The sequence below is a fragment of the Schistocerca americana genome, chromosome 1 (assembly GCF_021461395.2).
Source record: "Schistocerca americana isolate TAMUIC-IGC-003095 chromosome 1, iqSchAmer2.1, whole genome shotgun sequence".
Taxonomy (NCBI): Eukaryota; Metazoa; Arthropoda; class Insecta; order Orthoptera; family Acrididae; genus Schistocerca; species Schistocerca americana.
In genome coordinates, this window is record NC_060119.1 from 429,656,148 (window position 1) to 429,800,326 (window position 144,179).

Genomic DNA, 144,179 nt, shown 5'->3' on the forward strand with positions numbered 1-144,179 from the left:
TCTTCACTTATCACCAGCCATTCGACATCCAGTGTTAGATAAAGCTCTACTCTAAACCTTCCATACAGACAATATTCAGCTACACATACTGAAATTCCTCTTCCATGTTTTCTTACATCGCCACACAGCTTCCATTATATTCTCGTCTTCGTCTTGTCTTACGTTTTGGACCCTAGCAAAGTACTTCGCTGGACCATGTATCATTCATTCGCAACAGGCATGAATATCCCTTAAGACACTAAACAGTATACAAAACAACACCTCTGCTGTGTAAATAACGAGGAAGCAACTAAACTGAAAAATCTTTTGAAACGAAGCAGCACACGTTTGACATAATGCGGGAATTATCACTCCGTTGACATTACAATAAAAGTCTCTCAAGAGTCAGTTAAAGGCTTACTGGTGACGTCGTCCTTCAAAATGTAATTTAAAACACACTCCTAAAACAACTGGCAGAATTTAACGTTTAACTTCACATTCTTCTCCCTATTTTGGTTTGCCAAGACAAGTCATTACGTCTCTCAAAAAATAATCCTACTCTGTGAGAACAGGTTCATGTTCGTCTCTACTACCGACGTGAAACTAACTATCATAAAGGGAAAACTGCCGGCCGAAGTGGCCGTGCGGTTAAAGGCGCTGCAGTCTGGAACCGCAAGACCGCTACGGTTGCAGGTTCGAATCCTGCCTCGGGCATGGATGTTTGTGATGTCCTTAGGTTAGTTAGATTTAACTAGTTCTAAGTTCTAGGGGACTAATGACCTCAGCAGTTGAGTCCCATAGTGCTCAGAGCCATTTGAACCATTTTTTGAAGGGAAAACTAACCGTTTAAGTGCAGTATTGTAAGAGCGACCTTAGCGTCTTCGTTAGCCGGCTGTTTTAGAAGACAAACGTCTCAGCACGTTGGACCCGGTCAGCGTGAGGGTACACAATCTGCGCCGGCGGCAGCCGAAAACCGCTTCCGGAGAAACTTGTGTTGACCCACGACGTACTCCCAGCAGTTGAGGGACCGGCGGAAGCTACAAGCTGCGAAAGCGGCGGCGGCTGTGGTCGCAGTTCAACGGCCTCCGGCAGATGTTAGAGGCGTTACGTCCCGCAAGCAAACACGCGCCAGCGACGGCGGCGGCCAACACGTGTATAACACTCTCTCTCTCTCTCTCTCTCTCTCTCTCTCTCTCTCTTCCTCCTCCCACTCTCCTCTCTCTCTATCTGGCCATCAGCAAATTTCGCGGAAGTCAAACAGAGCTGCTCGGCCGAAATTTCAACCATCCGCCACTGCCCACGTTTTAACACTTCAGAAGAACGAGGAAGCGAATAGCCCAAGTAAATAACGAGTACCATGCGTTTAGCGGGAACAGCGCTATAGGAACAAGCATTCAGTCAAGGTGAAAACTGCTCACCACCTATCTGAAAACCGATAAAACAAGAAACGCGCAATATTTCAATCACTGACATACTCAGCATTACGGTTCTGTAGTGAAGCCAGAAAATTCGTGCACTATCGGAAATGTCTCACAGAAATATCGTCCAACAGGGATTTTTATCTAGAGAAACGTTATGGAAGAGAGACAAGATCATCTACGAACAACCAAGGTGTGTAAGAAAACCTACGAAGTCACACCATCCATAACGTCTCCGAATGATAAGCAATGACAGTCGTCCCCATGTAAACATCCCCGCACGAAGTAAACATCACAGATTCGATCTGCTGCAACCAGGATGGATCCTCTCATATGGTTTTCTAGGCTTCGTGCAGGAGTTTGTAGTAAGAATACTGTGAAATGTTGTTAAATGAAAATCTTGCAAAAACTTCTTCTCACATCTTTTCATTCTTACACTTGCCTGCTAATACATACAGAGTGAACACAAAACATCGGAGCCTGTTCAGGGATATATTCCGAGTATTTTAGCATAAGGGACGCATCACCTCTGGTGCCTCGTTACTGAATAATAATGTAATGACGATTTATAGGGTCCGTTACTCAAATTATCTACGGTTATGTGACGATAGCTTCACAAAAGGTGAAATGACGTAAATATGCAACCATCAGAATGTACAAAATATAAAAAAAAAACAACAGTAATGCAACGACGGTCAGACAGATTCAAAAGCTCTGTCCTGTGGTGGGTGTGGCTGCGGAAGCTGTCATCACTAGGTCGTTGTGCCGCTCTTCCAGTGCATTCGATGAACCCACACACGATGTGGATATCGGCCGTCTCTTCGCCAGTAAATTTACCCGCACCACTGGGGAAATAAATAAGAGACAGAACCGAACAATACTGAAACCGAGTTTGAGGGCGTAGAGTAGGGCAGGCGTTACTGCTATCAATAGAAAATACTATCAGTGACTGAGACAAGTATGTCTCCAAACTGAACACAATGTACATACCGTCATCATTTCCACTAAATTACTCTGCCGCCGGACACCAAGGGTCCCTTCTACGGAAATACTTTGAAAATGACGCTGAACATCCTGGGAAATTTTGTCGTTGGAGTTCGGGACGGCCTGTGTAGAATAATGCGGAAGTAATCTCTACAGTTGTCAGTCGTAATTTGATGTTAGTATACTTTACAGATGTAGTCGGCATAAGCTGTTTCTGCAAGTTAACGTATGATTTCATTCGTTCCACATCGCTAGAGGATCTTAGTCTTGAAGCGACGTATGGGCCAAGAGGTTAATGAGTGTATACGCTCTCTTACCACGCCATCAGCGTCATTAATTGAGGCGAAGTTTTCCATGAACCGAGCGTATATTAGAAAGCTCTATCACCACAAAGAAATAACATATAAAAAATTTTATTAGATTTCTGTCATTTAATCCGTGTAAACTGCTAATGAGCTGTTCGTCTAGGTCCTGAAGATCTAAGGGATGCCATTCGGCGTCATGCGACTGTGGTATGGAGAGACGTCGTGACCACACCTTTCTCACGGGTGTTTTGCCTGCTGCCCAGACCTTGAAGCCACTACTTCGCATTCAAGTAGCTCCTCAATTGGCATCACTAAGCTGAATACATCTCGTACCAGCCTCCCACCAAGGAAAAATCCCAGCAGGACTGGGAATCGAACTTAGCGGTTTCCGGATGGGGATTCCTGACCACTCAACCACGGTGATGGACGCGAAGTGGCAGTGCGAGTATGAAATAACATTCACAGTTGCAACCGAAGTGAAGTTTTGAGTGTGTCGCTACCTATCGCTGGTACGATAAGCGGAAGTAATTTTCACGAGACAAGAGTCTTAACGTATACAGTGAGTATACCACTTAACAGCCAAAATTAAAATGGGTGGAACCATATGATCGTGGAACCAAAAACATGCTGGTAAAAATGAGTCCAAAAACGAGCTTTTTACGAGGTAACAGCGAATGTGTGGTTACGAGTCGCTGCTGACTTCACTATAAAATATTCTTCTAGGTAGTACATATATGTATCTGAAAAGTGTTTGCTTCCATTGCAGTATACTTTCACCGTGACAGTTATCACTCTTAATTACGATACATCCCGGATGTGGTATCGATAGCAACGATGCCACGGCGTATAAAAGTTCCTAGGTTGGCACTACCACGAGACACCGACGACAGCGCCCACTACCCGGCGTTGTGGAGCTCTACGAGCTCCGCTAGAGATTCTCCCGATTTGGACACTTCGCTTCAGCTTCGCCCTCAGGGCAAAGTTATGTATTACTCTTGTTGCTAAAGTAAAGGTGATTTTAATTCACACTGCATTACCGAGAGATTTTCACCTTTTCCTGCTGCTACCCACGCACCGCCTTCCACGCGGGATACAAAACCGTATATCCACTGTGAAGGAAGTGTTTCTTCCTGTGGCAGGCGATGTAAGTAGGTACTCTGCGAGGGTTGGAAAAATTGGAAATTTTGTGGTAAGTTCCTATTGGACCAAACTGCTGACGTCATCGGTCCCTAGGCTTACACTGTTTAATCTAACTTAAACTAACTTACGCTAAGGACCACACACACACACACACACACACACACACACACACACACACACACGTCCGAAGGAGGACTCGAATCTCCTTCGGGGGAAGGAGCCCGGCCCTACGCGAGTTCTCGGATAGTACGTCTCTTATACAACATACTGTAATTTGTTGCCGGCCGCGGTGATCTAGCGGTTCTAGGCGCTCAGTCCGGAACCGCGCGACTGCTACGGTCGCAGGTTCGAATCCTGCCTCGGGCATGGACGTGTGTGATGTCCTTAGGTTAGTTAGGTTTAAGTAGTTCTAAGTTCTAGGGGACTGATGACCACAGATGTGAAGTCCCATAGTGCTCAGAGCTATTTGAACCATTTTTTTGTAATTTGTTGGACACTAGTAAATAGATGAACATCGTTGCCCCGGATATGTTTAAGTTAACCATCACAGATAAGGCACAAACGAAATTTACAAGTGTTTTTAACTTGACCTTTCACATCTTACTTCACATATAGATTTCACAGAACGTCAGTACAGTACGTACGAGTAATGAACACCATGGCTCATTTGGCGCTCATCATGTTACTATTTCGATGTTCTGACGAGACATTCATCGCCTATGCACCATTACAGACCACGTTGCGGCTACTTTTTCGTCAACAGCAAACAAATGAAGTTTTAAGTAAATCGCTTTGATTAAGTTAACGATAGACTGCGTCTAATTATTTGAGCATTCTCCAGAGATCATTAGGACGACATGAGGAAAGGCAGTTACAAATTCTTCTGCCGCGCGCTGCTCCCTGGGCACATTCGGAATATGTAAGCAAGTTCTGTCTCTTAGCCAAAAGGGATGAAAACACAAGTGGTATGTTAAATGCCTTTATTTTAAATAAGCTGCTATGATTGTAAACCGGAAATTCTAATAAATTCTTTTTTATATAATACAAGATTACGGATTATTTCTACTAAAATCAGGAAGCAAACTCGAAGCAATTTTGAACAGAATCTGGTCAATACTCGCTACCTTACTGCTGACACATTTATTACAACATTCGCCAGGGTAACAACGCTTCGCTGTGCGATATATTTATGAAGTTTCATTAAACGCCCACATACCGTTTGGCAAGCCCCATAAACGGGAATACGCATGCACTGACCACAAAAGAATCTTACTTGACTACATTTTCTATGTCTATGATAGTAATGTTAAATGTGTGAATAGTTACTATGGCATAGAACTTACCGTTGGGCAGAAATGTGTTTATTATTCCACGGTTTCAGCGAAACTGACTCACCTGCAATGGAAAACAGACGTTAGTACCACATTATTTGGAGCTTAACTTCCTGCGCTACAAATAGCAATTACAAATAAGAATGAGTAAGAGTGGTACCATCCCCAAAAAAAAGCAAGTACATCAAACAGAAATGTTTGCGATGAATAACAGAAGTGACAGATCGGCTGTGGCCGCGTCCATTCGAATCTTCCGCTCTTGTCCTGGGAAATTGGGTGCTTCAAACTTTTCTTATAGATCTCAGCACACCCTGAAGATGATTTGGCTGTATGCATTCCGATCACAGTTCAGTCTCCAGCACTTTGGTTATAATAGATATGCATAGAAGACTGACTGATTTAATGTCCCCCTCGATTACCTAGATGGCACTTTTATGGAAGCTACAGCCGGCTTGCTTTGTTACTTTGGATCCGTTCAATAAGGGGCGATCAAAAAGTTTCCGTTTGTGGGCGTTGCTATAGCGTCTATACAACATAGCGCGGACTCCGAGCTGGTATGTAAGCATCGACGTGCGTGTGGTAATTGCGGAAACGTCAACAATGGCGACGTTATTATCGAGTGCGTCCAAACAGGACGAATCTGCTGTCAGTTTCTTCTTGTTTGCCGAAAGACAAACATCATTAGACATCCATCGGATATGAATGGGGCAGCATACCTATCGAAAATCACCATTGTGGAATGGTGCGCCAAGTTCCGTGCTGATCGCGATGCGACACAAGGCGCAAATGTCGTAACGCAGAATTTACGCCAACTGAAGTGCGAGACACTCGGGGATTCGCCCTATAGTCCTGATCTCTCCCTGTGCGATTATCACATTTCGGTCCTTTTAGAAAAGGCCTTGTAAGGTCGGACGAGAATGTGCAACAGGCAGTTATGGTCTTATTCACGCAGCAAGACACGGCGTTTTACCAAGCGAGTATCTTCAATATGGTGCGTCGGTGGAATGATTGTCTCAACGCTCACGGTGAATTCGCTTGACTGGCATACCCATTCTGGACTGCACGGCCTTCAAACGAAAACTTTTTGATCGACCCTGATGTCCGTAACTCTTACGGGAACTCAGTGCGGCATCAAATTTTGTTAGGTCGCGTTATCTCGTTGTCTGGTATCGGATGAGGAAAAAGCTCTCCTCCTCACTAAACATAGATTGCCGGCGATATTTTTTCAACCATCAGAATCCGAAACAGATACGTCTGGGTAGCACGCCACACAGCCGACAAAGACAGGTATTGTTCTCACCCTGTTAAAAGAATATCCTCCAATGAATTCAGAAAATGCTCGTATGTCGTTTCAGAAATAACGGTGTCCCTGTTTCGCTGGTGTGGTCGGTACGTAATTGAGACACCATAAAACGGCACCATCGTTAACAAACAATGCGTCAGCACTCAAAACGAAATAACCGTCCCGCCTGCGATGTCGCAGAAATAGGTGAAAATTATACAGTTTCAGTGCTTTTGACTGAAGCTGTAAAAGCGAACCGATGCAAAGCACGTTAGCGGAAAAAAAGTAAACAACGAGAGCGACGACAAAGACTGGAGCTCACATTCACCTCTCTAGCGGTTGTATCAGAAACGAGTTTGTAGGGGAGAGGTGTTATTTTCCCGTGGCCGCGCGTCAGCTCTTAACGTTGCAAAATCTGACAGGATGGTACGTGTACGGTTCGAATACAGCAGCGAGAGACGGGATCATTGCTGTACATGGCGCAGTGTTTGGCTGTTGCCGTGCTCAGAACAAGTGGGGCGGTTCGGACTGAATGGTTGCAGCGGTGTGTACAGGCAAAGGGCGGCGCAAAGGCAACTTTCGCTCGCGTCCTGTGACGACTGGCACCCAGGGCGGAATTGTATTTCAAGAATTATAAATTTGGAAAATATTCGGCGCACGAAATGGGAGCAAGACCTGAGGAGAATCATGTAGATAAAATATGTGACAATAGAAAATACAAGGTGGTGCAAAGAAAAGGGAACATTAGACGCTGACGTTCGCAATCCAGCAGATTTCCAGTGGGAGGTGGGGCCGGGGGGCGGAAGCCAAAATGTTGAGTAATGACGGACATCACTGTTTAGTTGCATTGGAGCGGACAAGCGGCGCGGAGCGGAGCGTGTGGTGGTCACGGAAAAAACCGACCGGTTGAAACCAGTACCGGTATTTTAGTTCTCAGTAATTGGCATTTCTCGATATTTGTTTGGTCTCTGTTGTAGCAGGTATTTTTTATTTCGGCTGATAATCTGGTATAAAACCGATGTATTAATTTGCCATCGAAGTGGTGCTTTAATTTTTGGTTTTAGATAATTAAAAAGTATTTCGTAGCGCGTTCTTTAGCTTCTGAGAAACTGATATCGCTTTTGAATGACATTGTTTCTGATTCAAGAAGTCACATTGCAGATCAACCCGTCACACAACGAGTGGACAATAAATACTCGCCGTTGGATCAATTCATTATTGAAACTTTAACTAATGCCACGCAATTGTTCCTGGTTTTCCCATCATCTAAACTGTTAATTTGAATGTTTTAAAACAAGATTTTTGCATTTGTCAGCAAACAATCGATTGTCTTAAATTCCCGTTGAAAAGTGAAAATAAATATGATGCTTTGAGACTTGATAACTTGAACAAATCTGCATTTGCAGCTCATATTGCTGAAGAAAACCATTCAGTGAGAAACATTGAGAACAACTTAAAAATTTTACATGTAGCAGAAAAAGGACCCACCATGGATATATTAGAAGAAATAGAATTATATACACACACACACACACACACACACACACACACACACACACACACACACACACACACAGCACCCCAGACTATATCCTTAACGAACAAACGGAGATAGCTAACACGCCTTTCCTGAAAAATTTCCAAAAATTATTTTCCAACCTCCAAAGCAAATAATATTAGTACGCCTATCTGCAGATCAAGTAGCGAATTTATTTATAATTAATGTTAACAGTATCAACTTAAAAAAATCAATGTCTCTGTACTAGCGTAAAATGCATTTCAGTTGTGTAAGGCCGGCTGGGGTGGCCGAGCGGTTCTAGGCGCTACAGTCTGGAACCGCGCGACCGCTACGGTCGCAGGTTCGAATCCTGCCTCAGGCATGGGTGTGTGTGATGTCCTTAGGTTAGTTAGGTTTAAGTAGTTCTAAGTTCTAGGGGACTGATGACCTCAGAAGTGAAGTCCCATAATGCTCAGAGCCATTTGAACCAAGTTGTGTAAGTGAAAATATGATCCTTTCCAAACATAGGACATCTTCAAATGTTACGATATCTCATAGCATCTTTGATACTCACATGTTTGTATGCTCTTTGTATGTATCTAAACATGTGGTGCGTGGTATAAATCTTCTCTGTGACACATCTAAAGAATTCAGGGAGAAAAATTTACGTGTGCAACAATAAGAATGCAGTGGCAATGTATTCACATCTGTTGGACGAATGTTATGAAAACAAACACTCCAAATAGACATCTCACGTAAGTCACATGCAACGAAAATCATTGACGCAACCATCTGTGTGTGGCGTGCTTATAATTATGTATTATTTATATTTTAGGACAATTAATCTGTAAAAAACACACCACATGTTATACGGAAAGCGTGTAAACCGTCTGAAGACGAATCACAACGATTCGAAACTGGTAACGGTACCCTTTGAATAAAGGAACTGAAAGTAAATTTGTGGCTCGTTGAAGTCCCAACACCATCAACATTTTTCTTTAAATTACAGCCACGGTCTCCAACCATGTCATCATATGACTAAATTGCAGATAAATATTTGACTAAAACAGGCTATTTAAAGAAAAAAAATTACAAATTTTACACAGAAGCTTATTATTTGTCTGTTATTTACATGAAATAATTAAAAAAGGAACTTATATCATGAGTAACAAATTAAAAACTTAACAGTTAATTTATAGTCTGTAATAAAAACAGACTGAAAACCTTCATTTCTCTTCGAGAAAAGAGGCGAACGATGGAGGGACTAGCTTATCTTTTATTTATCTATTTTATTCGGTATTTTAATTCTATTTATCCTAAAACGTGTAACGCAAAAGTATGAGAGAGTCGTAGACTATTTCAGTCCTCGTGCGAGTCTGCGTTTATTGTTGGAAATAATAGCAATAAAAAAACCGGAAAGTGGGTAATTTGGCCGGTTTTAACATTCACGTTAAACTGGAGGTGAAAATAACCGGAGCAGCCGAAAACCGTTTGTTTCAGTCACAACCGTCATCCATAGTGTGTAGTCGCTGACTTGGTGATAGTATCACGACGGCACAAAGAATGTTTCGGCGCTATTACGACATCCCTTCCCGTAGTGTAGCTCCTCCTTCACGCACAGTCCAAATGTGGGGTCACAAATTTGAAGAGACCGTTTCGACGTCGAAAAGAAAAGTCTAGTCTACATGCATTATCAGTACTTATTCCAGGAAACACTGGGTGCAAGCAAGAGCGATATGGAGTCGTCATCGTTCGGAGTGAAAGACTGCCTCGTCGTTAGGGTTCGGATATCGCGGCATGCTAAGAACACTTCATGGCCTGCTATTTCATCCTTAGAAGGTTCAGACTGCTCAAGAACTGAGTGTGTACAATTTTGTGAAAACCTGTTTATTAAAATCAATTAGCATGCTTCACTAGCAGATGTAGCGCATTTTAGCTCGGGTACAAGAACAAGCGGGGCAAGCGTTACTGAGCACAAATAAATCCTTCTGCGCTTCACCAACATCCGTTACACACCTACAGCGTCGTGTCGTGGAGTGTCAGACCCTTACTTCCTTGAAGATGACGTCAGTGTGACGTCTCAGCGTTATGTCATCATAATATAGACATTTTTGGCTCCAATGTTCCATCCTCTTCCACATCTCCATAGTCAGCGCAACTGGTTTCAACAGGATGGAGTAACTTCGCGCATTGACCGCCTGCCTAAGACTACAGTGAAACGTTTGTTTGAAGATCACGAAATTCTAATGAATGCTGACTTCGCTTGTCCATCCCAACCTCCAGACCTCACAATCTCTGACTGGTTTTCATGGCGACACCTAAAGAGCCTTGTGTACCATATTAGATCAACAGCCCTTGCCAAGTTAAAGATAGATTGAAGATGATGTCGCCAATACCCCGGAGAATACAACGCAGTGCAGCGCACAGTGCAAAATTCTTTGGATTGACTCACTGAACGTGTATGGCAACATGGACAACATTTACATGACGTGATGTTTAAAAAATGATACCTAACGGATTTTTCCATTTTTGTAGAACACACGTATCAGCATCTAATAAAGTTTAGTAAATTTTCTGCATTTTTTCCTAACTGTTTCAAATTTTCCCTTCCCCGCACCACCCTGTACAGTACAGAGGTGGGTCGCTCGTAAAGGAATGGTCGTTACCCTTTAGCTTCAGGTCGGTCGGTCTCGTTCTTTTTCGGCTGGTCACTTGTCCCAGTTCCACCGTTCTTCATCCAGTACCGAACTGTAGTTCCTTTCGTTCAATGCGCTAGTTCGTTCTTGTTCAATTTCAATCAGTTTTCGAAATCTCGACTTTTCGTTCTTTGAGTATGTCATCAAGCATCCAAGACCAGTAATTGATAACACTCTTACAGCTACATATAAAAATCAATAACAACTGGAATTCGTTTTTCGACATGACAGTGCGCGGTTTTGAAAACAAAGTGCCCAGAATTTCCATTTAGGTGAGTAGCTAAAAAACAGAACTAAATGAATTTGGCAGAACAGTTCCCCGTATTATTTTCACTCTTCAGCTCCAAAGGAACAGCTACTATTGCTTTGAAAAGGTTAACGTGATTATGGACTACGAAAATTTCTGATTCGACTTTTATTTGACGTATATACGATATTTAGCCAAATATTACAAATTTTAAAATGATAGCTACTTATTATCTATTTATACTTGGTTATTATTTCTTATTAGAACGGAGTACGTGTCACGATAGGAAAGATATTAAAATGCTGTCAATTTGCTCATTAAGCGGCATAATCTTACGTTAAGGGTTTATCGCAGTAAGACATGTATTAGTTATGAACTACGCATCACAGTTACGAACTATGTATATGTCCTGAGGAAGCCTAACGCGTGGCGTGCAAATTATCCAGACTGCATTCACCCAGTATTAGAGAATTAGAGCATTTAACGGCTTCCAACAAACTCTGCACAAAATTTGAAGCCGTTACGAAACTTTTTCTCTTGACTACCCCCACAAAATAAGGAAAGAAAAGAAAAGTTTATCGTTTATTACATTTTCCCTGTTCATGCAGTTAAACTTCGGCGACCGGTGTGGCGTTTGTATTTATTAGTTATTTACTATCAATTTCATTCGCAGCACAGTTTGCGGGCAGTGTCCACATATGTATACTACTGAAGGCAACAGAAAAATTATATCGCTGTACAACACAAAGTTCAAGGGATACGACGCCATAAATACTTACATGCGTGAAAAACCGAATTTTCATTAAAACTGAGTGGAAATTACCCGGACCATCCTCATTCGCAGTTTGATAATGAGACCACTTGGCAACTTCCAACAAACTTTGCACATATTTTCAAATCTTTCTCAAACTTTTTCTCACTTACATGCTTAACGTCAAAATTTTAGCACATTAGATCATTTTTAACGTAATCAGATGTTTAAAGCTGCTTTATACATAGTAGTTCGATTTTTTAAAGAATAAGGGGCTTACTGGTTAAATCGTAAGCCCGTACACATGGAGTATAGCGGAAGTGACGAGAATTTGATGGCTTAAATCTTGGCTTCGTATGTTAGTACTCTTAAGTAATCTATTTGTAAATAAAAGGCGATGTTCTGACAGTCATCATCGCCCAGCCCAAACCACTAAGGATAGAAACTTTAAACTTGGAGAGAGTGTTGATTTTATACTGTTGGCGTGATCTACGAAGGGATTTTTCAAGATTCCTTCCCTAAGAGGGTGAAATAGTGGCTGAAAGGTTTTTTGAAAATATGTCGCTATTTAGAAAATTTTGAAACTAGACTATCAAAATGTGTGTTAGGTTTCTCAGTTAGAAATAAAGAAATAGGTGATTCAGAATTTTTTAGAACTATCCCCTACGGGGGTGAAATAGTGGGTCATATTATTAAAAATAAATCAGTATTAAAGAACTACTGAAGTATTTTTGAAGATACATCAGAGAAAATTAGTAGTTGACCTCTCGGTTACAAATAAACAAGGACGTGTTTCACTATTTCTGTATACTAGACACCTAGGTGGGTGATTTCGGGATGAAAATTTTTAAGGAAATACTTCGTTATATTAAAATATTTTTAAAGCTAAGTCTAAGAATACTGGTATGTCACTTCTCTGTAAGATAATAACGAAATATGTGTTAGGGAATGAAAAATTTTTATGGAAGCATCATCACAAGAACGCAACAGGCATGATTAACAAAAGCGTAGGATTCCAACCGCCAGAATTGCTTTTTGATCTGAAGTAGATTCGGGAAAAATCACGCTTCTATGGTCCTAATAAGCCTCAAAAGCATAGAAGGTGTTGCAATTTGTGAACATAAAAATTCGATTAAACAAAAAAAAAACAAAAAAAACAAACAAAAAAAGTCCTTTTAGACCATATAGTCCACCCAAGCAAAGCAAAGGTCGCGAAGCCCTAAGTTAGTTTATGTTCAGTGAATTACTGAATTCAGCGGAGGCCTGCTTTAGAGAAAAGCATTTATCTCCGCGGCTACAAAAACGTACAGTAATATCTGTCCACTACGACCAACCGACGCACGAGGACACGACAAGGCTCAGAGCGTGACCAGCGGGCATAAAGCAAGGTGGTTCGAGGTTACCCGCCATCAGTAAATGACGGGCGACTTGCGGCTCGGTGGTTGTAATTTCGTTCATCAAATCAATTTACTTACGAGCGGCCGAGCCCGCCGACATCTTTAATTGGGCACATTACACCGGAAATTTACGGCGAGCGCCCGCGGCAAGAATCGGTCACCGTTAAGTGATTGGAGCCGTATGCACATTTCGCGGGAGTCTCATTACTAAAGCAGCGATCGGCGTCCATTATTCAGTAGTTGGCCGCCCGCAGGCCCACGCACGGGAAACAAGGCTACAAAAAAGGTGTGGCCACGGCGCGAAACCGCGCAGATAGCATTTGTCTGCGTCACGGTGCGTGCGTGCGTGCGTGTGCGTGCGTGTGGGGCGTGGCCGTGCCAGACAGGCGATTATCGCTGCACGTCGCTCACAATGAGCGCCTACTAACAACGGCTGTTTATCAGCACGGCGGCTGCGGGATTGTCGCTCTGCTCAAGTGAGGCCTAACTCTGGTACTCTCTACCGCACTGTTCTATGGCGCAACCATGACGACTATACGGTACGGAGGGTCCAGACGACATACAGAGCTTGTCCATTATACGAGTAATTATCCGGGCTGTTATGCCGTAATCGGTTGATGAATTCTGTGTAAATTCCCAACGTTTCGTCCCCGTCTGCGGAGGACATCTTCAAAAATGGTTCAAATGGCTCTGAGTACTATGGGACTTAACATCTATGGTCATCAGTCCCCTAGAACTTAGAACTACTTCAACCTAACTAACCTAAGGACATCACACAACACACAGTCATCACGAGGCAGAGAAAATCCCTGACCCCGCCGGGAATCGAACCCGGGAACCCGGGCGTGGGAAGCGAGAACGCTACCGCAGGACCACGAGCTGCGGACTACAATGAATAAAATTTAGTATATTTATTACGTTCAGTGATATGCCCTTCTAAAGAATTTTTTTCCAAAAAAAAAAAAAAGTTAACTTTGTCCTCTCCTCTCCCCTGCTGATCCACTTTTTTTTTCTATCTACAACGACCGTTTTCTTTCCCTATTTTTCATTGCTGCGGGATCTAATACAGTGGCCGCTGAGAAAGCAAGAAGTGGTCATTTCGTTCCGGCATTCGACGTCATTATAGCTTGCTCTCTGTTCGTGTAGTTCTGGTGTGCGCTTTGTGGCGCGCCTACCCACATGAAACTTTATCCTCTCCCTTTAGCGCTCGCTCTCTTGTGCGCTTAAACGAATGTGCAAATGGCCACTAAGGCATTCTCACAAGTCTATGACTTCAGATCGTCGTTCGACAACACTCTACATCTACACGGCTACAACTGTGCTCTTTAAGTCATAGTGAAGTGTACGACAAAGGGAGGTTCCCACTGTACTTTTTATTTAAGGCCTCTTCCGTTCCAATCACGTGCGGAAGCGGAAAGAATGAATGCCTGAACACCTCAGTGTGCATTGTAATATAATGTCTTCGCGTTCCCTACAGCAGCAATACATGGGCGGGGGAGCTGTAATACACTATGTCATCAAAAGTATCCGGACACCCCCAAAAACATACTTTTTCATATTAGGTGCATTGTGCTGCCACCTACTGCCAGGTACTCCATATCAGCGGCCTCAGTAGTCATTAGACATCGTGAGAGAGCAGAATGGGGCGCCCCGTGGAACTCACGGACTCCGAACGTGGTACGTCTGGACGCGAGATTTCCATGCTCCTAAACATCCTTAGGTCCACTCTTTCCAATGCGATAGTGAAGTGAAAACGTGAAGCGACACGTACAGCACAAAAGCGTTCAGGGCAGCCTCGTTTGTTGGCCGACAGAGACCGCAGACAGTTGAAAAGGATCTAATGTGTAATAGGTAGACATCTATCCAGAGTATCACACAGTACTTCCAAACTGCATGAGGATCCACTGCAAGTACTATGACAGTTAGGCGGGAGGTGAGAAAACTTGGATTTCATGGTTGAGCGGCTGCTCATAAGCCACACATCACGCCGGTAAATACCGAACGACGCCTCGCTTGGTGTGAGGAGCGTAAACATTGGACGATTGAGCAGTGGAAAAACGTTGTGTGGAGTGACGAATCAGGGTACACAATGCGGCGATCCGATGGAAGGGTGTGGGTATGGCGAATGCCCGGTGAACGTCATCCGCCAGCCTGTGTAGTGCCAACAGTAAAATTCGGAGACGGTGGTTTTATGGTGTGGTCGTGTTTTTCATGGAGGGGGCTTGCACCCCTTGTTGTTTTGCGTGGCACTATCACAGCACAGGCCTACATTGATGTTTTAAGCACCCTCTTGGTTCCCACTGTTGAAGAACAATTCGGCGATGGCGATTGCATCTTCAACAAGATAGAGCACCTGTTCATAATGCACTGCATGTGGCGGCGTTGTTACACGACAGTAATATCCCTGTAACGGACTGACCTGCACAGAGTCCTGACCTGAATCCTGTAGAACACCTTTGGGATGTTTTGGAACGCCGACTTCGTGCCGGGCCTCACCGACAGACGTCGATACCTCTCCTCAGTGCAGCAGTCCGTGAAGAATGGGTTGCCATTCGCCGAGAAACCTTCCAGCACCTGATTGAACGTATGCCTGCGAGAGTGGAAACTGTCATCAAGGCTGCGGGTGGACCAACACCGTATCGAATTCCTGCATTACGATGAAGGCCTCCACGAGCTTTTAAGTCACTTTCAGCCACGTGTCCGGATAGTTTTGATCACACAGTGTACATTTAGAGATTCCTCCCTTAAAACTGACATTCCAAACTGTGAAAGCAAGCTTTCATGGAATACTGCGCGTTCAACTTTAAGCGTCTGCAGGTTACTGTTTTCAGCACCTCTGTAAACAGTCACCATATGTGCTGCCATACCTCGTATTATTTTAATAATAATCCCCGGTATCCCATATGATTCGGGAGCTACGCAAGAGAGCAATATGGGTTGTTCGTGTATTTTGTACGCTATTTCCCTTGCAGATCGACTACATTGCCCAAGTAATCCACAAACGAACCGAAGTCTTCCACCAACTTTATCTATGACTCACCCAGTTTGATCGCTCCATTTCATATCCCTACAAACTGCAACATACAGCTACTTGTACGAGTTGACTCATTCCATTTGTGACTCATCGGTATTGTAATAGCAGGATACGACTTTGTGTTTTGTGAAGAGCAAAAATTTACACTTGTGAACATTTAAAGGAAGTTTCCTGTTTTTGCACCAGTTTCAAACCTCATCAAGATCTGACTGAATATTTGTGCAATTTTTTTTTCAGACAGTATTTCATTATAGATTACTCCATCCTCTGAAGTTATAAGTAATACTATGAGGCAGTTATTAAAATACAAAATGAACAGCAAGGATCGCAAAGTATTTCCCTGTGACGCTCTCGAAGTTCCTTCTACATCTGTCGATGGCTCTCCATCCAAGACAACATGCCTCCTCTTCGTTACCAAGAAGTCCTCAATATAGTCACAAATTTTGCTCGATACGCCACACGACGTAATTATGCTTTTGATGGTAAGTGTAGATGCGATACTGTGTCAAACAATTTTCAGAAGTCAAGACGCACTCCATGTGCCTTCATGGTTTTCACGATATCATGCAAGAAAACATTTATACATTTTGTATTCTACGTACCGTGGATAACTCATAATTCATGAACAGCTTTCGACAGGTCAGTATTGCCGTTTTACTAATGAAAGTATTGAATTCCTTAAATCCGTCTGCAACCTATATATACGTTCGTAAAGGATGCCATCGGGACAGATTTTAAGAGCTTGAGATTTTTATCAATTTAAAAAAAAAGTCCCAGAACTGTTGTTAAATGAGCAAAGCAATTTGTGAAACAAAGCGTTATTCAGGTAATTTCTGATCTATCACCTGCACTCTTTTTACCTGTCCTTATGTTTGTTAGGGGTTCCTTTTTCTACCGGCTCCTACTTTTCTAATACAAGGTTGACCTGACTGTTGTTTCATTCTGGTGTATACTTGCAGTCGCCAACAAACAGTGTGTGCCGTGTAGATGGCCAGACACACACGGCAGCACTACGGAGGCCACCGCCACCACAGAGGTGGCGCCATCTCACAAGGGGGGGGGGGGGGGGGGGCGACGCTGGGATCACAGATTTACTTCAGACTTCGCACACTTTTAGGAGTCCATTAAAACAACATTATGAGTAAGTAGTAGAGTGCACTACCCTGACAATTCTGAGAAAACCGCAAGGGAAGTTTTACGCGTCTATTACGTGGCTTATGTATCTGTGCGCAGGTATCGGGACGTTAGATTTCGTAGTGGTCGACTAACTAGCGTTCGAGCTTCGTAAGACAAACGTGTATGAGACGACGGTTCGACTCCAGCTGAAAATGTTTGATCTACCTTTTTCCATCACTGGTCAAATCATTTAAGTTATTACATTTGAGAAGTAATATAATGATAAAGACATACGTATTTGTGTTAAGTTTCAGTTTATGTTTTTTCATGTCTGTATGACAAATAACATCCTGCAACGTGTGATGTCGAGCACAGGCTAGGAGTAATTGAACATTATCCTCGTAGTCAGGCACACCGTGACTTACTATGTTACTGATTGTGAATAACGTCATTCACATCATTATTTATCGAAGTTTGACTTGGGCATTCCAAGCCTGTTCCTCGTCCTTGAAAATTTTATTACAAATAGTAAACAGTCAAATAACATATGGAATTCAATACAACTTCATGAAAATGCATGTGGGTTTTTTTCATTACATTACCTCTCAAATGTCACATGTGACCAGTGATGAAAGGAATATAGATTAAAAAACACGTTTTAGAAGGGTTCGATCCGCCGTCTCGTCCACGACCCCCTCTCAGACCTCGAACATTAACCACTTAACCCCATTTACTCCTTACTGTCGGCACCTTCACACAGATGCATCAGTTTATATAACAGGCGCGTAAAACTTCACTTGCGATTTTCTCAGAATTGCTGGAATAGTGCAAGTAGTGCACCTTACTACTTGTTCGTTATATAGTTTTAATGGCCTACTAAAAGTCTACCGAGTTTGAAGTAAATCCGTGATCCCAACGTCGTGGCCTCTACTCCTCAGTTGGAGATGGCGGTTATCGTTGAAACAACCAGTTTTCGGTTACAAGTTGAACCTGACCGTTGAAACTGCTGAAAATAACCGGTTTCCGAAATAAGCGATTTTCGGTTTTTTATTCCTATTGTTTCTTGTAATAAACGGAGAAACTGAACAAAGACTGAAGAATTATGACTCTCTCAGTTTCAAGATACACAGAAGCAAAATAATAAATTAAATATGCACATAAAAGAATACTTTGCCCTTCTATCGTATGCTGCTTTTCTCGAAACGTAATAAATGGTTGAATACTACGAAAATCACGTGTTCACCTACTGAACTAACTTTTTGAAACTCTGCTCAAAAACCTTGTTGTAATCGGGGATCACACTACTTTATTAGCATTTACGAATAGTTAATGCTAAATGGTGACAAATGAGATTGAAGAACTTAGACACAGGCAGCAGATCAACTAATCTGTGTTTTTGTTATATACTATAAATGAATTATTCTTAAATTTTTCATTTATTAGGGTTAACATAATTTCTCTCTCTTCTGTTCTTTCATAGACAACTCTTAAATTTTTAAACCAAATGAAACATTGTACTTTATCGCTATTTCTTAAAAATATTTCCAGACTAGGGTTGGTGCCATTCTGCAACACGACGGATGTCTCTGCGACAACACGCAGAATCTACCCAACGTACCAGGTGGGACCAAGTCCTGCAGACTGCACTTACATGCGTGCGTTAAACCACGACAGGTAGCAAGACGGACATCATTGTCTCAGCTATCGTTATGCCATGTGTTTGTCGGGCGTCTCTGTCGGAATTGTTATTAAAACAGCACTGATCGCTATTCCCGTTTCCTACAAAAAAAGTAATATTTCAAACCAATGCACATGTTACGATTAAAAATTACTCCATTTTCAAAAAATGGTTTACTTAGAAACGAAAAGTTTTAGCTCTACTGCTATGAGCAAAAAATATTTCGATTTTTTACTGGGTTATTAGTAAAAAACGCCTGTTATAAACGAGACAAAACAAATACCGAAAAATACCGGTTTTTCAGAACTCATACTGGTATCGGTTTTAACCGGTCGGTTTTTCCCATCCATACCTGCAGCCTCCAGACGGCGCTCGTTATTCGGGACAACACACTGCTTCCGCGTCACATCCATCAGCACGTCGTATTCGTCCACCGATAAATATGTAAGCTGCCAGAGAGAGCGCTAACAACACTGGACAATTTCGCTTCTGCCTAGTACACGGACGGATACTCTTCGCCAACTGATGACGGACACACACACACACACACACACACACACACACACACACACACACACACACACACTCTCTTCCTGCATTTGAGCCGTCCCTGCAGTGCCAGATACGCGAGTTCCGATCACAAGACAAGAGTTCCAATTTAGCACATAAATGACAGTCAGTCACGAGTGTGTACATAATCCGTTCAGTCATTGTGACAATATCATAGTATACCAAGGGATAGCAAAATAATTTATATTTCATTAGGTACAGGACAAAGTGCCCCGCATAAAACAGTCACCAAATTGAGTAAAATTTAGTATCGTAACTATTAATAAATCTTACTGGTTATTTCTTACTGTGTTACCACAATTCTGTTCTAGTAACACACTGTCAGCCAAGTGCATATTAGATATAATAGCATGCATAGTGGCAGCTTTTATAGACTCATAGTAGGAAATTACTTTACTGCTACCGTGGATGTTTGGGACTGCCATCGCGTCTGCTGTGTACGTCCAGCTTAGCTAATGTAGCACTTAGGACATTTTTCATTTTTTTCCAATTTGATATACGAGGTGCATTCAAGTTCTAAGGCCTCCGATTTTTTTTCTAATTGACTACTCACCCGAAATCGATGAAACTGGCGTTACTTCTCGACGTAATCTCCTTCCAGACGTACACATTTTTCACAACGCTGACGCCATGATTCCATGGCAGCGGCGAAGGTTTCTTTAGGAGTCTGTTTTGACCACTGGAAAATCGCTGAGGCAATAGCAGCACGGCTGGTGAATGTGCGGCCACGGAGAGTGTCTTTCATTGTTGGAAAAAGCCAAAAGTCACTAGGAGCCAGGTCAGGTGAATAGGGAGCATGAGGAATCACTTCAAAGTTGTTATCACGAAGAAACTGTTGCGTAATGTTAGCTCGATGTGCGGGTGCGTTGTCTTGGTGAAACAGCACATGCGCAGCCCTTCCCGGACGTTTTTGTTGCAGTGCAGGAAGGAATTTGTTCTTCAAAACATTTTCGTAGGATGCACCTGTTACCGTAGTGCCCTTTGGAACGCAATGGGTAAGGATTATGCCCTCGCTGTCCCAGAAAATGGACACCATTTTTTCAGCACTGGCGGTTACCCGAAATTTTTTTGGTGGTGGTGAATCTGTGTGCTTCCATTGAGCTGACTGGCGCTTTGTTTCTGGATTGAAAAATGGCATCCACGTCTCATGCATTGTCACAACCGACGAAAAGAAAGTCCCATTCATGCTGTCGTTGCACGTCAACATTGCTTCACAACATGCCACACGGGCAGCCATGTGGTCGTCCGTCAGCATTCGTGGCACCCACTTGGATGACACTTTTCGCACTTTCAGGTCGTCATGCAGGATTGTGTGCACAGAACCCACAGAAATGCCAACTCTGGAGGTGATCTGTTCAACAGTCATTCGGCGATCCCCCAAAACAATTCTCTCCACTTTCTCGATCATGTCGTCAGACCGGCTTGTGCGAGCCCGAGATTGTTTTGGTTTGTTGTCACACGATGGTCTGCCTTCATTAAGCTGTCGCACCCACGAACGCACTTTCGACACATCCATAACTCCATCACCACATGTCTCCTTCAACTAGCAATGAATTTCAATTGGTTTCACACCACGCAAATTCAGTAAACGAATGATTGCATGCTGTTCAAGTAAGGAAAACGTCGCCATTTTAAGTATTTAAAACAGTTCTCATTCTCGCCGATGGCGGTAAAATTCCATCTACCATACGGTGCTGCCATCTCTGGGACGTATTGACAATGAACGCGGCCTCATTTTAAAACAATGCGAATGTTTCTATCTCTTTCCATTCCGGAGAAAAAAAATCGGAGGCCTTAGAACTTGAATGCACCTCGTAGTAAATATTTTTCGTCTTTTATTTGCGATTTTAGTGTCAGAAATCTTATACTATTACGTGCTTAGGTGTAGCCTTCCGGCCGGCCTCGATGGTCTAGCGGTTCTAGGCGCGCAGTCCGGAACCGCGCGACTGCTACGGTCACAGGTTCGAATCCTGCCTCGGGCATGGATGTGTGTGATGTCCTTAGGTTAGTTAGGTTTAAGTAGTTCTAAGTTCTAGGGGACTTATGACCATATATGTAAAGTCCCATAGTGCTCAGAGCCATTTGAACCTCTTTTTTTTTTCCCCAAGCAGATCAACTGATGACTTCGTAAGAAGTCGAAACCAGTAACGATATCATGGTGAGTGGCCGTGGACGAAATGTATAACAAGAGAGTTTTACGAGATTCACTGTGTTTGAGCTCTTAGTTTTTCGCACGGACACCTTAGCGTCACCGCATCAAATCTGGACAAAACTTCGAGCTTTCGACGAAATCCTCCACAGTCTTCGCCAGGAACAACTGACGGTTGTGGCTGCTACTGTTATAACCATTTATAGACCACAGGTGGCTTTTGATTGGTCAGCAGTGCGTTATGCAGCCAGAGATTGTGTCGCCGTCTGGTCTGGTAGCACAATCAGTCTCGCAGGTACGTAAACAATTGGGCGCGCATTTCTCCGTGTCTTCTCAGCGTCGAGAGTTCGCTTCCAGAAACAATTAACACTATAGCTGTTCTTCCAGTTAAAGCTGTTCTCGAACATTTTAATTTCTACTTTTTTAACAGCAGCATCCCAGTATGTAAAAGCGTACTACAAGATTTTAGTTTCATCAACATTATTCTGTGTTTACTTGTGAGAATGTGCTTGGTAACTGCTGATTTCTATTTTGAAAGGGCCTTTCGTGTTCTGCACAATGGTCTCTGAGCGCCTGGAATTAATAAGATTCCTTGTGAGTGCGGAAGCACCTGTGTCGTCACTCTATCCATTCCTTTACCGACCATGTACTTGTATAATTCTTGTCATGGTTTGCAGTGAAACTTCACGCAAAAGGATGCGGGGAATGTGCTAATTGTGAACGCGAATAATTGCGGCACACCGCGGGTCTATACCTCACAAAGCAGGTGAACGTCTGCTACGCCGGCGGAATTTGCGTTCATATTTGCTACGTTCCTCGCCACGAAAATGAGAAGTTTTTTTCTCTAAACCATAAGTAGCATCAAATCATACACTCTTCTCTTTAAGAGCTGTCGGAAAGTACACAGTTCGATATAAATCCTCCTATAACGGAAGGAAAGAGGATTAGTCGACGACAAGTTCATCCACAAATTTTAACTGGAATTAAAAGCCGCCGTCTCCTCTTCAGAGTAAGCATCCCGCTATGCACCTTTAACTGTTTACTTAAGCTGCGGTAAATCTAAGTATGGATGGTCAGATACGACTTGATGCGCCTGTCTTCCGAAAGCTAGTCCAGTATCTTAACCACTGTGCCACGAAAATATAAAGGCTTCAACATCTGGCTACATAAAGACGATATCAACACTGACAGAGCTAAACAACCTTCTCGAAATACTTGTATTTATTTCAACATCTTTAACTGTTCACAAAATATCTTAGTGTAGCTGCACAGATGACTCATCTGCGTACTTCCACGTTCCGTCGTCACATCGACATGTATCGTAACGGCACAGTTACGTAGTAGAATTCGTGCGTGCTTGCGTGTGTCCTAATATGACAATGGAAATGCCTGCTAACTTAGCACACGTACACTAGATGTCAGGAAAATTATTCTGTTACAGTGTGACATTCTCTGGGCGGAGTTCCGTGAAAAGGGGAGATAGTGAAAGGGGTGTGGGCGTGGGGAGGTGAGATGTAAACATAAGCGTAAACTCTTTGACGCACGGAACAGTTTGAAAAACTTACTACCGGAAAAAACATGCGACAGGCGCGTTTAAACACCCAAAACATCCCCGAAGCTTGGGATGGGGTGACATGAAAAAATAATCCGAAAAGACCGATACTGCTGTCAAATCAACAGTTTTGAAGGCCTCTAGCCAGACTGGTGACAGTCCCGAAGATCTCTCACCCTTAAGAGACGTGGGCGGAAAGGATGACAGGTAAAAAAAAAAAAAAATATTGAAGGATGTTAGGGCCGAATCCAAAATTTTCTGATTTCCAAGGTTGACGTGAATCCAAATTTGATCGAATAAAGGGATAGTAGTCTTTGTACCTGTAAAAAACCCCATCTCCCATTCGTTCACGCGTTGAGAAACTGGGATAAGCATATAACCAGCCATTGCCAGTGAGTCAGCTATTTGAATGTAACGCCATCATTATAAAACGTGTTGTGCTGATGTAGTGGAATATTTATGGTTAACCATGAGTACCTGCGCCTTTCGGAAGACGACCGCACGAAAACTACAAAACATACAGAAAAATGACACATATCAGCGGTTAGAGCAACTCTCCCCCAAGTTTAGATTCGTAATACACGCCGCAGCATAGATCCAGTCCGCACCACTAACAGGGCAGACGTGTCAAAACACAGCGTATAATGGAGCATTGCATGCATTTAGTGTATTTGAATTCGCAGCAAAGTATGAGTCAGTTTCGACGGATCAGTAAACATTTCGTACCGAACATCAGGTAAAACCTCCAACAGACAAAACATTCCATGTGTGTAACACAATCCGTGAGAGTGGCTATTTTTGTGGTATGGAGACGAAAGGCCAGTCAGAATTATTATCAGAGAAGGCGGTGACAGAGGAATTCATCGGTGTGCGCGAGCATAGGACTGCAATACCGCTGCCAACTGCGTGCCGCACTCCACGCAAGTATCTGTGTCTTAACCATACCGGCTGTGTTGTTACATGCTCTGACTGTTCTTACTTTTGCACTGACTTATAGCTTCTACTGGAGAGTCACGGTTTTCACTGAAGTTGGTTTTCAGTGACGAAGCGGCGTTTCATGTCTGAAAAAGTGAATCGCTGTAACGTGCTTATTTGGGGCTTCAGAAGATCCACACAAGATTGTGGAACACATTCGCGATTCACCTGAAATCATTACCTTTTGTGCCAAGTCCTCTTCAGAAGATCATGGACCACTTTTCTATGCGGAGAAAACTGTTACTGGTTTCCTGTTCCCGGACATGCTGCATTAATGGCTTCCGCCACAATTACAGCACGACAATGAAGGCTTCATTTCGCAACAAGACGGTGCCCCAGTACACTTCATTTTAGGTGCCCACGACTGCCTCGAAGCTGAACTGACTCAGCGTTGGACTGGACGTGTTTTCCATCATGACTATCCTCCTCTTCAGTGGCCCCAAGGTCGCCTCATTTCTTCTACTGGGGCAATGTCAAAGATCGTGTGTTCCTCTTTCCACTGCAACTTAATTTGGAAGAGCTGCAAGGGAGGATAATTAATGCGGTCGCTGAAAACAACCATGACGTGCTGGGGCGTGTGTAGCAGGAGTGTGACTACCGTGCTGACGTTTGCCGCGTCGCTCGCGTTGTCCACGTTGAGGACCTGTAAAGCGATTTACGATCTCTGAGAAATGCTGTATTCACTGATATATGTATATTTTCTGTATGCCTTGTACTTTCTTTGCAATCGTCCTCTGACACCCAGGAGGTACTTGCAAATAACCCTGTACGTAATTAACTTCGTAAAATAACACCCTGATAAGCTCGCTATAGAGCCATGCGCATAATAGCGAAGAAGGCTATCAAGTCCAGTGAAGTCGGTCGTGAGACCATGGAAAGCAGCTTGTTTGCTCTTCCACAGTCGTTCTAACTCTGCCGTAAGTGCAACAACAAAACAGAGGGAGCGAAGTACCCAGCAAAACCGGTGCTCACGTTACTATTAAAGTTTTCACTGTTAGGAGTTCATCCTTTCTCAAACACGTACTGTCCATGCGAAAACACACAATATATAAAAATAAAAAAAACTTTCTTGGGCATTCTCACCATAATTTCGTTCTACGTACACTACACCCAATTTTCACTTTAATGCGTACCCTTAGCGTGCTATTAAGTAAGCTTATAGCCAACAAAGGCACGTCATTAATAACGCTGAGCCGTTTGTAAACAATGTCTCTTATCTCCTGGTTTGTGAAGCGGTTCCGGCCTTCGACCGTTGAATGCAGCGCTAATTAGTAATGGCACACAAATCACATCGCCTCACAGCGTCCATTACTTGTATAACTAGGTTCATCAAATTCTGGGCATTAACACAAAGTGGTATGTTCCTCGAACAGTCGCTATATTTAAAGAAACAGAAGTAAATATAATGTATGTAAGCCAGTGGCCATCTTCACATTACTCGGAAATGTCCCATCTGTCAAACGCTAAGTACCTGTAACGGGGAGCAATCAACTAATCCTCCAAATAGAAGACACACTAACTATCCAGAAACTGGAACAGAAGAGGAACGAAGACACGCTTGTACTCGCTATTGTCGAGGCCCATACCCGTTACATGATGGTCGCAACTCGTTCATTCAGAGTTACTGGTTGCTATCAATATATCTGTAATTTTTTTGTGGACCATCTCTGACAGAAATCACACTTTCCTTTATATCCTGGCTCTTCTCAGAAAGAACTCATATCGTTTGCATCTTTTCTGCTACATCGTTATTTCACGACATGATGATTGCACTACACAATGAGAAAATGTGCTGAATCATCGTTAATGTGAGCTCATATGATTACTTGTTATGAAATAAAATTAATTTTTCCATTCAAATCTCAACACAATTTAATGCCGCAATCGTACTGAATGCTTTTTAAGAGAAATAGGTAGGCCGAATTCACTGATGTCGGGAACATACAGTCCCGCAAAAGTCGACTGCGTACGGAATAAGGGATTGCAGGCTTATGAATACTGAAAACTAGACCCGAGCTAGCCCCAACTACGTCCGAGAAAGAATAAAATTGCAAGTGACCAAACTTTTCTGGCAGTATTTCTAGTCTTCGTTAGTCAGTGACGAATACACACGGTGTCAGGCAGATCTGCTAGAGACAGAGAACAAGGTCGGATTGGATAGGAAATCGGCCGAGTCTTTTACAAACGATTCAAGGCGGCATTTGCCTGGATTGATTTACAGAAACTACGTAAAACCTAAATCTGGACTGCCGGCGGAGATTTGAACCGTAGACCTCCCAAAGGCGACTCCTACGTCCTTGGATTGCGCCATCCCACACGATGAAGATGACACTCCGCCTAAGAAGACGAGACAGTTTAAGGTGACGTCGAAATCTACGGAGGGAGGGAGAAAGGGAAAGAAGAAAGATTAGAGTTTTTCATCCCCTCGACATCAACGTCATTAGGGACAGAGCACATTCTCGGAGCCGTGGTCCTCCAGAACGCGAGTGCAGTGTGATAACCACTGCGTCACCTCGCTCGGTATCAAAGTCAACATTATGACATAAGAATAACTACTACGTTTGAGACGAATGGTCGCAGAGAATGATCATGACCTGTATGAATAAAGTGTTTCCCAGCGTAAGCCCCTAGCAATTTATTAGAGAATAGAATCAAGGCATTTGAGATGTGCTACTATGGAAGGATGTTAAAAATTAGGTGGACTGATAAGAAAAGAAATGAGTTGATTCTCCGCAGAATCGGGCAGGAAATGAACATACGAAGAACCCTGACAAGAAGGAGTGTTATCATGACAGACATGTGTTAAGATATCGGGGAATAACTTCCAGCCGGCCGATATGGCCCAGCGGTTCTGAGCGCTACAGTCTGGAACCGCGCGACCGCTACGGTCGCAGGTTCGAATCTTGCCTCGGGCATGGATGTTTGTGATGTCCTTAGGTTAGTTAGGTTTAAGTAGTTTTAAGTTCTAGTCGACTGATGACCTCCGAAGTTAAGTCGCATAGAGCTCAGAGCCATTGGAACCATTTTTGAATAACTTCCACGATAAAAAGAATAAGCTCTAGTGGGTAGAAACTGTTAAGAGAAGACAGAGTCTGGAATAAATCCAACAAATGTGCAAGTGCTACTCTGAGATGAAGAGGTAGGCACAATCGTGGCGTCACGTCACGACACCTCACCTTACCTCGACCATGAAGTATCAGGAGCGCGGGGGTTAGAATGAAGAGCGCAGCCCTCCCCACTACAGGTCTAGTGTCTCAACCGTTGCGCCTCTTGAACGGTAGTCTTACTAAGAAATTGTAACATTATTCCTTTTCCGAAAGTTTCTTCCGAGGAATTGGAAAATTTTAGGGTTTTTGTGTCAGTACTTGAAGTCTCATGAGCGCGTATAGGAAGTCTGTCATGCAGCACGGTTAAGATCGTAAACAGTATGGTAGCTCGTAACGGCTATGAAAGTGGGTTAATGACATGGAAGGTAATTGCAAACCCGCTCTTTATGGCCTTTCATCGCGCACCGTATTTAGCGCAGTGCTCATCGCAAAACTGACACGCTAGTTGACTAGATAGACGACTGAATTTTAATCAGGCTTTCCGTTTACTCTTCTGTAGGAAGCCGTATGTGTTTGTGTGTCGTTGGGGGCAAAACAGCACGCAGTTCAGTTCGCTAATTATTGTTTAGTGACGAATGGCATTGGATTCTTATTTCAGAAACCGTTAAGTTCACATCCTAATCGGGCCACATCCAATTATTTGTACACTCCACGTTTATCTATACGTGTTTGTCCGGCGTTTTTTGCTCGTTTTTAAAATCTGTGTTCCTATTCTGGCTGCGATTCCCTCACAATCTGACACTGTTCCCTTAAAGGGTTAAACCGAATGAATCTTCCTGGGAGATTAAAACTGTATGCTGGACCGAGACTCGAAATCGGGATCTTTATCTTTCGCGGCAACTGCTCTACCATCTGAGCTGCTCAAGATCGATTCACGACCCGTCCTCACAGCAGTACCTCGCCTGCTACCTTCTGAACTTCGTAGAAGGTATCCTACAGACCTTGTAGAACTAGCACTCCTGGAAGAAAGGATACTGCGGAGACATAGCTTAGCCACAGCCTGGGGGATGTTTCTAGAATGAAAGTTTCACTCTGCAGAAGAGTGTGAGCTGACATGAAACTTAAACCGAATGTTTATTATTTCGTCACTTGTCTCGCGCGCTATTTAAGAGACTCGTCCCTTCTTGTAATTCGAGCTTCCCCCAGTCTTTTGGAAACACAATTAGAATAGACAAAACCGGTCGTAGAGTTACCTCCTAAGAAGCTAAATGCTTAAGAGCTTGCACTAACTGGAGATAAGAGTTGGTAGGAGGCTGAGTCAAATGAAAGTATAATTTTTTTTAGAAATATCATTTATTGACCACATGCGATCCAAAGCTATATCACATTTTAACATCACGTCTCTTTATTCAACATGGTGATTATGTTGATATGTTTTGGGATCTTGAGCCATACTAAAATACTATGAGGGTAATAGGGATAAAAGTCGCTAAACGATGAAATTGCCATTATAGTTAATAAATATAACAGCGCCCTGGAAAACACACACACACACACACACACACACACACACACACACACACACACACACACACACACAGAAACACGACGCTCATGTATTTTGTCAGATATACAACTCGAAATAACAATGGGAAACACAGTGGAAAGAAAATAGTAGACCAGATAGCCGTGGCTGGTTGATCGCTGGCATAAAAAGTTTCAGCCAGCCACTCTGCAACACTGAAATTCCAAGCCAGCAAGCGTAAAAGCCTAGGCTGCAATCCAGACGCTACACAAAATTTTAAAATCTTTACCACTCTCGTTTCGTCATTAGCCAAAATAGTGGACAGATCCTCATTTAAATGTGCTTTGCCCTCACATTGCAGCAGAAAGTGCACAAGCTTCGGATGTGGCTTACAGCGATTTGTACGTCGCAGAAATCACAGATCTTGCTGGAGTACGAAGCCATGCGTTGAGGGACAGGACCCAGTTCGGCGGTGCGTCAAGGCCACTTCTTCCTGCTGGAGTGATTGGTAAGAAGTATGCCACGGCGGGATATCTGGCTTCACAAACCTCAGCTTATTGTCGCTTACTACCAGCCACTCTTCCTCTAGCAGTTTCATGTAGCAGCTCTCCGACTCAAGAGCGAAATGACAGCCTGCAGGGTAACGTCAAATTGAGACATTTTGTGCTTCCATCAGCCTCTTTCGGTGCTTGGTCTGCTTGCTCGTTTCCCCAAATTCTCACCGTGCCCTGGTACCCAGCACAATGATATATGCTGAATAGTTTGTATCATTCCCTCTGTTTCTTCTATTTGTTATAATGCTTGCATGATACTAAGAGAATCTGAGCAAATGAGAAACTTTTTGCTACCAAGGTGCCTCATCTGCTCCACAACGTTCAACGTAAGTTACAGCAAAAAAAAAAAAAAAAAAAAAAAAAAAATCGGCTTTGTCAGGCTGAGGAACCATTTGGCGTTCTCCTTGCCGCCTGTTGATCCACACATGAAGAAATGACTCGGGGGTGGAAACGATGGAGTATGGCAATGGCGGAAAGACAAACTTCAGGTCTGCAATGGTCACTATTGTTGTACTTGCCATAAGGAGCCGTGCACTGCCATGTTGGAAAAGAACATCTGGAAACAGCAGTCTGTGTCGTTTCAGTTGGTTTGCAGATCGAAGAAGATAGTAGGCCTCGCGACTGCTAGTGCTAAACCTGACTTATGTTTCGGATGGCTGTGTATGGAACTTCCTTTGTCATTAGGAATGGCGCCTTCTTCGTATGCCATTGCTTGTAATGGACACAGTTTTCGTCCCAAGAGAACGAGCCATCACTTCTTTGCTCAACAGAAGATGTTCGCACGTAGTTGTTTCAATTTAGAGTCAGCTTCCGGGGCAGCCATCCTACAGGCACTTCGTTATCTTTGAATACTCGAGTTACAAATGGCTCTGAGCACTATGGGATTTAACTTCTGAGGTCATCAGTCCCCTAGAACTTAGAACTAATTAAACCTATGTAACCTAAGGACATCACACACATCCATGCCCGAGGCAGGATTCGAACCTGCGACCGTAGCGGTCACGCGCTTCCAGACTGTAGCGCCTATAACCGCACGGCCACTCCGGCCGGCTTTCGAATTACAACTTGTTATGCAGAGCCATGAGTAATGATAAACTTATCCATTGCGGATATTGTAGAACAGAGCGGTTGTATACTAACTAAAAATAAATACAGGTAACTGCCAACAGTCGCTTATGAAATAAGTTATTTATTTCCACAAACTTGCTTGCGAGCATTTTGATGCTCATATTCAGCTAGGACATGCAGAAGCGTGATGCTGCGTATTGCCAAAAAATAAATATGTATCTTTTGCGTGGCCTATGTGAAGATGAGAGTCAAAAGGCTCGAAAACTAGTCTATGGAAATAAATTAATTATTTCCAAAGTGACTGTCAGCAGTTATTTGTATATTATTCTACATGACTAACATTTACTGTTCCTGTGATTTTGTCCACGATTACGATGTGTGGCTGACGCGGACGAAGGGTCTGTGATTAACATGCACCACCAGACTGGAACTTGATTGTGCCACGAATTTAAATAGGTTTCACACCTCCACTTCGCAAAAGCCGAGTAACACAACGCTGTTCGCCTTTTGTGCAAGCCACTAATTGGATTTCCAGCATTACAATGTTTCCACGACTTCGTTTGTGCACTTGCACGATGCTGCCATTTAGTGAACACCAGGCACACTGTTGGGAACACGTTTACCAACGTACTTGCGAGTGGTTCCATTTTTCGTTATTTTATTACACACCATCTGTGCCCACCATATTTTAAAATGCCTCTTTTTACTTCTAAGCAGGGACGCACACAAAAAGCCGACATTTACATGTACCAAATAACTGAAAGACAATGATGTTTTGCCACGCGGGGTAGTGGCGCGGTCTGTGTGTGTGTGTGTGTGTGTGTGTGTGTGTGTGTGTGGTCATTAGCGTAAGTTAGTGAAGTTAGTTTAATTAGTGTGTAAGCCTAGGGACCGATGACCTTAGCAGTTTGGTCCCATAGAACGTTACTACAAATTTAAAAAAAAAAGTTTTCTGCATTACATTAAATTTGAAAAACTGTGGATATGCAATATTTTTAGTAACATGAGTTCCCTCCGTCAAACGTACTAACGTGGCTTGAAGAGTACAGATGTACACGTAAGATATTCAGTTGCTGCATACATCGTTCGCAGTCAATGATTTTTCCAACGGTTTGGCAGCGTTCTGTTTACAGCAGCGGTTCCCAATGTGTGCGTAATTATGACTTCAAGTGTAAAATGTAATTACGTGAGGAGTAAAAACAAAAGGATTCGATTTTGTTTTGGTCACGAAACTAAATTATTTTTATAATTTCATTATCATGACTATTTCATAAGGTTGCAATACTGATGACATAAATTACCAATAATTTTTTTTTTTTTCAAATACTGGCACTAATGCGTGACAGAACTTAGTGGTGGACACATTTTATAAAACGGATGTATGGACATTATCATCTTCACACAGTCCACCCACTAAACACGTACTTTGTACTTTATATCAGGAACTATGAGAGTAAAATATTTATACATGACATACGCTTAAATATCTCGTGAAAACGCCTTTTGTGACTTGGGTAGGTAGTTCCCACAACAGAGCAGAAAGCGCTTCATTATTCACTTCGCAGCAGTACACGAACGAATAGGCAGAACAACACAGCAGTAAGTACACTATGTGATCAAAAGTATCCGGACACACCCACAAACATACACTTTTCATATTAGGTGCATTGTGCTGCCACCTACTGCCAGGAACTCCATATCAGCGACCTCAGTAGTCATTAGACATCGTGAGAGAGCAGAATGGGGCGCCCCGCGGAACTCACGGACTCCGAACGTGGTCAGGTGACTGGGTGTCACTTGTCTCATACGTCTGTGCGCGAGATTTCCACACTCCTAAGTATCCCTAGGTCCACTGTTTCCGATGTGATAGTGAAGTGGAAACGTGAAGGGACACGTGCAGCACAAAAGCGTACAGGCCGATCTAGTCTGTTGACTGACAGAGACCGCCGACAGTTGAAGAAGGTCGTAGTGTGTAATAGGCAGACATCTATCCACACCACCACACAGGAATTACAAACTGCATCTGGATCCACTGCAAGTACAATGACAGTTAGTCGGGAGCTGAGAAAAGTTTCATTTCACGGTCGAGCGGCTGCTCAAAAGCCACACATCACGCCGGCAAATGCCAAACGATGCCTCGCTTGGTGTAAGGAGCGTAAACAGTGGACGACAGAACAGTGTAAATACGTTGTGTGGAGTGATGAATCACGGTAAACGATTTGACGATCCGATTGCAGGGTGTGGGTATGGCGAATGCCCAGTGAACGTCGTCTGCCAGCGTGTGTAGTGCCTACAGCAAAATTCAGAGGCGGTGGTTTTATCGTGTGGTCGTGTATTTCATGGAGGGACTTGCACCCCTTGTTATTTTGCGTGGAACTATCACAGCTCAAGCCTACCCTTGATGTTTTAAGCACCTTCTTGCTTCCCACTGTTGAAGAGCAATTCGGAGATGGCCATTGCATCTTTCAACATTAGGGAGCACCTGTTCATAATGCACGGCCTGTGGTGGAGTGTTTACACGACAGTGACATCAAATGGTTCAAATGGCTCTGAGCACTATGGGACTCAACTGCTGAGGTCATTAGTCCCCTAAAACATAGAACTAGTTAAACCTAACCAACCTAAGGACATCACACACATCCATGCCCGAGGCAGGATTCGAACCTGCGACCGTAGCGGTCTCGCGGTTCCAGACTGCAGCGCCAGAACCGCGCGGCCACTTCGGCCGGCACAGTGACATCCCTATAATGGACTGGCCTGCACAGAGTCCTGAGATGAATCCTATAGAACACCTTTGGGATGTTTTGGATCGCCGACGTCGTGCCAGGGCTCACCGACCGACATCGATACCTCTCCTCAGTGTAGCACTCCGTGGAGAATGGGCTGCCATCACCCAAGAAATCTTCCAGCACCTGGCTGAAAGTATGGCTGCGAAAGTGGAAGCTGTCATCAAGGCTAAGTGTGGGCCAACACCATATTGGATTCCAGCACTATCGATGGAGGGCGCCACCAACTTGTAAGTCATTTTCAGCCAGGTGTCCGGATACGTTTGATGACACAGTGTATTTAACGGTTACTATTTATACTATTATTATTATTATTATTATTATTATCATCAGCAAATTTTTCCATTAATTAAGTAACTAGAATCACCTTTTCTTTAGGTTCTTCTTCTTGTTTAATAGCGTTTCATTCTTTCCGAGAAGGCTTACTTACGTTCTTTCGATCAATTTGGTCTGTATACATTTTTTTTTTTGGTTGCTTTGATGCTATTTCCCATTTGTCTACTTTTTGTGTGAAGGTGTCTTTGTCTGAAATATCGGTTGGTATTATGTTTACGTTTCTGATGTCTTTTCGAATTTCTTTCAGCTAAGGTGTTGAGTTCTGAAGTGATGTTACAAACTCCGTTAACCTTCTCGTCAATTGTTTTTCTGGTAGGCTGTTGCGATGGCGAAAGAATTTAATTCCCCTTTTTAAATGTCAATTTCAATGTCTGAATACTCTGTTGTTTTGATTGACTGTAGCCTGTAACCGCCTTGGGTCTGTCTTACTCCAAAAATTTTCCAATGATCTTTCTCTCTTCTATTCTGATTTTTTCAAGTTCGTGTTTTCTGTTGAGTCAAGAGCTTCGCTTGCGTAGACGGCTGTTGGTTTCATGACACTCTTGTAGTGCCGAATTTTTGTCTGCCTTGACAGGGATTTTTTGTTATTATGGGTGGTGGTCAGGCACACACCACTGGCAGCCTGAAGTTTTCCAATTTCTGCCACTTCAGAACTATGGATTCCAGCAATACGGTGACGTTGGGCAAGTACAGTGCAGATATTTTATGTTGGTTGATTTGAAATGGGGGTGCAGGTTGTGGGTGAAGCAAGTATCGCGAAGGAGAGGAGTGGTGCACAGGCATGTTTAGTAACATTTCATAAAGCGACTACAAAACTAAATATCACCTATCTTTGGTCTTTTTAAAAATTCTTCATTGTAAAATTTAGTTACACGATAATGTTGTTGTTGTTGTTGTTGTTGAAGGGGAGAGGTGCTAGTTAGTGTCTGATTGCACTCAGGGGTAAGGTCTCAGAGAGATTGGGAACTGCTTCTTAAGAGCTAATACCGTAGAACGCTATTTATAGCTTACCAAATTTGGCGATGTCTTATCTCTGAACAGGATATGATGCTCAGTTCTATTGGAAAGACAGTTCGCTTCAGTGAACTGACGCTAGCTGGAGGCCGCAGGATGTTGGCTTTGTTTCCCAGCTATCTGTACTGGCAGGAAGTGTCTGAATCACTGCAACACTCTCCTCTCAGATCCCACGTCAGAATTGACGTCACGTCGCTGTGGACAGAGCTCAAGGTCCGTAACCTGTGCTCCTTCCTCCTTGTCTGTGTCCTGTAGTAAGAAGGCCGGTTGTACCGTCCACAGGTCGTTTGCCGCCCAGTCTGGAGTCACATTTGTGCCGCACGGAACTTCGTACTGTGCTCCGGCGTCATAATGTTGCGTTCTTGATAACACGCAAATGCCATCTGTGCCAAACCCTCTGCATGTGTAGCGAACTATAAAGACAGGTGACTATAAGCGCTAATGGAGAAGTATTATAGCGATGACAAGCCCATCGGAAAGTAGCAGTGATTAACGCTAGACCTATCTCTGGGATAATAATAATAATAATAATAATAATACATTGCGAACTAAAGTGGAATGACAGTAGGAAAGGCAGGTACCAGACACAGATTCATAACATCTTAAGGAAAAGTAATCATCCATAAAAAAAGGCTTAAAACATATGATCGACCGATTTTTTAGTATTGTTCATCTGCCTGGGACCCCTACCAGATTACACTAACAGTGTAGAGAGACAAGCTCCAACGAAGGGCAACGCGCTTCGTCACGGGGGTCTTCTGGTCGGTGCGAAAGCGGTACAAAGGAACTCAACGAATTTCAGTGGCAGACGCTACAAGAGAGGCGAAGGACATCACGGAGAGGCTTCTTTGTTGAAACTTCGAGAGTATACGTTGTGAGAAGGGTCGGGAATATTTTACTTCCTCTACATACGTATCGTGCAAAGATCACAACGAGAACATTTGAGTAATTAGATTTCATACGGGGTCATTCTTCTGGAGCTTCACTGGAAATCATTCTTCCCAGGCGCCATTCGTGAAAGGAACAGAGGAAGGGCCAATACAATGATACCTACAGTTAGGCGGCTTGCAGAATACAGATGTAGATGCTTATGTTATAACCATGTAAATGGGGACAAAAATAAACGGGAAACATTTTCTGTAGCCGAAGAGGATGGGTTTCGTGGACATTACCGGTTTGCTATAATTAAACTTTGCCTACTTGAGCCACTGTAGGCAGAAAACTACCGTGTGGGTACCGACAGTTATAGGAATGATGTCCAGGCTGTGCGCTGCAGAATTGCCGTTGTTGGCACTGTTAGTGTCATGACTTGTCTTAGGCGCCGGTATTGGTACGGCAGCGTAGGGCTGGAACACAAGCATCCGTATGCATTACAGTTGCAGACATTCAATATGGGTGCGGACAAGGTGAGCACGGCTTTGCTCATGAAGCTGTTTAATCAAAACAAAAGCTATAGTGCTGCTGCTCTTCGCAAGTGTCAACCCATTAAAAAGAATAAGAAGAGATCCTTTTCCCGCACCGGAGTTGAAGAATATGATTCTGAAGTTGGAATGAACTGGCGATTCGGGAACTGCTCCTGGGAGAGGCCGACGGACAATTGCGCCACGAACTGTTGAAGCCGCTGTTGCCATGGCTGACACTGTGCCATCTTCAAGCAGTGCACGAGCCGTGTCACGACAGTTGGACACCCTGTGGTCCACCGTTTGCAAAGTGCTGCGAATAGTAATAGTTAAATGGTATCTCTAGTGCAGTTCCAGGTTGTCGAAGGTGCAAGCGGCCGTGATATTGAGCAACTTTGTAACGTAAAACGGAAATAATTAACGACTGTTACCCTCTCATGTGGAAAATTAAAATTTTTCTTTCAATGGTTTGTTATTTCTCTTCGGCATATCCTTACAAATGTTTCCACGCAGTTTCACTGCCCTACGGTCACTCGTTTTTCATGGGCCCCCTCTCAAGTAGCGAAAGTTTAATTATTTATGTATTTCTGTATTTCTTATGCATTTATTCTGTCATGTAGCCAAACTACATTACGCAATCCGCATGTTTTTTCCTCAATTTTCAATACCTTTCCACCCGCTGTTAACGTAGTAAGGCTGACTGCCGCACAGCTCTCCTCACTTTTTAACTTTCTTTTATAAATTAATAATTTTAAATAGTACTAGTTTTACTTGTTCTATTTGTTCTACGGCCACTTTCGAAACTAGCGCAGGGGGTTGGCCGTGCTACTCAACACTACTGCGCTCTATACATGGTGATAAACGGCTTACCCGGGGAATGGTTACCTACTACCAGCTGCAGATCCCCATCTCATGCCTTCCCGGGGCAAAAAACTTATATTCAGTATTTCATAAAACTACTGACCAGATTTAAAATGCTCTCGTAACCTTGTTATTGAAAAGCATGATCTTATATCAAACGTGTAACACAGTAAGACAGCTATTAGAGTTAGAAGCTATTCATGTATTATGGGGCAGCGCAATGGATGGCACGCAAATTATCCAGACTACATTCATCGAGTGTTTGTAAAAGAGTACTTAGTGGATTCCAAGAAACTTTACACATAATTTCAAGGCTTTGCGAAACTTTTTCTCGCTGCATCCCTCTCAAAATCACGTAGGTGTAGAAATTATGAAAGGAAATAAGTTTATCGCTTACTACATATATGCTGTTCATGTAGTGAAACTTACCAACAGGCACGACGTTCCAATTTATAACTACTTTACTACTGCCTCTATTCACAATATAGTTTGCAGACTTATACCACTTAATGCACCTGCAAAATTGTGTCTCCGTACGACACATATTTCAGGGGATATGACGTCGGAAACAAAGTGATGATGCATGAAAAACTACGTTTTGCTTAAAACGGAGGTAAAATTACCCAGACTGTATTCAATTGTTCCTAAACATCGTACCTGACTCGCTGGCAGGATAAGAAGAAGATTATATACTCGAGCAGTATTTGAGAATTGTATCACTTGGCAACTTTACAACAACCTTTAAACAAAATTTCAAACTTCCTCTAAGCTTTTCCAGGTTTACTTGCTTAACATCAGATATTTAAACCATTAACTAATCTGTAAGGTAATCAGAATTTGAACCTGCTTTAGACATGCGAGTTTGACGCTCTAAAGAACAGTGAGACTTACTGGTTTCTCACTAAACGAAAGCAGCCATCTTAATTAACAACAGTATAAAATGACACCCATCTAACTAGCGCAACTCAACAATTAATATCATAACATTACAATTCATCTCGAGCGCATAAATACACTGAATAGCCAAACAAACTGATACATCTGCCTAATATCGTTCAGGGCCAGCGGGAGCACGCAGAATGCCGCAACACGACGTGGCTCGGGGGAACTGACACCATGAATCTTGCAGGGCTGTCCATAAATCCGTAAGAGTACGAGGGGGCGGAAACCTCTTCTGAACAGCACGTTGCAAGGTATCCCAGGTATGCTCAGTCTGGGGAGTTTTATGGCCAGCGGAAGTGTATAAACTCAGAAGAGTGTTCCTGGAGCCACTCTGTAGCAATTCTGGACATGTGGGGTGTCGCCCTGTCCTGCTGGAATTTTCCAAGTCCGTCGGAATGTACAATGGACAAGAATCGACGGAGGCGATCAGACAGGATGCTTACGTACATGTCACCCTTCAGAGTTGTATCTAGACGTATCAGAGGTCCCATATCACTTCAGCTGCACACGTCCCACTTCGTTACAGAGCCTCATCCAGCTTTAACAGTCCCCTGCTGACATGCAGGGCCCATGGATTCATGAGGTTGTCTCCATTCCCGTACACATCCATCCGCTCGATACAATTTGAAACGCGACTCGTCCGACCAGGCAACATGTTTCCAGACATCAACAGTCCAGTGTCGGCATTGACGGGCCTACGCGAGGCGTTAAGCTTTGTGTCATGCAGTCATCAAGGGTACACAAGTCGGCCTTCGACTCCAAAAGCCCATATCGATGATGTTTCGTTGAATAGTTTGCACGCTGGCACTTGTTGATGGCCGAACACTGAAATCTGCAGCAATTTGATGAAAGGTTGCACTTCTGTCACGTTGAACGATTCTCTTCAATCGTCGTTGGTCCCGTTCTTGCAAGATTTTTTCCGGCCTCAGCGATGTCGAAGATTGATGTTTTACCGGATTCTGATATTCACGGTACACCCGTGAAATGGTCGTACGGGAAAATCCCCACTTCATCGCTTTCTCGGAGATGCTGTGTCCTTTCGCTCGTGCGCCGACTATAACACCACATTCATACTCTAATCTTGATAACCTGCCATTGCAGCAGCAATTATGGATCCAACAACTGCGCCAGACGCTTGTCGTCTTCTATAGTTGTTACCGACCGCAGCGCCGTATTCTGCCTGTTTACATATCTTTGTATTTGAATACGCATGCTTGTACCAGTTTCTCTGGCGCTTCGGTGTATTTAAAAGTGAGAACGCACGATTCCAAGAGCTTCTACAGGATCTGAACTAGGAGAGGAGGGAGATCAGTTGCACGATGAATGGCGAAATAGTTCTGAGATTTCACAATAATGTTCCTCGGTGCACTTGCTAATCAATATACATTTTTTTCCGCCGGCCGCTGTAGTTGAGCGGTTCTAGGGGCTTCAGTCCGGAACCACGCGGCTGCTACGGTCGCAGGTTCGAATCCTGCCTCGGGCATGGATGTGTGTGATGTCCTTACGTTAGTTAGGTTTAAGTAGTTCTAAGTCTAGGGGACTGATAACCTCAGATGTTAAGTCCCATAGTGCTTAGAGCCATTTGAACATTTTTTATACATTTTTTCCAGCTTTGTTCAAACTGATACTGAACTGATATCGAGCAGGACCGAATTTGTCAAGATCATTATCGTTTCCACGTGTGTGTGTGTGTGTGTGTGTGTGTGTGTGTGTGTGTGTGTGTAGAGGGAGGGGCAGGCAGGCGCGACTGCCCCCGCCGGGTAGGCTCGTGCCATTTTATCCACAGTATGGTAGCTGAGCTTAGGTAAAGAGATTCAGGAGTCGGACACATTTTCACATTTCAATTTGCTAACATGCGTTAATCCCTCTCGGCAGCCTAGCCCAATACAGTAACATATTTATTATGTCCTCAGAATGTGAATGCTGCAGCTATCCTGTGCTAGATAATTCTTCGCCAGAATCATCTCCAAAATTGAAAATACCGTCGAAAACAGAACGAAAAATACACTACTGGCCATTAAAATTGCTACACCAAGAAGAAATGCAGATGATAAATGGGTATTCATTGGACAAACATATTATACCAGAACTGACATGTGATTACGTTTTCACGCAATTTGGGTGCATAGATCCTGAGAAATCAGTACCCAGAACAACCTGCTCTGGCCGTAATAACGGCCTTGATACGCCTGGGCATTGAGTCAAACAGAGCTTGGATGGTGTGTACAGGTACAGCTGCCCATGCAGCTTCCACACGGTACCACAGTTCATCAAGGGTAGTGACTGGCGTATTGTGACGAGGCAGTTGCTCGGCCACCATTCACCAGACTTTTCAATTGGTGAGAGATCTGGAGAATGTGCTGGCCAGGGAAGCAGTCAAGCATTTTCTGTATCCAGAAAGGTCAGTACAGGGCCTGCAACATGCGGTCGTGCATTATCCTGCTGAAATGTAGGGTTTCGCAAGGATCGAATGAAAGGTAGAGCCACGGGTCTTAACACATCTGAAATGTATCGTCCACTGTTCAAAGTGCCGTAATGCACAAAAGGTGACCGATACCTGTAACCAATGGCACCCCATACTATCACGCCGGGTGATACGCCAGTATGGCGATGACGAGTACACGCTTCCAATGTGGGTTCACCGCGGTGTCGCCAAACACGAATGCGATCATCATGAACCTGTAAACAGAACCTGGATACATCCGAAAAAATGGTGTTGTGCCATTCGTGCACCAAGGTTCGTCGTTCAGTATACCATCGGAGGCGCTCCTGTCTATGATGCAGCGTCAAGGGTAACCGCAGCCATGGTCTCCGAACTCATAGTCCATGCTGCTGCAAGCGTCGTCCAACTGTTCGTGCAGATGGTTGTTGCCTTGCAAACGTCTCCATCTGTTGACTCAGGGATCGAGACGTGGCTGCACGATCCATTACAGACATGCGGATAAGATGCCTGTCATCTCGACTGCTAGTGATACGAGGCTGTTGGGACCCAGCACGGCGTTCCTTACTACCCTCCCGAACCCACCGATTCCATATTCTGCTAACAGTCATTAGATCTCGACCAACGCGAGCAGCAATGTCGCAATACGATAAACCGCAATCGCGGTAGGCTACAGTCCGACCTGTATCAAAGTCAGAAACGTGATGGTACGCATTTCTCCTCCTTACACGAGGCATCACAACAACGTTTCACCCGGCAACGCCGGTCAACTGCTGTTTGTGTATGAGAAATCGTTTGGAATCTTTCCTCGTGTTGGCACGTTTAAGGTGTCGCTACCGGCGCCAACCTTGTGTGAATGCTTTGAGAAGCTTATCATTTGCATATCATAGCATCTTCTTCATGTCTGTTAAATTTCGCGTCTGTAGCACGTCATCTTCGTTGTGTAGCAATTTTAATGGCCAGTAGTGTATGTAAGACGGCCGAAGACTATCGAAACGAAGCGTGTAATTATGACTGGTGGCGGTGATTCTTTAATTGCTTATGCCGGACGTGTACTGCTAGTTGTTTGCTGAAAGCGTTTAAAACGAGGAGTAAACGCATGTTCTGTTTATTGTTTCTACTTCGTAGGTGACCCATCTTCTTCGTGAGTGACTAGTCTGTTACTTTGGTCTGGCCGCATCAGACAGCTCTTCTCCAGAATGAATTATTTCCAGGATGGTGGAAGAGAGTTGCTGGCGGAAGTAAAGCTGCGTGGTGGGGGGTGTCGTGTGTCATGTCTGGATAGCTCTGCGGGTAAAAGCACTACCACCGAAAGACACAGTCGCTGGGTCGAGCCTCGAGCCGGCGTACAGTTCAATCTGCTGGGAAGGTCCAGTTTTGCTTCAGCTTATCGTTTTCCAGTCGACGTGGAGCTTCTCCACTTTTCTCGTATGCGTGCATGTTATGCACTGCGACGGTTGAATATTTTCAAACATCACATCTATTTACTAGTTTTTGGAATTTTTCTTATGCTTTAAGCTTTTTTCTCGCATATTGGGTGGCCATGTATGGATAGTTGTGCAACTACAGCTTGTTAAGCTGATAAACTGTACGCGGCGCCAACAGCTATCTTTGCCTGCTGGCACTGTTTCGTAACAAGTCGCTCGCGTTGTGTGCGCGCTAAGCGTGATATTTGAGCTAAATGCAGTTGGTCGGCAGCGTTCATGACGTGCAGACGCGATAATGTGTGTGCGTGTTTCGATATTACGGGCAGAAACTTTCGTCCCTAGAGATTGTGCTCAGTTCAGTCATTCACGTCATGTTTGCGGTATGCGTGAACTTTCTGTGCCGCCCGGGATGGCCGAGCGGTTCTAGCCGCTACAGTCTGGAACCGCGCGAACGCTACGGTCGCAGGTTCGAATCCTGCATCGGGTATGGATGTATGTGATGTCCTTAGGTTAGTTAGGTTTAAATAGTTCTAAGTTCTAGGGGACTGATGACCTCAGAAGTTAAGTCCCATAGTGTTCAGAACCATTTGAACTTTCTGTGTGAAGCATTCATTATGAGTTGTGCTGTATGGGACTTTCTTGAATTTAAATATAGTTTGAAAATTTTGGACAAAGAACAATTGGGTCGATAATCAATGCATTTTGTGTTCCGTAATTACTGGTCAGCTGCAGCTCTTACTATGCATATTAAAATCAGCTTCTTAAAGAACCAGTAAAATTACAGCTCTTACTGTTCGTACTTAAATCAGCTTCTTAAAGAAATAGTAAATCAGCATTGTACAAAATTAATAAATTAAACGAATGAGATAATTATGATCGACCGATCCGTCTCCAACGAATCATCGACCTAGCCGCGGTGCGAGGCTTGTATGCCTCCTTTTAACATTACGCAAAGTGGCCTTGCTACAGGGTGCATTCAAGTTCTAAGGCCTCCGATTTTTTTCCTCCGGACTGGAAAGAGATAGAAACATGCGTATTGTTTTAAAATGAGGCCGCGTTCATTGTCAATACGTCCCAGAGATGGCAGCACCGTATGGCAGATGGAATTTTACCGCCAGCGGCGAGAATTAGAACAGTTTTAAATACTTATAATGGCGACGTTTTCCTTACTTGAACAGCATGCAATCTTTCGTTTTCTGAATTTGCGTAGTGTGAAACCAATTGAAATTCATTGACAGTTGAAGGAGACACGTGGTGATGGAGTTATGGATGTGTCGAAAGTGCGTTCGTGGGTGCGACAGCTTAATGAAGGCAGAACACCGTGTGACAACAAACCAAAACAACCTTGGGCTCGCACAAGCCGGTCTGACGACATGATCGAGAAAGTGGAGAGAATTGTTTTGGGGGATCGCCGAATGACTGTTGAACAGATCACCTCCAGAGTTGGCATTTCTGTGGGTTCTGTGCACACAATCCTGCATGACGACCTGAAAATGCGAAAAGTGTCATCCAGGTGGGTGCCACAAATGCTGACGGACGACCACATGGCTGCCCGTCTGGCATGTTGCCAAGCAATGTTGACGCGCAACGACAGCACTAATGGGACTTTCTTTTCGTCGGTTTTGACATTCGATGAGACGTGGATGCCATTTTTCAATCCAGAAACAAAGCGCCAGTCAGCTCAATGGAAGCACACAGATTTACCACCACCAAAAAAATTTCGGGTAACTGCCAGTGCTGAAAAAATGATGGTGTCCATGTTCTGGGACAGCGAGAGCGTAATCCTTACCCATTGCGTTCCAAAGGGCACTACGGTAACAGGTGCATCCTACGAAAATGTTTTGAAGAACAAATTCCTTCCTGCACTGCAACAAAAACGTGCGGGAAGGGCTGCGCGTGTGCTGTTTCACCAAGACAACGCACCCACACATCGAGCTAACGTTACGCAACAGTTTCTTCGTGATAACAAGTGATTCCTCATGCTCCCTATTCACCTGACCTGGCTCCTAGTGACTTTTGGCTTTTTCCAACAATGAAAGACACTCTCCGTGGCCGCACATTCACCAGCCGTGCTGCTATTGCCTCAGCGATTTTCCAGTGGTCAAAACAGACTCCTAAAGAAGCCTTCGCCGCTGCCATGGAATCATGGCGTCAGCGTTGTGAAAAATGTGTACGTCTGGAAGGCGATTACGTCGAGAAGTAACGCCAGTTTCATCGATTTCGGGTGAGTAGTCAATTAGAAAAAAAAAATCGGAGGCCTTAGAACTTGAATGCACCTCGTATATTGGTACTGCGAACGACTGAAATCAAGGGGAAAGTACAGTCGTTGTATTTCCAAAGGGGTTTCAGCGCTATTGTATGACTTAACGATGGGGGCATTCTCTTGGGCAAAATATTACCCAGGTAAAATCCTCAGAAAGATATCGGGATCACGGAACTGTCGTTCTACGATCTGGATGTTACATCCCTTAATCGGATAGGTAGATTAGAGAGCTAAATACATTTCAGACAAGAAATGGATAGAAGCTTGTGAAATACGGTGTTACAGAAGAAAGTGAACAGTTGGGTGGACAGATCGAATAACTAATGAGAAGGTAATGAGAAGGATTGGGGAGAGAAGAGAGCCATGGTACAACTTCACTGAAGGAAGGGGGCAGTTCAGAGGACAGTTTCTGAGGCATCAAGGAAATTAGTTAATGGAAGTATGATAGGCGCAGGAATTGTAGAAGCAGAACAGTTCTTGACAACAGGTCCATCAGTCCAATATGTCAGACCCTTACTTAGAATATCTCTGTACCGAAATACGACTCACTGAATCTCATACACCAACATCATCATGTCTGTCAACTGGTTCGTCGCGCCAATGCAAACAAAAAGTGAATGTCAGCAGCGAAATGGCTTTATGCAGGCGACTCATGTTACTAGGGCTGTACGGATAGGTTTGAAGGAAGCGTGCTGTGGCCGGAGGGTTGCCTGCAGGGACGACAGCTTATTGTCTTTCACTTCCTGCCACTCCCAACCCTACTGACACACGACACTCCGCCTCGACAGAGCAGGGGAAGGATTGGATTAGGAGCAGCAGCGAGGGGGCGGAGAGAAGGTGCAGGGAGCACGAGAAGGAGGGACGGGAGAAGAATTAAATTTAGACCTCCCCTACAGGTCAATAGAAGCAGAGAGCCAGGCGCTGATCCAGTGGGACAGTTCATGTGGGCCACGAACCCCCCTCTAACAACAACCTTACTAAAGGCATTTATACGTCTACATAAACTAGTTTCCTAGCCTTTCAGCTACCTTCTAAAAAAATTACAGCTTCAGGTTAACACGGGATACCTTCCAGCTGCGTTCCTCAGGGTTAGCCCAAGTTGATTAGTCAGTGACATGCCAGGCTGCAGAAAGCATTCCATCCAGGAAAAAGACGACGTCCGCCCAATTAGCAATGCGCGTTAAAGCACCCGCTTACGAGATCGGAAGGCGCGCCGGCCACAGTTCGAATAAACGAAGGTGACCGGCGTGCGGTTTGTGGTTTTTTAGGTGGTTTTCCCCGTCCCACTGGGTGAAAACGTAGCTGGTATGTACGGCCTGCCTCATACACTTGCTGCACAAACATTTAGAAAACTTTCTCACACCTGAGCATAGAAATTGCTCTAGCCGCAGACAAAAGTGGTTCAAATGGCTCTGAGCACTATGGGACTTAACATCTGAGGTCATCAGTCCCCTAGACCTGAGAACTACTTAAACCTAACTTACCTAAGGACATCACACGCATCCATGCCCGAGGCAGGATTCGAACCTGCGACCGTAGCGCCTAGAACCGCTCGCCCACTCCGGCCGGCTAGCCGCAGACAGATGGGGTATATAGATTCCGTCTTAGGGGGGTGGGGGAGGGGGAGTGAATAAGGAACCAATGACCTCAGCTCTTTAGCCACCTTAAATGTATAATCAACAACAGCATAAGGCGACCATTCAGAAGCTGGCCACACGTGGTGCCAGCAACAAAATCTGACACGGTTCGTGTCGACACGTAGATCCAGAAAACCACTGAATTTGAGGGAAGCCACGACAGAAGGTTAAAGATTCTCCTCTAAGAAAAAAAAAATCCATAAAGATTGACTTTCCTGGGTGTAGGTGGAAACGACAGAAATATGAAGCATTCCCTCCACTTACAAGCTAGCATGTCTTTTCTCAGCAGACTATCATTAGCAGTTTTACAGATAAGTGAAGTACTGGTAATGGTCAGTGCAAGTTTCGATTTTATAAAGCAAAAACTGTGAATTGCTTTACGCAGGTACTTTTCCAACTTTTGGCCAAAAGCTTTTCAGGTGATGTTTTTACCTAAACTGGAATTTCTTGAAAAATTACGCGATGGACTGATGTATTGTACTACAATAATAATAATCTTTTTAAAATAGCACGAATCTCTTTCTCGTTGAAGGTGGGCTTGGCCGAAAGTTCTACGAGGGACGTTCAATAAGTAATGCAACCCATCTTTTTTTTTTTTTTTCTCGGTCAATTTCGGTTGAAACAACACAGAATTTCTTGTGGCACATCATGAAACTATAGGGACTGAGGCTGGAATATTTCACGAAGTTCCGATAGGTGGCGGTGTTGTACGTAGTCTTCAAAATGGCGTCTGTAACGGAGGTGCGTCCCAAGCAGAGAGCTGTCACTGAGTTTGTTTTGGTGGAAAACCAGAGCGTCACAGGTATCCCCAGACGCTTACAGAATGTCTACGGAGACCAGGCAGTGAACAAAAGCGGGGTGAGTCATTGGGCGAGGCATTATCATCGCAGCAAGGTCGCGCGAACCTGTCCCATCTCCCGTATGCCGGCCGGCCCCACACAGCTGTGACCTATGCCTCATTCGAGGAGATGGACCGATCACAACACCTCGCTGCTCGACTCAACGTCTTTGTTGCTAGTGCTTACACTCTCGTCCACCAGATGCGGTACTGGAAGGTGTGCCCCGCTGGGGTTCTCACGCATCCCAACTTCCATCTGCGAGATCCGGACTCGAACGTGACCCATCGCAGCCAATACGTTTTCCCTCATGAGCTATACTGATACGACTCAGTAAACAAAGCCTCTGCGCTTATTTAGCTGACGCTGGCTCGCTGTATGAGAGAGAGAGAGAGAGATAGAGAGAGAGAGAGAGAGAGTTGCTCAAGCATGACTGACTCTGTAGATTGTGGGGAGGGTGTGGTGGTGGAGCTGGAGGCAGAGGTGAAGAGGAAGTGGCTGCGGGCTTTATTTATAGGCGGGCCTGCACGCCCCACCTTCGTGCGGTTGCGGCTCCGGCTGCGCCCCACATGTCGGGGAGCCGCCACCCCCAGAGCGCAGGGGGAGGGGGGAGGGGCACAGGGTAGGCCCTGTTGCTAGAAGCACGGCCAGAGCCGAATCAGGACGCTAGAGACCCAGTTGCCTGCGGTATACGGAGTGAAGCAGAACTTCACCCCAAACTTTCAGATGTGGTAGTATGCACCAAAACGAGAAAAAAGTCTGCCAAACATGGGTTCTAAAATGCATAATTTAAGAGCTATGGCTACTTGTTCACTAGAAAAGGTGTGTCCACCGAGCGAGGAGGCGCAGTGGTTAGACAATGGACTCGCATTTGGGAGGACGACGGTTCAATCCGGCGTCCGGCCATCCTGATTTAGGTTTTCCGTGATTTGCCTAAATCGCTCCAGGCAAATGCCGGGCTGGTTCCTTTGAAAGGGCACGGCCGACTTCCTTCCCCATCCTTCCCTAATACGATGAGACCGATGACCTCGCTGTCTGGTCTCTTTCCCCAAACAACCCAACCCAAAAGGTGTCTCTCATAGTAGCTAAAAAGGACAATTGCTCACAGCTCTTAAGGTATAAATTTTACAACGCATGATTTCTGGACTTTGTTTTCCTTGTTTTGAGCCACGCTATCAATTCTGAAGGTTTGTGGGTGCAGTTCTGCTTCAGTGTGGTGCTTACAACTTGGACCTTGATTAAACTGAAACCAACCTTTCGATCAGCTGACTGGTAGCGCTATTCATTCCAGGATATTTATGTTACGCTCTTCCATTTGTTTTAATTGCAGTAGTTTCTTTATTAAAAAGGTGAAATCAAGCGCAGCGTTTGGTTGCACAAAATGATATGCGAAAGGAAGTAATATTTCGTTCTACAGGTGAAGATATTTTAGAAAAACAAAGAGAATTGCGAACAAATTTTTGCAGATTAAGTCAGTAAATTTCAGGCTGAAGCGAAGGAGAACTGTATGATAAGGGTCATTATATATCTACCGCTTACAATACGTTGGTCCTCCTCAGATGTGAATCTCTATGACCGACTAAGATTTTGAGATGACTGAATGCTAATATGTCTCACTGTACGTCTTCTCTATAATCAAAGTTTTCTATTATATTACCATTATCTTGATAATGTTTGGGCGCCGGCCGGTGTGGCCGAGCGGCTCTAGGCGCTTCAGTCTGGAACCACGCGACCGCTACGGTCGCAGGTTCGAATCTTGCCTCGGGCATGGATGTGTATCATGCTCTTAGGTTAGTTAGGTTTATGTAGTTCTACGTTCTAGGGGACTGATAACCTCAGATGTTAAGTCCCGTAGTGCTCAGAGCCATTTGAACCATTTTTGAATGTTTGGGCATTGGTACAAGTAAAAGCCTTAAAACATAATTTCTTATTTGTGTTAACAGCATTATGTGGGTAATAACGGCTGTCATTTATTATACATGCAGAATAAAACATTGCTGAGGAATCGTTAGAGAACTAAACGCTTCCTGCCAAACTGACATTTTGTCTTTCACTTGTCAGCAAGCCTTGAACTACATGATCTGCAGTAAAACAAATACATGAATTCACTGAATTACTGTAATTCTGCCACTTGTAAAAACAAAACAAAAAACTACCAATAAAATGTTTCAAACTGCTTGTTCCTTCCTGATCCAGCTGGCCAATTGCAAAAACGATAAACATCGCATTAATATGAGGTGTTTCGGAGAAATTAAGTTAACTTTACTATTATATGTGTAATAAGTCGTTCACTTGTTAAAATCAATGCTCGACTTTAGTTACAAAAGAGAAAAACTATAACTATTAGATCTCATTGCCCTCCACCATGTGACTCAGATTTTGGTTTAAAACCTTGGTACGGCACAGACACAGAGGTGCGTGGTCTGTATGATCTATAGTTTAAGATTTAGTGATCCTAAACCGGGGGGGGGGGGGGGTCGTGTTATTGAAGGGTTCGGCAGTAGTTGGCACGCCCTGACCATCAAGGCAGTAACGATTAGCCTGCTTACGACATCGGCTGTGCTGTAGCCGCCACCTCCCCGTACTCTACTGTTGGTAGTGCATATGATTACAGGGAAAGTTTTCGCCCAGCCCAAAAGCTTCCATTGGAGTGCCGCAGGGTATAGCGAGATTTTTCACTCAATTCACTCCTTTCCAGTCATCCACTTTCCTCTTTACACCACCTCAAGCGCTGTATAGCACTGACTAAAAGAAGCGTGGCTTATGAGAGCTCTTACACCAGTGGCGGATACAGAATAACCTCAACTCAAGGAGAGGGTCGCTGAAAATATCTTGAGCTACCTTTCCTTTTATCGTAATAAAAAATAATCAGTTCACATGCAAAGTTTAAGGAAGGTTTATTTAAACTGATTATGCACATATACAAGACAATGCCATCTTTTGATATAAAAAAGTTACAATTGTGGCTCGATTCAGTCGAACCTACTGTCGAAAGAAACTCCCTAATTATTTCTTCCGCTGTTTATGGTGATTTTGATACAACCTCCCCTCCACAACGCTCGACGGTCGCTATCCGTTAATACACGAGATCTGCCAGGTCTATATTACCTTGCGGTTGTTTCTTCGCGTTTCCACAGCACAGCCGCAGTACCACCGGGCGACTTGGTCAGCTTTGCTCTTGATGGATTGGTTACTACAGTGACAACCAATGACTATTCGACGTTGGAAATCACTGAGCTTTCCTGGCTGACCTGTTTTGCTGTTACGGCTTCTCTACTGACAACAGAAGACTCCCTGCCTCCTTTTATACTGGCAGATTAGCCTCTCGTGACATCTAGTGGCCAAATTGGCATTAAATAGGAGTGTCCAAACTATTTTGATCAGATAACTAATCTCCCAGAAGAGGCACCAGTGAACAGTAAACTGTAACATGCAATCTGCTTAAGCTGTATTCCATTTCCAGGTACGGTAGACCACGGGCGAAATTTGGGCCCAATTAGATGGAGACCTAATCAGGAAGTTCACGTTTCACATACATTTTTAATAAATGGGAAAATATTCCATACTGAAGTCAATGGCTGTTGGTAGCCACACATTCACAGTTATCGCCCATCCACCCTTTTTTTATTATGCTTAACATGAAGCAGAGGAGATGCCACAACTGCAATGTTCGCCCTCCAGTTCGAATCACAATAAATGCTGTGCAACATTATTTCGCAGTTTTATTGACCAGCCGATGGCAATCGTCACTAATATTGCACAATATTACCAAACTATAATACTGATCTTGTACAGGGCCCTTCAGGCTTGCGAAAGCGTGGTTGTGACGTGCAACATGAACCGTGCTGCAGACAGGGCGCGACACAAGCACGGCCAAAACGAAGAGGAGCGGTGGCGCATCGGACAAGCCCACAGGGTTCAATGCTCTGCCCGCGTAGGCGGCGTAGGCGGGCAACCGGCAGTCGGGCCGTCGGCGGCCGACCGCGCGAACGCAAACGATGACCGCAGAGGCGCGGCGCGGCGCGGCGCGGCTGCGACAACAAACACGGCGGGCTGCCTAAGCGGCGGGCGCCCACAAAGCGAGCCGATTAACGGCCAGTTAATTTGGCGCGCTTATCTGATGGCGAGCAAACAGCACTCGTCTTTGCCAGATAATGCGTTCCTCCCCTCCCCGCTGAACATTGTTACCCCTCCTCCACCACATCAACTTGATTTCGTGTCCTATCGACATGTGCCCAGCTACCGCGTCAGGCACCAATTCATTCTGCCATTAGCTGAACAGTCTTCTCTAACTACCATTCTTTCTTTCGTCATCACCTTAATCGACTGTACCGCAGACCGCAGTTTCTCTAGAGCCGTGATTGCCAACCTTTCTGAGGCCATTACCTCTGAGTGCTAAGGAACGTTAACTAGCACCCCCCCCCCCCCCACCCCGCCTCTCCCACACACCTATTTTTCTCGCCACCATCAACATCATCGCCTAGCTTCTCTTTAGAACATTTTAGTTTTTGAGTGTTTTATTACGCCACGAACTACTGAGCCAATGAGTCAATTAGTAACGCATATTTCTAAAAACGTTTCCTAAGACAGATGATGCAATTGGCAGTGCATCGCAAGTGCTACCTACATATAATTCCTTGACAGACAAGCAAGCTAACTATCCACACCGAGGACAGACACTTGCCACAAAATACGCTTCTTCTGCAGCACTCCTCTCCCTAGTGACACTTGTTACACCCACACCTTGTACCTTTAATTAAAATCAACCAAGTTAAAATGCTTGCACTATACTTATTGTTTGTGAATCACTAGACTGATTGATTTTTTTTTTTTAATTTCCGACCTAGCAGAAATTGTAAGAAACATTCATTTCACAAGCTGTAACATTTAACACATTCCGCCACAGGTTAATGCTAGATTTTTAAAAATAAATGTAATTATTCGAAACTTACATCACCAGTTTTACAATAAAACGAAACAGTGATAACAGTAAAAAATCATTTTAAAAGTAAATGTACTTTCGTGGTCTAAATAGAATCGAATCCGTTTCCTTCTGCTCCTCAGAAAATTTAATTTTACCCCTCAGAGATAATCACTGCTCTGCAGTGTTTTGGAACGGTGGGGGTTAGAATAGGGTAGGGGCAATGGCCCTTTGTATCGGGGGGCCACCATTTGGAGCGATACACACAGATGTTGTCCGACACAGGCGCGGCGGCGCTGCCCCCTTCGCTACTGAGTATGGGCGCCCTTGCCGAATGGTCAGTTCCGCGTTCGCGGGCACTTCTTCTCCGTCGAGAGTTGGTTGAATCATCGGATGTGTTGACTTGGGCGTGTTGATGTGGTGGCCTGCTGTTGCTTCAGCTTGGAACACATTAAATGAGGTAGTATCTGGTTACGCATTCGCGTGCGCCGGCACTGCAGGAAACGGAATGTTGCATTAGGTATCATTTTCGTTTTGGTTAATCAGTACTATAATTTATGCTTTAACTATTAGGACACCGTTGGTTCCAGCACTTCATGACATGCATGGACTCAAGAAGTGATCACATCACTCTTTATCCTTTTCTTTTAAAGAAAAGTATTAAGTCAAAGAAATAGTTTTAGGTAAAGTATTGATTTTATGTTATTTCTTTTCTATATCCCAATTTTCTGCTCCTGTCCAAAACAATCGTTAGTACGGTATATATGTTCACGTACTATAATGTGGTTAGTTAATACACAGATGAGTTACAACAGTTTTCAAATTATTCGTCACTGAGTGTCCATATCTCGCTTGCCTTTTCACAAATTTCAAACGTAAAATTGTTCGAACATGCATCGCAGTTCGCGTCAAAAAATGGTTCAAATGGCTCTGAGCACTATGGGACTCAACTGCTTTCGTCATCAGTCCCCTAGAACTTAGAACTACTTAAACCTAACTAACCTAAGGACATCACACACATCCATGCCCGAGGCAGGATTCGAACCTGCGACCGTAGCAGTCGCACGGTTCCGGACTGCGCGCCTAGAACCGCGAGACCACCGCGGCCGGCAGTTCGCGTCATTCGATTACTAATTTATGACCTGCTGGCACTTGGCCTACTTGCATTACGCTTCTCAAGCTTTATTTACGTAATGTCAAAAGCAAATGTTTCTTTCAGGTTATTATGTTTCAGACGTCTTTGGTTGCATTGCTTAGTAGAGATACGTTTCCATTGTTGCACAGATAAGTCATGTGGGTACGAGGTGGCGGCAGAAAGGACATCTGACCACCCCTTCAACTAACATTGCCACATCCGATTAACCATGCTGACCTTGCGTATCCGCGGGAAAAACGGCGCAAGCAAAAGAAAGAAAGAAAGAAAGAAAGTGGGAAGTAAGAAGAAGCTTAAAACATCAATGTAGGCCTGTGCTGTGATAGTGCCACGCAAAACAACAAGGGGTGCAAGCCCCCTCCATGAAAAACACGACCACACCATAAGACAACCGCCTCCGAATTCTACTGTTGGCATTACACACGCTGGCAGATGACGTTCACCGGGCATTCGCCATCGCCTCCGAATTCTACTGTTGGCACTACAAACGCTGACAGATGACGTTCACTGGGCATTCGCCATACCCACACCCTGCTATCGGATCGCCACCTTATGTACCGTGATTTGTCACTCCACACTACGTTTTTCCACTGTTCAATCGTCCAATGTTTACACTCCTTACCCCAAGCGAGGCGTCGTTAGGCATTTACCGGTGTGATGTGTAGCTTTTGAGCAGCCGCTCGACCATGTAATCCAAGTTTTCTCACCTCCTGCCTAACTGTCATAGTACTTGCAGTGGATCCTGATGCAGTTTGGAATTCCTGTGTGATGGTATGGATAGATGTCTGCCTATTACACATTACTAACCTCTTCAGCTGTCTGCGGTCTCTGTCAGTCAACAGACGAGATCATCCCGGACGCTTTTGTGCTGTACGTGCCCCTTCACGTTTGCACTTCACTATCACATCGGAAACAGTGGACCTAGGGATGTTTAGGAGTGTGGAAATCTCGTGCACAGACGTATGACACAAGTGACACACAATCACCAGACCACATTCGGAGTCCGTGAGTTCCGCGGAGTAATGACTACTGAGGTCGATGATATAGAGTGCCTAGCAGCACAATGCACCTAATATGAAAAGCGAATGTTTTTGGGGGTGTCCTGATACTTTTGATCACATAGCGTACGTGTGCTCAGCAGGTCTGCACGCGGCTGTCCCAGCCGTTTTCAGCATTCGAAACCGTCTAGCCGCTACTTCTCATTCACATAGATCCTCATCTGGCACCCCGTTCCAACCGTTACTTCAACGACATTGTAGTTAACATTACGCAGCTATTTTTCGCACCGGAAACATTTTTTTCCTGGCCGTATTTTGTGCTACTTAACGGCGCAGTTAAATAGCGAGGCGGTTTGCGGCACTTCAGCACTCATCTGCGTTAGAAAAAGTACTACGTTCAGGGAAGTTTCAAATTCTTCCGATTGTCTTCTCGTTAAGAGATCGAAGTGATGAAGAGCCAACGTAAGTTTTTAAAATAAACAGCTTTCTCCCGAAAGTATGCCAGTTTCGTAGTTACTGCAAAGACGAAAAGAAAAAAAGCCAATAACAGAGTTAGCTGTTTAAGCTGACGGGAAAGATGTGGAAAGTTGGGTCTCTACTACGGCAATTTAAAGTTAATTAATCTCGTTGAACTTTTTATTTAAAAATAAAGCTCCGCCGCTAAGTGTCCAGATTATTTCAGTTAAGAAAAGAAAGAAAAAAAAGACTTGATGGGAATATGAAGATTTTATTACTCTCTCAACTTGTTACTGAGGACGACGACGAACAGATTCACGTGAAAGTCATCAAATTATTCGTAAGTGAGCTAATTATAACTAAGACTCATCTGGTCCGTAGGGTTTTAATCGCAGCTCGTGACACAGAAGAACGAAAATAGCGATTAAATATTTGGCGTTATGGGCAACTGAGTTAATCTCACCAATCACAGCAATATTTACTAATTAGCGGATGTAAAACCGTGTACAAAAACCGCGGGAGATTTTTGCAGACACATCACAAACCAATCAGAGAATTATGTCCTGAATTTTATACAGAAATCATAGAAGACAGATGCTAATATATGGACGTTTACGTAAGCTACATGAAGCTTAAAGATAGCGCTAGAAAAAGGCATATTTTTTCATGTCCTTCAAGCGCGTACCTCATTGAACATGGCTTAGTGTGCCATGCTGTAAGATGGACACTGGCGGAAAAAAATTGCAATCAAAAATAATAATGTTGAGTATTGAAATTTCAGGAATACATTTGTCCAGGTAACATATTTAAGTCATTAACACTGCAAGAGCACAGTTTAATGTAACCACGAAATAAGCCATTGCAAAAATTAAGTGCTGGTGCAGAAATATCCGGCGTAACCGCCAGAATGTTGAATGCAAGCATGCAGACGTGCATGCACTGTGTCGTACAGCTGCCGGATGTTAGTTTGTGGGATGCAGCTCCATGCCTGTTGCACTTGCTCGGTCTGTACAGGGACAGTTAATGCTGCTTCTGGATGATGCTGGAGTTTTAGTCCGATGGTGTCCCGTATGTGCCGTATTAGAGACAGATCTGAGTATCAAGCAGACCAAGGCAAAACGTCGACAATCTTTAGATCATGTTCGGTTACAACAGCATTAGGTGGGCGAGAGTTATCGTGTTGGAAAACACCCCGGATTGCTGTTCTAGAACGGCAGCACAGCAGGTCGAATCACCAGACTGACGAACAGATTAGCTGTCAGGGCGCCCAGGACAACCACGAGAGTGTACCTGCTGACGAAATTTTACCCCAGACCATAATTCGAAGTTTAGGTGCAGTGTGTCTAGGTCCCAGACATGTTGGCTGCAGGCGCTCACCTGGCCGCCTCCTAACCAACACACGGCTATCACTGGCACTGAACAGAACCAGCTTTCACCAGAAAACACAAGAGACCTGCACACAAGCCTCCAATGAGCTCTCGCTCGACACCACTGAAGTCGCGATCGCCGGTGATTTGGGGGCAGAGGAATGCACGCTACAGTACACCTGGCTCGGAGCTGTCCTTGAACACGACACTGTGGCGGGAACTTCTGCTCAGATTACTGCTACAGACGCTGTTATCCCTCTCTTAGTGTCACGTGGTCGTCAGGAGCCTAGCCTTCTTGCGATCTTACAGTCTCGTGACCACCGCTGTCAGCCATAATGTACAGTAGCTATATTTCTGACAAGTTTTGCTGCATTACCGCAGAAGGAACATCCAACTTCTAGTAGCCCTATTATATGACCTCGTTCAAACTCAATGAGGTATTGATAATGGCGTCTTTGTCGCCTCAAAGGCGTTCTTCACTAACCAATTCACCACGCTCACCCTCGAAGGTAACAAACGCTCACGACCGTTACAGCGTGTATTTAAAGCTAACCTGATTTGTGTCCTCATAGTGACGCTACTAGCGCCACTCGTTTGCAACTGGTACGAAATTTGAATAGATTTATAAACTAGGGCTCCTGATAAATTATCGATATACCGAAATTTCTTCGAGAGGGTATCGATATGCCGGGTGATCAAAAAGTCAGTATAAATTTGAAAACTGAATAAATCACGGAATAATGTAGATAGAGAGGTACAAATTGACAGACATGCTTGGAATGACATGAGGTTTCATTAGAACCGAAAAAATACAAACGTTCAAAAAATGTAACAAAGTAAGACAAAGCAAAGATGGTGTTCTTTACAGGAAATGCTCAATATGTCCACCATCATTCCTCAACAATACCTGTAGTCGAGGAATAATGTTGTGAACAGCACTGTAAAGCATGTCCGGAGTTATGGTGAGGCATTGGCGTCGGATGTTGTCTTTCAGCATCCCTAGAGATGTCGGTCGATCACGATACACTTGCGACTTCAGGTAACCCCAAAGCCAATAATCGCACGGACTGAGGTCTGGGGACCTGGGAGGCCAAGCATGACGAAAGTGGCGGCTGAGCACACGATCATCACCAAACGACGCGCGCAAGAGATCTTTCACGCGTCTGGCAACACTGTTTTTTTTCCTAATAAAACCCCATGTCATTCCAAGCATGTGTGTCAATTTTTACCCCTCTATCTACATTATTCCGTGGTTTATTAAGTTTTCAAATTTATACTGACTTTTTGATCACCCGGTATAACGGCGTTGCCTTTTACCAATATATCGATGTAGAAATGGCAATATCGAGTGTCGATATTTTTAGTTTATATTATATTTTTTCACTATTTTTGGCTAAACATTTGAAATTGTTCGTTTGTAATTGCAGTAGTACGTAATTTTATTTTGACTGTGTGAAGGAGTCTTATTATCTTGTGAGCTTTCATCACGTGCACTCTCTCTCTCTCTCTCTCTCTCTCTCTAACTGTGTAATCAAGAATAGCTGGCACAAAGCAAGAAGTCCGATTGCACTGGGAAGTGGGAAGGGGGGAAGGGATTGTGGTGTGATGGAATAACAAGATTTTTGATGTGAAGAAATAGCACACCAGTTGTGTTAAAAGAAATTTTTTAACGCAACTAGTGTGCTTTTTCTTCACATCAGCATTCTTCAAAAACAGTTGCTGAAAATGATGAACGAAAATCTAAATTAGAAGATTGGTCTTTGCGGTGGTCAGAGACGTGTGGGGGGCAAACGCTGACGTATAAAGCGCTACCAACATATACTGCAACGTTTTAACTTCATCACGCAATTTTGATACTACAACTGCTAGTTCGTTGGCGTTTGCAGAGAGGGACGAAAAAAAAAAGAAAAAAATCGAAGTCGATATGAAATGTTACGGACAAATCCGATATGTAGGGAAACCAAACGACGGACCTACCGCGTACCTTTTACTGCCCCACTTATATGCAGTTGCCATTGTTAACAAAGTAGTTACAGCCAAGCGTGAATGTGCATCGTTTTCCTTTCAGTTATTGCTCTAAGACGGATAAGTAGGCTGGTAGCTTGCTGATAAACGGAATATCTTATAATAAATCAGTACTTCAATATTTAGCTGCAAAACCGGCAGTATGTCTACAATGTGCAGGCGGTATTTTTATAGCCACGCAGGTCGAAATTATTTACATCGATATATTTTCTCGATATATCGACGGCAATATTGACATTTCAAATATCGATGTATCGGTTTCCCGTTATTTTTAAAACTAACAACAGTCCTAGTATAAACATGTCTGCCAACTTAAGCTTATGTCAGGCTACTTATGGTTGGTGTTGCGGTATTTTACCGCCAGTGAATTTTACGACTAGGATGTCTTGAAGAAAGTGAATAAAGGAGACATTTCAGAAATTGCTCGGACAGTCGCAAAAAAGAGCACGTCGCGCCGAGTTAAAGAGCTGTCAATTTTATTTATTGCCTCTTAACAAGCCAGTTTGAATTAATTACATATTTTTCAAATCAATTCATTAACGCAGCAGTGCCAGTTTACATGAATGTCAGTTATGCGGACGAAGTAGATAGCCAAAACTTCATACACCGCAAACCGTTGTCAAGGCTTAATTCTGATTCTCTTCTGTTCTCGCTATTTTAGCTAAAAACAGCATTTGTACCCGTATTTCCAAATCCGACGGCTCAAAGTAAATGCAAATAAGTCGCCGTGTTTGTAATGAAACTATTTCTGACGCTAAGATCTCTCCGAGCACGCGTGGCTGTTTCTAGCTCGTGCGCATCGAGCCCAATCCGAGTTTGTGCATCGTCTTAGGACCACGACAGGGCGTTCCTCCCAAAAAAAAATTTATTTTCGAGTACAGCTGAAGTGGACAGGAGACTATAAGACAAACGCCCTTCCGGTTCGGCTAGACGGCGGAACGCCTTCTGCGCAACCAGCTGCGTCCTCTGACAGGAGGTAGAGGTAGAGGGAGTGGCGCTGAGCCGCGGTTCCCGATTCGTATGCAAAATAAACTAGCGCCCGCGCCCCGTCAGCGGGCCCGCCTGGCGGCTAGCGCGAGCTGTCAGCGCGAGAGGGAGATCCCCCTCCCCAGGGCAGCCAGCCATTCACACCAGCGCTGCCAACACCGCAGCCGCTTCATAAAGTCCAGCCCCTACTTGCAGCCGCCACTATGAGAAAACTTTTGCTTACACTGGGTTGCACCACAGAGAGCTGTTGATGTTTTCTACCTTTGTTCGTTTGCGAACAGCGTGTGTCCGCCGGCACGTTTCTGATACGAAATGAGCAGTGCAATGAGCTACGAAGCACGTTAGTTTACACCGGCAGGTAACAGTTCACTGAGTAAAACACGCACTAAAATGAAGTGTGTAACAGCAGCAGAGACATTATAAATCACGACAAGATGTTAAATTACTCAATGTTTGTAAATTAGTTATACGAAAGTAGCATTTAATGGTGAAAAGGGTAAGTAACTTAAAGAAATATGTGATACAACACTGAACGCAGAATATCTTCAAGTTCATTTCCTGCCTAACACTCTTAGTTTCCGATGTTCCCGCTGGGCGGCATGCACGAATACAGTTTACAGAGCAAGAAACATGTATAAGCATTACGCGAGTCACGTACATGTTCTAATACGTGACGAGGTTTCTGCTCACCACATATCCGAACATTATGCCGATTCCCTCTACCGCAGGTATGGAAGGTGTCTTCGTCACTGAAGACAATTTTATTAAGAAAATCATCTTCAGTCTGCATTTTGTTAAACATTTCTATACTAAACTCAGCTGGTTTATATTTTTCCTTTCTATTAAAACTCGGAACAATTCCACTTTAACACTAGGCATGTTCAATTCTAAGCTGGCAAGTTTCGGTGATTTACCTGGACTACGAATGTAACAACCTGTTCAGTTGTTGCGTTAAAAACTGCTGGCCGACCATGACCCGGCATCCTATGTAATACACAGCCAGTCTTGGTGAAAGGATTGAACCAATCAATAACAGTTCGTCTCCGAGATGGTGGTTTGCGATATTTAGACCTGAATTGCCTTTGAACTATAGGAGCGGATTTGGAATCATGAAGCCATAAACAACACTGTCCACGCTCTACACCGTTAGCAGACTTCGTGATGACCGTTGGAGTAACTGATTCGTGCATACCATCTAGCGACAACGTGCAGAACTAACAGTATTAAACATTTCTGTTAAGTTATAACCTTTTCAGAGTTAAAAGTTATCTTCGTATAACTCATTTACGAACACCTTGTATACAAACACGTAGGAAAAATTACGTATGAAGTTAACGAAGTAAGATAAGTTTGACAAACTGCCTATTGGCTTCTGTCTCGGGTTCTTCGGCCGACGTTCATCTAATGATTTTTCTGACGTCGGCCGAAGAACCCGAGACAGAAGCCAATAGGCAGTTTGTCAACAAGTGACCACGAAAGCCTTAACAGTTTTGTAAGACAAGTTTAATATCTTACGACTCCATGATGTGAAGTCGTATTAGGCTGACAAGAATAGCTGATGCAACATGTAAAAAAGTTAAAGTCTACCATAACACTGGAAGCGTGACCGCTACGGTCACAGGTTCGAATCCTGCCTCGGGGATGGATGTGTGCGATGTCCTAAGGTTAGCTACGTTTAAGTAGTTCTAAGTCTAGGGGACTGATGACCTCAGAAGTTAAGTCCCATAGTGCTCAGAGCCATTTGACCATTTTGAACCATAACAATTTGGGATATGTCGCCAGTACTTTGAGGAATGTCATAAACAAGGCGAAAACGATAGAATAAAATAAAGTAAACCGTTAATGAGTCATCCGTTGCCGAGAATGAGTAACGCCTGCAAATAGGTACCGCCATCAGTCATCTGATCGAGATGTTTATTTCAAGATAATGACGCCACGCGCAGTCTGTATCGTGTATGGTCGGAGCTCTTAAGACGGAAAACAAATGAGTAGTCGAAATTCAGACTGTGTTCAAGCATAGCGCATATGCGGGTGCGCAGGCTGGAATCCCGATCGGCCGCGCCGTTTCCACTCGTCACAGAGGCTCAATGCAAAAGAAACGCCACTGCAGCACATCAGAGGCGGCGTCGGCGCGACACAGAAGGGTCGGTATCTCTTAGCGTGACGTCACCGATACAGACAAGGAACTCGCACCGCGGCTGATAGCGGCTGCCGCAGCTTCCGCGACAGACTGCTTCCGGCCAGCCGCTGGAGCTGACTCAGCGTCCGCCATTACTCTCCTCCCGTCTCCTTCCCTTTCCTTTCCTTTCTCTCGACTCTTAAGGCCACCGCCCGTGGCTACCTCACCCCCAGGCGTGCTAGGTTGTGGTTATCGGGTTCGCAATTTTATTTCTCCGTTGTGGGTGGGGCTTCGATAGATAACACACGGTTCTTTGCTCTCCCTTTTCTTTCTTTAACGTATATTATTATTCTTGGTAAAACATGATCTGTTTCCACTGAAATTTTCATTCTGTTTGGGTACTGGGGACTTTATACATGTACATTTTTATCTACGATGGTCACTCCAAAAGAAATGCACACTATTCTTGTAAAAATACAGTTTTCATTCTGCATGTGTGATAGTTCTACAGTGTGTAGATACATCCTTCCCGCTTGTTTTCAAACTTAGTTCAACCCGTTCCCGTGAGTGGCGCCGTCACAGCATGTCTTCAAGATGGCTGCCACACTTGACGTTCGTCGGAAGCAAAGTGCTGTCATAGAATTCCTGTGCTGTGAAAACGAGACAGTGGAAACATCCACAAGAGGTTAAAAAATGTGTACGGAGATGCTGCTGTCGTTCGCAGTACAGTTAGTCGGTGAGCAAGCAGGTTACGTGATGAAAGCGGGCACGGCAATATTGAGGATTGTCCTCGCAGCGGCAGGCCTCATACTGCACACACTCCAGACAATGTGCAGAGAGTTAACAAATTGGTGACTGCTGACAGACGCATCACAGTGAACGATTTGTCACGCTACTCTGGGATAGGGGAAGGAAGTGTTTGCAGAATACTGAAAGTGTTGGCGCTAAAAAAGGTTTGTACCAGGTGGGTTCCCAGGATGCTGACAGTGGCTCACAAAGAAACAAGAAAAACGGTATGCAGCGAACTTTTAGAACAGTACGAGAATGGTGGGGACGAATTTCTTGGAAGAATTGTGACAGGTGATGAAACATGGCTCCATCATTTTTCACCAGAGACGAAGAGGCAATCAATGGAGTGGCATCGTGCAAATTCACCCAAGAAAAAAAAAAAAAAAAAAAAAAAAAAAATCAAAACCACACCTTCTGCTGGAAAAGTTATGGCTACGGTGTTTTTCGATTCCGAAGGACTCTTGCTTGTGGACATCATGCCAAGTGGAACCACCATAAAGCATATGTGACGACACTGAAGAAACTTCAAGTTCGACTGTGTCGTGTTCGACCACATCGGCCAAAGCATGATGTTTTGCTGTTGCACGACAATGCACGGCCACATGTCAGTCAAAAAACCATGGAAGCGATCACAAAACTCGGTTGGACAACACTGAAACATCCGCCTTACAGTCCTGACCTGGCTCCATGTGACAATCATCTCTTTGGGAAACTAAAAGACTCTCTTCGTGGAACAAGGTTTGAAAATGGTGACTCCCTTGTGCACGCTGCCAAATAGTGGCTCCAACAGGTTGGTCCGGAATTTTACCGTGCGGGTATACAGGCGCTGGTTCCAAGATGATGTAACGCCCTTAATAGGGATGGAAATTATGTGGAGAAATGAAAATATTGTTCCTAAAGGATGTATCTACACACTGTAAAACTTTCAAACATGTAGAATAAAAGTTGGTTCTTAAAAACCCTCGTACATACAGTCTCAGCTGCCACCAAACGACGTATAGCGGAGCTTACGTTGCACCATTGCTAGTCACCCATTCCTTTCCCTATTCCACTCTTAAATGGAGCCACAGAAAAACCGATGTCTACATGCTAGCTAACGTACGAGTCTCCATTTTTCTGTTCTTTGCGGTAGATACCGGTTCTCTAAATTTCAATAGCTTTCACGAGAGGGATGTCTCCTTCTCCAGAGATTCCGATTTAGGTTCATGGGGCTTTTCCATAATACTCTTGTGTTCATCGAACCTGCTAGTAATATACCTAGCAGCACATCTCTGGGTTGCTTCAGTGTCTTACTTTAATCCGACGTGAAGGGGATCCCAAACACTGGAGCACTACTGAAGAAAGGAGGGCGCAAATGTTCTGCACGCTGTCTGGTTTATAGAGGAGCTACACTTTCCTAAAAATCTCCAAATAAACCGAAGTTAACCATTCGCATTCCCTGTTACCCTCCATTACTTGCGCGCTCCGTCTCATATTGCTTTGCAGCGTTACGCCTGGATATTTAATCGACATGACTGTGTCAAGCAGCACACCACTGATACTGTATTTGAACATTACGGGTTTATTTTCCCTGCTCATCTCTATTAACTTACATTTTTCTACATTTACAGCAAGCTGCCATTCATCACAACAAATAGCAAGTCATCCTGTATCCTCCTACACACACTCAACTAAGACACTTTCCCGTATACTACAGCGTCAAAAGCGAGCAACCGCAGACCGCAGATTGCTGCACGCCTATTCGTCGCGTCGTCCATGTGCAGAGAGAATAAGAACGGTCTTGCCACACTTCCCTGAATCATGGCAATGGGACAGCCGACTCGACTTAACGACCGCCTGACCAGTCCTCTTTTTCTTTTTTTCCCTTACATGTGGGTTTTTCTGCCGAATGAAACAAACGAATAAGACTAGTCTCTGGGGGCACTCAATCATATGACTGTCTTTCAGTCACTGTTCGGGTCTGAACGGTTTCACCCGACGTGATTCACCCGGTTGACAAGTCAATGACAGTTACGTCAGCTATACGAATGTTTTCGCTGAGATTGATTTCACCCACATTCCTTTTCCGCCTTTTCGGTTATACAAGAAACATGACTAGGGTGCCAACTTTTTTAATGATAAATAACGTATATCGTTTCAAGGAGAGGCGAACGAAAATAGTATTTTTACAAACGATTTTTTTTTTCGAAAAATTATGTTTCTAGTTATTGGAACATAAGTTTTTTCGTACTTCTTGCATTAAATATAGATTTTTGATCTGTTTTAAGAGGTTCGTATCTGCCCCTACAATATAAATTTCCGCTTAAATAAATGAATAATTACTTTTTTTATTTAATTTTACTGAAGCCCTGTCTCTCTCTTCCCGCTGGTTTACGTCCATCATCACTAATTCTGTTTCGGTTAAGCCTAGGTGACGCGAATAGAAAGCATATCAAATACAATTTTTTTTATCATTTCCTGACAATCGTTGGTTTGTAAGGAAGGAAATGGTGAACATACATACATACGTGTATCAGTATAAAAACTTAAGTAAATATGTCAACAATTTTTCGGAACTTTAGGTAACAACGTTAAACGACGACTTGTCTTAATTTAGCAGCATAGAGCTGAAATAGTTCACGAATTTCTTTTGGTATAAATTCTGCCGCCAGAGTTCGCAGCCAGCTGATGGCACTGCGCGACACGGAGTACGCACCAAGCAAAGTGCGCCAGTTCCAGTCCTGCCAACCACTGGAGTTGAACCCAGGTTCTGTGCATACTTCTCACCACGTTGACGACTCAATTACAAAAAAAAATGGTTCAAATGGCTCTGAGCACTATGGGACTTAACATCTGAGGTCATCAGTCCCCTAGAACTTAGAACTACTTAAACCTAACTAACCTAAGGCCATCACACACATCCATGCCCGAGGCAGGATTCGAACCTGCGACGGTAGCGGTCGCACTCAATTACAGCGATGGGCGTATAGAGGAATCGTTCACCTCAAAGAAGGAAGAGTGATACTTGAAGCAAAGTTTTTAGAAGGACAGAATAAAAGAACTACACGCCACAGGGCTCAGAATGTTCTCGAGAAAGCTGCCAAGTTCGTACTCTGCCACGTACATCGTCCGCCTGCAGACACGAATAATCCGGCGCGCAGGATCCGGCAGTGATCGATCACTGGGGGCTATCCCATTGTGCTAACCTCCAAGATAAATGGCCGCCTGCCGAACGAGGACGCTTCGCGATGCGTGGAGCCTCCGAGGCGACCGCGGTTCTCGGCGATTAATACGTCGTCCGTAATAGCCGTGCTCACAACAATAGTGCAGGAGAAGAATTCGCGCAGGCGGTGACGCTGGAAGGCGTGCCAGTGTTCTGAACTACAGCGCTCTACCGAGCCGACGTCGCAGTTCGGATAGCCCGCGAGCAATCAATCATTTAAACGATTTTCTGGGAGCACGAAAAGAAAGTTTCAGTACAAACAGCATAAAAACGTAAAGCTCATGGCGCTGTCGACCTTCTACATCTACTCTGCAGAAAATTGAAGTTTACGGCAGAGGATAAGCCTACGTCCCCTTGTACCAGTTGTTAGGGCTTTTCCCCGCTCCATCCACGTATGGAGAACGGGATGAAAGGCTGTTTAAATACTTCTGTGCGTACTGTAATTAACGAATATTGTCGTCAGGATTCCTACGGGAGGAATAAGTAGAGGATTGTTGTCTATTCCTAGAGTCATCATATAGACCCAATTCTCGAAATGCAAGAGTAGGCTTTGTCGGTACGTCCATATTCAAGAGTCTGCCGTTCCAGTTCTTTTAATATCTCTCTGACATTCTCCAGCAGGTCAAAGAAAGCTGTGACCATTCGTACTGCTCTTCTCTGTAGATGTTCAATATACCCTGTTCTATTTGGTACAGGTCGCACACACTTGAGCAATATTTTATAATTGATCCAGCGAGTGTTGTGCACATAATCTCCTTTGTAACTGATTACGTTTACCTAGTATTCTACCAACAAACCGCAGTCTGCTACCCGACCTACATGACTGAGCTTACTTTTTTTTCCTTTTGTTAAGCACAAAATTTTAAATTAATGCACATTTAAAGCCAGCTGACAGTGTTTGCATAGCTTTGAAATCTTGTAAAGTCCTGACCGAATATTTGTGCTTCAGACTTTTCTTCAAATGACTCTAAGCACTATGGAACTTAACATCTGAGGTCATCAGTCCCCTAGACTTAGAACTACTTAAGCCTAAGGACATCACACACATCCATGCCCCAGGCAGGATTCGAACCTGCGACCGTAGCAGCAGCGCGGTTCCGGGCTGAAGCGCCTAGAACCGCTCGGCGACAGCGGCCGGCTGACTGTTCTTCATTATAGATAATGGCATCATTTGCGAGAAGTTTGAGGTTACTATTAATACTGCCCGCAAGCTCATTAGTGTACAACATCAATAGCAAGGGACCAAACATTCTTCCCTCGGACACGCGCAAAGTTACTTCTACATTCATCGATGACTCTCCACTCAGATAACTTGGCTGTGTCCTCTCTACCAAACAAATCCTCAAGCCAGTCACAAATTCCGCTTGATATCCCATACTCAGTGAGTCCAATTTTTTACTTACTCAGTCCAATTTTTTACTCAGTCCAATCCAGCCACTGCTATGAATGATGATAACGAAATGATGAGGACAACACAAACACCCAGTTCCCGGGCAGAGAAAATCCGCAACCCGGCCCGTGATCCAGAGGCAGCAACGCTAGCCACTATACCACGAGCTGCGGACGGCAAGAGACGTGGAATGTGTCCCGACAAACGAAAAGTGGATATTATGCGGCATTACAACCTCAAATTACTACAGGCCGCGGTTTATGAAGGCGCATTTGGACCGATATACGATTTCCACCGTCATTAGACTCAGCTTTAGCCACGTCTCATTCCCTCTACATCTGTATAGAATCAGCATTTACGATCGCACTTCCGATAATAAACGTAGGTGTGAGCATGGTTCCGAGTCAGAAGCTGATGTAAACCACTTCTTGTTTTGCTGTTCCAAATTTCACAATGAACGATCGAAATTTATGAGGTCTTTGGTGAGTATGGGTTACCTTCTCCCTCAGTCAGTGTCTTCTCTTTTGGTTTCTAAAAACATTCGCCCGTATAAAGTGATTGTCAGTTTTCTTAAGAGTGTAGGGAAATATCTCTAGGATTCATATTTTCATTTATCTGAGTCAGTTATTATTAAATTTACGAAGTAGTGCGAACTGATTACACAAATCAGTCTAGTTTACTTATTATTGTAATCGTTAAACATTTGTCGTGGGAAAAGTTGAAAGCTTGAGCTTTCAATTCTGTAAATATGCATTTTAGTATTTTCTTCGTATATTTGTCGGCCGTTGTGGCCGAGCGGTTCTAGGTGCTTCAGTCTGGAACTGCCCGACCGCTACGGTCGCAGGTTCGAATCCTGCCTCGGGCATGGATGTGTGTGATGTCCTTAGGTTAGTTAGGTTTAAGTAGTTCTAAGTTCTAGGGGACTGATGACCTCAGATGTTATGTTCCATAGTGTTCAGAGCCATTTGAACCATCTTTGTATAATTACGTACACTTTGCAAACACGTGTTCTCGATGGCCAAATGGATAACATACTCTGGAGGCCAAATATATATATATATATATATATATATATATATATATATATATATATATATATGTGTGTGTGTGTGTGTGTGTGTAAAAAACAGGATGTCACTCGCGTAATAGTCACTAGGTAGTAGTATTAGGGGTGTGGGCGTGCTCAGGCCTAATTATAAAGTTCTGAGAATCAGTTTCAAGCTAGTAGTGTAGGGAAATTCTATAGCCACGTATGCATCGCACCCTAGGAACAATGAAGCCAAGACAAGACAATCTTAATTAAGTTATTCTTGATGTTTAACGACTTCATCTATTATCTATCACTTTATTTAAGTCCAGACGCTGTCTGTCTATATGCCTAACACGGTTTTCACTAAGAGTGATTCACAAGGAAAGTTTGTGGGCACAGGAGACAGGCGTAAGGGCGTCCCAAAGAAGCGCCAGGCTGGCGCGGGCTACCACTACCGGGAGGCCAGCGCAAGCTGCCGTGACTTTCTGAGCGTCTACTGTGTCAGATGTACCAGACACTAAGCTGATTAGATCAGATTTTGGTACAGAGGGATTGTTTAAGGAGTGTGATTCGAGGCGAGGTGGCACAGAAAATGTAGCTAGTGCTGCAATGGCGCTCAAGTCGGTCGCAGGGGCGACGTGGTAGCTCGCAGCTCCCATGATAGCCATGAGGTGTCATTCCAAACGCCAGTTACGTATGGAAAACACAACATTCGCGCATCCTGAGAATATTCCCGGCGTGTGCTGCTTCAACAGTTATATGACAGCGATAATATTCAATAACCTAACCGTGGTATCTCTATTTCAATCGTACCTCTTCCCAGTACCCAAAAGGATTTTACTAAATAGCATTGCCGCCACGAAGCACTTCGCTATTATTAGGTAAGGCTAATTACAGCCTGCACAGAGGCATTTAGGCAGTTAGTCTCCCCGGGCTCCATGAACCAACCCATAAAATTCCGACCTCTTACTCCTCACACAGAATAACTCCTTACAATCAACACCATCCGCAAGCTCGTCTCGAGCAGTCCTATTGTGTACCCTCTCTCCTTTCCAATCCTAGCGTGCCACCGCGCCTCTACCTACACATCCCACCAACCCTCCATGTCCCATCCTAAAGAAATTTCAACGCTCTACCTCTCCCAGACCACGAATTCCGCCCCCCAAAATGTACCAAATCTATCAGCTCTGAATCAGCCCCACATTATCCAATACTCCCCCCCCCCCTCCTCATTCTCTGTCCATACCACGCTTGCTCCTCTTCCCTGTCGCCGCCCCTCTACCCAGTCCCCATCATCACCCCGTTTCCTTTCAAATTTGTAATCTCAATACCAGCTACCCCTCTCTCCTTGTCCCCCACAGGTCACGATCTCTTACCAGTTCTCAGTCCTCATCTCCTGTCTTCCTCCTTATCCACCTTCCTTTTCATCAACAGTCCACCATCCCCCGGGCACGTCCTTTTCCAGTTTTAGTGAAAGTATACAGCGCTCTGTTTTTAATGGTCAGTGTCTCTTCTGCCGTTTTTAGTGTTTTTGAAGTGTTTTGTATTCTTCAGCTATTTTTAACTGTGCTGTCTGCCCACATTTTTATCACAGCTTTTAAACAATCCACGAATACAGCATTATTTACTTCCTTTCTCCCACTAACATCACCTTTAAAAATCATTTTAAATCCATCGTAAATATGTCTCTTCGTTTTTTCTTTTAGTGTCTGACTTAGAGACTAACGTCTGTTACTCTGGATGAAGAGCGGATTGATTGTGTTGATTGTACCGATGGCGGCCCACTCCCCCCCCCCCTCCCCCCCCCCCCCCCCACATGCTGCGAGGGGGCACGAAACAATAATTTAAAAAACGGCGCTGCGAAAGAAATGGGAAGAAACCTTAATGTCAACTACAAATTGACCAGGATGCGTAACTGTGCACCTTATAATTACTACATAAGAATTTCAGAATGTGGTGCTCAGATAACAACAAAACGGTATATCAGATACAAAGCCCGCGGGAAATCTGTGGAATTACTGTGCACCCACCAGTGTTGCGCACGCGCACGCGCACAGGACACTTACCTTTCACCGTACCCCTCAGATAGACATCCTAGTACAAGAGGACAGTACACTTCTAGCTTATCGCAAAATCCACGATTAGCGGTTACGTAACTGTATACGTGTTTGGAGGGCACACACATATACGGGAAAGGAGAGGGTGAATCGTTATTGAAGATTCAGGCCTGATGATTACGTGAGGAACGGTACCCCGTGTGTGCTGAAGAGCCAGCTCTCAGCAGCGTACTTGTGAGCTAGTGGCGTGAAGTGGAGGGATCCACGCGGTTCTTACAATAGTTAAGTGGTTGTTATTGTCGCGGAGAGCACACTCCGCTGCAGGGAGAGGATCTACTTGTGACCCTGTGTGTGTGTGTGTGTGTGTGTGTGTGTGTGTGTGTATGGAGGGAGAGGAAAGAAAGAAAGAAAGAAAGACATAGGGGGGGGAGGGAGGGGGGGGGGGGGGGGAGAGAGAGAGAGAGAGAGAGAGAGAGAGAGAGAGAGAGAGAGAGAGAGAGAGAGAGATTCTAGATTCTTCGATACATGCGTATGCACGTGAGTGCAACCACGTGCACCGCAGTACGACCACAGAAACACTGCTCCAGTGCCATAATGAGCCGGAGAGTAGGGCGGGGTTACGCAAGGGCCCTACACGTACAGTGAGTGACACGAACAGTCGCACATGGCTTGGGCGACACGTCAGCAGAGCGGCCACCCCTTCGGTTAGACGTTCTAACAGGGCTGGATGGACACCAACTCAGGCAGCAGCCACAGCTAGAACGTTATAATTCCGAGGTACTCCAAATCATTGGAAGTATGAAACTATCAAGATCAGAACAGAAGGTACACGATGAGGGGACGTTTCTGGCCTACTAGGAACACCCAAATATCTGCGCTGGACGACTCACCAACTTCCATCTGTTGCTCCCGCATCCCTCGAATACTTAAAACATTTCACTGAGTTTTAAATTATTATACTGCTGTGTTTAGTACTGCCCAATTTATAGTACGACACGTGGTAATAAACAGGTTATGTGGTAGCTCGGCGACTCCATTTACCCACTTCAGCCGTTAGCGTCCGTGAGGGGGCGCAGGTCATAAACCCAAGAAGTCTATTCTCTGAGGTCTTCCGTGGTTTCCCTTCATCGTTTACGCCTGTGGTTCCTCGAACAATGCCACCAGTGTGTCCTTGTCCTGCAAGAGCTAAGCCTCGCTTCTGATGATCTCAATGTCATCTGGATAGTAAGCTTACAAATGGCTCTGAGCACTGTGGGACTCAACATCTGAGGTCATCAGTCCCCTAGAACTTAGAACTACTTAAACCTAACTAACCTAAGCACATCACACACTTCCACGTCCGAGGCAGGATTCGAACCTGCGACCGTAGCGGGCGCGCTGTTCCAGACTGAAGCGGCTAGAACCGAACGGCCACAGCGGCCAGCTGGATAGTAAGCCCTAACTTTTTTCCTTTCACGCGAATTCAGTCTACAACTCCGAGTTAAGCTTTGAAGTTTTGTTGTTCCCCTCAAGTGATCAAAAACAGTTTTAAAACTTACATTTAACAGAGAAGTACCAAACGTAGCACGGAAATTATTTAGAGCGCTGGCGAATGGTCAATAAATTTGGCAGTCTCTTCAGAAGTAAGAGAGACGAATCTACCAAATTAACCGCTGGCTTTCGTTTGTTGAAGGCAACTGATAGTTTTTTTGCTTCTAATATAGATATGGATACCATGGCTGTCTGGATTGTTTCCTGAAAATCTAGTAGTAAATTCTGTCATAAACGAGGAAAGAATTATTATTATTCAATGCCCAGTGGGCGACGAGGTGATTAGAGGCGAAAATGTATGAGGAAATTTAAATTAAGTCCATTTACTAAAAAGAGGGTGGTAGAGGGAAGTCCCATACTGTGAACAGTATTAACAATTTGCGACCTGGGGTCCAGTGCGCAATACGAGGTTCACTTTACTTTCAAGGGCAAGCGGAACTAACAAAAGTGTGCTGAGTGTGCGTTACACATCGAACTGCTTTTACTGGAAGCCATTAGTAGATTATATCTTCAGATACTGTCCACCGAATGTGTCACTTTAGTCCCCACAGCGAGAAAAGGAGCAGTGTAGCGAGTTTCTCTCTGCAAATCCAACGAAACTAATCGCTTTCAGTCGAAACTGAGCTACTACCTGGCACACAAATACTTGTTTAATTTGTACATATTGTGCACAGCCGAATTATATATTTTATTTTATCGTGTAGTTGAAGCCCTTGTTTGAGCCTCCCTACTCAAAGTCGTTTGGGCGATTGAGCGTCGAGTGAAGTAAATGTAACTGTTCCAATGTAGGTCATTGTGATAAGTACACGTGTCCTGTAGTGTTCTGTTTACATGCTGAATGACGATCATCAAAACGAAGTAGGGCAGCACGAACGGTCAGAGGTTTGACGCGTGGGAGAGCGTCACAGAGATGCCGTAAGGAATACGAAGACGACACTACACAAACTACAGCACGCACAGAGGCGTTTAAGCAATCATTCTTCCCGTGCTGCATTTGTCAATGGAACGGCAAAAAGCTCTAGTAATTGATAAAGCAGGGGGTACAAGCACTTCACAGTGGCTTGCAAGGTTCTTATGACTATGTAAAATGATGAAAGGATGCATAATTACACTATCTCATCTGAAGTACCCTGACGCCGAATTAGAAGACATTAATATAGGATATGCCAGCGCACTTTGCCTTCACGACGGCTTGGCCTCTTCTGGAGACACTTGCAGTGAGGTATCTAAATGTCTGTGAAGAAATGGCAGCCCATTCTTCCTCTACAGCCGAAACCGGACAAGGCTGTGATCATTGGAGGCTGGGGTCTGGAGCGAAGTCGACAATTTAACTCATCTCAAGGAGCTCCTCTAGGTTAAGTTTTCGACGCAGGGCCGCCCAATGCATTTCACGAATGTTACTGTCCACAAAACATTGCCTCAGAGGTGTTGCTTTATGACAGGGTGCACTGTAAAGCTGATACAGTCCCTCTACTGCGCACAGTACACAGTGCTGTAGAATTTACCCAAATTCTTCCAAATCTAGCATTTTACATTAAGCACAATAAGGAGACCACACGGTAACCACGAGAAACACGCCCACACTGTATGCAACACCGCCTCCTCAGTCCTCCACTGTTCACACCTCACATGATTACCACAGGATACTGCGTGATTCATCACTCCATATCACTGGTCTCCAGCCATCCACTGTTTAGCGACTTCGCTCTTTGCACGTCTTCCAGCGTCACTTAGCACTGACTACAGATGAGGAGATGCTCGACCCTTGTACCCCGTTCTTTTTAACTCCCTAAGCCCAGTCACTCCTCTGAAGTATCTAAATGTCTGCGATCCCTTTCGCCAATTTAACATGATTTTTTTTTTAATCACTCTCCGCAATGCTAGACAGCACGTGTCTGTCAGTACCAGAGATCTGACTGGTCGTAGTTTAGCTGCGACAGTTCTCTCACGTTCCCGCTTCACAGTTACGTCACCATCAGACTACTTGGGCAGCTTGAGAAAAGTTGAAATGTCGCTGACGGAACTATTACTCAGGTGACATCCAATGTCTAGTCCACATCACATGTATGTTAGCTGCCCTTTGCGACTTCTGTTGTTACTGCTCCTCTACTGACAAAATACGCCTCACTTTCCTTTATAGTGACGGGTCCACCTCCCTTGACATATAATGCTCAGTTAAACATTACATAGGGGTGTCTGCACACTTCTGATGAGATGGTGTATTAGTACTGGTGTTGACACTTCATGGTGTGACTCATTTTACACTGAAGTGCCACAGAAAGTGGTATAGGCACGCGTATTCAAAAAGAGAGACATGTACACAGGCAGAATACGGCGTTGCGGTCGGCCACTCCTATATAAGACAACAAATGTCTGGCGCAGTTGTTGGATCGGTTACTGCTGCTACAATGGCAGGTTATCAAGATTTAAGTGAGTTTGAATGTGGTGTTATAGTCGGCACACGAAGGTAGCGAGGTAGCGATAAGTGGCGATTTTCTCGTACAATCATTTCACGAGTGTACCGTGAATACCAGGAACTCGGTAAAACATCAAATCCCCGACATCGCTGCGGCCGGAAAAAGATCCCGCAAGAACGGCACCAAAGGCGAATGAAGAGAATCATTTAACGTGATAGAAGTGAATCCTTCCGCAAATTGCTACAGATTTCAATGCTGGGCCATCAACAACTGTCAGCGTGCGGACCATTCAACGAAACATAATTGGTGTGGCTTTAGGACCCGAAAGGCCACTAGACGGCCGGTGTGGCCGAGCGGTTCTACGCGCTACAGTCTGGAACCGCGACATCGCTACGGTTGCAGGATCGAGTCCTGCCTCGGGCATGGATGTGTGTGATGTCCTTAGGTTAGTTAAATTTAAGTAGTTGTAAGTTCTAGGGGACTGATGACGTCAGATGTTAAGTCCTATAGTGCTCAGAGTCACTTGAACCATTTGAACCGCGAGGCCACTCTTGTACCCTTGCTGACCGCACGACACAAAGATTTACGCATCGCCTGGGCCCGTCAATACCGAAGCTGGACTGCTGATTGACTGAAAATATGTTGCCTGGTCGGACGAGTCTCGTTTCAAATTGCATCGAGCAGATGGACGTGTACGGGTATGGAGACAACCTGACGAGACAACCTGACGAATCCATGGAACCTGCAGGGGACTCTGGTAACGACTCTGACAGGTGACATTTAAGTAAGCATCCTGTCTGACCACCAGCATCCATTCATATCCATTGTGCATTCAGACGGACTTGGGCAATTCCAGCAGGAAAATGTGACGCCCCCAGACGTCCAGAATTGCTACAGACGGTTCGAGGAACACTCATCTGAGTTTAAACACTTTCACTGGGCACCAAATTCCTCAGTAATGAACATTATTGAGCATATCTGGGACGCCTTGCAACGTGCTGTTCAGAAGAGATCTCCACCCCCTCGTACCCTTACGGATTTCTGGACAGCCCTACAGGATCCATGGTGTCAGTTCCCTCCAGCACTAATTCGGACATTAGTCGAGTCCATGTCACGTCGTGTTGCAGGACTTCTGCGTGCTCGCGGGGATCCTACACGATATTAGGCCAGTGTACCAGTTTCCTTGGCTCTACAGTGTAAAAGTACCCTCTGCACAGTGATCTGCAAAGTATAAATCAGCCGCAAATGCTCCCTCCAACAATGGTAAAAGAGCTAGTGAAATTCATGTATCCGCATTGATCGAGGAAGGTCGTAACTCTGTAGTTGCCAGTGTTGGTGCTCGGGGGAGACAAGATAATCTGCAGGAAAGCAGTTGTGTAGTACACTAAGCCGGAGAAAATGTTAAATAGGTAGAAAGTTCTGGAATGCCATTTCTTGTCTTTAGCACAGACGCATCAGGGCGTTATGGACTCTGACGAAATGTGTGGCGGAGCAAGGGCGAGGGGTGGGATCGCCGACGCTGACGGGCGGCGACCCTGCGGACGTGAAAGGCGCCGGCGCCGGCGCCGGCGCCGGCCGGCTGTCAGCAGTCAGCAGACGCCCGTCCCAGGCAGCCCGGCCGCCCATTGTCTCTCCGTCCGTCAGCAGCCCTCTTTTCATGCTGCGCCCCCTTTGTGCCGATTGCAGGCCGCATTTCGTGGACGCCAGGCTCCCCGGCGTCCACCACATTACTTCTTCCACCATCACGCGCCATAAGGAGCTCTCCTAATTATGCTCTCCGCTGCGTGCCGGCGAGTCAACAGCCAGTCTCTTCGTGTTGCAGTCCCAGTGCAGCCCAGAATACAAAGCCTCGTTTCTTCGCCGAGACAATACCGACCGTCGGAGTGGACATTGTTTACTCTTTGAATGAGCGGCACATCGACAGCCTGACTATGAATCTACATTCCCCGCCAGGGAAGTAGCGCGCAGTTGCAGCTACTGGACCGTGTTCGGAGGAGTTCATTCGTCTAATTGGCCCACTCAACTGAAACGCAGTTATCGGTGGAATGTAACTGGTAATGCCATTACAAATCATTTTACTGGAGCTTCTTCTGTAGTAAATGTAATTTATTGTTGTTTCGACGTGTTTTATGCCGCCCCCACCTACCCCTATCTGCTGGAATCTTTCTCCTCTGTAAATGCCTTCTAGCGCCAACATCTTTCACGATCTCTTTTTTATACAATGTAGTCCTTACCTACCTCTACTATCACCGCCCCCCTCCCTACTCCATCTACTGCCTCTTCATGGATACTTCTCCACACGGCCCACTAACCTGCGTTTTCTTCTGTTATGGGTTTCGATTACTTTCTGTTTTCTCTAGCAGTAAACGACGTCACAGTTTGGTGTTAATTCTAAACTAAACTTGCATAATTGTACTACTTCCCTATCGTTGCCATACAAATACTGGATGGGAAAGGAAAGTATGATGATGAAGATGACCATTTGTTGCTGTTGTTCACTAATAATTTTTCTTGTTTTTGGTAATATTGATGCATTTATTACAAAATAGCTGTACACCGCCACGCTTTGCTGTGCCTCAGACTGCTTAAATGGAAAAGAAAGAAAATAGAAAGCAAGCGTTTTTAAAATGTATGGGAACTGGATATACGTCCTAATCTCGTTCTCTCCCATGTGCCTGTCCACCTCCCCCTCCCCCTTTCTTAGTAAAACTCCTCCTCCTACCCCCTCTCTCTGTCCATCACCTCGCCCTATCTCTTCCGCTACATACCCCCTCTCTCTGTCCCCCTCTCTCGCTCCATCATATCTTCCCCCTTTCTCTGTCCATCTTTGCCTTACCCCCTCTGCTTGCATCTCCTCCTCTCTCTCTCTCTCTCTCTCTCTCTCTCTCTCTCTCTCTCTCTCTCTCTCTCTCTCTCTCTCCCTGTCTGTCCATTTCCTCCCACCCCTCTGCCCATCTCCTCTTCCTCCACTCTCTATGACCTTGTCTTTTTTATTGTTATTGCAAATTCAGATTCTGTAGTAGTATTTTAATCATAAACCAATAAGCCATAGATGCAACCTTTCTGTTGGCTAACAACGTTTAAACAGTATATAGTCTGTGTGCGTGTCTAAACGTTTATTACAGAAGTGTGTAAGACTTCGAATTAAATGGGAAAGGTATATTTTGAGATTTTTGGTAACAATGTCTTGCCATTAAAAACATACATATATTAAACAATTAGGGACCTAAAACGTACCTGTATTGGAAGTCAATTTTGTGTCAAAATTTCACATCAATCAGTCAAGAACTTTCAGACATAACGATTTTGAACAAACAAACATTTACATTTTTATTTGCATAGAAATTTTTTTCAATGCTGGTGCAGAATTGGAAAACTAAAATATCCAAGAAAGAACATACAAACTGTGTAACTGAGAAGCAAAAGGTCTTGGTGTTATGGTGTCCTCATATTGTTCAATGTTTAGTAACTTTATCCCAATACTGCGGATGGAAGACGACTTCTTTCACTACGCAAGATATACCTGCATATCTTGTGACTTAAGTCATGGCTCATGCACACCTCTTTAAGGAGAGCTAGACTTTTCAATTTCATTGTCACATTGTTTTTGACGGTTTCGAGTCATTAGGCAGATCTGTGAAACACTTGATCCACAAATTAACTTCTCGATTGGTTTTTCTGTACAAATGCCATTCCTACATGCCACTAATGTAACCAGTCCACTCTGAACGGTCATTATAGAATGTTGGCCAATATACACTGAAATACGCGTATTTCTTTAGTTACAACTGGAATTTAGCTTCAAGAAACCCGAAATTAAAAACGTAAAGATTAATCTCTCGATATGTGAAACATCCGCACATCGCGCGGAAAGAATAAAACGTATGAAATGATTTCTGTCAATATCTTACTACACAGGAAACTGGCTATTCGAAAGTTAGCCATTACCCTTCCCGAGGCGTCAACAATTACAGTTCGCGGTTTCTGAGCGACATAAAATCTGCTAGTTTCTTGCCTGGTCAATTCTCAGTGAGACAGTAACGTCTCGTAAGTCATATATTCTCCTTCCTTCAACAGCCACAAAATAAAAGAGAATATGCCTTACGAAACGTTGGGAACACACAACGAACTGACCGGCAAGATACAGCTCTACACTTATAATTTGTTCGGCGACGTCACAGTCGTTCACCACCACAAACGAGTAGTGCAAGAATTTTATCGATACAGGGAGAACCGTTCAATACATTTCGTCTACTCTGTTTGTGTTCTGTTCCTTATTTCTATGGAGAAATTGTTGATACCCGCACATGTTGATATAAATTTTCAGACTGTGTGTGAGCTGCATTTTTTTTTTATTTCGAGTGACAATGTAAATTTTTACAGAGCTCAAAAAACTGAACGTCGTTTTTGTCAGTCTTGACAGCACCCTCTGGAAATGTTTCTGCGTATAAACACGAATCCCACGTAGGACTTTGCTTTAGGGAAGCCGTGTGCCAGAGGAAGCTGGGGCGACGGTTGTCTTCAGGCAAATTATCTGTCCAGACAAACTGTGGGAACAAACTTCCTTTAGAAAGATAAGATACCAGGAAGAATGAAGCGCACAATGTCAATGTCGCCGGACAAGGAGAGAAAAAGCCACTCGGATGTATCGGTAACACAATAGCGGCGTGTACTATGTAGAAATGAAGTGATCGAAAAAATGAATCACGGCTCTAGGCGCTTTTCCCACATCTACTCGGTCAACACTGCCTTGTCAAATACATATGATATGAAGAAGTATTTTTTGTATTACAACACACAACAAAGGATATCACGTTTCTCCTCCATATTACGTCAGGCAATGTCTGCTTGCGAACATCCAGAGCCACAGGTAGAAGAAGACTCTGTGCCAGACTGGGATTGCTAACCATGGAAGACTCACGAACAACCTTCCTTCACAGCTGCAGTTCTGCAATACCCTTTTGGCTAAGTTTCAGAGTGAAAGATTCATTCTGCAGCGACAGGCCATCGTGGGGCACAATTAATATCTTTGAAGATTACAGCAGTAAGGTACGCTAAATGTCGCATACAGTTGAGAGCGTCACAGATAATGGATCGAAACAGGCCGAAGCAGCGCACTGCCTGGAAACTGACATTCTTAGAGACCCATGTGGATTGGGCGAATGATTGGTTCGTTTCTGGAAGGAAACTGATACGAAAGAGAAGTTCGCGTCTAATCATCCCTAAAAAGGCTGTTTTCAGAATTACGCTTTCGGTGCCGACAGATTATTCTTTTCTTATGTGAAATACTAGAAAAACAGCTAAACTCCACGATCAAACCCTGGAGACCACGCGAAGTCAGCCGGCCGCCGCGTCCTCGACTGTCGTACGTCGTCATTCGGGTGCCATATGGAGGAGCTTGAGGTCAACAAACCGCTTTGTAGGCCGTCGTCGGTTTCCAAGACCTTGGAGCCGCTACGTCTCATTGAGCATCACGAGGCTGACTGGATCCCATTATAGTCCCTCCACCAAAATAAAATCTTTGGAGTAGCGACAACTGAACTCTGGTCTTCCGCACTGACTTCTCAGCTACAGAGGCGCACTTTTCTTTTGCCAGTACGCTAAACGGGCTGATTTCTGCTCCTAATAACAACATACTGCATGAAAGAAATAAGTTTTCGTTTCGTCCGAGAAAACATGGAAATGTAATAAAACTAAGCCTAGCTCATTGCACTCTCAATCCACGTAATTGTACTTTCGTACATTTTTCTTAGACACACCACTGTTCATAGTCATTGTATTCGTTAAACCATCACCACCGTCGTCTTCATCACCGAACCGGCATTGTCGTCTTTAGCACATCATCGTGTCTTCGTAGTTATTTTACTAATAAAGGCGTCTTCGTCATAACATCATCATCCTCATAGCCATCATGAGGCCAAATCCCTTTCACGGCTTCTCGATTACTAGTTAGGACAGTCCAAAAATAAAACACTTGATTGACCCACATGGAGACCTTTGTACACGAACAATAACCACAAGGAATTGACTGACGTCATTTTCTCACATTCACTACCTAGTAAAGGAAAGGAATAAGCTGAGGTACATCGAGCGATACCTACAAACCAGGCATCGAAGTTCTACTCTTTTTTTTTTTTGTCTTATGGGACCAAACTGCTGAGGTCTAACGTCATCGGTCCCTAAGCTTACATATTATTTAATATAACTTAAACTAACTTACTCTAAGGACGACACACACACACCCATGCCCAAGGGAGGACTCGAACCTCCGACGGGAGGAGCCGCGCGAATCATGACAAGACGCACCAAAGCGCGCGGCTACCCCGAGCGGCAAGTTATACTCTGATCATTTCACTAAAAGGCCACGTCAAATTATGTAAGCAGTATAAAAAAGTGGTACTCATGAAAAAGTGTGAATTGTTAACCTTACTTAGTACAATGCAGTTAAGTTTTACTTTAAAACATTAACGTATACATTCACCGATAGATAAACACAACACGTTTATTGTACTAACCAGAATATGAAATAGTAATTATCGTACACTAAAAGTAAATGTGCTTTAGCGAAAAGCGAATCGCTACTGTGAGCACCGAAGCTAAATCTCTGAAATTGAAGGGTATCTTACGATGGGTTTAACGATCTTCTACACTTCTGAAGTAAGAGATCGCAGTTAACATACATAAACAATCTTACGGATAGGGTGAGCAGTTAATCTGTGACTTTTTGCTGATACGATGTAGTGTACGAGTAATTGTCATCGTTGAGTGACTTTAGGAAAATGTAAGAAGACAAGGGTATAATTTTTTTCAGTTTCTATTTAGCGTAATGAATGGTGACTATGATAGTAAACAAATGTAAGTAAATGCTGATGAGTAGGAGAAACTACCCTCTAATGTTCGATTACAATAGTAGTGCTATGCTGCTCGGCAGTCACGTCGATCTTATACTAGGCGTAACGTTGTAAACCGTCATTATGGAATGAGCACGTGATCGGTACTATGGAAGGCAAATGTTCGACTTCGGCTTGTTACGAGAATTCTGGGAGTCCGTGTACGGACCACTAGAGCGACCCATTCCTGAGTACTGCTCCAGTGTTTGGGATCTCCAACAGGTAGGATGAAAGGAAGACATCAAAGCAATTCAGAGGCGTACTGCTACATTTGTTATCGTTAAGTTCGGAGTAAGATACAGAAGATTAGGGTTTAACATCGGCATCGATGTCATTAGAGACAGAGCACAAGCTCGGAATGTTGTAGGGATGGGGAAGGAAATCAGCAGTGTCCTTTCGAAGGAACCATCCCGGCACTTGCCTGGATTTAGGGGAGTCATAGAAAACCTAAATCTGGATAGTCGGATGCGGATTTGAACAGTCGTCCCCCCGGAGCGAGACCACTGTGCTAATCATTGCGCCATCTCACTTGGTCCGGCAGGTTCGATAAACAAGCGAATATTGTGGGGATGTACGTGAACTCAAATGGGAGTGAAGGTGACAATGTTTTTGTGAACACTATTGAGAAAATCTAGAAAACAGGCTTTTGAGACAGACGGCAGCACGATTCCACTACCGCCAACGTACATTTCGCTTGAGGACAGCGAAGGCAAGACAAGAGAAATTACGGCTCGTACAGAGGCATATAGGCAGTTGTTTTTCCCTCGTTCCATTTGCGACTGGAACAGGAAAGGTAATGGCAAGTAGTGTAACAAGATATGCTCCGCTATGCACCGGAAGTTGGCTTGCGGAGTCTATATGTGCATGGAGAAGGCACTCTAAAGGCTGCAGTTTGGAATGGAGAACACAGCAAAGATTATATGAAACGGGAATGTTCTGTATATGACCCGGAAGTGTGTGGACTGATTGATTGTCTGGGCACGGGGCCAAATACAACTTGTCGCTGCTCTGGACGAGGGCCGAAGTTTTAACATTGCTCTGTATTCAGCTCGAGTGGGAAATCGCGAGACGTGAAAAATTCACTGTTCTCATCTCCGTCTGAGCGCAAAGAGGTGTGCAGTGCGGCCGCGGCTTGCAAAATGCAGGCAGCAGCACTCTGGGCCCGTGCCAGTGATCTGCATGACTGTGTGCCCTCCGAAAGGGCGAAGGGCGCGGAGGTCGTGCCACGCTGACTTCCCTGTACTCGGGGCACGGCGCCCCAGATACCGGTAACAAACTGTGCGGCAGCTGACTCTTCCATCAGGTGCTGTTTCGCCAGAAGATGAGAGTCGCACACTTTTGGTCGAGATGGAAGAAGCTGAACATAAACGCTCGTCCGCCCTCCACAAAGCAGCTATAGCGAGGTTGATTATCGCGGTGAACAGCACACAATTCGCACAGATATTTCCCCCCCCCCCCCCCCCCAATTATATATTATTCGTGTTCATTCACACGCTATCAATTTCCTAGATACTGAAGTGCAACTTGGTAGGACGTATGAATCAATCGAGACGCGCAAAACCGAGCTATGCGCTCCCGATATGTATGAGACAGAGCAGTTTTGCTTATCTTGGCTCATTTGTGTGCCCTATCTAGGAGCACGGAGAAGATGAAGATTGTCTTCAAAATCGATAGCACGTGAAACAAACTTAAATATAGAGGAAGAGATGGACGAAAATTATCTTTCTCCTGTGTTTGAAACCTGACGTCCCTGATAGGGAAAAAACGAAAAACAAAGGTTCGATACCAAAAGAAACCTTCTTATCGGACGAATTGATACGAATAAATTGTAGGACGGGTAATAACGATCATCATCGTTGTAAGAACATATCCGTTCCCAGTCCCTCAAAGGTAAACTGAGATTGTATGACCTTATACAAACGCCTTTATGCCTGTTTGACACGAATTGCTCTCTGCGGCTCGCACAAATCCCAGCAAATTCACCATGACTTCAACATCCGCTGCAGAGGATGCGGTATTCTTTCTTGTAGTACCTGTAAGTACCTATTAACAAAAATCATTGCATACGTGTTTCAATACATACAGAAATATCGGTTGTATGGCCTACTTATCTTTCCAGATTTCAGGCTGTACCGTGGAGAATGACAAAATAAATAAAATTAAACACCTTACGTTCTGCCACTGAAAACGGGCAAGAAAGATAATCACATTCCGGCGTCAAAAAAATAAAAATAAAAATGATTGTATGACTGTTAGTCAAATTCGGCTGAAAAGAAATGTTTTTGTCATGTCGAATTTTCTGAACTATATATTGCATCTCTCAATACTTAGACACAAGGTACGAAAGGGTCTACATAGAAAACTTTGAGGGCTGAATAATCACAGGGAAAATGACGATCCCTATTAGGGAAGGAGAGAACTATGTAACTAGCCGCGGAGCCCCTCGGGAAAATTGAGGACTTGGCAGCCGAAAATAAGAAACGCAAGAAGCACGGAAAAATTAAAATGGAAAGAACAAATAGTATAATTAGTAAAATCTGTTAGTGAAATGAACTATCTCTTTGCGTTAAAATGATCTAAATTTCTTTTGGAAATCCTTCAGAGGCACAGAAAAGTTATTTACTTTCTTCACGCAGGTCAAATACTAGTACATCAGTTAGTTACATATATAAGAGGAAAGGGACTGGGTGAAAGCAAATATTGTGACCAAGGCTACGACAGAATTGAAGACTTGGAACATGTATTTGTGAAATTCAGATTGGAAGGATTTACACAACACATCTACCGTGAATGAAAAATATATTTATGAACATAGACATAGGCTACCTAATGCGACAACGCTTGTTCTAAAAAATTAACGTGCGTAAATAGATTAAATTCTCCTAAATCCTAGGCTATAAACAGAATCAGAAAATAACCAGAATGATCATCTAGGGACTTTGGTAACTACAGGGTTAAATCAGGTTACAAACTGAATAGTAAAATTACAAGCAAAATCATCACAGAATCCTAATGAAGGTATTTTTCCGTCGACGAATAGCTGATTAGATTGGGAAGAATAGTGAAGGAAATCGGCTGAGGCCTTTCAAAGGAGCCATTCCATCGTTCGCCTTAAGCACTTGAAATGAATCCGCAAGATACCTAAATCTAGGTAGTCAGATGGGAATCTGAATCGCCGTTCTCTCAAATACGAGTACAGAAAAAATAAATTATTTCAGCAATATAAAAATTACTTTAAACGCAGTAGAAAGGAGGAAGAAAAGAGGAATCAGTAGTAGAGAAATTTTTACGAATAATTGATGCGGTACCGCCATTGTGATCAGGGCTCGTCATTCACGAAACAGTCATTGTATTTAAGACTGACTGAATTGTAAACCTTTGTATCTGTATATGTTTAATCATTCAGATCTACAGTTAGCAACTGAGGCTGCAAATGTAGTTATATATTATTTTCGCTATTTGATATAATATGTAGAATTAATTAATATCTGAAATCCCTGCGCACTACCGCATCTGTTCTTCGCTCTTGTGTCCATTCAAGAACAACAAAGCGTGCAAAGGAAGTTTCAATAACTGTGAACTGTTTAATGGTAATCCCAAAGTTGTAGACACTATCAATAAAGTTTTTATGCAAGTAGGAGATAAGTCCCTGCATTTTCTTAGTGGGTAGGTAGAAGTTTCCAACTAGCAACAATCCAGAACAAGTTTAATAATACCAACTCTTGCTTTTTCTTATGAGTATTAGTAGTTGTATACTATTTTCATGAAATGAAACTTTATGGTCCCAGCGACCTTTTCAAGTTATAAACATCTATGATGCATATATGCAGACTGAAGGCACGATTTAAAATTTGTAACAAGGTCAGGATTCGAACCCAGGTTTTCCATACGCTAGGTAGGTATGCTGACCACTACGCCATCCTGGCAAAGTGGCTCTGCACAACAGCACTGACTACCCTCCTTAATCTAAATGCTCATTCGCGCCTCTGCTTACTTGGCATATGCTCTGCACTTGTACTGGAATCGTGTTCGTGTCCTGGCTTTGGTAAAAATTTTCATCCGTCGCTTCAGTATGCAAATCTACACCGCATGCAATTTTGTTACCCACAACAGATAATTTTGGATAATAGAACTTCCTGACACAGAACATTCGAAATGTTGCTTAAAATAGTTTGGTAAATCTCTAGTACGGGGCCGACTGCAAACGATAATTGCTCGCGATACTGCCAGCGATACATCGCTGGGCTGTGTGAGCACTTAATGGAATGGTCGTCGGCGAAACTTTAGGTGTACCTCGTTACACGCGACAGTTACATTCCGCACAATCACCGCGGATACCGAATTCGCGTAAATAGAGTGTCGTCGCTTTATATATGGAATATGAGGTACGTTTCTCGTTTAGTCACATATTAAGTCTGAAATAGAGTTACAGTATTTTTACCAAAAATAACTATTATCTTTCTGAAACGGCATTTAATGGAAAATTTATACACTTAAAAATTTAACATCGAATCACACAATTGTACACTACAGTCATTTTCATTAAGTCTATCCGCATCCAGTGTAAATGAACATGAGGCTGGGCGTTCGTTTCCAAAATAAACCCTTTTCTTCAACGCTGAAAACCTGCCTCGCAGTATGGCCTCTTTCTGTCACAATTTCTTTAAGATATTTTTTAAGTTCCTCGGCTCCAATTTCATCTGCCACAGCTGCCTCCGTTGTCATTTTAATATTATTAAAGCCAAAACGATGTTTGAAACGTTCACACCAGCCCCAGTTGGCCGAGAAAGGTACTCTTTTTTCGTCAAATCTACATAAATGCTCTTTGATGTAGCTCGAACAGCAGCTCCATACAGAGGCTTATGGGTGTTGTGCTGAATCCAATGGTTTTGCATTTGTTCCATTCTTTCCATCGCATCAGAGCGATATACTCACCCTACTCATGCTTAAGTCAGTTGAAGACTAAGCAGGTTTTCGAATTGATTCTGCATTGTCATAAGTAGTTTTTACAGTGGTTACACGAAGTGCCTAAGCACTCTGTATGGCGACAATACCCTCATTTCTCTCCCAGCGATCCATAAGCTCTAACTTTGTATTTAGTGAATGCGACCTTCGTACACGCTTCTTTCACTAGACAGGCACCCTTGCTTTCCTTTTACGCGGCGTTAAATACAGAGCCTGTCAAATGCAACTTCACAGCTCTAAACCTGAACCGACAATTTACGTCTGTAACAACACGATAGAAGGTGCGAGTTGTGATGCGCTGACGCGCTACTACTTCTGTGCACTGTTAGCAAATGGTAGTATTGGTCTTCAAAATTAAAATCGCATACATGCGAAAATGCGGGTAACGAATCCGCATACGAACGGTTCTAGCTATTACTTATTGTCCCAGATCTTCGGGGTACGGAATGGCGTAGAAGTCACGTACAAATGATACTCACAGCTTTAAATTCCTTACTTCCGAAATTAAACACAGCGTTAACCAGTGATGCCCAGAGTGACAGTCCTATAGCACACATTGTGACCGCTAAAGTTGCCAGCGAGATGAATCCAATATCAGCGGTTTGAATTCCATCGACGTCTACCGATTCAGTACTACGGAAAGAGAAGAAAAAAAAATGTGGTCTCATTGCACTGGGATTAAGGATACTAACTGCACTGGCAGAGAGACGATGAAGCTGATTGATCCAACTTATCTAATAAGACGTGAGCAGAAACTATTTCAAATCGTATTTCATTTCATCAATGAACACAGGAATATATATTTATGGGTATGGAAATATTCAACGTTTTTGACATTATCTGAACGAGCGAATACAAAAAGCACTTGCCAGGGCAACTTCGCAGGAGCATGAATAATTTTTAGTATTACAAGATACATAAAATTCATAATTCTCCAATACAAACTACCTAAGATAAATCGTAATAAACAGTCTGGATGACTAGTTTGCAAAATCAAATAACTGTAAATATAACTGCAGTGACGCAGATCTCTATGTTCACCAAAAATACATGGCTGAGAAGATTTCTACTACGCGTCCGCAGAAAGGTGCAATAGATTTGGTGCTTGCGTTCTGAGTGTCAAAGACTGGCAAAAATCACATGTTGCTTCATGGCTTACCTTCGGAGTGCTATCGTTGCTCCGTGCTCTTATTGTATTTCAGGCTTCTCTTAAGATTTTGCTGAAAGGGGACGGAAAATTTCGTGTTGCTCGTCATGCAACTCGTCTCAAACTGACGCTAAGCAACGGCGTATGCAGCTGCTGAAGACCCCTGTATTGTTGAGAACTGCGTCACATAGCGATTATTTGTTTACTCTTAAATGATGTGCGGATAACAAAAATCGTACAGCTAGGGAAACTATCCAGCGATAACAGCACTAACGTAATTAGGCTAGACCGACCGGGGTTATGTTGCCAAGAATAAGATGTCTCTAGCATGAAGGAAGAATGGGCGAAAAAATAAAACAGTTAGTGGAAAATTTAGTAAAATGATCGGTCATGAGAACTTTTTCGCTCTGTTTTTTGTAAAGCATCAGAATCATTCACCTCCTTTACCCAGTTCAAAAGTCAACCACGAACATTAGTTAACTGAATTTACAGAACGGAACGAGATGTGAGCAACCGTTTCGGTCAAGGCTATAACGGAGAATACGTCGTGAGTGGCGTGTAAGATGGACAGCACAGAAGAATCAAGTCACAATTTCTTCCCAGTTCTTAACACTGTTGCAAAAACTAAGAGGCTAACCAGAAGGCACCCATGTATTTTGAAACAGCTACGAATATCTACAAATTCATCATAGCACTATACAGTGATGAGAACAACGTGTGGCCGATCGTTATCAACATGGCTTTGTCATTTTGTGGGCTTGGTTCTATTAGAGATGATATACCTTTGGCTTCCTCCGATAACAGTTTCGGCTTACCCAGACAATCATCTGAGAGCCTACATTATAAAGTGGAACCAGAATCAAAGTGCAAGTTGGTATTTCTCTAATAGTTTATGTATTGCTAGTTACAGAAGGGACGTTCACTCCCAGAAAGCCATAAATAAACCCTTTCTAGACTAATTGCTGTAACTGTTAATACACCTATGCTTAGGTTGTGTCATAACACTGGATGCTAAAATAATTTTTTTGCAGTTAAAAGAAAAATAGATTATTTCCAAGAATGATTGCCTATCGAAGTCGTGGTGTCCAAACGATACATATCGAATGTGCGATCGTAAACCGATCATGCGACTCCGGTGGTGGGCGTTCTGATCAATTATTTGTGATCGTCAATTTTATCTATTTTCCGTTGTTCCCTTAGTTGCTTTAAATTACATACCTCAGCGAATTAGTTGTGAGTTGCTAGGGAAACCCAGACAATTTATTTCGCTAGTGAGTGGGATATCTTGTGTCCCTGACGTTTCTTCGGTGGATTCTCTTACATGGAAGAACCTAATTCCATCTTTATTCAGCGCAGAAAATTGATCGACTTTTTGTCGCAAATATGGAGTACTACCAGAGGAAGAAAGAAGGGACTGTGTAAACTGTGGATGTGCGAAGTGTGTAAAACTTAGTAAGAACAGTTTCGATGCTGAAATACCGTTAAATTTTATTCCGAACAATGCGGAAAACGAACGAGTATCAGGAAGAATACATGGTTCGACTCTTCCAAATTATCCATCCGAATCACCGCAATGCACTTTCACATGACGACAACACCGACAACGGGTAAAGTAAGTCGTCTCATTTGCAATTACAAGTATTTTTTTAACGCTCCTCTTTTCTCGTTACTGTGGTGACCACCATAAACATACTCATAACGCCCGCCACCAGAGTCACATGATCGATTTACGATCGCACGTTCGATATGTATCGTGTGGACCCCACGGCTTCGATAGGCAATCATTCTTGGAAATTAACGAAAAATAAACTGTTTCTCATAGATAACTCGCCACTGAATCCAAATCTAATTTCAGAATTACTGAACCGGCCTCAGTAATAATGATTTTTGCATGTGCTTACGGCGGCCAATGTATTACAAGCATCTGGCAAAACGACGAGCTCTCGCAGAAGGATTTTCAAACGCAGATAAATCTATCGCGACACGAAGGAATTTTACCGACTACTTGGGCGGCGTCTGCTATCGTTACGCCCAGCCGCTTCGTGGTGCACGCTGGGGAGATTATGTTCTGTGTCGTTTGCATAGCTAGGGCAGCGCGTAAACTAATTAAGTTAATTAGTGCGGTGTGCAACTGCTGGGAACGCTTTGTTGTCCTCGCAGTAGCTGCGCTATTCTTTGATTTTTGTTTTGTTATGTTTTAGACACTCCATGTATTGATTCCCTACGACATATTCGCGATTACCCACATACACACTTTCTCTCAGTTTTTTGTTCAGAATTGCTGTGCTTATCGAATCTGTTGTGTCGTGATTTTCAAGGCAGTGAATAATTCCTGCATCAAGTACAGTTGTTCCCACTACAGCATTACCTGCTTACGCTAACGAAAACGTAAATGCAAAAGATGGCCGGCCAAGTTGAGCCTAAAACCAGAAATCAAAGAAATGAGTAACGTAAATGTAAACAAAAGTAAAAAGGAACCATATTTAAAAATATTTCTTTCCCAATTTCCTCCAATTATTTGCCTCGGAGCCATCGATTTGTGAGGACCAAGACTTACAGGGCAACTTTGCGTCACTCATTTGCCTTCCTAACGCTTGCAATTTTTTGAAATGTCCGACGAAACGGTTCTCCGTGTTCGCCACTAACGGCACCAAGGGTATTCGAGAAGCAGCCCAAACGATCTTTCAAGAAGTACGAGGCGTGTTTTTTAAGTAAGTACAGTTTTGAAATTAAAAAAAAGACGTACTAAGATATCTCAATAATTTTATTTTTACTTGTAGGCCTGTACCTTAATCTACGCACTGACGCCATTACAGTCTGATTCTTCCTTGTTTACGTTGTGCACTGAGTGATTAAGATGCCTCCGGTAATCGGGACTCCCGCCGACTGTGAAGTACGAGGTGTTATAAGATTTCTTAGTGCTAAAGGCCTAAAAGCGATCGATATTCATCGTGAGATCTGTGCAGTTTACGGAGAAAACATTATGAGTGATGGAATGGTAAGAAAGTGAGTGAGAGCATTTAAAGATGGCCGCACAAATATGCATTATGAGCAACGGAGTGGGCGTCCTTCAATCGTTAATGAAAGTTTGGTGCAGGAAGTGGAAAATACGTTGAGAGAAAACAGACGCTTTACGATTTCCTCCTTGCGGGACGAATTTCCTAATGTTTCTCGTAGTGTTTTGTATGACATTGTGACCAAGCACTTGTATTAAAGAAAATCGTGGGCACTTTGGGTACCGAAAATGTTGACGGATGTGCACAAAACCAAACATTTAGACAGTGCATTGACTTTCCTTGAGCGGTACCACAACGACGGTGATGATTTCTTAAGCCAAATTGTTACGGCCGATGAAACGTGGGTGGCCTACGTCACACCAGAATCAAAGCAACAGTCCGTGGAAGTTGAGCAAGGGCATCGTTTTGCTGCAAGACAATGCCCGTCCGCACATGGCGAACCAGACAAAAGATCTTATCACATCTTTTCAATGGGAAACTCTAGATCACCCTCCGTACAGCCCTGATCTTGCGCCCAGTGTCTACCATCTGTTCCTGCACTTGAAGAAACACCTGGGCGGTCAGCGTCTTCAAGACGATGACGAAGTCAAAAGAGTGGTGACGCAGTGGTTAACAAGTCAGGCGGCAGACTTGTATGAGGAAGGTATTCAAAAACTGGAACAACATTATGACAAGTGCCTCAATACTGACAGAAATTACGTAGAAAAGTAGATTAAGGTCAGGCTTTCATGTAAAAATAAAATTATTGAGATATCTTAGCGGGTCTTTTTTAAATTTCAAAACGGTACTTACTTAAAAAAAACACGCCTCGTACAATTTAAGTGACATGATGGATGCCACACGGGGGGTATGATGTCGATTGTTCATTTAAAATACTGCGATAGTTAACTACCCTGTGATTGACTACGGAGTTGTTGCCATGCCATTCTGAAAGAATATGACTCTTGACGCCTTTTGAGACAGTCTCCGTTATGCAGAAAGTAAGATACTCGCTGTAGTGCTACAACGATGAAAATTAATATTACGACGATGGCAGACCTTATTTTCATGATTTAAAGAAGTATTCATGGTATTAAAAATGTAATTATAATTTTATTATTTTCATTTTTGTGCTCAGTGTATCAAAGACTTTCTAGTGCACGGAATAAATTAGGATTGTTTGTACTACGAAACTGTATATGATTGTTAAGGGTTAAGCATGTAATAATTCGATGTGAGACATTTTGTTGAGTCTGAATTTTGTTCTCGTACTGGTCGGTAGAGAAGAAAAAGTTCCTTAATCGATGTGAAGGTATAAAGAATGTAAAAAGGAGAGAGAGAGAGAAGGTAAATACAAGTTATTCAAAACAAATATCTCCCAAGTGTAACGTCTTGTCATTTCCTATAACTAAAAATTGCAAGGTCTAATCTGAGCCTGTCCTGAATAACAGCGAAGAATATTTATGTTATCATATATTTTCTTCGTTTGACCACGGATGTGATTCGCGTGTTTCTTTTTGTTACGCGACGTGTTATGAATATTTTCATTATACGCGCGAAAGTGCACACAGCTTTAATCGAACCTGCGTCTTTCGGAAACGATAACTTTTAATCAGTACAATTACGCGAATACCGTCTAAATCGCAACCGTGATCGCAAAAGTGTTTCCTGGACCAAATAATTCTTATAAAATGTGTATTCTCCAAAGCGAGCAGCATTGCACTATCGCTGACTCGCAACAATCGAAAGAGTAAAAGCGATGCTTAAATAAAATTGCCACCTTTTAATAATTATTATTATCCCATTAAATAAATAAATAGCAATTCAGTGGCTATCCAATCAATGAACAGAGGGGGCAATTCATCGCGCACCAGCGCTTATACTGTTTGTGAAATTTCACTGTGTGTGTGTGTGTGTGTGTGTGTGTGTGTGTGTGTGTGTGTGTGTGTGTGTTTCTTTCTGCATAATGTAGTAGGCATAGTACGGTACCTTAACCTCAAAAAGACGACACAATATAGTGGAAGAGAGGCACAACACTAATACGAACAGCAGACGAAATACTTACGTAAATACACTCCTGGAAATGGAAAAAAGAACACATTGACACCGGTGTGTCAGACCCACCATACTTGCTCCGCACACTGCGAGAGGGCTGTACAAGCAATGATCACACGCACGGCACAGCGGATACACCAGGAACCGCGGTGTTGGCCGTCGAATGGCGCTAGCTGCGCAGCATTTGTGCACCGCCGCCGTCAGTGTCAGCCAGTTTGCCGTGGCATACGGAGGTCCATCGCAGTCTTTAACACTGGTAGCATGCCGCGACAGCGTGGACGTGAACCGTATGTGCAGTTGACGGACTTTGAGCGAGGGCGTATAGTGGGCATGCGGGAGGCCGGGTGGACGTACCGCCGAATTGCTCAACACGTAGGGCGTGAGGTCTCCACAGTACATCGATGTTGTCGCCAGTGGTCGGCGGAAGGTGCACGTGCCCGTCGACCTGGGACCGGACCGCAGCGACGCACGGATGCACGCCAAGACCGTAGGATCCTACGCAGTGCCGTAGGGGACCGCACCGCCACTTCCCAGCAAATTAGGGACACTGTTGCTCCTGGGGTATCGGCGAGGACCATTCGCAACCGTCACCATGAAGCTGGGCTACGGTCCCGCACACCGTTAGGCCGTCTTCCGCTCACGCCCCAACATCGTGCAGCCCGCCTCCAGTGGTGTCGCGACAGGCGTGAATGGAGGGACGAATGGAGACGTGTCGTCTTCAGCGATGAGAGTCGCTTCTGCCTTGGTGCCAATGATGGTCGTATGCGTGTTTGGCGCCGTGCAGGTGAGCGCCACAATCAGGACTGCATACGCCAAACAGTCATCGAACCCATCGTTCTACCATTCCTAGACCGGCAAGGGAACTTGCTGTTCCAACAGGACAATGCACGTCCGCATGTATCCCGTGCCACCCAACGTGCTCTAGAAGGTGTAAGTCAACTACCCTGGCCAGCAAGATCTCCGGATCTGTCCCCCATTGAGCATGTTTGGGACTGGATGAAGCGTCGTCTTACGCGGTCTGCACGTCCAGCACGAACGCTGGTCCAACTGAGGCGCCAGGTGGAAATGGCATGGCAAGCCATTCCACAGGACTACATCCAGCATCTCGACGATCGTCTCCATGGGAGAATAGCAGCCTGGATTGCTGCGAAAGGTGGATATACACTGTACTAGTGCCGACATTGTGCATGCTCTGTTGCCTGTGTCTATGTGCCTGTGGTTCTGTCAGTGTGATCATGTAGAAGTAGGACGACACGTACCCGGTGCACTATTTCATTACTTAAACCAAAAACGTTCGTTCAACGCGTTGAGAGTAGAGGTATCAACTAGCGCTACAGGTGGTCAGATAACGAAACATGCGTTCGAGTAAATCCACGAGGTTATGATGGTCGAAACTATCACGAAGCTGCGCATGCGTGGAAGAGAGTGTCTGAATACGGTTGCACTCGGTTTTTTTAGGCGTATTCGAACGAACCTACTGTGTAGTGCTCAGAGACCCCCGCCTCAGGGGGCCCCCTCGTGTATCCTACAGCAGCCAGTAGCCGTGGCCCGAATTTGAAGCTAACCGCTGGCTACCCTCTACCGACTTTCGCCATCTTCTGGTACGGTAGAATTAAATTAGTTTGAACCCTGAAAATTCATGCGCTCCCACGAGCCCCTAGTCCGTTCGGTAAGTAAGCCGACTGGTTTCAAATCGTCAGGGAGATTAATTTGAGACAGTATAATTGAAGATTAATTATAATGGTTTTAGAGATAATTATTTCATCAGCTCGAGCGGCATATCAAGTGAAAGGTAATTTACCTAACAACCTGAATCTGAAGTCAAAATTACTGATTTAATTTCATTTGTGCACTCTCTCTTTATCACTCAGATGGACCATGCCCAGTATAGACTGGTGACATACCTTGTGGCCTGTCCACGAAAAGTCTGCACTCTATACGTTCACTGCACAAACTCCTGTTTGCAGTAGCCAGTAGCATTCGTATCGAAAGCAGGATAACTATTTGCAGCTGCCTAGGGCAGCGACCCTTGTCTCTGCCACCCCCACCCCCCTTCCCCGCCCACCACCCCGCCTTGCCCCCCAGCTTCCTCTGGACTTTAAGCAAGCAGTTTTGTGCAAGTTTCCTCGCACAAAGCGACGCACGAGGACTCAGAAGTAACGGACACGGGAGCGTCGCAAACTCGACACCGTCAGCGTCTTCCCAAAATAAGCCTAGTGCCTCTTCTTGTAGCAGTAGGTTCAAGTTTTCCCTTTCTTCCCCGGGGAGGAAATCGATGGGGTGGATATTACAGCACGCTAATTAGATGCGCCGGGCCGAGTATTCGGGGGCGGATATTAGCAGGCAATTAGAGACCGCTGCAACACGAGAGGCCGCTACTCCCTGACGCTGTAATTACGAAATTGCTACGTGCCACCACAGCTGGCAGCCAAGGCGAACACTTCGACTAGCCTATTACTCACTCTGCCCGAGACGGGTGTCCTCCACGGGTGATATGGTTATCTTAGAGCTACAAATAGTTGTTCAGAACATTTATGACAAGAGCTATAACAGTTGGCACTTACGTCGGCGAGCCGCACAGGCTTTCATGCAAGGAAGATACAGAAAGCGGAATAGCACCGGCAAAAAGGGCATACATGTAAAGTATTAGTCTACTTAATTTGAGGAACAAATTTTTGAGGATGTACGTTTGGAGCACAGTATTGCTCGTAAGTTAATCACGGACCGTGGAGAAAACCGGAAAGAAAAAGAATAGACTCGTTTGAGATGTGGTCTCATAGAAGTATGTTGAAAATGACGTGGAATGATAAGACAAAAAAAGAGTTTCTTAGCAGAAGAGGCTTTTAATAAGTAACACAGTACATTTTTTTCGGCTTGGTTTTATTCAGGGTTCTAGTACGCCATATTATTACCCACTCTTTCGGCTACAAAACCCTATTTCTCATCATAATATTCTTTCACTGCCACGGCCTTACGTCACCTCACTGGGAGAGCCTATATGACCAAATGGTACCACTCTCCTGGTCGACGTCTGAGCCAACGCCCCTCCGTATCAGTAACCTTCAACAACCTCCCCATCATCCACGTACTGCTCCCCGCGGAGTGCATCCTTCATTGGGCCAAATTCGTTGCTCTTTTCGGTCTTTGTTAGGCGGCGAGGATCCCAGCGAGGACGTACTTTGAGCACCCCAACTAGAGGACGAGAGTGTCAGTACTACCCAAGAGACGTCCAGTTGTGCAGCGAGGTGTTGGTTTGTGATCCGTAGATCACTTCGAATGAGTGTTTCCATACGTTCCAACACTGCTTGAGTGACAGATGTGCGGCCAGCCAGCATGCTGGAGATAGGTGAGGTTTGCGAGACCTTGCTGCGATGGTGATAAACGCCTCACTCAACCACTCACCATATTTTTGTTCACTGCTGGGTCTCCGTAGACATTCTGCAAGCACCTAAGAATATCGGTGATACTCTGGCTTTCCGCCAAAAGAAACTCAATGGTAGCTCTCGGCTTGGAGCGCACCTCCGTTACAGAATCTACACTACTGGCCATTAAAATTGCTACACCCTTAAGATGACGTGCTACAGGTGCGAAATTTAACCGACAGGAAGAAGATGCTGTGATATGCAAATGATTAGCTTTTCAGAGCATTCACACAAGGTTGGCGCCGGTGGTGACACCTGCAACGTGCTGACATGAGGAAAGTTGCCAACCGATTTCTCATACACAAATCGTGTAGGGAGGAGAAATGCGTACCATCACGTTTCCGACTTTGATAAAGGTCGGATTGTAACACATTGTGATTGCGGTTTATCGTATTGCGACATAGCTGCTCGCTTTGGTCGAGATCCAATGACTGTTAGCAGAATATGGAATCGGTGGGTTCAGGAGGGTAATACGGAACACCGTGTTCCAACGGCCTCGTATCACTAGCAGTCGAGATGACAGGTATCTTATCTGCTTGGCTTAACGGCTCGTGCAACCACGTCTCGATCACTGAGTCAACAGATGGGGACGTTTGCGAGACAACAACCATCTGAACGAACAGTTCGACGGCGTTTGCAGCAGCATGGACTATCAGCTCTGAGACCGTGGCTGCGGTTACCCTTGACGCTGCATCACAGACAGGAGCGCCTGCGATGGTGTACTAAACGACGAACATGTGTACACGAATGGCTAAACGTCATCTTTTCGGATGAATCCCGGTTCTGTTTACAGCATCATGATAGTCACATCCGTGTTTGGCGACATCGCGGTGAACGCACATTGGAAGCGTGTATTCCTCATCTCCATACTGGCGAATCACCCGACGTGATGGTATGGGGTGCCATAGTATGGCGTATCACCCGACGTGATGGTATGGGGTGCCATTGGTTACACGTCTCGGTCACCTCTTGTTCGCATTGACGGCACTTTGAACAGTTTGAAGTCACGCTGATGCGTTCTGTTGCTGTGTGTTTCCATTCCATGATTAATGTGATTTGAAGAGAAGTAATAAAATGAGCTCTAACATGGAAATTAAGCGTTTCCGGACACATGTCCACATAACATCTTTTCTTTATTTGTGTGTGAGGAATGTTTCCCGAATGTTGGACCGTACCTTTTTGTAACACCCTGTATTGAAGGTTTTGTATAGCGCCGCCACCTATCGGAACTTCGTGAAACTATAGCGACTGAAGTGGGAATATTCCACAATGTCCCACATCAAATTAGGTATTTTTTCAACCACAATTAGGCGAGAAAAAAATGGGTTGCATTACTTATCGAAATCCCCCGTTAGAATAAATTCAGAAGAAGTAGCGGCAGGACAAGCGTGGTGACTTAAAGAAATAACTTCGATGGTACTTCAGCGGCCTATAAAGGGTAAAAACTACAGAGGAAGTCATACTGGATATATGCGGCAAATAACTGCTACACTGAGATGAAGAGGTTGGCACAGGAAAGGGATTGGTGGCTGCCTGAATCACAACAGTCGAAAGGCAGATTAAAAAAATACTTAAGCCGCACACGAAAAATAATGAAACCACTCTCTGCCTATATTTATTTAAATAGAACTGTTTGTATATGAAGAGCGGAATACTGCAAATGTTGGGGCAGCTTTCCTCTCTGTTTGCGAGATTAAAAGCAATTGCACTTCGCCTGACGCATCATAATGTCAAACAGACTCACGGGATGGAAGAATAAATATAAATATTTTTATTTGCTTATTCACGGTATGGAAGTACTTTAGCCGTGGCAAACATAGTGACAAAGCTACTTCATTTGTATTTAATGCGAGAACTCCGCATACAATTTATCGCAAGTGCAAAAATGCAAGGGGCTATATGATTCAAGGACAGGACAGGGCATACCATTGCGATATTTGCGGTCCTGAAACATTTTAATTTATCAAAGGACGAGTAGCTCAAAAGCCTCTGCAACACGCTGTCTAGTTTAGTAGTACCAAAGCTGGTAGCCACTCTGTCAAAAACCCGTATATAATCTGAAAAAAGATCGTGAAAACCAAATTATCTGGTCACATCACTACGAGCCTAAAAGACGTCTTCACACCTCATTATGTATTATAAACATGACAATGATCAAACCCGAGACCAATTCCAATTGCCTTACTTTGTGACGGAAGAAAAGTGATGAAGTTCTTCATACTTAATTTAAAAAGGGAATCATGGAACTAACATAAGCTGTTTTAATGAATATTTCTTCTACAAACGTACTCCGCAAGCCACCGTATGGTGTGTGGCGAAGGATACCTTTTACCACTACTAGTAATTTCCTTTCCTTTCTTATCTTCGCGATCCTTAGGCGGAACGTACGTTGGTGGCAGTAGAATCGTTCAGCAGTCAGCTTTAAATGGCGGTTCTCTAAATTTTCTCAATAGTGTTTCGCAAAAATAACGTCGCACTTCCTCCGGGGATTCCCGTTTGAGATCACGAAACGTCTCCTCAACTTTCGCGTGTTGATCGAACCTACCTGTAACAAATATAAAAGACTAGTTCTGAATTGTTTCGATGTCTTGCTTTAGTCTGACCAGTTGGTGGTCACATTCATTCGACCAGTACTCAAGAAAGGCTCGCGCTAGTGTTCTACACGCTCTTTTATAAATGAACCGCACTTTGCTGAAGTTCTCCCAATAAGCTGAAGTCGACCATCCGACTTTCCTGGTACTATCCTTCACAGATAACGACAGTAGTTTGGTGAGGTGGCCACTTCCAAGTCACGGATTAACACCAGATAATGGTTAATGAAGACTCATTCGTGTCAAATAAATAACTGCTTTTAGTTACAGCTTCTGCCGCACAAAAAAATGGTTTCAATGGCTCTGAGCACTATGGGACTTGACATCTGAAGTCATCAGTGCCCTAGAACTTAGAACTGCTTAAGCCCAACTAACCTAAGGACATCACACACATCCATGCCCGAGGCAGGATTCGAACCTGCGACTGTAGCGGTGGCGCGGTTCCAGACTGAAGCGCCTAGAACCGCTCGGCCACACCGGCCTACCAAGCACAGTTACCAAGCAATTGGCTTCGACTCGCAGTGAGATTCCTAGTTTATCTGCAGAACCCACAGCTATACTTGCAGTTTTACTTTTTTGCAGAACATTGCAGGAAAAAAATATTTTAACAAATAGAACTAGCTTGCTGCTGAGGTCATCGGTCCCTAGACTTACAACTTAAACTAACTTATGCTAAGAACAGCACACAAACCATACCCAAGGGAGGACTTGAACCTCCGGCGGGAGGCATGTAGTGTTTGAGTGAAACAAGTTGTCTGCGAATAAATATTCATTACAACAGCTTTTTGTGGTTTCAAGGTGCTATTTCTCAATTACCCTGAGTATGTGCAGCACTTTCTACAGAAAATAATCTCTCTCTCGTCTTAAGAACAACAGAGTGCTGGCAATGACAAAATACAAAATAATATACTTAGTAGATATTAAAGGTAGAGAATATATACTTCAAAATTACGTAAGGAGACTACACAAAGAACTAAACATGAGGTGCTTGACTGATGTTATGTGGGGTATCAGAGCAACGGAACAGATAAATGTAATTTTACGTGTACCTGTCAATATGTAGTCTAGTTCAATAATATCAATGTTGGATTTTAGATTAAGCGAGAGACTGTCACAAAACCATATGACAAAACACGTCAGAGTGTCGTTCCACTACGCATTTCAAGGATTCACCCAAAAATGTTGAGGTCAGGTTAACAGTCTCGATGCATTGCTGAAGAGTGGCTTATACTGTTTGTAAGACGTGTTTTGTTGCTTAATGTCACAGAACATTTATGGTAGAAACAACGTTATAATCACCCACATGAAAATAAGGGAGTAAAACTCTTTAAACACATCGAGGTACAAGCACTGACTATAAGTGGGGTTTCTCATTCGGTACGTAGCCATTTTGTTGACACTCTGCTGCAAAGTTGTAAATCTAACTGTACGATAAGCAGGTGATATTTAACATACGTAAAATGATCGTTACTCACTTCGCAACAGGTCGTGGAAAAGTCGAACTTTTATGAAGATTTCCTTCCTGTGTAGCAAAGTTGTTCGTTGCGGAACAGGGACACTGCGCAATTGAAGGCAACCAATACATACACCTGAAACAATACGCCCACTGCGAAAAACAAATCTTAGGGCCCCCTTTCCCCGTTAAGTGCGCACGGTTGCAATTTGGAGCTCGCCGGGAGGAGTGTTTTTTTTTTTTTTTTTTTTTATTTCGCAGGTCTCGTAAAACGGAGAGAGCCCGTTAAGCACTGATTTCCATTGCCGCAAATCTTCGCCAGCCTTGCTGAACTGGTAACTGTAAAAGTGGAAGTCATAAATTCACTTGTAAGCCAGCTGCAGACGCGCAGCTTTAACGCTGTCCTACGGGCACAAGAAACGTGATTTCTTCGCAAGTCGTGAGTTACGTGTAGGGGATGCTAGACGGCAGGGAATCCCCGACCCGGCAGTTGAACTGAAGTCAGACGGCGCTGACGGGTTTCGTAACGGTGTCAACCGCCAGGGCAGGAAGCTGTGGACGATACTTGACCCACTCAGGGAGTAACTGGCGACGCGACTCGACACCATTCCATACTGTTTGACGTAATTACATCCGGGATACCAACGAAGTGCTGCTCACAACCTCCAGTGCAAACCACAGGTGCTGTGATGTGTCCGCATTTGTACAATGAACAGAACTTCATGCTCCAGAATCGAACCGCAGTTGATGCGATAAACTGGGGTAGGCAACTGAGCTATCCAATCTGGCAGCTTGGTTGGAGTCTAGGCATCATTTATGAGATGGCCTACACCGGAAAGAGATTTCCTGGTTAGAGGTCATTATTATACAGGAGCAACAATTTGTAACCGCAGACTGGGCATGCAGCAAGGTCAAGAAAGAGTGGTCAACGCCTGCGACATATTTTTCATCGCCTCCATTATTTTAGGAGGAGAATTTTGTGGGTGGGTTCACAGCTGATACGTATTTTTCTGGAAATAGCACTTCCAAAGCTATACTTTAATTTATATTTATATTCTGTCCTTGTCATTAGTTTCGAACTGTATTTAGGCACCATACCACTTTAAATCAGCTGAACTGTAGTGACTTCTACATCTACATTAATACTCCGCAAGCTACCTGACGGTGCGTGGCGGAGGGTACCTTGAGTACCTCTATCGGTTGCACTTTCTATTCTAGTCTCGTATTGTTCGTGGTAAGGAAGATTGTTGGTACGCGTATGTGTGGGTTCTAATTTCTCTGATTTTATCCTCGTGGTCTCTTCGCGAGATATGCCTAGGAAGGTGCAATATACTGCTTGACTCCTCGGTGAAGGTATGTTCTCGAAACTTCAACAAATGCCTGTAAAGAGCTACTGAGCGTCTCCCTCGCAGAGTCTTCCACTTGAGTTTATCTATCATCTCTGTAACGGTTTCGCGATTACTAAATGATCCTGTAACGATGAGCGCTGCTCTCCGTTGGATCTTCTCTACCTCTTCTACAACCCTATGTGGTGCGGATCCCACACCGGTGAGCAGTATTCAAGCAGTAGGCTAACACGTCTACTGTAACCTACTTCCTTTGTTTTCGGATTGCATTTCCTTAGGAGTCTTCCAGTGAATTTCAGTCTGGCATCTGATTTACCGACGATTAACTTTATATGGTCATTTCATTTTAAATCACTCCTAATGCCTACTCCCAGATAATTTATGGAATTAATTGCTTCCAGTTGCTGACCTGCTATATTGTAGTTAAATGATAAGGGATCTTTCTTTCTATGTAATCGCAGCACATTACATGTGTCTACATTGAGATTCAATTGCCATTCCCTGCACCATGCGTCAATTCGTTGCAGATCCTCCTGCATTTCAGTACAATTTTCCGTTGTTACAACCTCTCCAACTTCCACCATATGCGGAGAACATAACCCGATTTCCTAGAAATTCCTCTAAGTAGAAGAGGGGTCAATATAAACGATCACATGTCTCGGCTTACGCGTAGATACTCGGCCGTTTGTGAAAACCGGGCGGTTGATGTTTTAGAGGTACTTTGTGTGTATTTTAGAGAGTAAATAATTCAACTGCAGCGCTGGCACAGTGTGTAGCGTCGCGGATTCGCACTTTTGCGCCCGAAGTTCGAAACCCAACTAGTAATTTTACTTTTGTTTGTTATTGATCTAGCAATGTCCGTCGGAGATTACTATACCCTTGTTTTCGAGTGTATATTGAAATAACGTTGTCCTACTTCGTCTACTAATTGAATGTTCGATGCAAAAATTTAAAAAATTTTAAAAACAACAAATGAACAAGGAAATTATTTGAAAATGTTTTCGTGAAACTCCGTACGCTATCTTGATTTATAATCGGTTTCAAGCGTCAGTGTTCGGTAAAGTGATGCATTATGCATGGCTTGTTGCGAAATTATTGCCAACATGTGAAACGTTCAGCAATGTTGATGTCTTTTCTTTCCAAAGTGAGATTCATGCGAAAAAATATCGCTGTGGCAAACCTGGCTTCACGCGATGCTTGTGGTGTTCGGTATTTCCATGTCTCGAATTTTTCTGGGGTCAGCATCAGCCACGAAACGTATCTAATCTTATTGAAGAATAAGCGTACGAATACAACAAAGAATTCATGGAAGAATGAAATACATGTAAGAATATGAGAATTTAAAAAGATTGTAAACCTTGAAAATACCATACACACATACACTGACGGTAAAAAAGCCGCAACACCAAAGAATAATTAATGTAGAGTAATGAAATTTCCAATATACATTTGTATAAGTAACATATTTAAACGCTTAACATGGCAAGATCACAGGTTAATGTAATCGCGAGATAAGCCATATCAAATGCTGTGAACATTAATAACCGATGTAACCGCCAGACTGTTGAATACAAGCATGCAGACGTGCGTGCACTGTGTAGTACAGGTGCCGGATGTCAGACTGTGGGATGGAGTTCCACGCCTGTTGCACTTGGTCGGTCAGTACAGGACGTTAATGCTGTTTGTGGTTGACGCCGGAGTTGTCGTCTAATGATGTCCCAAACGTGTTCGATTGGAGACAGATCTCATGATCGAGCAGGCCCAGGAAACATGTCGACACACTGTAAAGCATGTTGCGCTACAACAGTGGTATGTTGTTGCTGTTTGTTGTGGTCTTCAGTCCTGAGACTGGTTTGATGCAGCTCTCCATGCTATTCTATCCTGTGCAAGCTTCTTCATCTCCCATTACCTACTGCAACCTACATCCTTCTGAATCTGCTTAGTGTATTCATCTCTTGGTCTCCCTCTATGATTTTTACCCTCCACGCTGCCCTCCAATACTAAATTGATGATCCCTTGATGCCTCAGAACATGTCCTACCAACCGATCCCTTCTTCTGGTCAAGTTGTGCCACAAACTTCTCTTCTCCCCAGTACTATTCAATACTTCCTCATTAGTTATGTGATCTACCCATCTAATCTTCAGCATTCTTCTGTACCACCACATTTCGAAAGCTTCTATTCTCTTCTTGTCCAAACTATGTATCGTCCATGTTTCACTTCCATACATGGCTACACTCCATACAAATACTTTCAGAAATGACTTCGTGACACTTAAATCTATACTCGATGTTAACAAGTTTCTCTTCTTCAGAAACGCTTTCCTTGCCATTGCCGGTCTACATTTTATATCCTCTCTACTTCGACCATCATCAGTTATTTTGCTCCCCAAATAGCAAAACTCCTTTACTACTTTAAGTGTCTCATTTCCTAATCTAATTCCCTCAGCATCACCCGACTTAATTCGACTACATTCCATTATCCTCGTTTTGCTTTTGTTGATGTTCATCTTATACACTCCTTTCAAGACACTGTCCATTCCATTCAACTGCTCTTCCAAGTCCTTTGCTATCTCTGACAGAATTACAATGCCATCGGCGAACCTCAAAGTTTTTATTTCTTCTCCATGGATTTTAATACCTACTCCGAATTTTTCTTTTGTTTCCTTCACTGCTTGCTCAATATACGGATTGAACAGCATCGGGGATAGGCTACAACCCTGTCTCACTCCCTTCCCAACAACTGCTTCCCTTTCATGTCCCTCGACTCTTATAACTGCCATCTGCTTTCTGTACAAATTGTAAATAGCCTTTCGCTCCTTGTATTTTACCCCTCCCACGTCTAGAATTTGAAAGAGAGTATTCCAGTCAACATTGTCAAAAGCTTTCTCTAAGTCTACAAATGCTAGAAACGTAGGTTTGCCTTTCCTTAATCTTTCTTCTAAGATAAGTCGTAAGGTCAGTATTGCCTCACGTGTTCCAGTATTTCTACGGAATCCAAACTGATCTTCCCCGAGGTCGGCTTCTACTAGTTTTTCCATTCGTCTGTAAAGAATTCGTGTTAGTATTTTGCAGCTGTGGCTTATTAAACTGATTGTCCGGTAATTTTCACATCTGCCAACACCTGGTATGTAGGCGAGCGTTATTCTGTTGGGAAACACCATCTGGAAGGCTGCTCATGAATGGCAGCACGAAAGGTCGAATCACACGATTGTCGTGCAAATTTGCATCCAGGGCGTGGGACAACCCTCAGCCGGCCCTCTCCTACCCAGTACGTGTCGATCACTGCTACCTAGGTTTTCACCGGAAAACACAACAGACCTCCATCCTGCCCTCCAATGAGCTTTCGCTTGGCACCACTGAAGTTGCAAATGATAGTGGTTTTGGATCATTGGAATGCACACTACAGGACGTCTGGCTCGGAGCTCTCCTTGAGTGTAAACGATTTGTAACAGGTTATTGTGTCACTGTGATGCCAACTGCTGCTCAAAGTGCTACTGCAGATGCAGTACGATGCGCCAGAGCCACATGCCGAACACGATAGTTTTCCACCTTGGTTATGCCACGTGGCCGTTCGGAGCCAAGTCTTCCTGTGACCGTACATTCTCCTGACCACTGCTGCCAGCTATGACGTACAGTGGCTACATTCCTGTCAAGTCATTCTGCAATATCGCAATAGGAACATCCAGCTTCTGGTAGCCATTTTACACGACATCGTTGAGACTCAGTGAAGTGTCTATAATGGCGTCTTTGTCGCCTTAAAGGTATTCTTGACTAACATCAACTCACCAGGCCCAATTTCAAAGATAACTAACACTCACGACCGTTACAGCGTGAAATTGAAGCAAACTTTATTTTCATCCTCACAGTGGTGATAGTCTACTACTGCCACTCTTACGCGCTTGGGGCGAAATTTTAGTAGACGTCATCTTTCAGACGCAGAAATACGCCTACCAACTTTCTTTTACGTCGCGCAACTCATTCTTTGAGTTGCTATTTGTTTTCCGTCAGTGTATAACATATAGTTAATGTATGGGACTTACTGTGAAGCCAATTTGTTATTTTATGATTAATATATGCCCTTGTATCCTCTAACTTGATAAGAAACATTCGTGTGGGGTACCATTCTATGGGTATGGATAGATGAATGAAAACAAAAAAGGAGGACGATAGTCATGCTTCGAACACAAGATGAAAACACGAAAGGTTGCGGTCTTAGCCACTATGTCACCATTTCGTTTGAGAATATCGAGCGCTATACACGGTGTCTAAAGTACGCCGAAAACTTTGACCATCGCTTTCTCGGAAACAGTCTAGTATCTACGGAAAAGCCGTGACGTGTGTTCGCATATTTTGACTCCTCTTCCACTGAGTGGAGTTCCTGGGAAATCGGATTACGACACTTTCCGTGTTCTCGCTGGTCTCACTGCAGCAGAACGCAAAGAGAGCATCAGAGCCCGATACATAAAGCCACGTTCGAATATTCAGTTTGTGTTTTTAAGTGCATTTGAATGTCATGCACGAGTCTTCTTTCATGCACCATGATTGAAAAAGTTATTGTGCCTGATGATGATGTGCGATAACCCAAACTGGTGATAACGCTAAGGATTTTTTGCAGCAGCTGATGCTGGTACACTGTGAAGGAAGAGCACGAATGCCATCGACAAAATTTCGGGTGTTGTTCACACAAAGTATTTTGACATTAGATGTCCGTGATTTCCGGTGGCTCGTTACCGAGTAATTGCATTTCGCTTCATTTCTTACAGCCCCATTTATCTTTCTATGTGTATAGTTTATAGAATGCTGATTAGAAAACTTGAAAGAAAATCGAACTATTATTATTATAACTACAAACCAATTGTGAGAGAGTATACGACTGAATAACACATTACGGGGAAAAGTTCTCAACAACTGCAAAGAGTTTCTGTAATGAACACAAGGAGTGCACCACTAGAAAATCTTTCATCTGGGATTTGAATACTTGAGGCTTTTCATTCAGATTCTTTTTCAGTTCTGCTGGAATCCTATTGAAAATGAAACCTGCTGAATACTGCACACCTTTCTGTACAACGGTTAAGGAGTATCATTCAAGCGTGTGCCGTTTTTCCGTTTAGTCTTCACTGAACGAATGTTACAGTTTCTTCTGAACGAGTAAGTACTGTCAACAACAAAAGCCACGATAGAATATATGTACCGTGATGGGAGAGTTACAGTTCACATGCCTCGGTAAGGACCTATTGGAGGTTCGCAAATTGACACAGCAAAATACACCATTTCATCAGAAGTATGCGGACACCTTTCAGTGTAAATTAACATGGGGCGTGTCCAACTTTCGCCTCTATGACGACTTGAACCCTGTTGGAGATACTTTCAATGAGCTGTCTGGATGTCTTTGGAGGAATGGGAGCCCACTGAGTCACAGATGCTGCTTTACCACCGTGTACATCATCATCTGTTCCGCAACTGTGCGCAGTAGATAACGCTGTGAAATGTGTTTATGTCCTTCGCCATCTACCGTTTTCTTAAACGCAGTAAGGGGACCACGCCTTATCCACGAAACATAGCCCAATACCGTAACACTACCTGATACGTAAATAACTACTGGCACTACACATGATGGAAGGTTACGTTCTCGAGCCATTTGCCAACCGCTAACCTTTCCGTCGGATTTCCGTAGCTTACAGCACGATCGACCACTGCAAATCACTCGTTTCTAGAGACCTACTGTCCAGTAGCATCGCTTAGCACTGAGTAGCTGCTCGACCAAACTACCCTATTCTTTATCTCCCAATGCACAGTCATACGCTAACTGGACCTTCGGAACTAACACATCACTCCTTCAGCTGATTTTATGGGGTTTTCTCAATCGCTCTTTGCGATGTTCGACGGTCCCTGTGCATTAGGTCTGCCTGCTCTTGGTTTAGCTGAGACTTCTCCTCCGCATTTCCACCTCACCATCACATCAGCAATAGTTGACTACTCATTTAGTGGCAACTTTACAGGGCATTAGTGCAGTTTCTGTATTAGGCAGTGCAGTGCCAATGCACACACTGCTGACGAAATGTATTCTCAAATTCCGAACAAGATGCCACATCAGCTACACAATTTACTGGAAACATGTGAAAATTTGTGCCGGTCCGGGAGCTCGACCCACATTTCCCTCTTCTCGCGAGTGACTCAGATAAAAAATACGCGCCCAATGACAGAATTCGAGCCCGTCAACGAGCCGACAATATGTGTACTCATCAAGCGGCAGGGCAACCACAAGGCTCCTGGCCCCGATCGCGTCCGCACCGCACTCCTAAAACACTTTCCCCCTCCCACAATATCCTACCTAGGAAGCATTTATAAGGCCTGTTTAAAGCTCACATACTTCCCCTCAGCGTGGAAAACAGCAAAGGTCATCACCCTGTCCAACCCCAATAAAAACCTGCTCCTTCCCGAAAGCTACAGGCCCATTTCTCTCCTAACTGCCTGAGTAAAACCCTGGAACTAATAATCCTTTTACCCCTCCGTCAATTCCTTATCCCCGAACAGTTTGGTTTCCGTGCTAAGCACTCGACTACCCAACCATCTTTTCGCTTGGCAGAACACATTTGTCAGGCCAGGGCAAGGAGAGAAGCAACAGGAGCAATGTACCTAGACATAGAAAAAGTATCTGACCGCGTCTGGCACTATGGCCTACTCTACAAACTTCACTAAACAGGGTGCCCAGCTTTTTTCTTACAGGACGTCAGTTCGTAAGGAACGGAGACAAGTCCAGCCAGACGGGACAGATTGCGGCAGGAGTCCCGCAGGGCTCGGTTTTAGGTCCTGTCCTCTATATCATATACACGAATGACATCGCTAGGCAGATTGGCGGAGAGATTGCTCTCTACGCGGACGACACCGCCATATACAGAAGCAGTCGCACCCTCCTCCTCATACACCGCCACCTCCAGCAACACCTCGACAAAATAACCCAGTGGTGCAACCGTTGGAAAACTAAAATCAACCCTGCAAAGTGCCTAGCGATCTATTTCACCCCTAAAATCAAACTCCCGGATCGTCAACTCTCAACTGACGGCCGAGAGCTAACTTGGAGAAACTCAATCATGGCTGATTTACCATCAGTGCACCAAGTTTGTCGTGCGTGTGCGTTGCTATTACATATGTCTTAATTCCCGCATCATCGCTTTTATCATTTGCTCAATTTGCTTTTTGTAAGACATCTTTTGTCAATCAGTTAGGTCCCGATCCGTGTTAACTTTGTAATACCGCTCCCATGCATAAGAAGAGCGTTTCCTGGCCGGGGGCATGCGCAGTGATTTCGATAGCCGCGCATGTGAACAGCCTGCGGTGCCTCAGTTCGGTGGAGAGCCTGTGACCATTGTACGTTGGCTGGGGGCGAGGCAGCACACACAGGGTTGAGATAAGTAATATTATTGACTTGGTACATATGTACCGTGTATTTGTAAAAAAAATTTTATGGGGTCTTGCTGCTGTAGGTGTTGATTTTAGCCTTTGCCTATGCCTATTTAGGCAAGCTGTTTTATATTTGTTCTGAAGAAGGCGTGGTTACCCACGCTGAAACCTAGGTAAACACCAGGTAGTTTGTACAATCGAGGCGGATTTTTCATAATTATTTCGTTACTTACGATTGCTGACTCGCCGCAATGCTGAAAGTTCAGTAACAAAAATCCGTAAAGTCTAAGAATGAGGAGGAGGAGGAGGAGGATTGAGGAATGGTCCTCGACCGCAGTTCGCCGCACAGAGCGCTCTGCAGGGAGGCAGGAAGTGCGGGCCCTACAGCACAGCAGAGCGCGGCAAGGTCAGGGTGACGCGGCCCTCTGGCTAGCCCCCAGCTGGCCGGCGTTCAGAGGCTGCGGCCGCCTGCTAACAAATCGCTGCTGTCGCGACTGCGACGCCGCGCCTCCTGAGCCACGACCCGCGGCAGTCCGCTTATTCACTGCGCTGTTTGCCAACCTCGGCGCGTCGTCTGATGAACGCACCGACACTCTGCGTCCATCAACACTGCGGAACAGTAAACTCTTCGCCTCCCCCTGCCCCTCCACCACTCTCACTATTCCCTTTCCCAGTTCGTCGTTGGATCGAGAATATTAACGATGACAGCGAGGCAGGCTAAACCTGTGTACAATGTCTGTCGCAGCACCCGCAGCAGTGAGGATCAATCACCGTAATTTCTGTACTTGCTGACAGTCAGAATGAATTTTTTGGACGACATCATCTCTCAGTCAGTGACTGCAGTGTTCTAGTTTCCCCTTCCATAAGCAGAATTCAAATATCGGCACTTAGACCACGGTCAAGTGCTTCTGGAACATAACCACAGTTGTTAAATGTTTCATAAAACATAACACTGAAAACATTATGTATAATGCTCGAACCAACACGTAAGTACTCGTACTTAGCCAAAGAGTGTCGCAGCCCGAATCAAAAGTATACGGTCTTTATACAAACATGGAGACGTTCGAGACCGATGCCAACAAAGCCTGAGTTCAGTACCGTAAAACAATTTGTTGACAGTAAAAACTTAAAACCTGGGATCTTTAGAATACCAAATCGAACAGGGGTCTCTGCTTGTTATCGCCAGCATGTCAGAACGTAAAATACGTAATTCGGCTTGAACAGCTGCTCAACGGTCATACTTTATTACTTACCACTTCAACAGATGTTAACATAATATGGTAACCAAATACGGTGGTCTTAAAGTAAAACTTTAAATACTACAAGCAGAAGAAAGGGAAGGAAACGTGTGTATTACTCTTGATCCGAATTACGACGCTAACAACGGCGAAGTGGACACATTTTATATAAGACTGCGAATTTTGAACGTGTAAAAACACATATTTTGCACCTGCAACACTTACTTCAACGTACAGCATATGTTGCGCAGAATACGTATGTTAGCTGTATATTCGAACTTTACTGCGTGATTTGGAATAAATATTTCCTTCCCTTGCCTTCAGTGGACTGGCTGGTTGGTTGATTTGGGGGAGGGCACCAAACATGGAGGTCATCGGTCCCGTCGCTTTAGGGGAGGATGGAGAAGGAAATCGGCCATGCCCTTTCAATGTAACCATCCTGGAATTTGCCTGTAGAGGCTCACGGAAATTACAGAAGACCTAAATCAAGATGGCCGGAAGTGGGTTTGAACCGTCGTCCTCCCCAATGCGAGTACAGTGTCTGCGGACTGGAATAACATCTAGCGGGCCAGTGTCTTTCCACAACACAACAGATATATTTTCTGACGAACGACTCTTCATTGGGAGATACGTTTCCTATATTCGCAGAGGTTGCACTTATTATAGGACCCACCGAGAGCAAACAATTATTACACAGTGAGCATTTGTTCTGACTTCGACATACGACGTCATTCGTAAGCACTTCGATATTTCGGAAGACAACTGCGTGAAAACTACACGACCAACAGAAAATATACACGTATCAGTGGACAGGGAATCTCTCTGAAGTTTTAGCTCACATTATACGTACTCAGTAAGAGCATCGTTTGTGACGCGATAAACTTCAGTACACGTATGCGAATCATTGAAGTCAGCGACACAAATTGCCCGAGCGGATCGACACCAGCCCGCTTTGGGAACCTGTTATTGGGTTGCCTATCTGCAGGTGCGACCTACACTGCTCTGCGAAACGTAAAGAGCTGAAGATAAAATAATATTTTACCTACTTTGTGGAAATCAATGAAAGTCTGGGAGTATGTTACCAGAGGTCTCCCAGACGTGCACAGGAGGCTGGACCTTACAGGACGTGAGGTCAGTGTGACTACAGTGCCGAATGCGGCTGGTCCCAGAACGCGAAGCAGTTGAAGCAGCGGGAGAACACAATCTGCGTGAATCAGCGAACAGTTATGGTGCGCTGTCGTGGTGTTGTTCATTACAATATGGCCAGAGACAACATCTGGATGGCTTCATACCGGAAAGAATAATGGGGGAACTGGAAGAACGACGACGTGCGACGAGTCTCCCAGCAGATTAGTATTCCTTCAGCATTGTTTCACGTGCATGGGGAGCATTCCGAATCACAGGAACTGCTGGCCGAAGGAGAGCTGGTCGACACGGTCAACTACACCAGCATACGACCACTAAATTGTGCAAAAAGCAACAAGGCAGCCCCATTAAACATCTGGTGAAATTGCAAACACATTCAGCAGGACTCCAAGGCACGCAATAACACGCTCTACAGTGGCACGGCGACTGTAACTGGGTGATATCCTTGCCCAACTTCCAGTACGCTGTGTTCCGGTGACACCCGCACACCGGCGATATTTGCGATGGTGCCTAGAGCACAGACACTGGACCAATGAGGGGTGGAGTCACGTGCTGCTCCTCGAATGAGGGCAGAATCAGTCTGAGTACTCATCCTGGAAGTAACCTCACAGAGTGAGAGGTGGGAACACGTAATGCACCGTGATCATTGTAGAAAACGATCGTTTTGGTGGTCTACTTGTCACGATGTGGGGAAGCATAATGTTGCATTGGCGTACTGAACTCCAAATCTCTGGATACGGTACATTCACCGGTCAACGTTATTGCACGCTGTACTCTTCCCCCACGTGCGTCTTCTCAGGGGTGCGTTTGCCCCAATCTTCATTTTTTATGCGCGACCCCATCGAACAGTGCTGGTGGAGCACCCCTTCGGACGATAGGGTATTCGGCGAACATACTGACCTGCCCATTTACCGGACTTAAACCCTACTGGACACGAGTGGGATGCGATGAGGAGGCATATTGCAGCACGTCCACATGTGGACCGACGACCAGCCAGGAGTAGTCAGTGGAAGAATGGAACGTCCTACTACCATTGGAGCACGTCGCATAGCATCCATTACTGTCAGTGGTCATCACACACCCTATTAAGAATCATTTTCACCTTTTTTGATGTCCAGGGAACCATCATAACTCGCAGAGACTTCAGTGCAATTATTGTCTTTGAATAAAGTTTTCTTCCAGTTCCTCTCATTGCGTTCTTGTTTCAGTTACCTTCTGCACTATGCTGCAGCATTTCTTTTTATGTATGGTCCAAGTTTCATCGAGCTGTGTTGCTTGGCAGTGACACATCGTGTGAACGTTACATTCGTCCTTAAGTTTTGCACACCAGTGTAACTCGATGCTCAGTTTCTGCATTTCGTCTTGCAACTGCAGTGTTCTCTTCCCGATGTTAAAGGCCCAACGCTCTATTTTCTTCTTGTTTGTCCAAACGCAAAGGCGTAGGGACGCTGAAATTAATTGTAAGTGCGCCGGATCAGCGGAGGAATTAAAAGACTAATGGGCAATAATCCGTGCGAGGGTCGACACCGCCGCCGTATAAACCACTTTGGCTGCGGGGATCCAATTAAGAGCGGTTTAAACAGCTCTCCAGACGAGGCAAAAGGCGGCCACCACTCGACCGTCGCACAAAAGCCCCCGCTGCCGGCTGCGTCCCGAATCTTCCAGAGTGCCGCTCGGCGGTGGAGCCTACTGCCCTGGAACACGGCGCCACTAATCTGATAAACACACAGCGATCAAGTTTACTCCCACTTTGGAAATCTGTAGTCGAGGCGGCAAGCTATTCTGGCCTCCTCGTCAAATACATATGTGTAACATGCGACGTAAAGTCTACTGGCACTCCGGTAAAGGCGACCTGTTTTACTTGCCCTATGCTTCGAAGGATGTAAACTGAAGAAATAATACTTCAGTACGTATTTTATGTCAGAGCCGGACAGCCAGCCGGAGTGGCCGAGCGGTTCTAGGCGCTTCAGTCCCGAACCGCGCTGCTGCTACGCTCGCAGGCACGAATCCTGCCTCGGGCATGGATGAGTGTGATGTCCTTAGGTTAGTTACGTTTAAGTAGATCTAAGTTCTAGGGGACCGATGACCTCAGCAGTTAAGTCCCATAGTGCTTAGAGCCATTTTTTTAGAGCCGGACGTTGGAATCTACTAAATTTGAATAGAGCACGACTGTAGAATTCTAGAAGTTAGGGTATGTCCTCAGAAACATTTAACAAAATTCAAATGGCTCTAAGCACTATGGGACTTAACATCTGAGGTCGTCAGTCCCCTGGACTTAGAGCTACTTAAACCTAACTGACCTTAGGACATCACACACATCCATGCCCGAGAACATTTAACAGAAGTAACATATGTATAGCAGCGATAAGTCGCAAACGTCGTAATACAGCATATCGTTCTCATTTTCGCATCTATACGTATCTAGAAAGCGACAGCACATGTCGCGTGGAAATTAGCCGACACACAGTACTCCGCGGCCAACAGCTAGTGACCTGCAGTCAGACCAACATGACAAGCGTTCGTGAGTATGTGCCCGACTAGAACAACAATTTTTGTGACTCGAGGCACTGTAAGCAGAGTACGTCCAGAGGGAAATTCTTTCTGTATAAAGGTAGAACTGTATTTCATGGAAATTTGTGTTCAAGTGAGTTCAACAAAGAACAAGAAAAAATCGCATTCAAAGAGCGTCCTGACCATCCTGGTTATCCACATTGTTTCCCCTGTCTAGGAGTATTTCGCTATATCCAAGACACATCAGTCTTAAGGGTTGCATAATTTAAGAAACCAAATAACCCTGTTATATCCCGAGAGGTCACACGTTAGATGCCAACGCTGCCACAAGAATTCTAAGCTGCAGATTTTTAACGCCTTGTCGTACAATGGGATGAGTGTTAGAGTTCATAACGGGATTACGTGGAAAAGGAAAATAAATTTCAGGTTGGTACACGCAGCTCTGTTGTCTCTATGCCAGTTTGTGACTTTTGTATTGACTCACCATCGTAAACGATGTGTATAGGAAGTGATACTGTACGACTGCGCGATCGACTATCTGTCACTGGAATGTCACAACAGTTACGTATCTACATATTTGCCCACATGATTTAAGCTATAACGAGACCATAATAAATCCAACACTAAGAGGCTGCTTACAGCTCATTCGAAAAATCTGTGACTATTGCTCATCTACCTGGGGACCTTGCTAAGTAGAATTAACGGAACAGATTCAAACGTCTGACATTAGCATGTCTTACTATAAATGCACACCACACTGACCACTTCCTTTAGTGATGGCACTCAAGTGCACATCGCATGTAATTGCAAACAGTTTACATTAAGAGGCTTGCTTTTTCACAGAAACGTACTAATGTGTTCTGATTTGTTTTCTGCTAGTAATAGCAAAGAACTTGCAGTAGAGGGGGCTTGTTTCACAGTAGCAAAGAAGAGCAGTTGCTCATAGCTCGTAAAGTATGCATTTTAGAGTCCATGTTTACCTCACATTTTCTTGTTTTGATCCATAATATCACCACTCAAACAATGGAATACTTTTTCTTAATACCCTGTATTCACAGAAGTTGTGGATTTGGCATTCTAAATTATTGGTGAGGTTTGTATTAACGCCATCTGTATCTATGCTAATAATACGACTGTTACACTGTCGTATCTGTCGCTGTCTGTTTGAAAACGCTAATCTCCAAAAGCTACGAAATTAATTTTCAGTGGATTTTCACAGGTAAGTTGAGCGCAGCTTAGATGAACATTTACGCTTTATTTCATCGAAATCTTACCCCAAAAAATATCGTAATTATATTTTACGTAAAATCGCCATGTCTGTGTCTTTGCCTCACCGAACACGCTGATCAAAACAGCTGAAAGAATTTTCATGGGTTTTGCACAGGAACGTTGAGCGTAGCTTGTGGTATCATTCAGGCTTTCTTTCAACAAAATCGGGACCTTACTTTAAATATTTATCTCAAACCATCTTCTTAGCTTAGTCGTTCGGATGTTTACCTCAGTGACACGATCAGCATGGCGTAGTACACCAAAGCACTAATACGAGTGCTCTTAGTTTTTTGAACTCGGTGACTGACGTGTTTTCGGAAGCTTGCGTCAGTGACGAATTACGCACTGCGATCCTATCTTTACGAATACGAGCTAACACTGAACGTACTTGGCTGATTTGTACCGATTTACATACTTCGCTTTCTATATGAAAGACTTAGCGGCACTGCTTTAACCCCTTCGAGAGGTTTTATTTATATTCCTTACTAGGAGAAACGAATTTATTGAGTTTTCTTTGTGATCTGGCAGCGTACTCATTACATTTCGATTTTTTTACGAATAAAAATTGTTAGAAAATGGCCGAATCTTTCTGCATACACGAGAACGGCTGAAAGACTGAGGAGTATGCGGTTTCAAGAATCCAATGAAGATCGTGAGGTAACACCTGCTGCGTCTCAAGAACGTGAGGCCTTAACTTGCTGTTTGGAAACTCCTTCCGAAAGAGGAGCTTAACTGAACTCTGACAGCGTCATGCATTGTCCAGCTCCTCAGGGCCCTTCATGCACAGAGAAAACCGCCGAAGTTCTCAGCGTGTTCGCACAGCTGCTTCATACTCCCTCCCATGTTAATGAAGCAAAAATGCTCTTTGTTCATGTTATCAAACACACTGCTTCAAACGTTTATACAAAAAAGCTTTCTGCATCTACATGGATACTCTGAAAATCCCATTTAAGTGCCTGGCAGAGGGGTTCATCGAACCATTTTCACAATTCTTTATTATTCCAATCTCGTATGGCGCGGAAAGAACGAACACCTATATCTTTCCGTACGAGTTCTGATTTCCATTATTTTATTTTGGTGATCGTTCCTCTCTATGTAGGTCGGTGTCAACAAAATAGTTTCGCATTCGGAGGGGAAAGTTGGTGATTAGAATTTCGTGAGAAGATTCCGTACAACGAAAAACGCCTTTCTTTTAATAATGTCCAGCCCAAATCCTGTATCATTTCTGTGACACTCTCTCCCATATTTCGCGATAATACAAAACGTGCTGCCTTTCTTTGAACGTTTTTGAAGTACTCCGTCAGTCCTATGTGGTAAGGATCCCACACTGCGCAGCAGTATTCTAAAAGAGGACGGACAAGCGTAGTGTAGGCACTCTCCTTAGTAGGTCTGTTACATTTTCTAAGTGTCCTGCCAATAAAACGCAGCCTTTGGTTAGCCTTCCCCACATTTTCTGTGTGTTCCTTCCAATTTAAGTTGTTCGTTATCGTAATACCTAGGTATTTAGTTGAATTTACGGCTTTTAGATTAGACTGACTTATCGTGTAACCGAAGTTTAACGAGTTCCTTTTAGCACTGATGTGGATGACGTCACACTTTTCGTTATTTAGGGTCAATTGCCACTTTTCGCACCATTCAGATATCTTTTCTAAATCGTTTTGCAGGTTGCAGTTTGTTTTGGTCTTCTGATGACTTTACTACTCGATAAACGACAGCGTCATCTGCAAACAACCGAAGACGGCTGCTCAGATTGTCTCCAAAATCGTTTATATAGATAACGAACAGCAAAGGGCCTGTAGCACTACCTTGGATAACGCCAGAAATCACTTATGTGATTCCATGCAAATGACGTCGTCTCGGGCGCAGCTATAAATAAATTCCTCGCGAACGCCGGGTTTTTCAGCTAGGAAACGGTAAACCCACGGGCAGATCTGATGAGTAGAAATGATACCAACAGAAAATCAAAAGCGGTGTACCAGATGTGCGGCCGACGATGACGGTAATCAAGTTGTCAGTGCCTTCTCACACAATACGAAGACGCTCAACATCTGACGTGGCCAGAATGCGCGATATGAACGCAGACATCGTACACCGCTTATGCTCGAGGACCTTCTGTTATCGGACGACAAGGCTATAAAACGGTAACTGAGGCGGGTACATTTACTGGAGTGCAACGGTGTCCTCAGCACACAGTTGACAGGTAGATGGGTCTTTCTTGGAGGACGGACGAGATAACACGTGGGAGTCTGTGCAGTGAGCAGGAACGAGGAGAGTGGCGGCGTGCGTGCAGCCGACGCCGGCCTCACCTGCCGGCTGCCTGGCTCCGTGTTTTACGACTGGCGGACGCCGCCGGCGCCGCAGCAGCAGCAGCAGACTGGGCCGCAGCGTCTTTTACGAGGCCGACGACCTGACGCGACCACCGGCTCGCAATAACCGACGCGCCGCATCACCCGCCACAAAGACGCCGCTGATAGCGCGGGCCTCCCGCAGACAGGGGCAGTTGGGAACGCTACTTTACTGTCACTCGCGACTGCGGTGCCGGTCGACGCAAAAGTGGAGCGTCGGTGTGACGTACTTTCCATCCCAAACGAGAAAGGAACGTAACAGAAGCCAGCTTGGTACATGTATAATATCACATGTACAGAAAGCTCACGATATACAGAGTTTCAACAATGATTTAAGATTATTTTACGGTATCCACACACTGCTAATAGCTAAAGAACCTTGACACAAAACCAACTGTCCTCAAATACGAGGCGTGTTTTTTAAGTAAGTACCGTTCTGAAATTAAAAAAAGACGTGCTAAGATATTTCAATGATTTTATTTTTACATGAAAGCCTGTACCTTATTCTACCGGATGATGAAAAAGTCAATATAAATCTGAAAACTTAATAAACAACGGAATAATGTAGACAGAGAGGTAAAAATTGACACACATGCAAAGTTCACAGAATGTCCGACAGATGGCGCTGCACAGCAAAACGTCAGTGACTGCGCATGACAATCGTGTATAAAAGGAGCTGTAATGAGAGAGAGAATCATTCCTCCCTTCCCCCCGTCTCCCCTGCCCATGGCATCTGCTCTCCCGTCTCCCTCCCACCCCCACTCCTCCTCTCTTGGCAGGTCCCCGGACTCGTACACGGTTAGTGAACATTCGCGCGCCGGAGATCAACGCCTCGTGTTCTGTGTGTGCCGTCGTTTTGTGCTTAAGTGGTTCAGTGTTACTCGTTTTGTGCACCTACGTTCACGTGTGACAATTTTCGTTTCTGTCTGTGTCCAAGTGTCTGAACAATTTTATCTTGGACTCTACGCCCGTGAACGGCACCTTGTATTTTAAAAAGTGTTTGTCTCTGTTTATATGTCCACCATCTTTTTTCTCTAATTGTCTTCATTGTATCTTTGTGTTTCTCTGCTGCCAAAGAGCGGCGTAGTATGCTGCTGCAGGCCTGCCTGTATACAGGTTTCAAAATAACAATAAAGAAAAAAAAAAGAGAGAGAGAGAGAGAATCAGATGCGCCAGCAGTCGCAGCATGTTGACGTTACCTAAAAAGGCGCTTTTAGTGAAGCTGTATTATCAGAATGGGGAATGTGCTAGTTCAGCGTTAAGATCCTATCGCCATAGCAAGGGGATTCGAAAGGGTAAAGGTCCGTTGACAAATGCAGCTGTGGCAAGAGTTACCTGGCGATTTAGTGAAGCGGAGGGCATTCGCGGTGTGGGCGTTTCAAAAGATGGCGGAAGATGACGATTGTTTGAGTAACGTGTTGTGAACCTACGAAGCTCATTTCACGCTCCGAGGGTCTGTCAACGCCCACAACTGCAGAATTTGGGCTACCGAAAATCCTAGAACTGTCGTGGAAACTCCATTGCATGACGAGAAAGTCACGATATGGGTTGGATTTACCACATCTACCGTTATGGGGCCTATTTTCTTCGAGGAAATGCGTGATTCTGGTTTTGTAACAGCTACCGTGACGGGTGAGAGGTACGCCGATATGTTACAGAATCGCATCATCAAATAGTTCAAATGGTTCTGAGCACTATGGGACTTAACAACGGAGGTCCTCAGTCCCCTAGAACTTAGAACTACTTAAACCTAACTAACCTAAGGACAGCACACACATCCATGTCCGAAGGAGGATTCGAACCTGCGACCGTAGCGGTCGCGCGGTTCCAGACTGTAGCGCCTAGAACCGCTCGGCCACCCTGGCTGGCAATCGCATCATCCCCAGCCTGGCTGATAAACACCTGCTGGAACGTACGATGTTTATGCAGGATGGCGCTCCACCCCATATAGCTAGACGCGTGAAAGATCTCTTGCGCGCGTCGTTTGGTGATGATCGTGGGCTCAGCCTCCACTTTCGTTATGCTTGGCCTCCCACGTCCCCAGACCTCAGTCCGTGCGATTATTGGCTTTGGGGTTACCTGAAGGTGCAAGTGTATCGTAATCGAGCGACATCTCTAGAGATGCTGAAAGACAACATCCGACGCCAATGCCTCACCGTAACTCCGGACATGCTTTATAGTGCTGTTCACAACATTATTCATCGACTACAGCTATTGCTGAGGAATGATGGTGGACATACTGAGCATTTCCTGTAAAGAACATCACCTTTGCTTTGTCTTACTTTATTATGCTAATTATTGATATTCTGATCAGATGAAGCGCCATCTGTCGGATATTTTTCAACTTTTGATTTTTTTTTGTTCTAATAAAACCCCATGTCATTCCAAGCATGTGTGTCAATTTGTACCTCTCTATCTACATTATTCCGTGATTTATTCCGTTTTCAAATTTATACTGACTTTTTGATCACCCAGTACTTTTCTACATAACTTGTCATAACGTTGTACCAGTTTTTGAATACCCTCCTCATACAAGTCTGCCGCCTGACTTATTAACCACTGCATCATCACTGTTTTGACTTCGTCATCGTCCTGAAGACGCTGACCGCCCAGGTGTTTCTTCAAGTGCAGGAACAGATGGTAGACACTGGGCGCAAGATCGGGGCTGTACCGAGGGTGATCTAGAGTTTCCCATCGAAAAGATGTGATGAAATCTTTGGTCTGATTCGCCATATGCGGACGGACATTGTCTTGCAGCAAAACTATGCCCTTGCTCAACTTCCACGGACTGTTGCTTTGATTCTGGTGTGACGTAGGCCACCCAAGTTTCATCGGCCGTAACAATTTGGCTTAAGAAATCATCACCGTCGTTGTGGTACCGCTCAAGGAAAGTCAATGCACTGTCTAAACGTTTGGTTTTGCGCACATCGGTCAACATTTTCGGTACCCAACCTGCGCACAATTTTCGGTAATTCAAGTGCTCGGTCACAAGGCCATACAAAACACTACGAGAAACATTAGGAAAGTCATCCCGCAAGGAGGAAATCGTAAAGCGTTTGTTTTCTCTCAACGTATTTTCCACTTCCTGCACCAAACTTTCATTAACGATTGAAGGACGCCCACTCCGTTGCTCATAATGCATATTTGTGCGGCCATCTTTAAATGCTCTCACTCACTTTCTTACCATCCCATCACTCAATGTTTTCTCCGTAAACTGCACAGATCTCACGATGAATATCGATCGCTTTTAGGCCTTTAGCACTAAGAAATCTTATAACACCTCGTATTTCACAGTCGGCCGGAGTCCCGATTATCGGAGGCATCTTATACACTCAGTACACAACGTAAACAAAGAAGAATCAGACTGTAATGGCGTCAGTGCGTAGATTAAGGTACAGGCCTACAAGTAAAAATAAAATTATTGAGATATCTTAGCACGTCTTTTTTTTATTTCAAAACGGTACTTACTTAAAAAAACACGCCTTGTACATCTCTCAATGCACACTTCACTTCAGTGTTGGGAAGTGGGTTCGTAGAATCACGTTTAGACTATTTCTTGGCCATTTCATTAAAAGTGGAAGAATGAACACTAAAAATGGGAAAAGTAAGGACAAAAATGTTTCCTTGCGAGGTCTGATGTTTTTGAGAGTCCCTCTGACTCTTAGTCTGACGTACAAACAGCACTACAAGAATACCAGAATGAAGGTGGAAGCCGGAAATGATATCGTTCGCAGTATCACTCGTAGCAGGTGGGGCTCTCGACCACAGACTCTCGGTTCAAATGGCTCTGAGCACTATGGGACTCAACTGCTGAGGTCATTAGTCCCCTAGAACTTAGAACTAGTTAAACCTAACTAACCTAAGGACATCACAAACATCCATGCCCGAGGCAGGATTCGAACCTGCGACCGTAGCGGTCTTGCGGTTCCAGACTGCAGCGCCTTTAACCGCACGGCCACTTCGGCCGGCACAGACTCTCGGAACCACGGCACTAGCAACTTATTACAGTGCTGCAGAATATGCGCGCCCAGTCTGGTACACATCTACCCACGCAAACGTAAATTTCCCGCGGAAATTTCGTCCATTTTCGGCGGCAAACAGGAGCAACAACAAGCAAAATAAAAAGTAATGCATATAGCGACTAATATACCGTAAATATACAGCTCGGAAGTGTAGTGAATAAAATTGTTCGGGCTGCAGCTTCCAAACTGCAGTCAATGATTTTGACGATGTACTCAAGATTTAAATACGTATTATGCTTATTGAAGACCGAAACGCATATTTGTATAAACACAAATACTTAACGAAGTGGCTGCTTGCTGTATTTCTTAAACTAACGTGATTCACAGTCACTGAGCTCAAAAATCAATAAAATGGATAAAATAAATTTGGTACATATTAGACAAATAAGGCGTGTCGCAGGATGAGGTCACGTCTGGGGTACAGAAACAAATTATCAAGTTCCTTCGTCTCATCGTCAGGGAAGCCGTGGCGGCCAGCGAAGTCGCAACGCAGCACCCTTCCGCGCGCGACTCAAATAACGCGACGAACTGCTCTGACGAATAACTAGGGAACTTTTCTCGTCGGACTCGTATCAGTTTTCTGCACTGCTGGAGTACCGAGATCAGTCCGCATAATGGGCGCCAGCCTCGCATTGACCCGCGGGATAGGGTCAAACGACCACTGGAACGCACTGGCAAACGTACGCAGCTAGCAGACCATACGCTGAGTCCAGCAGGTTTCCAAAACTTACACCGATAATCTCCGCAGCGGAAAACCGAGATAATAGTTCAACAAAGACATACTCATAATGACAAACAAATACACACACTTCAAGTTTCAGGGAAAGAAGTGATTTCTTGTCTTAAATTACTTTTTACCAGATTTTGTCGTTTTTACTAAACACCGCCTGTAACTGACTTGTGGTTCCATGCTCTGATACGGCGCATCTTTCTGCCGAGTACGTGAAGCTTCACTAAACCACAACAGTCGCCGACCAAAAAACTGGAATGACTAAATCGGGATTCTACGCCCGCATAGGAGGCGTGCATTCGAATTCTTATAGAATTTTCGTATTGGAAAAGGGAATTCACTGATCACGAAGTATCACTAACTCCCGATTTCATAAATATAGAAAACCTTAAAACTCCACCTCCGCTCAAGAGGCCGCATGACCCGGCTCCTTAGCAGCGAAAAGTGCCAGCCAACAGAAAGCAGCTCCACGAAATTATGTTTTCCATTCAGGTCTTTTATTGGCCAGTGATCCTGTAACGGTGCTGTTATACCGATATAACGTTTTTTTATTAAAGTTATCTAATGTAGCGCAATATTGCAGCGAGTGGGCTAAAATGGACGCCATCATGACTCTTACATAGCAGCCAAAGACGTAGACGGGTGAGCGTCGTTACGACCGGACAAGAAGCTAGCCATTGGTAGAAACTTTGAGAGTCGCATTCAAAACAGCAGTTATATATGTTATACCGAGTTGTTTTCATCTCCTCCAGTCTAATTCTATGTCTTCGAGATGATTACGAAAAATGCCTTGACGTCGAGTACAAAACGGTTCAAATGGCTCTGAGCACTATGGGACTTAACTTATAAGGACAGCAGTCCCCTAGAACTTAGAACTACTTAAACCAATCTAGGCGCTGCAGTCTGGAACCGAGCGACCGCTACGGTCGCAGGTTCGAATCCTGCCTCGGGCATGGATGTGTGTGATGTCCTTAGGTTAGTTAGGTTTAATTAGTTCTAAGTTCTAGGCGACTGATGACCTCAGCAGTTAAGTCGCATAGTGCTCAGAGCCATTTGAACCACTTAAACCAAACCAACCTAAGGACATCACACACTTCCATGCCCGAGGCAGGATTCGAACCTGCGACTGTAGCGGTCGCGTGGTTCCAGACTGTAGCGCCTAGAACCGCTCGGCCACTCTGGTCGGCCACTCTGGTCGGCCGCCGGGATGGCCGAGCGGTTCTAGGCGCTTCAGTCTCGAACCGCGCGACCGCTACAGTCGCAGGTTCGAATCCTGCCTCGGGCATCGATGTGTGTGATGTCCTTAGGTTAGTTAGGTTTAAGTAGTTCTAAATTCAAGGGGACTGATGACCTCAGATGTTAAGTCCCATAGCGCTCAGAGCCATTTGAACCATTTGAACCACCCCGGGCGGCGAAGTCGAGTCCAGTACTGGTGGCGTGCCGGCCGCGGTGGTCTAGCGGTTCTGGCGCTGCAGTCCGGAACCGCGGGACTGCTACGGTCGCAGGTTCGAATCCTGCCTCGGGCATGGGTGTGTGTGATGTCCTTAGGTTAGTTAGGTTTAAGTAGTTCTAAGTTCTAGGGGACTTATGACCTAAGATGTTGAGTCCCATAGTGCTCAGAGCCATTTGAACCATTTGAACTGGTGGCGTAGTGCTGAACATAGCCACAACGATTAAATAACGCGCGGGATTGGCCGAGCGGTCTAGGGCGCTGCAGTCATGGACTGTGCGGCTGGTCCCGACGGAGGTTCGAGTCCTCCCTCGGGCATGGGTGTGTGTGTTTGTCCTTAGGATAATTTAGGTTACGTAGTGCGTAAGCTTAGGAACTGATGACCTTAGCAGTTAAGTCCCATACGACTTCACACACATTTGAACATTTTTTTTATTATTAAATAACCAGGTGTGACCTTGTAGAGCGATGTGATATGGAAGCTCGGTGGAAGGGACGACAGCGAAGACGAATGCTCGAATAAAGTGTAGCTCATGTATAAAGGATATTGCGTATGGAACACTAGTCCAAACTATTCTTGAGTACTGCTCGAGTGTTTGGGATCACTATCAGATCTGATTAACCCCTTAACTTACAAACGCGTGATAAACTCGTGGTCCGGCGATTTTAATGCACCTGGTCCGTGATGCGTCGGTCGGGTAAAGTTTGCACCAAAGGTAGAAAACGTAGTAGTGAAACAACGTGGTACTGCGAGAGATCCAAAGTTCCATATCGTGTACTCGTGTGTTTCGAACGATACCACACACTTTGAGATTACTGATTCGTGTCTTTGCTTTTTGTAAGAGTGCTAATAAAATGAACTGTAGTTTCAGGAACTGGAGATATATGGTACTGATTAATATTATATTGTATTGGTTGATAGTCCGCTGCACGTGGCCTAGCGGTGGTTTCAGAAGCACAGGGTCCTGAGTTCGCTTTCCGGCGGGGTTAGGGATTTTCACCTGCCCCGAGATGAATGGGTGTTGTTGTGTCGTCTTCTTCATCATCATTCATCCCCATTACGGTCAGACTAAGGCAACGGCAAACCACCTCCATTAGGACCTTGCCTAGTACGGCGGTGCGGGTCTTCCGCATCGTTCCCCTCCGCTCTGTCAAGAAGCATGGGACTTCATTTCCATTGGTTCATAATAAATCTTATGTGTTATTTCTAACGCAGTTATTACATGACTTATCAGATATTTCACAAAAATAAACCAGCTGGATCTTACACAAGTATTTACGTCCCGAATTCACGCGTGATAGGTAATACGTCGGACGTCGGACCGTGGAATGCCTCGAAGGCCGCGCGACAGCGTTTGCATTTTGAGCTCGCGCCACTGGAACTGAAATCGTAGATTAAGAAGTTGACCAAAGATGTCGAAACAACACCGAGACATGCCGCTAGGTTTATTACCGCTAGGTTTGAACAACATTCAAGTATTGCGGAAAAGCTACGTGAACTGAAAAGGGAATCCCTCGAGGGGAGACTAAGTGATTTTCGTGGAACACTATTGAGAAAGTGTAGAGAACTGGCATTTGCGGCCAACTGCCGAATGTTCTGCTGACGCGAACGTACATTTCGCCGAAGGGCCGCGAAGACAACAGAAATTTGGGCTCGTACGGAGGTATAAAGACGTTTTTCCCTCGTTCCACCTATGAGTGTAACAGAGGAGGGAATGACTACTAGAGGTACAAGGTATTCTCTAACACGCACCGTGCGGGGGATTGCGGAATATGTATGTAGATGTAGATGTATCTGAAAGGACCGGAGTAATGTGCTGGGATGTAATGTACCTCAGGGCGAGTGCGCGCTCTCACGCTATTCTTCTTTGCCGCTCATTCCATGTGCTACCTACGAAACAGACTGTCCACGGCTACCTCTGAGGGCAGACGCGACCAGGTCACGGTATCTGGGTGGGCGGCGCCGAACGCGAGCAGGTAGGCCTTCGCAGTGTGTGCGTCACTGGGTCTTGGCCGTGACGTCGGCAGGAAGCTGCGTACAGCCGGATGCGGCGGAAAAACCGACTCTCCTGCGAGGCCGTCCTCCGGTTTGCCTTTTGCTGCGCGCCACACCGTTGTTAACTCTGCATATCGTCCACAGCTTGTCATGCAATGTACCCCTTCTCTCATTTCCTCAACAATCAGAGTGTAGCTAAAATATATGAACAGACGATGCGGGGCGGATTCTTCGTTCTTAGTTGTTTGCCTCTTCTTGGATGAATCCTACCGGGACGAATGGATTATTAGGAGCAGTCAAACGTCATAGCAAAGCTTAACACCTCTTCCGTGTGTTGTCGCGTTACGTTAAGAATCATGTATTCAGTTCACTAGCTTATGATGTGCCAACTCTTATGGCACGGATATGAGATACTATGGACTGCGTAGCTATGCCCAACATTGATTTTAAGAAGCTATTTTTTTATCCCCATAGTGTGCTTACGTTGTATTATCCTACTTCAGTATCAAAATCTATACTCTGAAAACCACTGAAGCGCATGCCAGAGAGAACCACCCATTGTACTACGCATCAGAGGTGCTTCCGTTTGCGGGTGCCCGCAAAACACCAACACCACCACCACCACCACCACCACCACCACCACCACCACCACCACCACCACCGTCATAATCATCACCACCACCAACACCACTACTACCGCCATCACATTCTTCCGTTTGATTCATGTACAAAACGAGGGGAAGAATGTCTGCCTAAATGGCTCCGTGCTCACTGTAACTAGTCTAATCTTGTCTTCGCGATCCGTATGGGAGGGATACGTAGAGGCTTTTAGTATGTTTCTAGACTCCTCAAATAAAGCTGGTTGCTGAAACTTTGTGGGCAGGCTTCCAGGGCTTAGTTTGCGTTCATCCTCAAATGTCTCCCAGTTCAGACATTTGCTGCATCTCCGTACTGTTCTCTTTTGTTCGAGAACAAGAAACGAAGATTAGAGTTTAATGTCCTGTGGACAACGGGCTCATTGGAAACGGAAAACGAACTCTTCAATATATCAGTGATGGGGAAGGAAATCGGTTTCACGCTTTAAAATAAACCATCCCGGCACTTGCCAAAAACGATTTAGGGAAGTCACGGAAAACTTAAACCAGGGTGGTCATCCGCAGATTTCAACCGACTCCCTTTATTGGAGGGTGGCAAGGAAAATTTTTAGGATGCCATGGTTCCAAAAATAAACGAAATTCGTTTACATTTGAAAGCTACATTCTAATGTTTTATGAGTTGATTGCGTTTAGTTTTTTCGATTCGCTCTAAAAGTTTCTTAATAACCATCATTTAAAAATTTTGTGTACGTCGAAAAATGAATTTGAATGAAGGACATACCCTGGCATGGATTTTTAACGACAGTAAGTCGCCATTAATGTCCAAAGAAAATGCAGATCGGCATAGAAATGCATTTGGCGAAGCAGCACCATCTAAAGCAGCGATTTACAATCGCTACAGCGAATTAAAAAAAGAGATCGATTTTTTCCTCAGCGATGAACTTCGTGAAATACGGCCAAGAAATGTTGTTACTTATGAAAATATTGCCGCTGTTCGAGCAATACTTGCAGAAGATCGACGGACAAAATGGCTCAAATGGTTCTAAGCACTATGGGACTTAACATATGAGGTCATCAGTCTCCTAGACTTAGAACTACTTAAACCTAACTAACCTAAGGACATCACGCACATCCATGCCCGAGGCAGGATTCGAACCTGCGACCGTAGCAGCAGCGTGGTTCCAGACAGAAGCGCCTAGAACCGCTCGGCTACAGCGGAAGGCATCGACGGACATCTTAGGCATTTACTCAGGCGACGTTGGTTATTGGTATGAGCAAGTCCAAAACATTTCATTTACGTGAGAGAAAACTTTCTTGTTGATGCTCATGAACTGACTCCCAATCAAAGAAAACTACGCACTCATTTGCGCAGAAAACGTCTGCAAAAATTCCAGACAATGTGGAATATCGTTACTGGCGATGGATCTTGGACTCACTGTTAAGATCCTGAATAGGAATATCAATCGGCTCAATCGGTCTTTGGATCAGAACCAAACATACAAAAATCCAACGAATTCGCACTGCTGGTAAGAAGGTTGCTAGTCTTTTGTCTCTTTGCTAGAACGGGCCATATTGTTACTATAACATAGAAAAATAGACTTAACGTTACTGCCGATATGTACATAAATGTATGTTTGTAGCAAATTCTTGAAAAGCCGGCCAGAGTGGCCGTGCGGTTATAGGCGCTACAGTCTGGAACCGCGTGACCGCTACGGTCGCAGGTTCGAATCCTGCCTCGGGCATGGATGTGTGTGATGTCCTTAGGTTAGTTAGGTTTAAATAGTTCTAAGTTCTAGGGGACTTATGACCACAGCAGTTGACTCCCATAGTGCTCAGAGCCATTTGAGCCATTTTTTGAAAAAGTTAGCGAAAGGAAAAAGTAATTTTCAATCGCGATAAGCCGTTATCACATACAGCAAATTTAACAAATGAGTATCTAGATGCCGTAAAGGACATTCCCACGGACCCTCAACCATACAGCCCTGATCGAGCACTTCCTGATTCCTTTTTGTTTCCAAAAATTAAAGAACAAATACGTAGAATCACTTTTTCGTCATCAAATGAAAGAGTAGAAGATTACAAAAACATGGTTTGTGAAGTGCCTCACGGAGAGTGGCATCACTGAGTTAAGGCTTGGTTTCATCGAATGCAAAGACGTATCCATGTTAAAGGAGAATATTTTGAAAAACAAAAAAATCATTAAATTTCTGAAACTCAACTTTGCACGTAGTTGTGTGGTGTGGTGCGTGTTCTTTTGACACGTCCGAATTAACAGCATCAACAATTGACTTACCGCAGCCTTACACACATAACCAGAAATAATTCGACAGCTGCACTTGAAAATTCGTGATCGGCCTGGGACTCGAACCCGGATACACCGGTTCTCTAAACGGTTACCTTAACCACCTCGGGTCCGCAGCTCGTGATCTAGTGGCTAGCGTTGCTGCCTCTGGCGGGGCGTCCCGGGTTCGATTCCCGGCCGGGATAGGGATTTTCTCTGCTCGGCGACTGGGTGTTTGCGTTGTTATCATCATCATCATCATCATCATCATCATCAACATCCGTGACAGTGGCTAGATTGGATTGTATAAAAACTGGACTTGTAAAAATTGGGTCTTTGCACGGGCGCTGATGACTGCGCAGTTGAGAGCTCCACAAACCCATCATCATCATCATCATCATGATCATCATCATTAACTATCTCAGCACTTCCCATCAGACTCAAATTCCCCAATGCTGGTCACCACTCGCGTTGTGACCCCACGGCAAACGTGTGCAGGTGGTTAAGGCGATTAACGCAACAGGTTTAGAGAAGCGCAGCATCCGGATTCGAATCCCAGTCCGGCCACAAATTTTCAAATGCAGCTGTTGAATTATTTCAACGCCCAGAGCAGCTACGTCTTAGGAATTTCCCTTTTAGTCAAACTATACTTTGATTTTCTAAAAAAAAAAAAAAAAAAAAAAAAAAATCTGTTTCATCTTCGCGTACGTTCAGTATTTCTTGTTAGTACCATTTGCTGAGGATTTCACGGACTTAAATATTTTTGAACGGGTCATGAACCGTAGGAGCTGCAGTTTCCATACAATAAATGGAAGATATTAATCAGGAAGTGATCTCTACTATGTACAGCGAGTTTCTGACAACGGCATGTGACAAAGCAGGCTGACTCCCACCATCCTGCTTTATACGCTCTCTTCTTTTATGTATTAAGATCTACAGAAAATTTTCGCTGATTTTCTTTTCGAAATTCCAATGATAAATTTCCTACGCTAACCATATGTTATGCAAGTTACCAAGACTGTAGAAACAAATCCCCACCATCCACAAAATTTATTATGCAGATCATTCGGTTTGTTACTCTGATTGAAACGAGCTAATTAGTTTCGTCAGAAATTATGGCAATCAAAAGTTACTGCAGTTGTAAAATTTCATACATCTATTCACAAGGAAAATCTTACGAACTGAAAGGTAATACGGAAAGAAAGACTATTACCAAATTAAAGAGCTATTACTCCTCATTTCACTAACATGTGCTGATCGTCCAGTACATTATGACCAGCGACCTAGTATCGACATAAACCCGTCCAGGCGATAGCAGCGTCACCTTTCGTGAAGTGGCTGCTAGCCAGACACAAGCACGGTGCACGTAGTATCAGTAAGAGTGCTGTCCGTGTAAAGAACGGAGAACGCGCGCAATCTTCCTGAGTTTGACCGAGGGCAGATTGTGATGGCCCAGAGACTCGGCACGACCATTTCGGAAGCTGCACGACTTGTCGGCTGTTCGAGGTATGCCGTGGTGAGTCTCTCCAACAAGTGGCGAAACCAAGGTGAAACCACTTCCAGACGTCGTGGGGTTGGGTGACCACCCCTCGTAGGACAGGCGAAGAACTGTGGCGGAACTAACAGCAGACTTTAATGCAGGGCAGAGTACAAGTGTGTCTGAAAACAGTGTATCGAACACTCCCAAAGAAAGGCCTCCACAGCCGACGAACCATGAAGGTGCCAAACACAACGACGTCGGCGAATACGACGAGTGGGCATATGACCATCAGCACTGGACGATGGTACAGCAGCAGAGCGTTGCATGGTCAGATGAATCCCGATACCTTCTTCGTCATGGCAATGGGAGGCCGCAAATCTGTCGTCTTCCGAGGCAACAGCACCTTGACACCTGCACTGCAGGACGGAGACAAGTTGGTGGCGGCTCCATCATGCTCTGGGGAACATTCACGTGGGTAGCCATGGATCCAGCGGAGCTCGTGCAAGGCACCTGACGACCAAGTAGTATCGTACACTGGTTGCAGACCACGTACACCCCTTTATGACGATCACGTTTTCCAACAGCCGTGACATTTTTCAGAAAGATAATGCGACATGTCACAAGGCCAGGAGTGAGACGAAATGGTTCGAGGAACACAGTGGCGAGTTCCAACTGAGGGGCTGAGCCCCCTTCTCGCCAGATCTGAACCTCATCGAACACATCTGGGCTGTTATTGAACGCAATGTCATTGCTCATCGACTCGCTCGCCGGAATTTACGGGAATTAGATGACTTGTGTGTGCAGATGTGGTGACAACTCCCTCCAACGACGTACCAAGGCCTCATTGCTGCCACGCCATGGTGCGTCTCCGCTGTTATTCGTGCCGAAAGTGGACATACCGACTATTAGGTAAGTTGTCATAACGCTCTGGTTGATCAGTCTATTCACATTGGCCCCAACTTATCTAGTATAAAAGATATTTCAATTAAAGATTTCGCCTGGTCCAAGCTTTCAGTGCCAATGACAGCCAAACTACTGTAAATTTCCGGGATCTCTGATCTCTGATCGCCAGATTTTTAAGAATCTATTGACACCCATATTAATGAGCAATGGTCAAAAATTACTAAATTTTCAATAACTAAATTTTAATGTCCAAATGGATCCCGTGGTCATAACCATGTTTCCCACTGCGTAGGCATAAATTAGTATTGCATATTTTAATAACTGCTGCTAATGACAATATAAAAACAAAATATGACTTCAAAACATAAAGCCAATAAAAGGTTAATTTTCTGCCTACAGATTTTAAAAACTATTATAAATTAACGAAGTTCAGTAATATTCTGGAGCGAGTCTTTATAAGACCAAAGCTCGCGCCATTTTCATCAGTCAGCTCTTAAGTTTTTGTCATTCTCTTCGTTTCGCTCTTAGTCGTGGGCTAGTATAGATAGTCCGTTTTCTAGCCAGCCTCGAGAACAGCTTGTGTTGCACCTCTGTTCGTTTAATTCAGGCTGAGACTACGTGTTTTACAGTTATGAACAACATACATCACAATGTGCGTTAACATTTGTGACTATAGGAACTGTTCTGTGACTTTCCACTTAACTGCGTGTGAAACCACATATCATCACTTTATCTGTACTGTCTGCTCTTTTACTTTTAGAAGAAATAAGAATAATTAAGGTCCACATATGTCTATACTGACTACAAGTTGGTGTACATGAGAGGGTGTAAGAGACCTGGTCACTAGCGATAGGATCTTAAAGACATGATTAAAGATTAGTAAAATTCCAATTGAGAAATTAAAACAGAAGCTTCTGGCTGTTGATTTTAAGGACAAGTCCTACAACAACAATTTCAGGTGGAGATTCAGCCAAACTGCACGGATATCAAGACTTATTCAATGTTAGTACCCAGAAAGAATTCTGCTGAAAATGCAGCAAAAACAACGATTTATTTTGCCTAACTTTTTAACCATTTGCAGCTTTCAGGAGGAGGTGAATTTTGAGTAAAGCCTACATTTCTCTTGCTGCCATTTTAGAAAGAATTCGCTTCTTTTGCCAAAACACAATGGAGTTTACACGATGTTACCTCACTAACATGTTGTGCAGACACAGTTGCGAGAGAATTCTGAAACTGTGGTTTATTAAGTGAGGAAATGAGGGAAAGTAAGGTCAATAGCTCATAAAAAAACACTTCCTCCGTATAAAAATAAACGTGTAATCGTCTTCATTTACGATGTTGCAAAACCCACACCGTTTATCGATGGCCCTTGAAAATTACATTGTTTCATCAAAAAAGACTGTAGTCAGTGCAATAACATGATATACAACGAAGTTCTACATAATAACCACATGGCCAAAGATTTTCCTCTTTGCCTGCCACACTCTCAGATCAGTATCTCAAATCGTTTATGAAATATGAAGGATAACAATTTGTCCATTTTATTTGGACTGTTGAGCTCCGTGGCCATGGATAATAATATTTTACTATAAAAATACAGCGACCAGCCACTTTTTTTTATTGCGTTTTATTTATGCCACTGTTCATTTCTGGTTTGCACCCATCTTCAGCTGGCAAATTACATGAGTCTTCAGTTTCTACAGTGGTAAAATATCGACTGTTGTAGAAACTGAAGATACATGTAATTTGACAGCTGAAGATAGGTGCAAACCCGAAATGCATATTGGTATAAATAAAAACGCAATAAAAAAGTGGCTGGTTGCTGTATTTTTTTAGTAAAATATGAAGGATGTTGTGGCTATTTCATTTTGGCCTTTTCACTGTTGCATATTATTGCAAATGAGTACGTTACGTAAGATCAATTTTCTATAGATTGGTGACGGAAAACTCTATCCACGTCTAAAGAAAAATTCAGCATTTTCCCTATTTTTCATTCCTTTTATATTGTAGTTTGTATCCTTTTTATTCTGGCGTAAATGCAATAAATGATGATACTTTTTCGAATTGCATGCAGTGTATTACTGAATGCAAGTATCACAATAACTCTGACGATTAACAAAATGATGGGCACGTCATCATGAAGCTGACATATAAAGCTGTAAGTATCGAAAAAATGCAACTTTTTAACCAAATAGTTTCTGTAAAATCGTCAGCGATATTGCAGTCGCCTCGATTCTGTCATCGCATCGCGTCGCCGACTGTCCGGCAGGTGGCCAAGCAATGTCGGCCTCCCCTTCCGAATAAAAGAATGAACTCTCTCAACACTTTGGAAGGAAATTGGTCACAGTTAGCCGGTCGCCGTATCCTTCGTGGACTGTAGGACTAGTTTACGTGACAGGAAGTCTCAGCAACATCGCAGAGCCACATGGGGATCGCCTAGAGCAGGTGCAGACGGCGCATCGCGGACGACCGGAGGAATTTGGTGGCTTCATGTCGGCAGAGCAGAGTCAGCCGTGGGCAGGCCGGTGCATTCGATAGCTATGCAGCACTAGCGGCAGGTCGCATCAGTGCGGCAACATTCCGGCCGCAGACAAGCCGCGCGCATAACGCGGCCTGAGCGCACGCGCACACGCACACACACACACACACACACACACACACACACGCACACGCACACACAGCTGCAGCCGCCCCGCTCGCTGCTGACGGACGCGTCTCACGCCCCGCCGGAGAGATTTATTGGGCCGCGCCGGAGGGATGGCCTTCCACGTGGATTGGCAGCTGCCGATGGTACGTGCCGAGCTCGGGGACGCGCCACTCTTGCCAAAGTCTGCCTGCCGCTCTTTGGGGTCGCGGAGATGAGAGCCGGGCAAAAACAAAGCCGGCGACACGGAGGGGAGGCCGAAGCGCCTCCCAGGCTTCACCGAGCGTACGCGGAAGGCCAAGGAGGGAGAAAATTGGGGAGGTTTAACGCCTCGTCGACGAAGTTATTGGAGCAGAAGCTCGGTTAGGTCTAGGACGGAGAAGTAAATCGGCTGCGTAGTTTTCAGAGGGAGCATACATGCAGACGCCTCCACAGAAAACGTCAATCTGGATGACCGGACGAATATTAAATCTCTCTTCACTGTATGTTCAACAGTGCTCAAACCTTGTGGGAAATAGTGTGGCTTCAGCAATCTCTATATAGCTTAGATTTTCTGGGTTGTTAAATGTCTGTTCTATAGGTCCATTTGAGGGTGTTTTTCGACTGTTTCCTAGATTTATCCAGTCGAATGCAGGCTCTACGTTACGGTTTGGCATCCCCATAAAAAAATGTAGCGTTGAAAATACATTTTATTCAGTTGGAGTTACGCTCATCAACAATGAAAAAAAAACAAAAACAAAACGAACTGGCCAGGTTGTGAGCAGGACTCGCGCACTGAGGTTTCCGTACAAACGTAATTACGTATATAGACAGGTCATACATTCCGGGAATCGAGGATGATGAAGGTTTTTGTCGTTTATTTACATTGATACTGGCAAGATATCGATCCCATGGATTCCAACACTTTCGAGAATGTTGTAATTCCAATTTGAAGTCGGATAACAAATGGTTCAAATGGCTCTAAGCACTATGGGACTTAACATCTGAGGTCATCAGTCCCCTAGAACTTAGAACTACTTAAACATCACTAACCTAAGGACATCACACACATCCATGCCCGAGGCAGGATTCGAACCTGCGACGGTAGCAGCAGCGCGGTTCCGGACTGAAGCGCCTAGAACCGCGTGGCCACAGCGGACGGTGGATAACAAATGACAAAAGAATTTTTTCCTGTGATATAATTACAAATTAAAAATTTCGGATTTTTCCATTTACTCGTAGGCTACTGTGAAACTTTGCTTCTTGCCAAATTTCACAATTCTGGGTCAACCCGAAGTACCTTAACTGTTGGACTGACACCAAGCGATCGTTACACAATGAGGCACTCTAAAAATAGAAACCATAGAAGTAACGCAACAAATCCATTACCGTGATCAAATGAAAAGTTTCTCAAATGAAAAGTTTCGTAAGAAAAACAACTGTTATAGACGTGATCACACACAAAATCGAGATTTTAGGGTTCCATGCCTGTCTGTAAACCGATTCCTTATAGGATCGCTTTCCTGTCCGTCTGTCTGACTTTTAAGAACCCCTTTTTCTCATGAAAGAGTATACGTATCACGTTCAGATTCATTTCACATATTGATGTCTATGGTGTTTTTAGGGTTGAAAAAATTTTAAGCTTCTAAGCCAGTTCAGTGAAAAGATACGGCTATTTATGTCATATATTTTGACACTCGTAATCTCACTCATCAAAACCTATTGGGTACTTCCTGTTGACCTAGAATCTTGAAATTTCACAAGAAGCAACGTTTCACAGCACAAGTAAAGAGAAAAGCCCGAGATTAATTTGCAATTATATCACTTGAAAAAATTTCTTTCATCATTTGTTATCCGACTTCAGACTTGAAATTAAAACATTCTGGAAAGTATTGGAGTCTCTGGAACCGATATCTTACCAGTATAAATGACGACAGCGAAAAAAAGAAATCGTCAATGTCATCGATTTCCGGAATGGATAAACTTTCTGTATACATAATTAATTTTGCACGGAACCTTCAGTGTGCGAATCCTATTCGTACCTTCCCGTTTTTTCTAAAGTTTGGCCGGCCTGTATGGCCGAGCGGTTATAGGCGCTTCAGCCTAGAACCGCGCGACCGCTACGGTTGCAGGTTCGAATCCTGCCTCGGACATGGATGTGTGTGATGTCCTTAGGTTAGTTAGGTTTAAGTAGTTCTAAGTTCTAGGGGACTGAGGACCTCCGTTGTTAAGTCCCATAGTGCTCAGAGCCATTTGAACCCTTTGATTTTTTTTAAAGTTTATTCCCTAATTCTCCAAAATTTATTCGAATATAATAATTTTTCGTATTTTCTTCCTACCTTTCGTAATTCACTGTTTACGCTGAATGTAATATATGCCGATATAATTTCAGATTGTTCAGTGTGAAATAAAGCATCCATATTCATATTAATAATATAAAATAAGTTTCATACCACTATTTAAATGTGCATACCGTTAGCGTACCAAAGTAATCTCCTCAAAATTACTACGTAGATAATTATCAATCATTTGAGACAAAATTTGTTGTGTACGTTTCATACAAAAATTAGTGCTCTGAGCACGAAATATTTCCAGCTTCGCGCGAATCAGTTACATAAAAATGGCAGTTTTAGAATTATGTCCCGTCTTTAATAAATTTCTGCAGTCCCACATGGCTGCTGCTAATTGTAGTAACATCAAGATTTAATCATGTTCACGCAAACGAAAGGAAAAATATTCGGAGGGATTTAGTATTTACAATAAAGGATATCTCCTGGTACGGCACATTGCAAAGAAAGAGGTACGGACAGGCAGAATTTTAATTTCCGAACCTTGATGGCTCATCAGGAAGAGGGACGGTGAAGGATTCGAGTAAGTGAACATCTCTACCCTATTAGCAACTTTCGAACTGTGTGCACTGCAAGCCGGAGTGAAACAAGCAGTCGAAACCAAGTTACCACTTTTTTCATTCATATGTATCCTATTTAATCAAAAGTTTCGGAACACCTTACAGCGGCTATTTATATTGGTTGCGTCCACCAAAGGTGGACATACTGGTGCAAAATGACGTCCCGTTACACTCGACCTGTTACAGTTCCTCTGTCAAAGACATGCAGGGGTGTACGTGCACCAATCATGATCCCACCCCTCATCATCAAACCACGACCTCCAACAGGTTCCTTTCAAGGACATTAAGGGGTTGGTGTCTGGTTCCTGGTTCACGCCAGATGAAAACCCGGCGAGAATCGCTGTTCAGACTATACCTGCACTCGTCCGTGAACATAACCTGAGACCTCTGTTCTAATGACCATGTACTGTGTTCTTCACACCAGGCTTTACGGGCTCTCCTGTGACCAGGGGTCAGTGGAATGCACCTTGCTTGTCTCCGGGCGAATAAACCATGCCTGTTCAGTCGTCTGTAGACTGTCTGTTTGGATACAACTGTTCCAGTGCGGTAAGGTGCCGAGCAAGGCTGCCCGCAGTACTCCGTGGCGTCTCCACTGATGGTGAGATATCCGTCTTCTTGTGGTGTTTTACACTGTGGACGTCCCGCACTTAGCGCCTGGACAGGTTTCCTGTGTGCTGGAATCGTTGCCATAATCTTGAGATCACACTTTGTGCCACACGGAGGGCCCGTGCTACGACCTGCTGTGTTTGACCAGCCTCCAGTCGCCGTAGTATTCTAACCCTCATAACGTCATCAGTATGCGTTCTTTGAGCCATTTTCAACACACAGTCACCATTATCACGTCTGAAAACGTCTGCACACTTACTCGCTTCACCGTACTCTGACACGCACCAACACACCTCTGTGTATGTGGACTGCTGCCAGCGCCACTGTGCGACGACCGCAGGTCAAAAGCACCGCATGGTCATACCCAGAGGTGATTTAAACCCGCAAACCGCCCACCAGAGCGTTGTTTCACCATGTATCACCATTATCCTTAATTTGGGAGCATGAATGTATTAACTTCAAGAACAGAATTCAGAACACCATTTCCGCCCACAGAGGACACACGACACCCGCTATACCCGTGGAAGGGTTGGCCGACTTCTCGCTTTCTCGACCTCCAAGCCGCTCCACAAAATTATTTCCCATTCAGCCCTTTCAACCAGTCAGAAGCAGAAGCAGAATGCAGGCATTTTCATTAGTCGGTTCCTGCTCCCGCTTATAGAGTTTCCGTAAGGTGCTCCCTCCTCCCACGACTCTCAGTAGTTTCACTGCAACTGGCATTGGAAACCACAGGCCATCACGGGGAATCACCTTGAGCGGGCCTTGTGTTCCCTGATCACAACCCATTTAGGAGGATTAGGGAAAAACCGGCCCATCAACTCCAGGGCTTGCTTCGCCCAGGATTAAATCTGTAGCTGACAAGAGTCACAGCAAGAGCACACGTACGTAGTACGGAAAAGTTACGTTACGCCACGGGCAGTGGAACCACTCTAGCGGCCCAGAAATGCCCCTGGTGCCTTCACGGCACTCGCGGCAAAGTTTTCCAGTGACGTCCGAAGCAGAGTGGGCGTGCACATGCGGTGGCTGCCGAACTTGTTATTAAAGAGAGAGTGACGTTGTGTGACGGGTCACAGTAGCTGTCTCCGTAGAAATGAGCTGAACAGTTGCGAGGGTAATGACGCACGCACGGCGCATCCAGGTCGCCGGGTGAAGCGGCCTCAGGGTCACGTGACGGCCGTCACGAACTGAGTTCCAGGGAGCACTGGTCTACGTCACAAGCGGCTTGCCAGCTGACCCGCGCGGCGCGTCCACAGCGCCGCTGCATCGCCACGCACACGGCGCCTCTTGGTACTGGGACCGTGGTGATAGTCGGCGAGGATAGAACATGCGATTTTTGCGTCCGGTACCTGCAACCACCTTATTTAGAATGGTTTCTTATCTTCACCTACAAAAAATATTAACACGGAATGATTCGCTACTGACAACGGCATTATTTCTTTCGAGTGTGAGTACTCTAAGGAACATGTGACAGTCTGTATCAGAACTGATACATTGTAGCATGCTGCTACTCCTGCTGCTGCTACTGATTCTTGTCTGCAGCATAGCAAATGCCATGGTGTTCAAACCAACTTTTTGATTGCAATGGGTCATGAACGTAGAAAAATAAATAAAAGACGCTATACTGAGCATAATTACACTACCGTAAAATCAGTGACGAAATGAGGAGTGAGCATTTTATTACGTTAGTGTAGCCTATCTACTCTGATACAGTCCTCTTGATTGCGCCGTTTAAATTTTTACTAAACCATGTTTCGCAGCCGGCCGGTGTGACCGATCGGTTCCAGGCGCCATAGTCTGGAACCGCGCCACCGCTACGGTCGCAGGTTCGAATCCTGCCTCGCGCATGGATGTGTGTGATGTCCTTAGGTTATTTAAGTTTAAGTAGTTCTAAGTTCAGGGGACTGATGACCTCAGAAGTTAAGTCCCATAGTGCTCAGAGCCATTGGAACCATATTGTGTTTCGCAATGACTACCACAATGAAAAATGTTCCTATCACAACCCAAAAAACGCGAATATGTTCTGAACAAAGTTAGTGGTGTAAAAGAAGGGAAACACGTTTTCGACTTATCTGGCAGCTTCAAACACTTTGAATCAAAACATCTTCACCTATTCGCGATTTTTTTTATTGTTAGTATTAGTACCCACGTCACGTAATATAACGCATCGTGTCAAATAAATTAACGTTAATCGTGATATCCCCCCCTGTATTGTTGGCAGAAGAGCCAACACTGTGGTGCTAGAGGAGGCCGAAATGTACGCGTTTAATTACACGCTGACTGGCGTGAGGTATGCTTCACAATATTAATTATCAAATGCTATGGCGCCTTGCTAGGTCGTAGGAAGCGACGTAGCTGAAGGCTATGCTAACTATAGTCTCGGCAAATGAGAGCGTATTTGTCAGTGATCCATCTCTGGCTAAGTCGTCTGTACAACTGGGGCGAGTGCTAGTAAGTCTCTCTAGACCTGCCGTGTGGTGGCGCTCGGTCTGCAATCACTGACAGTGGCGACACGCGGGTCCGACATATACTAACGGACCGCGGCCGATTTAAAGGCTACCACCTAGCAAGTGTGGTGTCTGGCGGTGACCCCCCCCCCTCCCCCAAGGAAAAAATTCATCCCAGAAATTGTACCCTTACAAATTTTTTTTGTTTTTTTTTGTTTTTTTTGTTTTTTTTTACTATGGCTAATCAAACATCTTGAGTTTGGGCACAGGATCAAGAACTTCAGCTTACAAATTGCAAGATGCAGGTGAACCGACACCTTCAGGTTAAGACAGCTCGCTATTCCACATGGAAAATAGGGTTAACTGGCAAAAAAGCGCGAATATGTCAAGAAGTTCTGATTTAAAAGTCTCTGAAGCTGACATGTAGGTTGAAAAACTAATTCACTGCTTTTACACTCCTAGTTCTGCCCAGGATGTATTCGCCTTTTCTGTGCTGTGACTACAGCGTATTTCATTCCGTTTCCCAGCTTTTACTCAACCATTATATTGACATTAGACTTCCGTTGCTTTGCAATCGATGTAGATTTTCGTTGACTTGGGTGACGACTGAGCTGGTACATACTTTTTTATTATCTTGCGACCCATGTTACTTGTATCGTGGCAACGGGTAAAGCTTTCATAAAACAACTAAATGTCAATTAATTGCATGTATTTGTCTACCTTGTTACAAAGTCTGTCTATTCGCCCACGATGGAAACACGAAAGTGGCATACTGATGAAAAAAAAAAAAAAAAAAATCACAAAAATGTGTTTTTGCTCGTAAAATACGAATGAAGCTATATTTTTGAAAGTGAGTTGCCAATTCTATGGCAAGAATGCAATTTTTATCTGATTCACTTCACACCGTTCCGCACATTAAGAACGGACTTCACGTGCCACATTTAATTTGACGGTAAACCATCATATTTCGAGAACGGATAAAGATTACTGAATAAAGGAAATTCGTTTCGGCTTTATCCATTTATCTACCTTCGTGCAAAAAAGTTGGAATCGATTCGTACAAGTTCAAAGTATAAAATGGCGCGCTCCAAAAACCTCCCAGAAAAACGTTATTTTTTCAAGTTTTTGTACGTAAAATTCGAACAATGCTTATAGAAATGGTGCCGTTAGCTGAGCATTAATTTCTCAGCCGCATTTAAATCTTTTGCAAAAGTAATCAATCGATTCGCACAATTTGCTTGAGCGCGAGCTTCAGTTCGTCGTCCAGACGTTGCTTAATATACTGTAACACAGGTACAGTAGATCACATGTTCCAACGAGTATACGCAAGGCCGCTGGTCCGGCCAAGCGATAAACTTTTTACCTTACGTTCCTAGCTCAAATAGGAACCGAGCACCAAGACCGCCCACACCGCGATTCTGCGGGCAGCACTCTCAGACACAGCTGTTACACCGTTTCCTTGCTGCGACGATATGTTGTCTGAAATTCGCTTTAGCCTATTATGCCATGCAACATTTTTTCCTTTATTTCTGGTCAACACCTGCCGGAAACCATGTGTGGCCGAAACAGGCAGGGGAAACAGCGACGTTTAGACTGTCATTATAATGCTATCATTTTACTCACGCACCAGTTTTATTTTTAGCCTACATGTATAGCTGTAAAAAGTAGCATTGGTCCATAAATATTGGTTTGCTTGATTACTGGTACATAGCTTTACTATTCCTTTCAGCATTGTCTGTACTTTTATGATTTTGCGTACACGTGCAAAAGTAATGATGTATTGAACGTACTACACATATTAACATTCACGTTACACACGTAGCATACACAAGAATCCATTTTACTGGTGATAAAGATACAAAACAACAAACTGAATCGGTCAGATGCTCGCAACTGCGAGCAACTATTATAGTGTGCTGCTGCTACAGGGTGTTTCAAAAATGACCGGTATATTTGAAACGGCAATACAAACTAAACGAGCAGCGATACAAATACACCGTTTGTTGCAATATGCTTGGGACAACAGTACATTTTCAGGCAGACAAACTTTCGAAATTACAGTAGTTACAATTGTCAACAACAGATGGCGCTGCGGTCTGGGAAACTCTATAGTACGATATTTTCCACATATCCACCATGCGTAGCAATAATATGGCGTAGTCTCTGAATGAAATTACCCGAAACCTTTGACAACGTGTCTGGCGGAATGGCTTCACATGCAGATGAGATGTGCTGCTTCAGCTGTTCAATTGTTTCTGGATTCTGGCGGTACACCTGGTCTTTCAAGTGTCCCCACAGAAAGAAGTCACAGGGGTTCATGTCTGGCGAATAGGGAGGGCAATCCACGCCGCCTCCTGTATGTTTCGGATAGCCCAAAGCAATCACACGATCATCGAAATATTCATTCAGGAAATTAAAGACGTCGGCCGTGCGATGTGGCCGGGCACCATCTTGCATAAACCACGAGGTGTTCGCAGTGTCGTCTAAGGCAGTTTGTACCGCCACAAATTCACGAAGAATGTCCAGATAGCGAGATGCAGTAATCGTTTCGGATCTGAAAAATGGGCCAATGATTCCTTTGGAAGAAATGGCGGCCCAGACCAGTACTTTTTGAGGATGCAGGGACGATGGGACTGCAACATGGGGCTTTTCGGTTCCCCATATGCGCCAGTTCTGTTTATTGACGAAGCCGTCTAGGTAAAAATAAGCTTCGTCAGTAAACCAAATGCTGCCCACATGCATATCGCCGTCATCAATCCTGTGTACTATATCGTTAGCGAATGTCTCTCGTGCAGCAATGGTAGCGGCGCTGAGGGGTTGCCGCATTTGAATTTTGTATGGATAGAGGTGTAAACTCTGGCGCATGAGACGATACGTGGACGTTGGCGTCATTTGGACTGCAGCTGCAACACGGCGAACGGAAACCCGAGGCCGCTGTTGGATCACCTGCTGCACTAGCTGCGCGTTGCCCTCTGTGGTTCCCGTACGCGGTCGCCCTACCTTTCCAGCACGTTCATCCATCACGTTCCCAGTCCGTTGAAATTTTTCAAACAGATCCTTTATTGTATCGCTTTTCGGTCCTTTGGTTACATTAAACCTCCGTTGAAAACTTCGTCTTGTTGCAACAACACTGTGTTCTAGGTGGTGGAATTCCAACACCAGAAAAATCCTCTGTTCTAAGGAATAAACCATGTTGTCTACAGCACACTTGCACGTTGTGAACAGCACACGCTTACAGCAGAAAGACGACGTACAGAATGGCGCACCCACAGACTGCGTTGTCTTCTATATCGTTCACATCACTTGCAGCGCCATCTGTTGTTGAAAATTGTAACTACTGTAATTTCGAAAGTTTGTCCGCCTGAAAATGTACTGTTGTCCCAAGCATATTGCAACAAACGGTGTATTTCTATCGCTGCTCGTTTAGTTTTTATTGCCGTTTCAAATATACCGGTCATTTTTGAAACACCCTGTATAAACAAATGAAAGATGCTGAACAAAAGATAAAGCTGAACCGCAGTGTACAGCAAGTCGTCACTGACGGCAACAGGATTGAGAAAACTGTTGGAAATCCTGTAATTCTGATGTTTCAAACGAGTAGAACCCAGTAACTTCTGTCTCTCTTCTTTTATTTCCTTCTTGTTTAAAAAAATAAAGTAAAAAAGCACGACTAGCGAAAACAAGTTTCTCCTTTCACGCTACCCATGCATAAGGGAAAGCACGCGCCAAAGCATCACTGAGGTGTCACTCAGCTGTAGTGTGTCGAAGGGGTTGGCCTGTCTGCAGGCCCCAGGAATCCGTCAAGGGTTGTCTCAATACAGGTACATTAAAAAAAGTTCAAATGGCTCTAAGCACTATGGGACTTAACAACTGAGGTCATCAGTCCCATGGACTTAGAACTACTTAAACCTAACTAACCTAAGGACATCACACACATCCATGCCCGAGGCAGGATTCGAACCTGCGACCGTAGCAGCCGCGTGGTTCCGGTGTGAAGCGCCTAGAACCGGGTACATTTTCGAAGAACGGAAGTGGCACCAAAGGCGTTGGTGGGGGGAAGGGGTCTGAAAGAACCCTCTGACGTTTTATGCAGGCACGTGTCAACATCGCACCCACCTGTGATCACGCCACAAGAGGGCGTGAAACAGTAGAGGGCGATAAAGCATAAACACGCTTTGCTGCTTAGGATCACGTTCAATTTTCGCCGAATTGTTTTAGACGGTCCCTAGTGGTTCCACCCAGTGTACAATCACAAAAAATGAGGCGGTACTGCACTCCAAAGGCGTCAGAGCAAGTTCTTTATTTCTGAAAGAGAAACCAAATACCAGTTTTCGTAGTTCTAGCTTCAAAATTGCCTTAATAGCGACACATTTTCAAAAACCTTCATCCCCTATTTCACTCCCTTAGGTGTAGAACATCGAACGAAAAATCGCTTCTTAAATTACGCCTGCAGCAGAAGACCACTGGGTGAGAGTGAGTGAGTGAGTGAGTGAGTGAGTGAGTCAGTCAGTCAGTCAATCAATCAGTCCATTGTTATATACAGACAAAGTATACGACAAACCAGTACACACCTAGCGAGGTGGCGCAGTGGTTCGCACATTGGACTCGCATTCGGGAGAACGACGGACGGTTCAAACCCGCGTCTGGCCATCCTAATTTAGCTTTTCCGTGAATTGCCTAAATCACTCCAGGCAAATGCCGGGATTGTTCCTTTGAAAGGGCACGGCCAATTTCCTTTCCCACCCTTTCCTACTCCGATGGTACCAATGACCGCTGTTTGGTCCCATCAGCCAACCAACAACCCAGTACAGCAACAATCTGACGTTCCGAGAAAAGACGTAAACGCCACAACTTGCAGATACTGTGACAACACTGTACAACATCGTAGACACCCAACTCAAGAGGTGCCACACCCCCATCTCCTGTACTGGTAAAACGTTGGAGGTGTTACTCTGACTTGAGCGGGTCTTCCTACATACGTGCTAATGCGTGTGCAGGCACTGGAGGCTGTCGCAGAGAGTAGCTGGGACGGGTGCATAGCGACGCCACGTGCGGCTGCAGCCGTGGTCGCGTGTCCTTGGCAGCGGCGGCGGCGGCGGCGGCGTGTCGGGCCGCCTCAGTAATGCCGACTCCCGCGATGGACGCGGCCCGATAAAGCGGCAATCTCTTCACCAGCGCTCACACGTCCCGTGTCAGTTCGCCTCCCACGTGCAGTGACGCAGCACAACCGGCACCTCCCGACGCCCACCGCGCAACCGTATACCGCCGCCCAGAGCACTTACCAACCAACATCCTAAATTGGGCAGACAGAATCAGACAAGACCTGCCCATATCTGGAGCCGTTACCCTCAGTTCGCGCGAATGCGCTTCATCGCTTGAGAAGTTGTTTTGATATGTCTTGGTACTACACCGACGATGCATTAATGGATGGGATCCTATGATAAACTCCAGGATAGAACCGACTGACTCTTCAATTCTGAAACGGCTCCTTCTTGCTGACCGCTTCGGGTTGATTCTTAAAGAGACGAGACCCCGTTTCTTTTTATGGCCATTCATTTTTGTCCCTACTATGGAAGCAAATGAGGAGTTCAATTTCCTCTTGTTTACATACACCGATCTGACAACAGTCGTGGGATAGCGACATGTACGTGTAGAGATGGCGGCACTATCAGGTACACACGGTATAAAAGGGCAGTGCATTGACGGAGCTGTCATTTGTACTCGGGTGATTCATGTGAAAAGGAGATTAACAGACTCTCTACGCGGAATGGTAGTTATGGAACATTCGTTTTCGTAAGAAGTTAGAGAATTAAATATTTCGGCATTCAGAGCGTAAAGATTGTGCCGAGAATGCCAAATTTCAGGCATTACTTCTCACCACGAACAACCCAGATGCCGACAGCCTTCATTTAACAACCGACAACAGTGGCGTTTGCGTAAAGTTACCAATGCTAACAAACAAACAACACTACGTGAAATAACCGCAGAAATCAAAGTAGGAGGTACAAAGAACGTATCCGTTACGACAGCGCGGCGAAATCTGGTGTTAATGGACTATGGCAGCACACGACCGACTCGAGTGCCTTTGCTATGAGCAAAACACCTGCAGCATCTCTCCTGAGCTCTTGACCATATCGGTTGAACCCTAGACGACTGGAAAACCGTGGGCTGGTCTGATGAGACCAGATTTTAGTTGGTAAAGGCTGAGGTAGGGTTCGAGTGTGGCGCAGACCCGACGAAGTCTTTATGGACCCAAATTGTCAACAAGGCAGTGGGCAAACTGGTGGTGGCTCCACAATGGTGTGGCCTGTGTTTACATGGAATGGAACGAGTCCTCTGGTCCAACTGAACCGATCGCTGACTGGACGTGATTATGTTCGGCTACTTGGAGAGCATTTGCAGCCATTCATGGACTTAATGTTCCTGAGCAAAGAAGAAATTTTTACGTACGATCATGCGCCGTATCAACGGGCCATAAAATGTCGTGATTGGTTTGAAGAACGTTCTGGACAATTCAAGGGAATGCTTTGACCACCACACGAATTTCATCGAGCGCTTGTGGGACATAATCGGGAGGTCAGTTCGTGCACAAAATCGTGCATCTGCAACACTTTCAGAATTATGGACGGCTATAGAGACAACTTGCCTCAATATTTCTGCAGGGGACTTCCAACGATTTTTGGGG